Source organism: Notamacropus eugenii, chromosome 5 (genome assembly GCF_028372415.1).
Source record: "Notamacropus eugenii isolate mMacEug1 chromosome 5, mMacEug1.pri_v2, whole genome shotgun sequence".
Lineage (NCBI taxonomy): Eukaryota > Metazoa > Chordata > Mammalia > Diprotodontia > Macropodidae > Notamacropus > Notamacropus eugenii.
In genome coordinates, this window is record NC_092876.1 from 62699380 (window position 1) to 62821800 (window position 122421).

Below are 122421 nucleotides of genomic sequence, written 5' to 3' on the forward strand. Positions count from 1 at the left end.
TACTGTTTATGTGTGACAGTGACCAAGTGTATGATCAGTGACAAGATGAACTGGGACAGTTGTGGAGATATTCAGAAAATACTGTCCTGAATGTGTGACAGCAACTGAATAGTAGGTTTGTGTAAGGACAGGGGAGGCCATGAAATGCTTTGATGGATGTAGGATAGAGAGAGCCAATAGAGATGTGGTGACAGGGACTGCAGTCCACAGTGGCTCACTAAATTTAAATTTATATAAATGCTAAAATTTAATATATATAATATATTTAATATGTTATATCTATATATTTGTATACATAAATATGTAAATGCTAGATTTAAGTATGACTGAATAGGTGATGGGTGATGACTGAATGGGTGATTTATTTAATGTGTATTTATTTTAATATATTAATATTTTATTTTAATGTAATATATATTTATTTTTTATATTTTACTTATGTATTTATAAATATTTATTTATATTTATATATCTATAAATATATATAAATGCTGAATTTAGGTATGACTGAATGGTTGACAGGGACAGTGTTACACACAGCAGAAGCTAAGCCTTGGAGTCATGAAGACCTGGGTTCAGTCTCTGCTCTGTGGTGCTGGGAAAGTCACTTCACTTCTGTTTGCCTCAGTTTCTTCACCTGGAAAATAAGGATAATAATAGCACCTACCGCCCAGGATTGCTGTGAGGGTCAAATGAGATAGCATTTGTAAAAGGAGAGCACAGTGCCTGGCACGCAGTAAATGCTGCATAAATGTTTATTCCCTTTCCTTCCTCTTTCCTAAATATTGTACTATGTTTACGTCACAGTAACTGAGCAAGTGACAAGTGACAGGCGATAGGAAAGAGGTGACAGGGATAGCTGTGCACACAGCAGGCGCTCACTAAGTACCATGCTGGACATATGTCACTGGGACTGAATGGGGGACAAGTGACAGGGCTGGGCTATTAGGGACACGCGTGCATACAGCAGGAGCTGAAGCCCTACCGTAAGCAGATTGGAGTGTCAGTGACTGACTGACTGACAGACAGATGGTACGACACGCTGCAGGGAGTCTGGCAGTGCTATGAATGCCAGAGAGAGTGCGCGTGCGCAATGATGTCCGGTTTGAGGATCCGCGCGCTTGACTGTTTGTTTTGGCTCAAGACAGCTGGGGGCGGGGATTAGAATGTCTGTGCTCAGCAGTGATTGGATACAAATCAATCGTTCAACCAATCATATGAGCCCAAAGGCCGAGCCACTCCACCAATGGAGCGTTCCATTGCTTACAGACCCCGGATGACCCTTTACGAATCTGGGTGTTCCGTAGGCTCGGAGAAAACGTTTAAGTTAAACCGCCATTTGTCTCCACCCCCCACCCCCCACCCCCCGCCCCCCGCCCCAACACCACCCCGGCCAGGTTCCTTCCATAACTGGGCACGAAGCCCGCAGGGGGTGGGGCTGGGGACCTTTAAAAGAGCGCCAAAGGCCCGGCATCCTTCACTCGGCCCTTCTCCTCACGCACGTGACGCGGTGGACGTCGCGAACTCCGCGCGGCCCCCGCCTCCCCTCCCCTCTCCTCCCCTCGCCTCACAAGCCTCAAGATGGCGCAGCTCTGGCGGCCGCGGCGCTGTTGAATGGAGAAAGCTTTATTGTTCCCCGCGCCGCCGCCACCCTCCCATCGCCTCCTGGAGCCCGAGTGTTCGCGTGTCCCCCAAGCCGCTGTCAATAAAGAACAGACAGTTTGAATCGGCGGCGCCGAGCAGGTAACCATAGTGACGCGGGGCTGGGGCTCGGCCGCCTTGACCACCCTAGCTCCCGAGCGGGTTGGGGCCCCAAGGCGGAGCCGGGGCCTGGGGCCGGGCCTCGGGAGGCCTCGCCGGCGGGCGGCCCGGGCCTGAGCCTCCAAGCTGGACACCCACCCCCCGGCCCGGCCCGGGCCCAGGCCCTTTCTTATGCCCCGACCCAAGCACCCCAACGGCTCTTAGAGAAACCCGGGCTCGGACCCTGGGCTGTGCCCGTCCCTCCCCCCCCCCCCCCCCCCCCCCGGACCGCAGGAGGGACAGGCATTAGGTGTGATGCCCACAACCACGGCCTGTTACCACCCTTATTTGACTTGAGGAAACTGAGGCGGACAGTTCCCCAGGAAGCTCTGGGAGATCCCAGGCCATGGGACCGGGACCTGAGGGCGCATTGAGCCCCGCGCCTGCCTTGGACACACTGAGCAGGACATTTGGGGTCAGAGGAGATAAACACGTGGCGGTGTAGGATTCGCACCCAGGCCCTCGGACTTCCAACTCCAGGGCTCTTTGTAGAGACCCTGAGACGTGGGGGGAGCAGGGAGACTGTCCACCTCGGTGGAAAGCGCTCTGTCCACGCCCAAGTGCCTGGAAGTCCGGTACCCGGGACTCCTGGTGGACCCCTAGCTAGGCTGTGCCTTGGGTCGGGTGTGTGCGTGGCACCGGGCCCAGGCAGGGCACACAGGGGCCGCGAGCCAGGGCCTCACTTATTAGGGGGACTCCAGCCCGGGTGGACAAGGCCTGGCCATGAGGGATAGCCCTTACTAATGGATCTGCTGGGAAGTGCTCACCACCGGGCTGGGCAAGTCAGGGCAGGGCGGCCACCTGGGGAACCGGGAGCGGTGGAGGGCCCAACCCCATCTGGCTTCCTGTCCCGGGCACCAGGGATTTAGCTCTGGAGCAGGTTAATCCCTAACCTTAGAGGTATCTGAATCACTTCACCCGGAGGAGCCTCTCTTTCCTCTTGTGTAAAATAGGCTAATTCCTATAGAACCCACCTGGGGAGGTACGGGCTTGGGAGGTTCAAATGGGATCTCCAAAGATCTGTAAAAATGCCAGCTATTATTGCTTCCCTAGTGCAACTCTAAAGTTTACAAACAGCTTCACGTGCATGATCTCCCTCGAATGTAAGTAGGTAATAGGGCTGTGATTGTCCCTTGCTTTAAAGATAAAGAAACTTAAGACTTGGAGGGAAGTGACTTGCTCAGGGTCACATATCTTGAGGTATGAGCTGTGGGAATTCAGATTCTGACTCCTGACTTCAAGTGCATCTAGGGCCCTTTCTGCTATTCCTGCCTGCCTGGACCTCAAATTCCTCCTTTGTAAGATGACGGAGATGGTCAGCTAGTCAGTAAACATTTGTTAAGCATCCGGTATGTGCCAGGCTTAGTGCTAAGCCCTGGGGATAGAAAGCACGGTTTAAAAATATTTTTTTTCCCTTCTTTCAAGGAGTGTGTCACATTCTTTAAAGTCCCTTCTAGCCCTGCCATGCCTTGATTGAAGGCAGGGATGGTCACCGTCTTGTTTGCTTTTGAAGGGATCTGAGCCATGTTTTGTGGTCCTATTAAGATATGACTTTTAAAGAGCCATGACATTGTTTTGATGTACCACCTTGCATTCTTCCCATGATTTTTTCTGTGAGTCTTCTCACTGAGCCACATGCTTCATGGCCTCTCCAGGCCTGGCCTCCTGTGCCTGTCTTTCCATAACCCTTCCAGAGAGGATTTTACCACCATGACTGGATGGTTTACTCTGGTCCATTTTTAGTATTTTGGGGAGTTACCAGGATAAGTCTCTGGCTATCTACTAGCCAGTGTCTCGGTATTGCCTTTCTTGCTTATATAGTTTAGAGCTGAAAGGGTTGGTGAAGGTCACCCATTCTGACCCCTCATTTTTACAGATGTGGCAGTAGGCCTAGGCAGGTAAAATGTTTGCCTGAGGTTGTCACTGTGTGGCTTTGCATTGTCCTTTGGTCTACTTATAATGTTGATTCTTCTGAGGTTGTGGTATTGCATGAACTGTAGCCATACATACATAGATTTTTTTTTGTTCACACCAGAGGTATTTAACATTTTCACACACTACAGATTTGTACTATGCCTGGCACATAGCACTTTATAAATACTTGTTTACTGATACCACATTTATCCATCTTATTAATTTCCACAAAGTAACACAATAGAAGGACCGAATAATTATTTGTCCTGTCCAGAAGACCCTTATTTTAATCACATGTTTGGCCTTGTACCTGGATAGAATGTTCAAAGGGAGTCTTCTCTCATTGGCTCATTAGTGAAATGAATTTATTGATGCCTTGCAAAGCAAGGGAAGTCTGAGGAAGAGGTCTAGAAGCACAGGGAGCAGAGCTAGGAGGAGAGCATGGTGGCAGCAAAAGGTGAGAAGCAGGAAGACAAAGAATGAAATAGGTCACTCCAAGAAGAGAGGAAGATGGATGGAGGTGGAGCTGGCTGAACACATCTCCAGGACTTTTAGGTCATTGTTCACAGCACCGTAGACTTAGCGCTGGAAGGGATCCTAGCTATCATTCTAATCAAGTGGTTTTCAGAGTCTTCCGATGACTCCTGGGGATCTAGGGGGTCCTCAAAGTCAAAACTATGTTCCTAACAATAATTAAGATATTTTGATTTCTAATATGGTAAATATTGTTAGATGGAGCCCACATAAACAAAAGATCTTAGGAGGTGGGAGCAGAAAACTTGAGCTGCTCTTCTATTCCAGTACCCTTGGAGGGGAAACAGATGACCAAAGAGGTCAGTGCCTTGTCCTAGGGCACTCAAGTAGAAAATTGCAAAGTTGAGATTTGAACCCAAATTCTTTGACTTTAAATCCTTGGCTCTTTTTTGCTTTTATTCCCAAGGCTCTAAGTTTGTTCCCTGTGGGATCCCTACCCCCCAATTACCTGCTCCCCCCTCCTAAGAAATACATTGTTATAAGTCTATTCCATATTTGTCCTTAAAAACTATTGTTATATAGTTATTCAGCAATTTAGTCATTTATTAAGCCCCTACAGTGTGCAAAATACCATGCTAGGCAAGAGGGGAGACACAAAGTGTAAATTTAACACATTTCTAGTAGGGACATCAACTACACCGATGAAACATTCAGACTTATTAACTATGTGCATGTGCTGAGCCCTGAGCAGAGTTCCAGGAATGGAAAAGCAAGCGCAAGCGATTCCCTCTGTCTCCCAGAACCGCTGTGGTCTCCCTCCAGGAAGCTGCGTCTGACCTTCCCAGCTGCTAGTGAGTGCTCCTTGTTTCTCAGTTCTCCTTGTACTGTGTTTGTTTGTGAATATGTTACATTAACTTTGTTTCCTGTTCCCGCCTCTTCTTGGTCAGATGTAACCTAAAAGGCAGAGACTTTCAGTTTTGACTTTGTATCCCTAGCATCTGGCACTGTGCTTGCTACATTAGTTGTTCAGTTGTTTTCAGTCCTGTGTGACTCTCCTGATCCTATTTGAGGTTTTCTTGGCAAAGATACTGGAAGGGTTTGTCATTTCCTTTTCCAGCTCATTTGAGGTGAAGAAACCAAAGCAAATAGGGTGAAGGGACTTGCCCAAGGTCACCCAGCTAGTAAGTGTCTGAAGCCAGACTTGAACTCAGAAAGAGTCTTCCTGACTCCAGGCCTAGTTCTCTATCCACTGCATTACCTGATTTCTCTGCTTGGCACATACCATTAACTTATAAATGTTAAATGTTGAAAACAAGAATCAAAAGAATCCCTCCTCCTTGAGGAGTTAGGGATATGATGCACATATGCCTCCAGGAACAAATACAAAACGCTCTGTTTGGCATTCCAGGTCTTTCCTAACCATACCCCCTCCTACCTTTCCAGTCTTCTTACACCTTACTCCCCCCATGTACTCTTTCTTTCAGTGACACTGGTCTCTTGGCTGTTCCTCAACAGGCTGCTCTATCTCTAGGCTTTGGGCCTTTTCTCTGTCTGTCCCCCATGCCTGGAACACCCTCCCTCCTCTGCTCTGACTACTGACTTCTCTGTCTTCCTTTAAGTCCCAACTAAAATCCCACCCTCCAAAGGAAACCTTCCCCAACCCCTCTTAATTCCATGCTTTTGTTGTATATAGTTTGTTTCTGTGTGGTTGTTTTAGGGGCAGGTAGGTGGTACAGTGGATAGAGCAGCAGGTCTGGAGTCAGGGAGACTCATCTTGGTTAGTTCAAATCCAGCCTCAAATAGTTATTAGCTGTGTGTCCCTGGGCAAGTCACTTCTCCTTGTTAGTCTCAGTTTCCTCATCTGTAAAATGAACTGGAGAAGGAAACAACAAAGTGCTCCATTACCTTTGCTAAGAAAACCCCAAATGGGGTCACTCGGAGTCGGACACAACACAAAAACAAATATGTTTGTTTGCACGTTGTCTCCTCCATTAGCCTCCCTTAGCTTCTTGAGGGCAGGTACAGTATCTGGCATATAGTAGGTGCTTAATAAATGTTTACTGAATGAAGTGCTGTGTGAAGGCAAAGGGAAACCTGAGGGGGAAAACATTAGCTGTATGTGGCTGCTTTGGAATTCTAATAGATTTTTATTATTTAGATACCTGTGTATTGCTTGCTAGAGAAAACTGCCCAAGTATGGACCCCAGCTATAGGTGATTTGGAGTGCTGATTGTTTACAGTCGGCCAAAGATAAAACTTATAGTTATTTCTCTTGAAGCAGAATGCAGTTCTATAGAGCCAGATTTTTTTCTTCAGCCTTCCTCCCATTCTTTTAAAATAATTTTATTGACACCCCCATTTTAGAGAGAAACTCATGCAAAAATAATTTAATTTTCTTCTAAACTAATTGTAGAACCCTCTAGTCAAAGCATTTCTCATAATTTTAGCCAGTTAATCCCTACGCTTCAGTTCACAAGACCACATGCTTGGAAATGGTGATTAAAATCACAGCTCACAGTCTCATGGGTGAGGTTGATGGGTCACAAATAGCTGTGATACTGTAAGATAAATGTAGGGAATAATCTGGGAAAATGTTATAGGAAACTGAGGCAAGATCTTTGACCTTGAGGTTAGGAAAGGAAGTTGAGCCTTCATCTCATTTTGCAGTGCCCTGCTCAGACTTACTGCTTAATGTTTACGGAGTCAGTTTCTAAAAATTATTGCTGTCTTTTGTTCTTCCATCCCCTTTAGCCAGTCTATATTAGACAAGAGAGCTGACCTGGGAACTAGAAAGACCCAGGTTCAAGGCCCACCTCTGACACGTCCTGGCTATGTGCCCTTTGACAGGACACCTAATATCTCTGCTCTGGTCAACTCTTAAGACTGTAAGCTACAGAAAAGGTGCTCACCTACATTGATGGAGGGAGTTCCCAATACTGAGGAAATCATGGGTCAGGTCCTTCCTTGTTCCTCTCCCATTTCCCAGTATATTTCTCCCACACCATTCTTTGTCATTGTGAGTAAAAAGCAAAGGAAAAAACTCTTGAATAACATTAACACCTCAGCCATGACAGAGACCATGTAGGAGAGAAATCAGAGGACTTGGGTTTGCATCTATGTCTGATACTTCCGGGCAAGTCATGTAATCTCCAGAGGACTTAGCTTCCTCCTCTGCCAAATGAAGGGGTTGGCCTGCATGGACTCTGAGATCCCTCCCAGTTGTGGAGCTATGCAGTATTCTACACTCATAGTACTTCCCGTCTACAAAGAAGTGCATTTTATACATTGAGTTCAGTTTTAATTTTTTCCTTTTAGTTTATATTGTTGTTATTGTGCATAGTGTTCTGGTTCTAGTCACCTTTTATCAGTTCATGTCTTTCTTTGCTCCCCTGAAGTCTTCATATTCATTGTTTGTTACAGCGCAGTAATATTCCTTTACATTTATTCCCCACAATTTGTTTTGCCATTTCCCAGTTGATGGGCATTGCTTTGTTTCCAATTCTTAGCTACACAAAGTGCTCCTATAAGTGTGTGTGTGTGTGTGTGTGTGTGTGTGTGTGTGTGTGTGTGTGTGTGTGTGTGTGTGTGTGTATATATATATATATATATATAGCACCTTTTTAACTTTTGACCTCCTTGGATTTTATGCTTTTCAGTGGGATTTCTGAGTCAGATTGCTTTATGGAATGGTTAGACAAAGTTTGCAAAGTACTTAGTTCACAAGACCTCAGTGATCTAGGTAACCAAAATACTATCTTAACAGATGAAGAAATGAGGTCTTAGGAATATAGATTTAGAAATAGAAAGCAGAAATATAACCCGCATCTTACACATAAGGAAACTGAAGTTCAGAGAGGGTAAATGAATTACCCAAGGTCACACCATTGAGAGGTCATCTGACTCCAAATCTTGCACTATACCATGCTGACTTAGTGCCTTGCTCATAGCCATACAATTGATACAGGTTCAGAACTTGTTCTGGAACTTGGATCTCCTTAGGATTACTCAAAATTTCTGGGTTTGAAGGCACTTCAGATAGCATCAAGCTGAGTGTTGTATATTCCTTTTCCAAAAGCCCTGGCTAAAAAGGAAAAAGAAAAGAAAGAAAAAAGAATCTTAGAAGCATTTTAAGGAAATATGTAGAAGAGACCAGAAGGAAGCGCAAGCAAGTGGGACAGCTTTGAAAGTTATGTGTTAAATTTGTTATATATTATATGTTACAATATCAAGGAAAAGCAAGCTATAAGTAATAGATTCATAGTTTCATGTGTAATCTTTTTTTGTTCTACATTGTATATGGAAATCTTTATTTTATGTGGTATTTGCCAAGCTCAGGATTATTTTTTTTAAAACCCTGGCTAGTAGTTTGCTGAAAGCTTTACCTCCCCTAGTAAGAGAGAACTGTGCAGTCTGTTCATTCCATCTTTGGACAGCTATATTTGAGGGAGACAGCCAGGCCTAAGAAGATTCCTGGTAACACCAGGGCAGATCATCATTGTCAAATTACCAACTAAAACTATATTGATATAAAGGATCCACTCAAACCTAAAATAACAAAGACATTCAGTGCTCGATTTTTGCTTTGTGTTATAGTCTCCAGAGTTGCCTGTGGGGAAAGTGAAAGGATCAGGGTCTTTCCTCAGGTCCGATAGGCAGCATGGGTTAGGAGACCCCAAAGTCAGACCCCACCACCACTTTTTTTATTTCAATAATTCAGTATTTTTCAGCTCTTAAGGATCCAGCCTAAATCTGTCTCTTACTTGGCTCTCTGGACCCAAGGAGAACAAATTTGACCCCTCTTCCACATCGTGACCCCTCAGATATGTAAAGACAGCACCCTTGTCTCTTATGGTTTCTCTTCTTCAGGCCAAATATCCAAAATCCTTTCAGTTGGTCCTTGTGGGGCATGAGCTTGAGGCCCTTCACCATCCTGGTCTGTCTCCTCTGGTTTTTAAAAGAAATGTATACCTTGAATAGTTGAGTAAATGAAGCAGCTCAACAGACGTCTATGGGGGTGACATTTGCCATTGTGGGAATGAGGGATGATAGGAGCAAAGGCACAGAGATGGGAATGAATGGAGGCCCGGAGAGGAGCTCTGGTCACAAGAGTACATGTGCCCATAGTGGGAGCTGAGACTGTTCAGGTTTGGTTTTGGTCAGATTATAGAGGGCACTCAATGCCAGGCTGAGGAGTTTGTGCTTGAAACTTTCTTCCTGGGCAGCCAGGGGCATGATTCATTTTAGGCTTGTGCTAAAGGGGGATAATGCTAGCACCTTCCAGGATTGTGGTTAGGATGAGAGGAGAGAATATTTGTAAAATGCTTTACAAACCCTGAACTACTCCCTAAATACCAACTATTATTATTGTGCTGGGAAAATGGTGGCCAGAGGCAGCACGCTAGTGGATAGAGCTCTGGCTTCAAATCCTGTCTCCGAAACATCCTGGGCAGGGCAGTTTGCTCTCCAACGCTCTAAGCAGCTCTATGAGACTACAAATCAGTTGCAGAGTAGGTGGTGACCTACATTGATAGAGGGGATTTCCTTATCTTGAGGGAGTTCCCTCTATCTGTCCTCTGTCCCCCAGAATTTAAAAAAAATATTGATTATTAAAGAAAACTTTCAGAAGTAGCATAATCTGTTGTCAAGTGCTTAATGTGGAGTCAGAGGGTCTGGGTGTGAATTCTAGTTCTGTCTTTTACTTTCTCTCCTTTCTTTTTCTCTCTATCCTTTCTCTGTCTCTTCCTTTCCCCCTTCCTTCATCCATCCATCCATTCATGGATCTAGAGCTAGAGAGAACCCTAGAAGATATCTGGTCCAACCCTTTCATTTTACGGATGAAGAAACTGAGGCCCAAGGTAATTAAATGACTTCTCCAAGGTCAGAAAGACAGTAAATGCCAGAGGAGGGATTTGAACCCAGTTCCTCTGCAGAGCCAATTGCCATTCCCCTGTACTAAGCTGTCTTCCCTAGATAACCTCTCATGTCCTTCCTAACTCCACATTTATGATTTTGTAGTTGTGTGTAGATGAGAAGTAACAGGTTTTTTGAACTGTCTAAAATGGGATGCTGGGTTTTGGGGTTTTTGTTTTAAGCCAATGTGAAAAATTATGCTGAGGCCATAATAGATGAAGAGAGTACTATAGAAAGAACAGAAATTTAAAGTTTTGACTTGAAACTGTATCTAGAAACCATCTTGCAGATGTCATCAGAAGCTATAATCCAACCTAGCAAATGGAGTAAAAGTGGCCTGCTAACACAAAGTAAAAAAGCAAGCCTTGAATTTCTTTGCTGTTTTGGGTTTGGATGGGCCCTTCACATTCACATCAGTACAGCGTTACTTGATGATTGAGTCGGCTGGGTTTTGAGCCAGAGAGTAGGTGATGACCCTTGCTTGGCAGGATGATGGAAAGCCCTGGAGGAAGAGCCAGGGCAGCCAATGTGTTTTTCAATCTATTTTATTTCAGTTCAAAGCGACATTGCAAACGGACAGCCCAGGAAAACAAGCCACACTTTGGCAATACTCTGCTGCTTTTGGAGATTGAGGAGGATTGGGTATAACCAGACTGTGGCTTGTTTTCTCGGACTCTCTGTCTGCAATGGTGCTTTGAACTGAAATAAAATAGATTGAAAAACAAATTGGTATGCCCTGGTGTTTCAGGCTGAGTATTTACATTATGCTTCTGGAGCACTGCCTGTACCAGCAGCACCCTGGGGGAAGGCAGGGACCTCTTGGCCTCTCTCAAACTCTTCAAGAGAGTAAGCACTTTGATTTGGGGGAAGGAAATTGAATTGGGATATGTGGTTTCCTGGATCTCCAATAACCTGCTTTTCAAAGGCATCATCTTGGATAATGAGGGGAAAAGCAAGCTGCTAAGCACATTGAGAAAAGTATTAAAATAATGTTAAGGGCATTTAAATTCAGTGATAAGATTGTCACTCTCCAACTTGGTAGATTGGTTTAGCAGTGAATGTGAAGGATTATGCTTGGTTTTGGCTCTCCTCTGGCCCTTAAGGAGAAGTGACTAAGCTAGAGAAAACTAACTTTCATGGCATTTCCCTCTTATTTGTGATTTAAGTCAAAATCAGGACACCAAGCATGTAATTTAATGAGATTAATAAAATTTTAGTATGTTCTTGATGTAACTTATGTATTGACATCCCTAAAGACTGAATTTGTTCTCACAGAAATGTGGCTGGAGCCACATTGTTGTAGTTCATAGGATTATTGAATTTAGAGCTTGAAAAGACCTTAGAAATCACTTAGTCCAAACCTGTCATTTTACAGTTGAGGAAACTAAGGCCCATAGCAGCTGTGACTTGCCTGAGACCAGACTCCACACACAGGGTGCTAAGTTTCTTCCTAGTGCCCTTCATGCGATCCTGTGAAGGCTCCATGATTCCCTCAGTTAGAGAAGGCACTTTATTCACTGACACCTTCTCATCTAGCTCCTCTTGTTTGCTATGATTTTTTCATCTGTGTACACACACACACACATACGTACATACATACAACTCACTCTGGCATTCAAATCTTTGGTCACGTGCTATACCCTATAAATACCAGCCATGTATCTTTTCGTTCTCCTTTGGGCCATTTGTAATTTTAATTCTTCCAAGAGTCACAGCTCTGTAGAGTCACAAATTTAGAGCTGTATGGGGCCTCAGAGGTCACCTAGTCCAACTTCCTTATTTTATAGATAAGAAAATTGAAGCCCAGAGAAATTACAATTTGCCCAAACTTACCAGTGGACAAAATTGGGATTAGAACTCAGAGTTAAGAGAGCACCTAGCTAGCTGCCACTGGTGAATTTAGGTTATCTGACCCAGGTGATCTACATTCTTGGAAGTGAAAGAGCTAGCAAATATGGCTGCTCAGGGGAGAGAGTCCCTTGGATTGATTGGTTTTGCTGATTTATAAATTCTTTTTCCTCTAAAAAAAAAATCTTTGTCATGAGAGTTGATTCCCTGGAACTGAATCTGAAGTGGGAGGTAGGGAAGAAACACGAATTTATTAAGTACCTACTATGTGCCAGGCACTATCATGTGATCCTCACAATAACCCTGGGAGGTAGGTGCTGTTATTGTGCTCATTTTTCAGAGATGAAACTGAGGCAGACAAAAGTTAAATGGCTTGCCCAGAGTCATACAGCTAATAAATGTCTGATGCTGGATTTGACCTAAGGTCTTCCTGACTCCAGGTCCAAGGTGCTATGGCTAAGGAATGAGATACTGGGGAAAACCTAGGCAATAAAAGGTGGTAGTATTTTTAATAAGAAAGATATTAGAGAAAGGGAATAGTATCACAGGATTAGAGAAGAGTAAAGGCCCATGTTTTCAAAAAAGGAGAAAACAGAGTGCAAACTATAGGCCATTGAGCTTGACTGTCTGTGATAGTATATTCAGGTGGATTTGGAACTGTTGAATAGTCATCCTTCCTAGCTTTTATTACAACTTTAAAGTTCTCTATGTAGAGTGTCGCAATCATCTGTGCTTTTGGCTTATGCTATTGAACATCACAAAATTAGAAGGGCCATGTGGACAGTCTCAGGTGGGTAAAGGTGAGGACTTCTAAACCTTAGAGTTCTCATGAGGCCCCCCAGGGAACAGCAGGGAATTAAGGTGTGAGACCGAGCTATCTCGTGCATTTCCGCCTCTTCCCGTGAGAAAAGTGCTGGGAGAGAGCATCCCCACCCTCGAGATTGGCCCTGATCTGAGCACACCTATTGTTATCTAACAGGCACGGTTATTCAGGTGCAAATTATGCGGCCAGAGAGCTTAAGTAGGGTCAGGAAAGCCTGAAGGCACTCTTAGCGCTGAGGGACCCTTACAGGACAGAAGGCCCCTCTCCCCTCTCTCCCCACTTCCACTTCTGCTTTCATTCTCTTACTGTAAGATCTTTGCCTCCTTGGGAGATTTTTCTCTCTCCTAAGGAAGAGTTCCCCCTGCACATGTAACCAAGACCCTGATTAAAGCCTAACCCTTGTTCAACTCTGGAAAGTCTCTTCTTTCATACGTTTATCCGGTTTGGCCAGCCGAAGACCTGCGATAGGTAAGGTAAGACTCGGGTAGCCCTCAGGCCTCTAGGCCTGGCAGTTGGCGCATTCCAAACAGGGACAAGTGCAGATATCCTGGGTGGTTGGGACACCCGGAAGGGGCTGTGAAAGACGCGAGTCCCGAATCCTAGATTCGGAAGGAGAGAAAGAGTGAGTAGCTTCCCACACCCATGGGAAAAGGGCAGGGATGGGGAATCAATTGCCAGTAATAAAGCCAGAGGAACAGGAGGTCTGGGCTAAGATACTTTACAGGGAATGCAGGGAGGCAGGGGTCACTATAGAGTTAAACGACCTCCGAGAATTTTGTAAAAGGATTTGGAAGGTCTCTCCCTGGCTCGAGCAGACCAGAATATCAAGAGAAAGATGGGGAGCAGTCTGAGAACAAATGACCGCTTATGAACAACAATGCCCCGGGGAGCTGGAGGATTTAGATTTCCTGATATTCGGTGTGATTAAAAGCCTTTTGGAAGGCCCGGAGAGACCAGGGCGGGATTGGAATGAGAGTGGAAGCGGAGAGAGGGGAGGGGAGAACCCTGGCAAGCAGAAAGTTAAGGAGTGTAGAGAAAAAATAGGTTCGGAGCTCCATCTAGCAGATGGGAAAGGCGAGGCAGGGGAGAATACACCGTGTCTTCCCTCTGTGCCTCCTTATAGCATGCTCCATTGGTCAGACAGTCCAGGGCCACAGTCCAGTTTGGAAAAGGGAATACGAAAGGCCATAGAGAATGGAGAAGACGTAGGGACATTCCCTGTGCTAGAAATAGCGGACCCCAGTGTCCCCGGTGGGGTTTGGAGGAGCCACATACCCATAGAGTGGAAGAGAGTAGCGACTCTCAAAGAGGCTTGTACCAAGCACGGCCGCAATTCACCCTTTGTCATAGCCATGCTTGAGACTCTCAGTGGTCAGTTCATTCTGACTCCTAATGACTGGAAGAGCTTAGCCAGAGCCTGCCTTACCCCTGGGCAGAATGTGATTTGGGTGTCAGAATTTTCTCAGAAGGTAAAGAGCACTACCAGTGGGCTGGGGGCTCAGGCCCCCCAGGCTTATCAGCAATTTACAGGAACAGGGCAGTTTGAAGCTACAGGAAATCAATTACAGTACTCGGCCGCCGATTATGTCTTGATTGCCGGAATGGCTATTGCCGCCTGGAAGGATAGCCTCTAAGACACTATTAAGATCCAAAGGTCTTGAAGAGACTTGGAACATTGGACTGAATCTAACTAAGTGAAATTTAGTAGAGATAAATGTAAAGTTTTATACTTGGGTTAAAAAGATCAACTTCATGTGTGCAAGCAGTTTGTCTAAAGAAGATCTGGGAATTTTTGTGAATTGAAAGCTCAGGATGAGTCAACAGTGATGGGGAAGCCAAAAAGCTCATGCAATTTTGGACCGTGTGAAGGGACACATGACTTCCAAGGGTAAGTAGTCATCATCCCAATTTACTTTGACCTGGTCAGACAACATCTGGAATATTATACAGTTCTGGGCAGCACAGTTCTATGAAGGATAGTACTGAGTTTGTACTGTGGAGGATGAAGACCTTGAATCTATGCCATTTGGGTTTCATTAGAAGGAACTGGGATGTAGAGATTCATGCATTTTGATATCTGTCTTCAAATATTTGGAATGTTGTCACATGGTAGAGGGATTGCACTTGTTCTTGTCTGGCCTCAGAAAATAGAACTAGGAAAAGTGAGTGGAACTTCCAGTTCTCCCACAGGAGAATGGGCTGCCTCATAGTGTAGTGGTTTTCTTCCTCGTTGGAAGTCTTCAAGCAGGGGCTTGATGACCGCTTGTTAACATGTTGTATGGTTGATACCAGTTGGCTGCTGAGGTCCTCTCAGAATCTTAAAATTCTATGAATCTGTCCTCTGACTCAACGTCCATTTCACCATGCTCTTTTTTGAAAAGGCAACATCCAGTTGCCTGGATAAAATAACATCTTATTTTGGGAAAGAAGAAATAGCTTTTTATGTCTTATTTATTTTGATTTAATTTTGATGCATAGAAGATCAGAGATGAAAGGATCTTGGGATTTACTCTTAACTGCATCATTTTATAGATGAGGAAACTAAGAACCAGAAAGATTAACTTGGGTAAAGTCTCAGAACTGAGACTTCCACTCAGGTCTTTGTGTAGAAGGCCTGCCTCTCAGTTCTTTCAGCGTGCTCCCTGCCACTGAGACAAAGAGATGACAGTAACTCAGAAACTCTTGAAAAATAATTCAAAATTTTGTGCTACTCATTAGTTTAGGCTTAATATGAGACTAAGTAGGGAAGTTGGATGTTAAGTGTAGCCCTGTTGGGCATCATACCAGCCCTGTCTCCTGAAAGACAGGTGAAGCACGTAACATTCCAGTGCCAGGCCCTGTTGGTACCTGGTTTTCAAGGTGTCTCTTCCATTAGATTGTGGGCAAGGGCAGGGACTATTTTTGCCTTTCTTTGTATCCCCATCACTTAGCACAGTGTAGCACATAGTAGGTTTTTAATAAATACTTGTTGACATGTAGACAGAGTCTTTATCTCCGAGGAACATAAATTGCTGACAGGAAGATGAATAGGATTGAAGCAGTAAGGGGAAGAAGATTGACTAGTTGAAGAGGGTGGAGACAAGGAGAGAATGAGGAAAACTGGACTAGGAACAGAGACCCGAAGGGAGCAGACAGGTCTTATACAGGGCAATGCTGGTTCTGGACATTCAAAGATATCTTCACTTTGACATCAAAACTGTCTGGCTCTGGAGCCCCAGGCTAGCTAAGATCATAAAACAATCTAATGCATACATAGTCATTTCTGGGTTTTGTAGCAGTGGGAAAGAAAGCAGAAAGAAGGAGGGATGATGAAAATTTTCATAAGTCTTTTATCTTAGGGTCATGTTACCCAAATGGGGCTGCTGCCAAAAGGGATTATTTTAGGAACCAATTTGACCAAGACTTGAGAGATTAGCTAACTCCCTCAATATTAGAGATAAGGAAACAGAGACCTAAATGTTTTAAGTGACCAGTCCGAGATCACAGAGGTTAAGTTGAAGAGCCTAGCCTTGAACCTGGGCTTCTGATTCCCACATCCCCTGCCCTTTACATGAACACCCCTTTTGTATGTGGGTAGGATCCATGTTTGTGGAAAGCTAATGACTGGAGAAGTGAATGAAGTGGAAATAAGCCGCTAGAGAGAATAGAGGACAATAAGGGAGAGAGGAGAGAAAAGGCAAGGCTACGGGAGAAAATGAGAGTGAGGACTTGAGTCTGTCCTTTGGGGAGCCTGCTTGAGTGCTCCTTTTTCTGCACCAACAGAAGCCCATCCTGATAGCAATACTACCAATTCTAATTCTGGTTCTGACTTGCTAAAGCAGTGCAGGAGGATCTAAAAGAGCCAGCTTTCTCTGCATCCCCAGCTCTCTGGTCCTATTCCCTCCTGCCCCGGGAGCCTCAAAGTTCTAGTGGCTTTCACTTTAGCCATAGGGACACACCAAATGAGAGTGGATGGCTCAGAGATAATAATTTAAAATAACTTCATCTGCTGTGTGTCTTTGAAAAGAGTCCAAGTAGATGTAAGAAATGCAACCATTCCTTCCATCCCAGAGGCTTTTCTACTTCTAGGGTACTTCCTCACCAGCATGGTATGGTGAGAAGAGGGCAGGGCATCTGGGTTGGAATCCCCCGTCTCAGCACTTGCTAGCTGAGTGACCTTGGGTAAGTCTCTTTACTTGTGAGACTTACTTATCCCCATTTTGCCGATGAGGATACCTGCACTGATACCTCCTGGGGTGGTTGTGAGTAAACCTCCTAAGGAGTTGTTATCCTGATCCCTGAAAATTCCAGTCTCCTTTTCCCATTTCTCAAAGTTGAAACCTTGCCCTTCTCTTTTTCTTGCTATACACACAATAATAATAGCCAGCATTTGTAGTTTTCAGCATGCTAATGAGATAAGATTGTTTGATCCTCCTAGCAACCCTGTGAGATAAGGGCTATTATTATCCCCATTTAATAGATGAGGAAACTGAGGCAGATAGGTGAATTGACATGTCCAAGGTCACACTGCTCATGTCTGAGACAGGATTGGAAATCAGGTCTTCCTGACTTTAGGTCTAGCACTTTATCCACTGCAGAGAAACTGCAGTTTTTCAGTATCAAAATTATTTTGGTTTGATAGCCTCACCCCACCTGCCTCCTCTTTCCCCTTCCTTACTTTCTTATTCATTTATAAGACTAGCCCTTTCCAAAGCATGCTATTCAGCTTCCTGATGGACTTCAAGTACAGAAGGAGACATGTAGTTTTTGAACATGTCCAATATATTTGACAATGCTTGTTATAAAGATTTCTTCCTATCATTTGCTAGGGTGGGGATGGGAGTGGGATGTGGCTGGGAGAGAACATGGATTTTTGTAAATTTTAAAATATATATATACATATATATGTAGATATCTATCTATCTGTATATATATATATACAGATAGATAGATAGATAGATAGATAGATAGATAGATAGATAGATAGATAGATAGATAGATAGATAGATAGATAGATAGATGGATAGATGAAAGAGTGGCCTTTTCCAGTAGCTGTGGTTTCTGGTTGCCTAAGATTCTCTGCTAGTTCTCTGGGTCTCATTACCTTTTTTATTAGACAGATAGCTTTGAAGAAGCAGTTTTGGAGCCTGGCTAGTGCCACTAAGTTTTCATTGATGAGGAAGGTAAACTCAGAAAATCAAGCTCATAAATGACAGAAATATCTATCCCTACTAATGACAAAACCAAGGAGCTTAAAAAAATACTTGAGGTTGGGTTTTTAAATGTCAAAGTCGTTATTGGTTTGTGAGATCCTTGATTGTGCCAGATGTAAAGGTTAGAATTAAGTGAAATTTAATAGCAATTTTGAGTTACTTATGGAGTGGACGTTTTGCAAGAATTTTCCTTTTCATTTAAAGATATAAAGAGTTCTTGGAAATCCTCCTGAACTGTATCATGTATCAGCCCAGCAAAGGCAGTAAATGATGCTCATCTCAAAACCTTCTTCCATTTAACAGTCTTTAAAAGTTGTGAGTCTCTACGAATTAGCCAGAAAACAAGAGAATTACAAGAGATTTATCATGGTGAAAATATTGGTGTTGTGCCTTCTGGTATCACATAGATATTCTTAGAGCAACATTTTCATTAGAAATAGAGCGCTTGGGAAAAACATCATTTGACTCCGATAGTCATTTCTGATGTCAGGAATGCAATTTAAGATGTATTGGTTTCTCTTAGGTGAAGGTTAGTAAGAAATAGTTGTGAACAAGGAGAATTTGTCTGTAAATATTAAGTTTTGTATCATTTTAGGGTGGAGGTTACCACTGTGGGGAAAGCAAGGAGGTTAAGCATGCTGTAGCATTTGAGCAGAAACAGAGGTAACATAGGTGGCAACCCCTGGATCTATCACCTGCTTGGTGTACGGGAGAGGCGGCTCAGTTTTTTCATTTCTGAAACTGGGCCTGTAGTGTTGTCTTCCTATAAAAGGAATTGGAAGCTTTTGATAATTAATGTTTACAAGAGAAGAACTTTTGAATTGGTAGAGAGAAAGGACAGTGATAATGACACATTTTTCTTGCTGTATTCTGTGGTTTCAGTGTTGCTTCCACAACTGGGCATTCATGCTCACATTAGGGGGCCCAGGCAGGTACTGACCTATTTACAAATGGGGTGCACTGCCTGCAGCTGCCCTTGCTAGTGGAAAGCTTGATTGAAGTTTAAGAAATAGTGAAGCTTTTTTTTTTCAAGATGAGGCCAATAAAAGATTTTCACTAGCTTTAAAAAAACATTTGTGAGCTTTTTTTAAATCTTGTTTATTCAAAGCATTTTCATTAATTTGAACTCAATATTTTAAATATTATCTTACTTGTTTAGCTGTAATTCTTCCCATTTATAAATGAGCCGGGCCATTTACAGTTGGTTCAGTTACTGCATGTAAGTCTTAAACTTGTAAAATTTAGGGAACCAGTTTCCTACCTTTGAGGTAAGGGGAGTAAATATCCACTGGGCTGAGTCTCCTTCCTGTTCTCTGGCCTCCCAAGGGAAGAGAGGAAATGCCATTCCAAACACTATACTCTTCTTTCTTCTTGGGAAGAGGGGAAAGGCTGTTCTTTCAAGTCTGCTTGGTGTTCTGCCTTGGGGGATACTGCATATAACACCATTCCTTCAGCTCCTAGTACCTGTTCCTTCACTTAAACTGCCTAAGGCCTTAAGAGGACTCTACCTTGAGGGAGTAAATCTTCCAGAACTCATTTCTCAGGGATTAACAAACTCCACCTTGGTGAAACTCTCTCCATTCCAATGATTATGGAGGCATCCCCCCACCCCCAGTCAGTCAAATCTCCTTCCCTATCACCCACTACCAAATCCCTTGTTCTCATTCTCTTCAACCCTCCTGCCCCCCCCACCCCACCCCCCATTTGCCACTCCAGAGCTATCCACCCTTCCACTGTGGTCTCTGGAAAGGCAATACACTTGACTTCCATTTTACATTTTTTCCATTCCTGCTACTCCCATATTCTGGCTTACTTTTGACGACACAGCCTACCTTGCCACTCTTTGTAGCACTGGTTGCACTGGTGGGGTGGAGAAATTGGAGTACTCCCTACTGCCACTTCTAGGTTCTCCCTCTATCACCATCACTCAGTAATTTATCCTTTGAGGTTCACTTGGGCCCTCTCTACCACCCAGTCAGAATTCTGGGAGTTAACTGTCTACCAGCCTCTGTGATACTCCCTGCTTTCCTCAGTGAGTTTGGGCATGGCTTGTAGTCTTTTTCTCCTCAACTTCCACCCACATTTAGAAGATTTCAACCTACATGTTGATCCATTCTCAAACAGCCTAAGAACACAATTTCCCACAACCTGTTCCTCTACCCTACCTTAGCTACACACATCTTGGTATTGCCATCACCCACAAATGCCTTGTTTCTGTGTTCTTATTCCTCAATCACATTCCATCTCTCCTAGCCTTGTAACATCAAGCCTAGTAACTTCTTCATACCCTCTAACGATTATAGTATATATATATATATAGAGAGAGAGAGAGAGAGAGAGAGAGTGTATATATATGTGTGTGTATATATATATATATATATATACACACACATATATACATAGACTAGACCTCAATTCTTTCCCAAGATATAACCCTTGCACTAGCTACATTCTCCTCCATCTTGGCCCCTTGATGAACCAGTTCCACTCCATACTGTCTTCTCAAGGACCTATGTTGCTGAACCTGCCCTGTGTGATTCTCAGCTTTAAATCACTGCTACTTCTACTGTCTTTACTTTTAAACACATGCTGCTAAACAAAGGTGGAGAAAATCATAAAATCCTACATGCCCAAGTGGCCTCATTCCTCCTATCTTCTCCAACAGATTGCTTCCTCTCTTATCCCCATTCACACTTATCTTCAGTCTCCCCTTTTTTAATGTCTGCTTCCCTACTGCCTACAAACATACCCATGTCTCTCCTATCCTCAAGATCACTTTGATCCATCCACCCCTGCTCTCTGTTGTCCTGAACTCTCCTCCCATTTTGTGACTAAACTCCTTGAGAAGGCCTCCTGTTCTCTTCGTCTCACTCTCTTTGTAACTCTACAGTCTGGCTTCCAAATCCACAGGTGCCCCCACCTCCCCCCGCCCAAGGCTCTATCCTGGGTCCTTTTTCCATCTTTACTATTTCATTTGGTGATCTCAATCAGCTACCATGGTTTTAATTATCATCTCTCTGTCAGTGATTCTCAAATCTACTTCAGCTCTTTGCTGAGGTCTAGTCTCACATCTCCAGTTGCCTAAAAGCTTTATATCCAACACTGAATTCATTATCTTTTCACCTCACCTCATTCCTTCCCCTCTTCCTGACTCCTTATTACTATTGAGGGTAACTCTAGCCTCCTGGTCACCCAGACTTACAACTTCACAGTTATCCTCTGTTCCTCCTTTCTTTCACCTCCCATCTTCAATCTGTTGTCACAACCTGTGGATTTTATCTTTCTAACATTTCTTGAAATCTCCTTTCTTTCCTCTCCTGACACTGTTACAACCCTGGTTCAGGACCTCATTATTTCAGCCTAGACTTGCAATAGTCTGCCCACCTCAAGTCTTTCTGCTGCAGTCCATCATCCATTCAGTTGCCAATCTCTTATCATGTTACATGTCCACTGGCTCTCTATAACCTCCAGTTTCAAATATAAAATTCTCAATTTAGTGTTCAAATCCCTTCATATCCTATCCCCTCCTCCCACCTTTCCAATCTTCTAACACCTTATTCTTCCCATGTACTCTGTGACCCAGTAACTTTGGCCTCCTTACTGTTCTTCAACAAGACACTCCATCTCCTGACTGGAGGTGTTTTCTCTATCCCCTCTGCCTGGAATGCTCTCCCTCCTCCACCTCTGACTACTGACCCCCATGACTTCCTTCGAGTCTCAACTAAAATCCCATCTTCTATAGAAAACCTTCCCCAATTCCCAGCCCTGTCTCCAGAATATTTTCTTGGCAAAGATACTGGAGGGTTATGCCACTTCTTCAGTGTGTCCTCATTTTATAGATGAGGAACTAAGGCAAATAAGTGTTAAGTGACTTGCTCAGGGTCACACGGTAGGTGTCTGAGATCAGAATTGAACTCAGGTCTTCCTGACTCCAGGCCTAGTGCTCTATTTGCTGCACCAGCTGCCCCCAAAGAGACTCTTTTTGCCTTCCTTTATTTCCACACCACTTAGCACAGGGGCTATGCCAAGTATAAATAGCTGCTTCATAAAGCTTCTCAGATCCAACCCTCTTGTTTCACAAGGGAATCTGAGCCTAGAGAGGGAAAGTATCTTGTCAGCACAGAACAGTTAGAGTATAGCAGAACTAAAACCCAAGTCTCTGGATCTTTAGTGCAGTGTTCTTTCCATTACACTTTGCTGGCTTCCTTAGCACTTCTATGGACTCTCATAGGTTCAGAGGAATCAATTGGATATTGACTAAGAATTTCAATTTATATTGTCTATAGAATTGGCTTTGGTCATACTCTTTTGATTCTGAATAAGGAGCCATTTGATTAATTTTTCATAGTCAATATACATAATTGGAAATGATCATTTGTGATAGGGCTAGGAGAGGGCAGGGCAATGTGTGAAAGGTATGTGGTGAATAAAGGTGTGAAAGAGGTGAATAAAGAAATAGGGAGAAAAGAAATATGAGCATCCAGTGTGAGCCTGCAGCCTCGAGGTCACCCCTGAGTTAGTTAAGACCAGAAGAAGAATGGAGAAGCTAGTTTAGAGGGAAGCTCAGAGTTAGGAAAAGGTCTAGTGGACTTTAAAGTCTTGAGATTCACATAACCAGAGAGGTTTGCTCCCTATGCTGGGACGAACTAGAAAACCAAAGATACAGAACAGCTGACTGTTTCTTTAGTGGTGTTTAGAGAAAGCTCACATTGGATGTTACATAAAAGCTCAAAGGAGCTAGGAAAGAAAGCAGACTTTGTGAGGAGCCAGACAGAGAAACCCTAAATGGGAAGAGCTGAACTCTAGGGGCTAGGGAAGAGACAATACAGTGTTGAGAAAATGTCCAAGTCAAACAAGGATGAACTCTGTAAGCGCACTGTGTCCTTGTAATTTGCCTCTCTTTTTATTTAATTTTTACCTTGAAGGAGAACAGCATAGGATGTAAGTGACCAATGGTATTCTGGTTTGGCTGGAGGGGTACACTGGGAGCTAAGGTTGAGAAGATACTGGATTTGTGTCCTCACATGCTAAGTTCTGAGGAGTTTAGCCTTTTGTAGACCATAGATGGTAGAGATGATAGAGAGACAATAGCTACAGAGGTGGTTTGGCAAATGTTACTGAAGTTCAGTGTCTGCCATACATGATACTTGGCTAGGTGCTAAAATGCAAAAACCACACTGCTTTTGAGAAATTTGATAAGTAGAGCAGCAGGTCATATGCACTGATAGGGACTGACTGCTTGGTCATTAACTCGTTGCACTCACACATGTGGTTTCAGCTAGTTCTTTGGGTTTGGGCCAGGACCATTTTGACTTGAGGTAGGCGGTCGTCCATTGACATCTATTCATCACAGTGTCAAGAATTCCACAAGATTGGACTGACTTGGAGTCATTCCTGATCTGTGGTTTCATACAGAGTAGATCAATTCAAAACCTTCAGGAGATTGAGTCATGTCAGAAAACCTTGAGGTACTGAACTGAATTGGGCCCCTAAGCCTGTGACTATCTATTCCACTTATCTTTGGCTATATTCCCATGGTCAGTAAAGTATATCAGAGTATTCAAGGTATATGCCAAGGTTCATTGATTTCCTATTCAGCTAAAGCAGGGGTTCATAACCTTTTTGTTTTTTTCATGGACACCTTTGGCAGTCTGATGAAGCCTGTGGACTCATTCTCAGAATCATTTTATTTTATTTTTATTTTCAGTTCCAAATTCTCTCCCTACCTTCACCCTTCACCCAACCCATTGAGAAGACAAGAAATATATCACTTATTTCCATATTAGCCATGTTGCAAAAAAGAAAGAGAAAAAAATATTTGAATCTACAAGAATCCATTAGTTCTCTACCTGGAGGTGGATAGCATTTTTCATTATGAATCCTTCGGAATTGTCATGGTTTGTGTATTGATCAGAGTTGCTGAGTATTTCATCATCATCATCATCATCATCACCATCACCATCATCATTATATTGCTGTTACTGTGTACATTGTTCTCCTGGTTTCACTCATTTCACTTTACATCAGTTCAAAGTCTCCCCAGGTTTTCCTGAAACTCCCCTTAATCATTTCTTACAGCACAGCAGTTTCCATTACAATCATCTAACTTGTTAAGCTATTTCCCCATTGATGGGGATCCCCTCAGTTTCCAATTCTTTGCCACCTCAAAAAGAGATGCTATAAATATATGTGCACATATGGGTCCTTTCCCCTTCTTGTTTGATTTCTTTGGAGTATATACCTAGTAGTGGTATTTCTGGGTTAAAGGGTATACACAGTTTGAAAGCTTTTTGAATGTAGTTTCAAATTGTTCTCCCAAATGGTCGGATTAGGTCACAACTCTACCCACAGTGATTTAGTGTACCTGCTTTCCTGCAGCCCCTCCAGCATTTGTCATTTTACTTTTCTGTCATGTTAGCGAAACTGATGAGTATGAAGTGGTATCTCAGAGTTGTTTTAATTTGTATTCCCTCTTATTATTAGTGATTTAGAGCATTTTTTCATCTATTGGTAGTTTTGATTTCATCCGCTTTCTTAATTATGCTTATAAATTTGGCTCAGTTCCCTATTCATTTGAGAAATGAGACCTTGTCTCAGAGAAACATGGCTGTAAAATTTTTTTCCCCCAGTTTCTTGTATCCCTTCTAATTTTAGTTGCTTTGGTTTTGTTTGTACAAAACTTTTTTAGTGTAGTCAAAATTATTCATTTAACTTCCTGTGATCTTTTCTGTTTTTTGTTTGGAAATGAACTCTTCCCCTATCCATAGATTTGACAGGTAATTTTTTCCGTGCTCTTCTAATTTGTTTATGATCTCCCCTTTATGTACCATTTTGAGCTTATCTTGATATATGGTATGCAAGGTTGGTCTGCACCTGGTTTCTGCCAGACTGAGGACAGGGCAAGAATCAAAGATTTCACAGAGAAGGTGGCACCTGACCTGTGCCTTAAAGGAAGATGAGGATTCTTGGAGGCAGAAATGAGGAAGGATTTGGACCTCTAAGGTCACCATCCCAGAGACTCTGTGTGTTTTTGTGATGTAGTGATTGAGCATGATACAGATGACTCTGCTAGAGACATTCTAGGTGATGGGCTGCTTAAAGTATAGGTAATAATAATTAGGATGAAAATTAAATGACTATATAGGTGTGGCACTCAGCAAATCCTTATGATTTTGTGGAAGTATTGTCATTTAACAAAATATGAGTAAAGAAAACAGGGTTTTGTCTGGGTTCACATGATACCTTAGAAAGAGTAGTAGGAGTCAGGACCTGTGTTCAAACTTTGTGCAATCTGCTGCCTGCGTGACCCTGGACAAGTAATTTAACATCTCTGTGCTTCAGTTTCTACATCTGTGAAATGAGGAGGTTGAACTAGATGACTTTTAATGCCTTTCCAGCTGTTTAAGATGATATGGTAAGTGACTGATAAATAAATAAAGCGAAAAGTAGTGGAACTGTGAAAGAAAGTTGGATCCAGACCTCCCAAGACTCTGGAGTCTGAGTTGATTAAGTCCAAGTTGAGACTGATGCTTTTTGTTGGCAGTTTGGTTCTTTTTCAGGAATTTGAAAATTCCATAATTAATTGCTAGGTCTTCCAGGCACCACTTTGACCTAGAACCATACTCGGACTGGACTGGATTCCAGGCCAGCCTCAAACTAAAAGGTCTTTGATTCCCAGATGTGTGGGCAGAGCTGTACTGACCTTGGTTATACATTAAGACACATTTCCATTCATTCAGCATGGTCAGAATTAGCAGGGGTTACTGGGACCAAATGACATTTCCTTTGGAATTAGGGAAATCTGTCATGCAAAAATCAATATTCATCCTTTTCTAACCTCATCAGTCTTCTGAGTTTTATGAGATAATTTCCAATGATTCCATCAGCCTGAGCCTGACTCCTTAGGGACCTTACATGTCTTTTTCGAGCAGGTGCCTCAATTACTTGTATCCTGGCATCATCTATGTTGTGAGAAAGTTTTTTCTTTTACTTGGCTATAGAAACTCATTGTAGGAAACGAAATGGCTGTCAGCTTAATGGGGAAGAGAATAACAAGAGCTGAAACCCATGAAGTATGTCACGTGTCCTCTGGGCTTCCTCACTCTGCCTGCTTTGGGGTCTCAGATCTTGGCTGTCCACTTTACAGTCCCCCGCACTCACAGGATTCTTCTTCATATGCTTCTTCAGCTTATCATCAGTTCACATCAGCGAGCCAGTCAACTTTTAGAGATAAATGTTTACTAAGGTTGTATTGTGAGAGTAGTTGGGTCAAACATTCTCCCAAACCAGAGCATGCTCCTCCCCTTCCCTCCCCACCCCAGTACAAGTACCTACAAAGGTCAGGCTCTAACTTAGCACATGTGGCAAAGAGGGTGATTAACAACCCTTGGGAGTCCCTTAGGAAGAAGTCCCTCCTTTCCTTTATGAGCCCTCATGAAGTCCCATTAGGTATGTCATAGCTTCCTGTTGGGCTCCTTAACTCTAGTCTTGAAGTTGCCTTCTCTACTATTGTTAAACACTCCTGTCTTGGGGACAGTGCTAGGATGCTGAAGAGAAGTCTATATTTTCTGACCCTCAAAGTTCACAAGGTCATCCTTTGTTAAAAGAGGCAAGGGAGGTTCTTACTAATCTCCTCCCCTTTTCTCTAGCAGTGTCCATATTAACTTGCTATTTTATATAAGCCCCATAAGCATAACTGAGTCTCCTCAACCACTTACCCTCCCACAAAGCATCATTTTCATTTTATCTTCCAAACTGACTAAAGATTTTTTGCATCTAGTTTAATGCCTTTGATAGATTAATTCAACTCTTTACCTGGTGAAGGGAATTAAGGGGATAGAATGATTAATTAAACTGCTTCCCCCCTTACATTTATAAAATGTTTTTAGTCTTTTTATGTTACTTTTATCCTGTTTTATTTTGCAATAGTCCCGTGAAGTAGGTAGTACTGATAACATAACTTTTCTGAGCCTCAGTTTTCCTCATCTTTAAGATGAGAATAATAATAGCACTTAGCTCACAGGGTTGTTGGGAGGCTCAAATGAGATATTGCCTATAAAGTGCTTTGTGACCCTTGAATGTCAGCTTTTATTTCCATTTTACAGGGGAGGAAGCTAAAGTGCCAAGAGATTCAGGGATTTGCCTGTGGTCACATGGCCAATAAGTAGCAAGCAGAGCTGGTATTCAGATCTAGGCCCTTGGATGCCAAATCACATGCTTTCCCCCCATTATACCATCCTGCTTGTACTCTGAGATCCTTCCCTTTCTGAGAGAAAAGTAGTATTCTTCCTGGAAAGATTTTGACTGAAGTCAGAGACCTTTCTTCTCTGTCTCCACCACCACTGTAAATTCTTTTGTCTCTCAGACATTCAGTTTCTTCATCTGAAAAGTAGATTTCAACTCTCCAGTTCCTGTAGAACTTAAACAGTATGAACTAAGATGTAAGAGATTTTCCTTCAGAACAACCCTGAGGCTAACAAAAAGAAAGATGTCTGGTGTCTCTAGGAAGGTGGTTCAGCTCTGCACAGCCTGAAAGAGAAATTTGATGTAGACTTTAAAGAGATTCAGAAGAAGATGCTCGGAGTGGTTGGGAAAATGGGCCAAACGGCCTGGAACCAAGATGGGGAGGGGGACTGGACAGAGAGCTAAGTGTTGTGCTGGGGGTGAGGGTAGGGAGGAATGGGATTTGGGTAGACGTCTGGAACTAAGCTGAGAAAGAGCCTTCACCCTCCTGTCTCCAGTGTGGGCAGCTAGCAGCCAGCTGACTGTTCTGTCTCACACCTGGCTTTGTAAATGTGATGACATTCAGTTTATTCAATTAAACACTAGTGTCTTCAGGTAGACCTTTCCATTTTTCTAGCTTGGCATCTTGCCCTTCCAGCCAAGGCATTCATCATTCCAGCTGACCTTTTTCTATTGTCGAAGTCCATGGGGGGTGGGGGGAGATGGCAGGAGAAGAAGGAGGAGGAGTATTTTAAGTCTGTATTTTCAGTGTCATTTTCTTCCCCATCCATTAAAGGGACCTCGTGTCTCTTGTAAATTGTATCTTGGTTCTCACTTGTGTTTTTCTGAGTTGACTCCTCTAAGCACCTGCTATTTCTTTGTACTCCTCTTCAACGAGTTGGTCTAGTTTCCACTTGGCGTACAATTCCCATTCACATTTCAGGGCTTTATGCTGCACTTGGTTCTACCAATTAAGTGTCTCACCCCTCCTATCTCGATTCTATATCCGGATGGTCTTTTCTTATGCCTTTAATATTGTTCCTTTGAGGAACATCCGGATTTCCTCTGCTCTTTTGTTGCTTAAATGTTCTTCCCCTGGGACCCTTGACAATTTTCCCAAGCCTAGCAATTTCAGTAAATGCTTAATAACGTAATTTCAGTTGCTTCTATACAGGCACCTCCAGGACTCCACTTAGAGATCCCAACATGCAGCGTTACTTGTTTTTTTTGCCTCTCTAGAAAATTCAGTTCAGTCACTCGTTACACAAAGCCCATAACCTCCCTACAAGAGAACAAGGAAGAAAACATAGCTACAATTATTTACCTTAGCAAGGAAACGTAGTGAAACCAGCAGTTTAGATTGCACTACACACTTACACAGCCTACTTAACTCACCAGTGTCCCTTTGAGGAGAAATGAAAGATCCCACAGTCTGGACTGTGGATGGGACTGCAGAATTTCAGGAGGTCCCTGTCTCTGGTCATGGGCACTCTCTCCAGCAGTGCGGATAGCATTCTTCCTCTTCCTGTACAGTTCTTCTGTGTGCCCTCCCAGAAGTCCTCTTCACATGAGCTTTAGTATCTACAATACCTATGAGGTCTTTGCCGCTTCACTGACATTAGTGCTGTGGCAGACCATTGTTGTACCTCTAACTGTCTGCATCAGCAGCCCATTTGCTTTTCTGAACATCTATTTCCTGGGCACCTTTTGCATTGCAGATAATATAGTTCAGCCTATTCATGCCTACCATGTATCTTGGGTTCCATGATATGCAGTCATGGAGTATTGATAGAATAGATGGAGTGCCAGGCCTGGAGTCAGGAAGACTCCTCTTCCTGAGTACAAATTTGACCTCATTTGCTTATTAGCTGTGTGACGCTGGGCAAGTCATTTAGGCCTGTTTGCCTCGATTTCCTCATCTGTAAAGGGAAATAGCAAACCACTCCAGTATCTCAGCCAAGAAAACCCCAGGTGGGATCACAAAGAGTCAGATGTGACTAACTGATGAAACAAAGTAATTTTAACTGTTTTCCTATTTTTCAGACCCTTTTCAGGATCTCCCAAATTAGATACAATGATTATAAGTGCTTTCCTAGCACATAATTCTAAGAGATAATGCTTCACAAAATGTTGGACTTCGAACCAGGAAGACCTGGGTTCAAGAATCCTTCCTCAGGTTTACTAGCTGTGTGATTCCGGGCAAGTCACTGTACCTCTCTGAGGTGAAGTTTGCTCATCTACAAAAGGGGATAACAACAGTACCTACTTTACAGGGCTATTAAAAGGATCCACATGTAAAAAGATGCCATATATAAATCCTTGCATCAACGTTAATTATTCCTATTTGAATAAGGACTTAGGAGCCCCACCTAGATCTTGAATGTCTTGCTGCTGTTAATAAGTATTTCCCAGGAACTGTGAGCCTCTTCTGTTTCTGGAGATAGTCTTGCTGTAACCTCCTTTTGATGATGTTTGTCATGTTGTTTTCCCCATATGCTGACCTTTGTTACTTCATGTTTGTTGACCTCACTTTAAGTTCTGTTCCTGATGTGATTACAATTTGGTAGTAAACTTATTTAACTGAATCTTGTGGATTGGCTAAACCTGGTTTTCTACTTTAAAGCATTCTTCTCCTTATTGGCTTTTTGGACCTTTTTTGCCATTCAGGTTAGTTTATTTTTAAAGGTGTTATTTTCTTCAGCATTTTTTTGGTGAGGGTAGGGAGGAATGGGATTTGGGTAGACGTCTGGAACTAAGCTGAGAAAGAGCCTTCACCCTCCTGTCTCCAGTGTGGGCAGCTAGCAGCCAGCTGACTGTTCTGTCTCACACCTGGCTTTGTAAATGTGATGACATTCAGTTTATTCAATTAAACACTAGTGTCTTCAGGTAGACCTTTCCATTTTTCTAGCTTGGCATCTTGCCCTTCCAGCCAAGGCATTCATCATTCCAGCTGACCTTTTTCTATTGTCGAAGTCCATGGGGGGTGGGGGGAGATAGCAAGCTGACTCACTTTTCATGATTTTCTTGCATCATTCTCATTTCTCTTCCCAATTTTTCCTCCACCTCTCTTACTTGATTTTCAAAATCCTTTTTGAGCTCTTCCATGACCTGAGAACATTGCATATTTTTTTTGGAGGTTTTGGATGTATAAGCCTTGACTATGATGTCTTCTGACTTTACTCTTCCTCTTCTGAAAGGATGGAAGAAAATACTTTTTCACCAAGAAAGTAACCTTCTTTTGTCTTATTTTTCCCCTGTTTTTAAGCATTTTCCCAGCTAGTTACTTGACTTCTGAATTCTTTGTCAAGTGGAGGGTATACTTTAGGGATCTGTAGGTTCTCAGTTCCTCGAAGGTGGCACAATCAAGGGAGAGGAGTTTACTCCTCTCCTGGTCTGCGCTATGGTCTGGGAGCAACCACAAGCACTCTTTTCTGCCCAGGATCTGTGAGTAGGATCTCCTCTCCAGAGCCTCTACTAGCTCCACCATGCCAGTGCTTCTCACTCCAGGACCATCACTCAGGACTGAGACCCCAGATGGCCACTGCATTCTTCCAGGGTCTTTTGGCCGAGAGCTCCAAAAGTGAACTGCTGCCACAGTGTCTGCTGGGGCCAGACCACACACCCTTTTCACCCAGGTAAAAGAGCTTTCTCACTGACCTTTGAAGCTGTCTTTGGCATTTGTGGGTTGAGAAATCTGGGAACTGCAGCTGCTATCCATGATTCCACACCCTGGATCCTGCTCCAGTCCTGTCCTTGTCTCATGACCCAGGCTGTGCTGCCCTCTTCTCTGAGCCCGGTGCGATAGACCTTTCCTGTCAGCCTTCTAGGCTGTCTTGGGCTGGAAATCTCTTTCACTCTTTTGTTTTGTGGCTTCTGCTGCTCTAGAATTTGTTTAGAATCATTTTTTACAGATATTTTATGGACTATGAGGGGAGAGCTAGAGTAGGTCCATCTTTCTACTGCTCCATCTTGGCTCCACCTCCCTCATTTTCTACTTTAACTTTAAGGTAATGTAATACAAATGTAATCTGGTATCAGACTCAAGACCTGTGGGTTATGCCTCCAGCCTGGCCCATTTCCATCTACCATCCAGACTAATGGGGAACTGGGGACGACTATGCTTTGGGCATATAATTTTGTGGTTGTCTGCTTACTCACTTTATAGAGTACACACCATATGTTCCTAGTTTTTGTGGGTAAAAGTTAAAAATCACAAATGTGATGCCAATCCTAATACAATATGTCTGTTACTTTTCCTTTATCTCAAGGTCCATGTTCTTGCTTTAGAAGGCCATTAAATTGGGCTAACACAGTTTGTTCTTAAACTTTGTTGGTACCCATCAGGCACTGGGTCATATTCTTCCAGGTCTTGGCATGATGAAGACTAGATGCTTGTCTAATAGTTCTCCAAGCTTCAGAGTATCAAAGTGATGCTTTCCTAAATCATCAGTGAACAAAGTTTACATTCGAAAGTTTTGTGTGTGTCTGTGTCTGTGTCTGTGTGTCTGTGTGTGTCCCTCATTAAGGAAAGTCATCATTTTGACCCATTTATAATCTTTTGGCATTTCTTTTGTCTCCCATGAATACTGGCCCAAGATTTGGGGAACTCTGTTCCAGGACCTAACTCTGCCATACTAGTTTTGTACACTTGACCTTTGTAAACTTGCACCTTTGTACTCAAATTTGTAAATTGAGAAAATTGAACTAGATGATATTTAAGGTTCTTTCCAAGTCAAAAAGTTTAAATTCTGAAGATTCCTTAATACATTAGAGACTAGAATGTTTGACTTTAATGATTGAGGCAGCAGGTGCCACAGAGGCTTCTGGACCTGAAATCAGAAAGACTTGAGTTTGTATCCACTTACTAGCTGCGTAACCCTGGGCAGGTGACTTAACTGCTATCTTCATCAATTTCTTCATTTGTAAAATGAGGATAATAATAGCGTCTACCTTGCAAGACTGTTGTGTGAGAATTGTGGGAATTGAGTGAACCACACTGACTCCATCTTGCGACTCAATTCTGGGTCCAGTTCAGTCCTTTTTTATTCAGTTGTGGGTCTAGTCCAATTTCTGTCTTGTGAGAAAACTTTATTGTATTGTTTGAATCCAACCTTGCATGACCGGGAAGCTGGACCAACCCTACCTATTGCTTAGAGACCCTTAACTAAGGACCTAGGTTATGCTGACCAGAAACCGAGTCAGATTTGAAGATTAATACAAGGAATTTTCTCACAATTAGACATTTCAGACAACCCAGATATCTTATCAGAAACCTAACTCCGTACTGGTCAGTCGGTTATTGTTTCCTTGCTCCTTTAATTAAATGCAGACACTTGTGTGTGGAGGGGAGTGGGACACCTCTTTTGCTGATTTCAGGGAATTGCCCTTTTCTCTGTCCCCATCCCAACTTGGAAAGCCCCTAATCTTTTCTCCATTTAGAAATCAGATGACCTAATCTTGTATCCTAGTTTAATTTCTCTTAATTGTTTTCTTTTAATGTATAAAAATCTGTCTCCTCTTGTATTGGGGTCCAGTGCCAAGCTGAGGAGGCCTGGTCTCAATTTGTTATGCAATTGGCATTCATTGCTTAATAAATTAATATGCTTGGAAGTTTGAACCTGTTTTCTCAGTCATTTCAGGTTTCACCTGTCACAGCTGTGACATATGTTAACATGTTAAGCACTGTGCAAACTATAAGTGGTGGTGGTGGAGGAGGAGGTGGTAGTAGTAGTTGTAGTTATCCTTGTGGCTTGCAGGAACTGTGACGTATTCAATCCTGATAAAAGACTAACCCAGTATTTCTCTGATTCTCCCTAGCTGGTGCTGATCATCAAAGAGTCATTTGGCAGAAGGACTAGCAGTGCTCTTCTTGCCCCCAGCTGGAGCAATGGAACTTCCCAACTACAGCTGCCAGTTGCTGCAGCAGTTGTATACACTCTTCAAGGAGAGACAGTTCTGTGACTGCACTATTTCTATTGGAGCAGTTTATTTTAGGGCCCATAAACTGGTCTTAGCTGCTGCCAGCCTCCTCTTTAAAACATTGCTGGATAATACAGATACAATCTCTATTGATGCATCTGTTGTGAGTCCAGATGAGTTTGCTCTCCTGTTAGAAATGATGTACACTGGCAAGCTCCCTGTGGGCAAACACAACTTCTCCAAGATTATCTCCTTAGCTGACAGCCTGCAGATGTTTGATATAGCAGTTAGCTGTAAGAATCTGCTCACTAGCCTCATGAGCTGCTCTGGTCCAAGTCAAGTAATAAGAAATGTTTCTCCTCAGACAGTGGAGCTGTGCAAAAAAGATTTTGATAGGCTGCTGGTCGAGAGTCCTTCCCCAAAGAATGTGCTTGTGTCTCCCCATTCAGGAGAGGTTCCATGCCCTCCTGTGACTCTGAAGACTGACACTGTGGTGGTGGTTACTGCATTGACACAAGATGCTGGGGAAGTGAATCCTGCTATGGAGCCGCAGGAGCTCGAGCCGAATTCTTGTGCTGGCCAGGAAGAGGTCCTGGAGATTGAAATGAAGAGTGAAGCTTCATCAGCAGAGACTTCCAACACCCCCCAAAGTCATCCTCTCTCTCCTGAGAAGGAAGCGGTAGATGAGGAGAGAGAGGAAGAGGAGGCGGCAACATGTACATCTCCGAAAACGGCAGAAAATACCACAGAGCCAGGTAATTGGCCTCCAAGTCCGGTTTGAAGTCTGCCCTACCATTAGCAGTTGCCTTCTTGGTACTTCATGATTTCTGTGCTGTTTTTTATTTATATTCTTAGACTCACTCTTTAAACCTAAGTTTAACATGTGTTTATCACACATGTTTGTAAGAGCCCATTTCTCCTGCTACATGCTTCCCTTTTTTACTTTTTGTTATTTGAATTGTGTACATACATATGAGTTGTGACCCTTTCCGAACAGTGAGAGAGAATTGAAGTTGTTGTGTGGCAGTCTTTCTTCTCAGCACATGCCTTTCTGGAGTGTCCATAGTGACTCGTTCTAGACACCTCACGAGAAGGGGGACATCCACCAGAAGATGTGTTTAACCATTACAGCCCTCGAAGACCACCTCCATAGCAATGCAGGGAGTGTCTGCAGTTTGGCTTGGTGGAGGAGCACCCACCCCAACAAAGTCACAGTTCTTTTGAAGTGTTGATGGTGTTCAATAAACTGCTTGGTTAGCAGCCTTCTAGAGGGCTGGCTTAGCTACATTGAAATGACTGGCATCAGTTCCATTCAGTGTAAAGTGCTAAGAGATTTTGTGCAAGGCTGAGCTCTCTTCCTCTTGGCATACTTCTGTGAGATCCTTAGACTTGTCCTGTTCTCCCACTTTGCATCTAATAGAAGCAGCCATCCTCACTCTGTAGGAAGAGGGCCTGCCAGCAGTCAGAAGACAAAAGACAAAGAGGGGAACAGAAACATTAGTAAAACCAATAACAGTGCTCCATTTTGGATTGCTGCCCATTGTTTTAACCATGCTGAGTGTGGCACAAAGGAGGAAGCTGTGGGTGATGTTCTTGTCCTTATTGTATCTGACACTCTGGAGAGCAGCTAAGAGATGTGCCTGACCTAAAGACTTTCAGGCAGCTTAAACTGCCATTTAATCCCTTCAATTAATGATGAACTGATCTTGTTTCTCACATGCAGAGCATGAGAGGAAAATGTCTAAACTGGATTTCCTTCTGCAAAATGAAAGCATCTTATCTGAAGTGCTCTCTGTCGCCCAGGATGTCCTGAAACGACTAGAGGAGTGTGCAGACATTAAAAGTCCCCATAAGGAGGTAGGTGCTGCTTCCTTCCTTTCCCTTTGTACTCTCAGCGCATTTTAGCCGCATGTCCAGTGTATGCCACCTGCAAGGCATGGTCTTGCATGCCCAGGATAAAAAAGCAAAGCAGAAGATGCCCCTTGCCCTCAAGAAGATTCATGCTGCTTACCAGTCTTCTCTGGGCTTGCCATGAAGCCCAGCAGAATGGATACGCAGGATATTCCAGTGGCACAGATTGCTCTGAAAATTAAATTTCATTTTCTTAGCTTTTATTCTTATAGGATCAAAACTGGGTTCTTTATACTGTACTGGTCTAAAGATAGACCATGCTCCGAAAGTGTGTGCTTTTTCAAAGGAAAGAAATATTGTAGGTGTACAATGGAAAAAAATTCCATAAAGTTACTGTATTTTAAACATGTTTTTACCATTAAAATTTTTTTTAATTTCTTTCAATTCCAGTAGAGGCTTTTAATTTTTTAAAGTTATTGCTTTCATCGTTACCGTCATTGTTATTGGCCATACTCAGGTTTTGTACAAACCAGATTTTGAGAGAAGCCCAAGGCTTGCTCATGTTTTGATTGGTATGGTATATCACCAGGTAAATCCCAGGTGATGTGTAATTGCTTTGCTGGAATGAGGCAGGTAACTAAATCACTGGAATCAGCTTTATTGTTTATTCCCCTGAATGTAAATTGTTGCTTTCTCAGGAAAACTAGCCAAGCTTGATGGCTTCCTTATTAAAAGGACTATCCAGTTGTAAAGGTAGCACTTTACTGGGATTCTTTGGGCACCCCTGTTATGTGGAAGGACTTTGGAGTTGTTCTTTTTCCCTGGCTGATCAATCTAGCACCTCTGTTTTTTTAGTCTGTGTTGACTAGTGTTTTATAGTCTTTTATTTTAGTGTTTTACAGTTTTAAAAAAATAAATCTCCTTGAAGCTTCTTGCTTCCTTATCTAAATATAGAGGAGGGTGTCCAGCCCTTGAGCTGGATACCACTGACTCCCTAGAGTAGAAGCATGATGCCTGGGGGGAGGGCAGAGGAAGCCCTGGCCTGTACATTTCATCTCGAATGGTGGCGAATACCACCTTGCCTTCACTGATTCCTCTAGCTGTTTCAGGATAAAGTTTGAGCCCATTTCCCCTTAATATTACTATTGTCTGTCTTTCTCAAAAGCTTCAAAATCTTGCCTTTTTGTTTACATGTTCTTTTTGATGGAGAGGATTCTAGAGCAGTGGTGGTGTGGTCAAGGATAATTATTAGATTGTGGCTTCATTTAGCTTTGCTTTATATTCCTACGTTGTTTATCTTCCTAAGAAGTTAGATTGTTTCATTGTTATCTTTTTATTTGTCAGTGTTTGTTAAACTTAAAAAGTTTAGATCCCTTCCTAAATACAATCTTACTCTTTTTGAGGCTTGCATTTTGACACATTGTTCTGAAGGAGAGGGACCAGAAGTTTAGTCTGTGCTAGCTGTGTATTTTGTGTATTTCTTCCCTAAAATTAGTTTGTGAAATAACCTTGTATTTAGTTTGAGGAGGACACCTTGCACGATGTTCTCCTGATTTTGTTTCCTAGGAGTAGATGATGAAAAGTGGCAAATGTGTTCTCCGAGCAGTGATTACAGTAACACAAGTGAAAACTGGCGTGCTGTAGATGGTGTGAGACCGAACCCAGACTGATTAAGAAGACTCTGGGGCCTTGAATTGGAAGGGGTCTTCATCTCAGGATAATGTCACCTGCCACTTAGATGACAGACAGGGACTGTCTTTGTAGCATTTCTTCTGGGAGCAAATTCATATTTTCCTATTGCTTTTGTGCCATAGTTTATATTAACTTTCCTTCCTTTTTTCTGATCATTTTCATTTTCTTAGTGAATTAGATGTACTCAATAATGTGGGATCTTTGACTAAAGAAGGAACTTTCCCTCTTTTCGCTATTGATTTCCAAGCTTTTAAATTTTTTCCTACCTTCCTCACAAAGTTCTAAAGAGGTGCCCAAGGTCATAGAATCACAGGTTTAGAGCTGGAAGATTCTGTCTTTTCCCTCCTTACACACTTTTGTTTACAAGGCAGGTAAGTCTTCTCTTCTGTGTAAATCTGATATGTTCCATAGCAAGTAGCCCTACTCTAGAGGATTGTCTGTACTCTTGTTTGTTGTCCATTCCCTGTTGTGACAGTACAGAGTCAACTTTATTGTGAAATGAGAACAGGGAGCAAGATTACTTATATGAGATGGAGAGATGAGGGAGAAAGCTGTTCTTTGATCTTTCTCTCTGAGTCTACATAGTCAGGATAAGAGATGCAACCAGAAGGAGCATTGGAGTATTGGTAGCTTTCTGGAAAGGAAGGATAGATTGACTTAATGATATCCATCAAGTGACTGGAGACAAATCGTCTTAGAAAGGCCATGAGAGGCTGGGATGATCTGATTTCTAGTCACACTTGATATTGGGGAGGCAGAACCTAGAGGAAAGATATCCTACACAGTGAGGTCACTGGCTCTTTTGAGTACCCAGGGAGAAAGGAAAGTAAAGATAAGTATGTGATCACAACCTATTAATCTATTCCGGAGAGGGGGCAGGCAGAAGGACTGGGATTTGGGGAAGGAAGTAATCCTGGTTGAATCCTAGATGAAGAAGGGTAATTAAAGTGACTTTTCACATGATAGAGTGGGAAGAGAACATGGAGAAGTCAACCTTTTTTATATAAGGCCTGTGTCTAGGTGCCCATTGCTTTAATACACTGCCCTTATGAAAGGGCAAATCTGTTGTTTGTATCATTTTTCCAATGCAAGTAAATATACATTTAAAGCCCTCAGCACTTTGGGAGTGGCTTTGTGTGTTGGTTTTATCATAAGGTACTTAACCCCTGGGCCCCTGGCATATTGGAACATGTGACAGACAGCCTTCCATCTAGGCACATCAGCAATTTTTGGAGAGGGTTGGCCAGCAGGCCATCCTAGCCCCTGTGATTTGGGCTGGAGAACCCTGAGCAGCTTAGCTAGCTGATGGAGCCACCACTATAATTGGCTTTCTGTGGTGCAGCTTCTCACTGGGGATTTGCAAGAAGAACCAGGAGCAGGCTGTCCAGGCAGCTGGCTCCTGCCTCGGGGCTCTTCCCTCTCCCCAGATGGCCACCTTGTCTCCTCTGCTGAGCAACAAAGTTAACAAATGTTTTAATTTCACTGCTGAGGAGCTCTGCGAAGGGACAGGAAAGAGGGAGGATAATGAGCTGAGTCAGATGCCGTTGCTGATAAACGCTTCTCCTACCCACCAGCTCAAATCAGAAAGCCAGAGGGAGTTAGGACACTATGAGGAGAGCTAGATCTCCAGAAGCCTAAGAACAGAAGAAAAAAAATCGTTTGGCTTATATTGCCAGCAAGAAAAAGGCAGGATTGAAGGAGACAGCCAGACCTGCTTCACTTAAGGTGCCCAAAGGAAAGAAAATTCGTTATCCAGGAATATCAGAAAAGAGTAAACATAAGGATTCCATCACTGTGTCTGGGGTCTAGGGTCTCTTGCCTATCAATCCTGTCATAATTGAGGGTTTGAGGGTATTAGAGAATTGCCTTAACTTGCTCTTGCTCATGTAGCCAAGACTTGTTAGAGCTGGAATTTGAACTCAGGCCTTTTCTACAAGAGTACGAATCCATTAAAATGAACTTTTTAAAAAGGGTGAAGTTTTGAAATGACTTATTTTTAATATGAAGAGACATAGACAGTTATTTCAGATTTACAACCACCCTGAGATTCCATTATGAACTTTTATTTATTTATTTGTTTGTTTTATTGGGATTTATTATCTCTCCCTTCCACTGCCCTTCCCACCACAAAACCAAAACCAAAATCACCTAATAAGTCCATGAAACAAATTCCCACATTGACCATGCCCATAGATACTTGTCTCATTCTAGAGTTTAAGTCCATCATCTCTATGGTAGGAGGTGGGTGGGGTGATTTATCCTCAGTCTTCTGGAGTTAAGGTTTATCATTGTATTAATCTGGAACTTGTCCAAGACAACCCTTAGAATTGACCTGGGAGGAGTATAGAATTTTGTTAGGGAGAAAGTTAGAGAGAAAGCAGAAATGAAAAACCATCTAACCCACAAGTCCGTTGAGTACTGAGCCCAGTCCCCAGTATGTGAAGACTATGCCTCTGCCCACAAAGATTAGGAGCTGGGAAGGGGAGCTAGAAATGTTCTACTCATACCTCCTTCTTTATACTGATATGGAGGCTGAGGTCCCAGAAGGGGAAAGAATCTGTCCAAAGTCACATCAAGAGTTAGTGGCAGCGCAGGACTTCAAATCCAGGTCTTCTTACTTCACATCCAATTTGTTTTCCTTTTTCCACTGAAATAAGTCATTCTGTTGGAAATGACTGATGATCAAAGCGTAATGTACGATAAGTGTCAGAGTTTGCAGTGTGAACCCCCATCATATACATAAGTCCTGTGTTCGTTCTGCACACATTGGTGTCCATGATGCGGGGAGTGCAGAAGTCTAAATCCAGCTCTTGCCTGAGGAAGCTGAGCTTGGGATATTAAAAGTGAGTATGTATTGCAAATGAGAGGGAACTTGAATTGGGCCTTGAAGGTAAAACATGTAGAGGGTGAGAAAGAGAAGGATGTTGCAGAAATGTAGCTGGTAGTTCCCAGTATAGCAGGTCTTTCTGAATCCTGCAGAGAACTTAGTCCAACCCGAGAAAACACTGGCCCAGACCATTTTTCTGGAGTTCATGAATCTGACAGAACCTTGGTCAGCTGTATTAGCAGTGGCATTCCTGGTCTTTCTTATTGGGGGTGAAAGGATACTATTTCTGTGCTTGTAAAGTTAGGGTTTTGCTACAAGATTCTTTATCCCATAATTTCTCTCTCCAGTAAAGTTCTGAAACAAATTGTAAACAAGGCTTGCAGTCAGTCATTTACATAAAACAGGTTCAATTTGTCAGGTGAGGATAAAATAAATAATTATAGTTTCATTTGTTTTATTATCTTGTGTAACCTTGAAGAGAGGAGAGATTATCTATGACTTAAATATAGATACCTCTGTTGTGCTTGAGTTAAATCTGGTGGCTAGTTGTTTTTTTCTTTTTAAATTCTCTGCCAAATGACATGATTTAACATTATTATTAAAGTTATTTTACTAGCATTAAAACTGCCTTCAGCGTGTACAAGTGACTCCCTTGTTAGGAACCTTGAGGTATTTACATGCGTCCTACTTTGGGGCCAGATATTATTTGATCACAAAAATGTGACAGTGGAAATTCCACTATAGTTTTTGCTCCAGTTTCAGTGAACCCTTGAATTGGTTCTTGGCATCTTTCTCAGCCCCAAGCACCAGGCTCCGCGTAGGACAGGCACTTCAGAAATATTTGTTTGATTTCAAGACTACATGTTTCCCCCTCTCCCAGCTGGCCTCATGAGGGAGTCTTGACTGAAATGAGATAATGGCTGTCAGGCATTTTGAACTTACTGAAAGAAAGGTGCGCTAGGATTTAGTGTAGTTTTAGCAGTCAAATCTCATTAATCAGGACTCCAGTAAGGCAGAAATTGAGATAATCCTTACAGAGAGTGTGCTGAAAATTTACTCTTGCTTAATTAGCTTTTTATTTGTTGTTGTTGAGCCATTTTTCAATCACATTTGACTCTTTGTGACCCCATTTGGGGTTTTCTTGGCAAAGATACAGGAGTGGTTTGCCATTTTCTTCTCCAGCTCAATTTACAGAGAGGGGAAATGAGGTCAAGTGACTTTCCCAAGGTCACATAGTTAGTAAGTATCTGGAGGCTAGATCTGAACTCAGGAAGATTAGTCTTCCTGACTCCAAGTCTGGTACACTGCACTATGGTACCACCTAACCACCCATATTTGTAGCTCAGGCAAATATGTGGTATAAACATGGCTGTATGTGATAAGACCAAGACCAATTGTACAATTGTATTAAGTGGAGGCCTTCTAAGGAACACTGGGACCATCCGTGATGGCTGGCAGCTCCCTAGACCACCCTTAATGGGCAGAACAGGGGGCGGCACCAGGTGGGTCCAGAGGAACAAGTTAGCCAAATAATGTTTTAGCACCATTTTGCAACCTTCCCAGGTCCTTCCCTGGTCCTTCCCAGGTCCTTCCCTGGTCCTTCCCAGGCACTGTGGTTAAGTTCTGGGAATACAGAAACAGAAGTGAAACAGATAGTCTACCCCAGGAGAGGCAAAATGGAGAACCAGGTAAAGGAAGACAGCCTAGTACCATGGGAAAGAGCACTGGACATGGATTTAAATCCTTCCTTCAGCACTTTCTGGTTTCCTTGGACAAGTCACTTAATTTCCTTACCTTTTCCTTTCCTTGTCTGTAAATGAGGGCTTTGGACTAGTGGGCCTCTGAGGTCCCTCTTAGCTCCAGATTTCTCATCCTATAATTGTTGGAGGGAGTCCCTGACGTCTGGGGGTGGATGTCTGAGCCATGCCTAAAGGGTGGAGGTAAGCAGGAGGACAGTCTAGGTATGGGAGATGTCAGTTCAAAGGCAGAGACAGGAGGTGAAGTGTCACGTATGAGGTCTCCTAAGAGGGCCAGTTGTGCTGTGCTGTAGAGTATGAAAAGGGCAAATGTGAGATGGGGCCAGGATGTGAAAGACTTTCAGTGGCCAACTGAGGAGTGCATCTCTGGTCTTTGAAGTAACAGGCAGCCATAGGAGTTTATTGAGCAGGAGAGTGTCACAATCAGATCTCTGCTTTAGGAACATTGTTTTGTCAGGTGAAGGATAGATTAGACTAGAATGGACAGAGATGAAGCCAGTTAGAAGGCTCTTTGAATAGTCTAAGCAACAAGTGACAAGAGGTCTGTACTGTGAGAGTGACTACGTAAATAGAGAGAAGGGGGTGAATGTGAAGATTTGGAGGTAGGGATAACAAGATTTGGCAGCTGATTGTGAGAAGTCCAGGGTGATTCCTAGGGTCTTGGTGCATCTTTTCAACTGAGACTCCTCTTGGGTGTTTTATCTCTCTCTCTCTCTTTCTCTCTCTCTCTCTCTCTCTCTCACACACACACACACACACACACACACACACACACACACACACACACAGAGTTTCACATCCATCTTGTAATCCTTGTCTTGATTTCTAAGGTTTTATGTGTTTGTGTGATACATATCTACCTGCTATATATGTGTATGTATATATGTATGTATGTATAAATATACATATGTACAGATATTGTATGGGTGTATATGTACACACACACACACACAGTGATGAGGTCTGTACTTGAGAGGGGCAGTGTCAGAGGAGAGAAAGAGGTGTTTGAGAGATGGTACAAAGGTGAAATCAATAGGCCTTGGCAACAGCTTGGATATGGTTGGAGGGGCTGTGAGAGATAGTGAGGAGTCCAGAGTGACTCCTAGGTTGGGAGCCTGAGGGCCTGGGAGGATATCACAGGATTTGGGGGGAAGGTAGTGAGTTCCATTTGGGCCATGTTGAATTTAAGATGTCTGAAGGACTGTTGGAGGTGGACAGAGAAGCTGGGGCAGGATAGTTAGATTTGAGAATCCTCAGCATAAAGGTCATCAAATCCCTGGCGGCTGATGAGATCACCAAGTATAGAAGGAGAAGAGAAACGAGCCCCAGACAGAACCCTGAGGACCACCTATGGTTAGAGGGTGTGGTCTGGAGGAGGCTCCATCTGACAGGTAGGAGGAGAGCTGCGCACGAGATGTGTTAGGAGTCCTGACTTCTGATCAGTCACTATCTGCTTACTAGCCATGTCACCTGGAGCAGGTCACTTTTCCTTCACAGCTATTGTTTGAGTAAAATGGAAGTAGCCTTTGCCTTTAACCCAGAGAGATCACTCTGGGTTACACTCACATACACTCATTTTCACATATGCCCTCACACTCACATATGTGTGTGTACTCACACAGAGGTCATGTATACATCAACTGTTTTGAAGCTAATACAAAAAACCTGGTGAAATGGTGGGTGCTTATTGATTGGGGAACAGACAGGATGTGAATGCAGGTGAATGCTAGTGCGCAGCAACAGATGTGAGGAATCACAGAAACATAGGGAGTCTTTTATAAACTGTTACAGAGTGAATTTAGCAGAACTAGAATAATATACACAGTCACTAAAAGGAAGCCAAATATTGCTTAATTGTGATGACTGATTGTGGCCCTGTGTGAGCTGAGAGAACGTACCTCCTTCCTTCACTGGAGAGACCAAGGGTCATAGCTGTGAAGTGGCGCACTCCTAGCAGTGGCTTTTGTTTGAAATGATTTCTTTTGCTACAAGGGAAGGATTTGGGGATAGAATTCCTTAGAATTCTTTGTGGTCCAGCTAGAAATGAATTTTTTTAAGATATCAGGAAAACTTGAAGGGTTTTTTGTTTTTTCTTTAATGGTTTAGATTGAATTATTTCCAAGGTCCTCTCTGGCATTAATATTCTGTGATTATGTGAAATGATAGGGATGACAAAATTAAAGCCAGAAGAAATTGGAGATTTTCTAGTCCAATCTCCCTCATTTTATCAATGAAAAAATTTGGATCCCAATGAAGTTGATAGGGTATAAGTAGCAGAATTAGAACTTGAACCAAGGTCTTCTGACTTGAAACCCAGGGTTCTTTCCACTACACTGTGCAAGATCTAAAAATAATAAAACTAGATTCCTCTTGAAAGACCCTGTAATTTAGAAATTTCACAGATTCAGATTTACTTGCTCCCCTATATAAGTCCAAATTAGAAAGGCTTGACTTGTATTCAAAATGCATAATATGACACTATCTGTAGTTTTGAAAACTAGACATAACTGCCTGAGAGCCATTTAGACCATTCTACTATCAGTGTATTTTAGTTATCAGTATCTGACTGTTCCATGGAGAGGACATTGAAGGAGAAGAAGCAGGAGGGCTGCAGCATCTGCAGGCAGATGGTGGGATGATCTGTGTGTATCAATGGCTAGAGGGATAGTGAGCTGAATCCTGCACTGATGGGTAGGGTCAGCCAGTAGATTCATAGCAAGCAGTTAGCAAGGTGGGGCCCTAGCTGGAACACTAATGATGAGTGGATTAACTTCTCCAGAGACCAAGAGCATGGATCCTGAAAGCCTGGGATGTGGAGGTCTGAGTCTCAGGTTCATGGCTGTAGGGTGCGGTAAGGGGCACAGAGCAGAGGGCGGGAATTAAATAGGGTTGCTGATTACTCTCCCTGGAATCTTTTGTTCAAAAGGCTCTCCTGGAGTGTCTGGAAGCTAAAGAAGGAATCTCAGCATTCAAAAGAATTCTCAGTAAAGTCAGAAACGAGTGCCTCGATGTTGAGACTGTGCTGTCTTTGTTGGAGCTATTCCAGGACACCCATCCTGAAGTAAAAGCAGCATTTCGAAAACAAGATCTGGAGGATGGAGAAAACACGCAGCTGAAAAGTAGGAAAACTCCCATTGCTTGAGTCAGTCTGTTACATACATTAAAGGGAGTTTCAGAGTTCAGCTCTAATTATCCCCATAGGCCTGGTTATCTGTTCATATGATTTTCATTTGCGTTGTGCTGTGTATAATTCTCATAGCTGTGTGATGTATCTATAAAAGCAAAATTAGCTTTTCCATTGCTAGGATAACTGATCTCATACCTTAAATTGGGAGAAAACGGGCAGTGTTCTCATGCCCTTCAGGAAAAAAAAAAATAAGAAGGCCTACCAGATCTATGGGTTGGGCATCCAAGGTGAATTGGCTCTCTAACTGAGCTGAAGGGCTAGGGTTTCTTCTTCATTTGGTTTAGACACAAAGCAGTGGCCTTGCCAACTCGAAGTTAACCTCTGGCTGGCTTTGCAGCTTTGTGATCCTTCAGAAAAAGGAAACGTTTTCCTTTCATAAAGTTTAAACAGAATAATAAAGTGTTTTCCTTTGCTAAAAGAGTATCTGCATTCCGGTGCTCGGAATAAGCCGTGGATTGCTTTACTATTCTGTTAGATCTCTCTCGACAAACCAAGCTGTCATTTTTCTTCAAATTGACTAGTCTCTCTTGTGTGTTTCTAACACTTTCTCTCCCCCAGAGAGCACAGAGGAGGGAAAGACCTTGTCCATCCTCTTACTGGAACGCAAAGAGGACCTGATACAGAGCGTAACCCAGCTGAGACCTATTAGGGAGTTCCTGGAGGCAGCCCCCGGGGAGCTCCTGACCAGCGTGGAAAGAAAGGCGAGTGGCTAGGGCAAGATGGGGACCCCTGGAGATGACCCCTGCTCTGACTGACTTAACCTACCACCTTGAGGGGTTTTTCATACTTCAGTTTAAAATTAAGATTTTTAGATCAGAATGACTTTATTATAACAAGGAAGAAGTATTTGGTTCCAAAACAAGTTTGTGGGTTTTTTTTATATTGCTTTTGCCAACGACTCTTTTAAAGACATCTTAACTATTAGATGCTCCTCTCAACAGTTCTTCCTCCTCCTCCTCACACCAAGAGGAAAAGTAGAACTCTTGGCATGGCTTAATAGGCTTATCAAATTTGGAGGAAATTGTTGATTTCACCTATTTGTACTGGATAGGGACTTTTATTTCTGAAAGGTAAGAATCACAATATTGATGGGACTTTTTTGAGTGCCAGTCAAATGTTTATTTGATGTGTCTGAGAGAGAGAGATTTAGAAAACGTTTTCTGTAATGTTTTAAATACCCTGGATTGGAAGTAAATGCTAGGTACTAAATTTGACTTTGGAGTATGCCCTAGGTGTGAGATGCCATGCTGAGTGTTGTAGGGGCTTCAGAGGAGCTCGGAAGCCAGAAGAGAAACTAGACAAGTACACAGGTCCAGCTTAGAAAACATTAAGTACCAAAAGGTCCTAGGGTAAATTGGTTCTGTCCTGGAAGCTTTAAGAGTCCAAAGAAAAAGAAGGGTAAAAGGATTACATTCATGCAGAAAGAAGGAAGAAGGGGGTCAAAGTTGGGAACCGTGAGAAGAGCATATAAACATGGAGGAATGGGTGGAAGGAGTGATGAGCCACATTCTGACTAGACAGGGACACACAGAATTGGGTGTAGAGTTACAGCAGATTCAGTAGGGAAGCAGTCAGGGAAGAGGGAGGATAACACCAGGGAGGAAACAACGACAAGCCAAACAGACTTGCTGAGCAAAACCAGGAGAACCGTGCATGCACCACAGCACTGAGAAGAGCGCAAACTCTGATCAGCGGAGTGGCCAGTGGTGTCTCCGCAGGACCTGGGCTTCAGCGTATGAGCCCCTTCCGACCCAAGGCATGGAAGGAGTCACGGCCATGGCCATCACCTGCATTCCTTTGCCTTGGCAGTGTGTGGATTACAAGAGTTGTTTTTGTTTTTAAATTTCTCCAAGTGGAAAAGAAAACAGAAAGAAGCACAGAAAAGCAGGATGGTTTTAAGAGTACAATCTCATATCTATACTTTATAAGAGCAAGTAGCATGAAATGAAAATACACGGTTTCACATGGAATCCTCATTTTGTGGCCTACTGTGTGTGTCAAAAATACTCTTTGAGGGAAGGGGTTAAATTCAGATTTTAAAAAAATAGTGCTGGGAGTGCTCACAGTGAGTGAAAGTTGGCCAGAAAAGTCAAGGGAGACATAAAGGGGCTTGCTTTTATGCAGACTGTTTGTGAGGAGATTTTTTTGTTTAAATGGAAGACAGTAGAGTATGACAACAGCACGCTGGTGAGCTTCACTGTAGGTCCTATCTAAAGTCTAAAAGATGTTATGAAAGGAGTGGTGAGGGCCCATCCAGACAAAGAAGTATGATCAAAAGCTGATGACAGGGCTCCATCAAGAAAGTGCCAGGCCTCATAAAAACCTAGCGGAAGGGCAGGTTGCAGGGTGTGACTGCAGTTACAGAGAGTGAGTGGGGCAATGCACCTCCCCTCTTTCATTGGAGAGGTGGGGACATAGGGAGGTGGAATGTTGTATGCGCTGGCAGGTAGAGTCTGTTGGCTAGTTTTGCTTCACTGTTTCAAGTTGAAGAGGGAGATAAGGGAGGGATATGCCTGGAAGTGACAAGAGACCTCAATAAAATTTTAAAAACAAAATAAATAGGGATAAATTCATTTTCTTTTTCCATGGTTTATTAGAATGCGTGAGTTAAGGAATGTCATAAAGAGCTTTTATCTAGATTTTAGGAAAACATTTGCTATTATCTGTCATGCTTTTCTTGTTGACAAGAGGGAGAAATACAGGATAGATATTAGTACAAAGGGATGTGGATATGGAACAGGATAAATGACCATCCCCAAAAGCTGTCCTATGGGGTTTAATGCGGGGGAGGGAGGGGGATAATTGGCTTCATGTGCTAGTTGACATTTTTATGTTATGATCTGGTAAAAGCCATAGATGACATGCTTACCAAATCTGATGATTCAACCCTAGGAAAGTTAAGATAACACATTGGATAGCTAAATCACAGGCCTAAAACATGGACTACATCTAATAAGACACTTGATAGTCTAAGTATAAAAGTTTATTCTTAGGTTAAAAAAATCAGTTTCACCAAGTACAAGGTGGAGAGATTTGGTTAGATAATAGTTTTTCTGAAAGATGTCTGCGGATGCTAAACCCAGTGTGAATCAATAGTGTGATGCAACAACCAAGAAAGCTAATATAATTTTAGGATACATTTAGGAGTGCATGGAATCCAGGATTAAGGGGTTGATCACAGTTCTTTAGTGTATTGTTATCAGCCAGTGAATAAAAAAACCTCCTTTACACAGCCTTGCAACCCTTGCCTGTCACTTTCTCTGTGGGCTTCAATTTCCTTATCTGGTAAAATGAGGGAAGTAAATTAAATGATCTTTAGGATCTTTTCCAGTTCTAAGTCCTGTGATCCAAAAAGCTACTGTGTCTGTCCTTCCAGGGATGAGACTAGGAGACAAAAGGAACCTGGAAGAAATAACTGTGTAGAAGAGAAGGCTGCTAATATCAGGCTTGTAGATTATTACATAAATATCGTGGTTGAAAGGAAATGAAAAAAAGCAAATGTATTCTCCCCAAATACAAGCTAATGGAGAAAAAAAGGATCTCTACATAATTGCATTCATGTACTTAGAATGAAAAAAAGATTTCGTGATATTAGTTTATTTCAAAATGGTTTATTAAGAACTTTAAGCATCAGTCTGATTATATATACATTTAAAACTATGTATAACTATATAAAATATATTGTCGTATGCTTAGGTTTAAAAAAATCAGTTTCACCAAGTACAAGAGGGAGAGACTTGGCTAGAGAATAGTTTATCAGAAAGATGTGTGTGTTTGTGTGTGTGTGTGAAACATATATGTTATGTTATATGTTATATAACTATATGTGTACACATACCTATATTACATGCTAATTTCATCATGTAAAATAAGCAGGACATTGGAACTCCTAATGTATAAAAATGTACATACTCGTTCTATTTCCTTCTGTTCGTTGTCTTTCATCCCTTATATTCTTATAGAGTATTTTCCCTTTAATGCAACTAAAACCAAAGCCAATTGTTTTCCTAGCCTTGCTCTCTTTAATTTTTACTTTAAAATTAACTTTTGTGTAAGTCTTTCTATATGATAATCATTCAGGGATCTGATATTTCATTAGCATAAGAAATTTGTTAGATTGTTTTAAAAAGCTGCCCAAGATTTAGAGATCAGATTCATGAACACACAGCTTACATCAGAGGTAAGATTTAAACATAGAGCTTCCTGAATTCCATCCAGGTTCTGTGCTCTATCCACTACAATATTGATCCCCCTTTCCATATTCCCTGAATGCGGCTTGTATTGTTAATTACATTAGAACATTGTATTACATTGATAGTGCACAGTTATCTTTACAGCATTCTGCCAAATTGCTTTGTGGGAACAGTTTCACCTGTTTACAGTGCAGTGTATATGATAAGCATCCCTCCCCAAATCTGCACCAGGGTTAAGTTTTGTTGTGAATTCCATAATGTTCTAATTTGTTTTTTCTTGATCATTTGGTATAATTATATGCATTTTGTGTATCTACTTTTGTAAATGGTCAGTTCATGTCCCTTGACAATTTATCCATCATGGACTGTGGTCTTGGTCTACCTTACAGTCTCTTATCAGCTTTTGGTGTTGGGTTTTTATAGGATAGATTTCCTGCAGATTTTCTTCCCAGTATTTTTTCTTCTCCCCTTATTATTTATGTGTCTAGAATTTTTATAGAATTTTTTAGAGTGTTATAGAATTTATTTTACAGAATTTTTTATAAAATTCCTCTGGTTTTTCTGTAATCAAATTCTTCCGTCTCTTTTCCTTTGGGAGAGAAAGCTTTTTCGTTTTTTTTCCTCATGAGACAGAATAAGGATTAATGAAAGAGATGAGGAAGGAAGTGGAGCCTGAGAGAAGCAGAAGATCGGGGCATCTTGTAGTGCAGGATTGTAATGCAGCCTTGCTGGGTTTTGCAGTTGTGTGTCAGATAAATTTAGCATTGCCAGTGACTGGTGTCTGCTTGATTGCTCACCACTGCAGGTGATTTTGAATTGCTGCGAGGGCGGAACACCCAGGGAGACAATAGAAAATTTGTTGCACAGAGTGACTGAAGAGAAAACATTGACTGCTGAGAGTTTGGTTAAACTCCTTCAGGCTGTGAAGATCACATTCCCCAGCTTGGACCTTCTGCTTAAGGATTTACAGAAACAATCAAGTGTGCCAAGCACTACAGGTGTCAGTTAATCGTCTAATCTTGGGGCTAGAGCCCCGATTTATAAAAAGTATTCCATTCAGTGTCTTTGGAGAGGCTGGGAAGGATATGGTTTGTATGGGCTGGGGAGGGCACAAGGGAAGAGGGACTGTATGTCCTTGTGAACAGAAAATAGACAGGGACCCAAATCCAAGAAAGTGGAACTTCCTTCATCTCAGTTCCTCTCCTTCTCCCAAATTTCCTCATGATCTTCCACCTTCAGAGCAGTGTGTGTGCATAAATAGAGTGTGTTTTAGGGTGTAGACACCACAGAGATGCCAGCTGTCCCCTCTGCTTAGCCTCTGGAGAATGTAGGCCCATGACTGGCAAAATAAGACATGATTTTTGGCCAGCCATGTCTGCTGATGAGACAGTGCCAGAATCCCAGCCCCTTCTTTTTCCTCTGTCCCCTTTGTATAAGCTCAGGGTAGCTCTAGCAGTCAATCAGCAGGCATGTATTAAGCACCTACTGTGTGTCAGGCACAGTGCTGAGCGCTGGGGTTACTATGACAAGATGGAAACAGTTTCTGCCTTCAGGGAGCTTCCCTTCTCCTGGGGGGATACAATATATTCACAGATAAGTAAATATGGTAGCTTAATAAATAGATACAGAATAAATGCCTGGTGGTTTGGGGGGGAGGACAGTAATAACTAGGAAAGTCAAGAAGGGCCTCTGGGACGAGGTGGCCCTTGAGCTGGACCTTGAAGTGAGTCAGGGATTCAAAGGGCCTCGGTTGCTGAGGCCCCCAACCAGTCGGTGGTGGCAGGAGAGGTCAAATTCAAGTTGGGACTTCTAGCCCTTGCTCTTTTTATTCTCCCTTGGAGATAGCCTTGCTATAGTAGCATAGCTTCAAAATCTGTATTCCCAGTTTGGCTGCCTTCTTCTCAAGCTCAAGAATTCCACAGGTAAAATAAGCATGCTTTTGAAACAAAACCGATCCTGGTTCTTGACCCAGAATGGTTCAGCCTATTTTAAACTTTTATAACTATTAGATCTATACAAGTTTAAGTTGAAGACGTTTTTGATTTATTTTAATTTTTAAAATTCTAGCCAAACTTAATACTCCTGAGAGTGAGGGGGCAATAGAACAGTTTAAATTAGGAGCATAACAGAGTAGCCCTATGTCAGCTTTAAATCTTCACTCCTCTGAGGGGTGGGTGTCAGGACCCAGCTTTGAAAATGTTAGTTCCTCTCCTGGAGGCCATATGGGCTGATGGTAAGAGCTCTGGAGTCAGCATTAGCAGAGCTAGCTTGGAATTCCAGCTCTAGCCGTGGCTGCAATACCAGGCAGAAGTCATCTAATCTCTCATTTTGTCCCTCTGTTAAAGAGGGAGGTGGGAGGGGTTGCTCATCATGGCCCTCCCTACTTCCTGGGTTGTTGGGGGAAAAAAGCATTTAGCAAACCTTTGAGTACAGCGTGTACATGAACAGTTATCAGTGGACTCTGAAGTCCTGCACAAGATGGATAAATACAGACCCAGGGAGATTTGGCCAAAATCGTTAATACATTTTCACTCTGCCCCAAGATGGGAGTTGAATCCAGCTCTGAAGATGATGAAACTTTTGCATTGACTCCCTCTCCCTCTTCTCATTTGTAATCCCCCTCAGTCTCTCCAGGAGAAACCCTTAAGGAGGTCATGTTGCATCACACATTATTGTTTTGATAATATCCTTACAGTCCAGCCAAGCCCTGATGATTTTGGGACTGAGCTCTTGAGAAGGTATCATGAAAACCTCTCTGAAATTTTCACTGACAATGAGATGTTCCTAAAGGTGATCTCGTCTGCAAGCAGTTTAACTTCTAGAGAAAGAGAGGTAAGCAAGGGGGTTGTTTGGGTGTCTCTGTGTTTGAGCTGTTCTGAGATCCGTTAGCGAGCAGTTATTAAGGACACCGCACTTATCACTGTGCACACAGACAGGGTGGTTCTAGCCCTCACAAAGCTTATGTTCCAATGGAGGGGATGACATGCCGACAGCGAGCTCCATGCAAGACAGTATAAATCTGAGGAGGCACACACAGCATTTGAGCTGGCGATGGTTAGAGAGTGAAGAAAATGTGGAGGCAGAGGTGAGGAGAGAGCATTCATCCAGGCAGGGCTACGCGGAAACATGAAGAATCTGAATATTCAACATCAAGAACACCAAGAGCACAGTGCCTGGCACATAGTAGGCACTTAAAAAATATTTATTGACTTGGCTCAGTAATGGACAGAAAGAGAAGAAAAAAGAATTGAGTCTCCAACCAGGGAATGAGGAGGGAAGGGAATAAACCTTTATGTAACACCTATTATGTGCAAAGCACTTTTTGAAATATTATGTCATGTCATCCTCACAACAACCCTGGGAGACAGGTGTTGTTATGATCCCAATTTTACGGTTGAAGAAACTGAGACAAAAAGGTTAAGTGACTTGTCCTGGGTCACACAGCTAATAAGGGTCTGAATCCAGATTGGACCTCAGTTCTTCCTGACTTCAGGCCCATCCAAGGAGGATGGGATGGGAGAGGTTTTCACAGTGATGATGAAGAGGTAGAAGGCAGAAAGAGGCCTTAGAGTAGGGGTTCTTAACCTGGGATCAATAGCCTCCCCCCACCCCAGGGTCCCTGGATTTGGATGGGAAAAAAATTTCCATCTTTTTTCTTTAAACATCAAGTGAAATTTTTCATTCCCTTCAATTATGGACATAGGCAACAAAACATTCTGAGAACAAGGTCCATGGGCTTTTCCCATTTTGCCAGAGGGATTCACGACCCAGCAAAGGTTAAAGACTCTAATTTTACAGATGAAGAATTTGAGTTTTAGAAAGGTTAGCTTGCCTCAGTTCCCCAGGGTCTGGTGTTTGAACCTGGGTTATAGAATCACAGAAGGAGCCAAATGCAAATACAACATTTGTTATCACATACCTACTGTGTGCAGAGCACTACCTGGCTCTAAGAGAAATCCAAGGGGGAAACAATACCAAGTCCCTGTCTCCACGGAGAAAAGAGGAATGATGTCTCTGCATCACCTTCCTCAGTGACTCAAGTGTGCACTTGATTGAATGTCAGGGGTGGTGAAGGCTCTGTGGCACTGTCAGAGGATCTTGGACTGGATCACCTGGTCCAGGGATTCTTCCCCTGGGGACTGGGAAGAACTTATTTTCTGAAAGTATTTTGATAACTATATTCCAGTGTAATTGGTTTCCTTTACAGTCCTGTGGACTGTATTTTGTGCATTAAAACCTGATTCTGAGGAGGAGTCCATAAGCTAAAGCAGACTGACTTCCAAAGGGAGGGTCCTCAACACAGAGCAAGGCTAAGCACCCCGACTTTTATCCTAGCCCCAGAAACTGAGGCCCAGCGAAAGGCAATGACTTGCTCACCACCATTGCACAAGTGCCCAACAGCAGAATCAGGGAAAAGGGGGAGGGCCAAGAAGGACCGGGCACCCCCATGGCACAGTGTTATTTTGCATCACTCTACTGAGAAATTGTCCTGCTAGGGGACTAGAGGACAAGGGGAACCTGGGATCCTTACCCCATTAACTGCTGCCCTCACCCTCCTTGGCTTCCTGCGGTGTTCCACTGGAACCCTCTTCTCCTTGGTATCTGTCCTGGTACCTCCAGCCATCAGTGCCCTCTCCCCTGTTCAGACTGGCCTGTGTGTTTCCCCAAGAGCTCTCATGGTGGTGGTGCCTAGGTGTCCCTACACTTAACATGGTGCCTTGGAAATAGTTAGCACTTCATAAATGCTTGTTGAATTCACCGGATTTGACGGTATTGCTGGGCAGAATACATGACCCTAATCTGTGCATGCTTGGTGCCCATTTTTGAAGGCCATGGAACAATTTGTGAAAAGTGATGGTGGGCGTGGTGGCTTCGGTGCCCTGGTCTCTGCAGTGCTGGAAGGACAGCCGCTGCTGGGGAGGGCCGTTTGGAAGGTGCTCCTGGGTGCCCAGACAGCTGAGCCCAGCCCACTGAACCTGCTCCTGGAGGAGATGCACAAGGAGCCCGGCGCCAACTACTTCTTCCAAGCAGGTGAGTGTCTTGCGCTCTTCTGCCCCATGCTGGAGAGTCTGGGGTCTGGGAAGGGGGATGACCTCCTTGGAGCTAAAGGAGTCTGGTTCAAGGGCATAGGCATCTGCTAAAACGTTAGTGCCTGCTTAGGGAGGGTTTTTCCCCATAAACTTGAATTCTCTGTTGTTCTCTTGATTAGCGCAGTTTGTCACATTTCAAGTTTCGCTTGTTCTCAGTGCAAAGACTAGATCTTTAGAAAAGGTGAAGGGTAAATGTGGTGCTCATAGTGGTGCTATTGATTTTCTTAATCCCTTTACTTTCTTTAGTGGCCACCCCCGAAAATGCTACCATAGAAATCATGGTGAGACATGGCGAGCTAATCACCAAGGCCATGCAGCCGAGAGCTGAGCTAAACTGCCTCACTGCAGGACAGGAGAGACTGGCGGAGGCTGTGAAGGAGGTAACAAAGGGAGCCCAAATCAGCCTCCTTGCTGAGTTCTGTGGAGGGAAAGGCGGCCTAGTAGCTGGGCCCTGGCATGCAGCAGAAGGAGGATCAAATTGCATTTAGTATCTGGGCAAATGACATGCTCTGTTCTGACTTGTAACAAGAGCTAGGTTACCCATAGAATGAACAGATGTTGGATGCCCATATGGGATGGCCTGCAGTACCAGCCATAACATGGCCAGCCTCACAAAAAAACCAGATGGGGGCAGAGCAACTTGATGGGGTCCAGCCTAGGATCACATATGTCCTGAGACACAGAACTGGAACGCAGGCTCCCCTGCAGCTCCTTGTTATTTGAGAGGCTAGAGGGAACACTCTGGTTGCAGTCCTTGCCATCCTCGTATTGCCCACATTCACCTCACAAACTTCTCTGGAACTCTCAGAGAAGGAAACTCCACCTACTTCAGACATGTACAACTGTCTGCAGGTGATCTGTTTTCCCTTCACTCATTGGTCTCATGCCTGCCCCAGAGGCAGGCATGTTTATTTAAACGAACTTGAAAAGAGTAGAAATGAAATATCTCCAATATGAAAATTCCATTTGGCCATCTGTGAGTGGCTTACTCTGCTTTTCTGAGCACACTGGCTCTTTCTACTACAAGCCCTAATGTCTGAAACAGGGATGCTTTGAAAGAATATTCTTGGCCCCAATTTAAACCTTAAATATTCTGGGTTTCTCCTAATAACATTTAAACCAGTGCATTTTTCTTCATAAAGTGGCTAAAAATGTAAAGCTGCCTCCAGTCATATGGAGTTACAGACTCATACCATTGAGACAACTGCCCTGTGAGAAGTGACTTGATCTTTTGGACAGGAGCTGCAATTCGCAGAGCCTGTGCCTTCAGCTGTCTTTCCAAGACTTTGGCACAGAGATCTAAGGGGGTCACTTCGGGCTCCCCATCCACAGAAAGGTTTCTCATGGAGAGCTCCTCATGTTTGCTTGCTTGATTCCAAGCACCAGGAGAGCGTTCCTCCCCTTCTCTATCCTCAACTTCCTTTTTTCTTAACCTTTCTGAAAGACATAAAGGACTCTACTATGCTAATCACATGGAGCGTAGCCTCCCCCAAGATGAGTCCTGCCATCCTAAGAGACAATAAAAACCAAATTGAAAACAGAGGACAGAACTCATTGGTGTTCACCAACAACTTCTGTCCCTTCGTGCTCATTTAGATTCTGAGTGTTTCCTGTGAGCCAGCCAGCCCTGAAGCCTCCCTGAAAGCAGCTCTCAGCAGAGCCCAGGAAAAGTCGCTGCACACCATGGAAATCTGCCGCCTTCTGTGCAGCATTCATGAGGTCTTTCCAGGTCTACAAGCAGTCCTGCGAGAGCTGGGGAGTCTGGGTAAGAGATGGCAGGCAGGGGCTGTCCTGAAGTGAGACAGGGTGCCCACCCTGGCCTGTGTCCTTATTGGAGACAGGAGCTGGCATCCCAGGCATGGGCCACCTGCTTCCTGAAGTTGTTTACTTGTTTTATATGCTCCTGATACCTGAGGGAGTCTTGGGGCATGGATATAAAAGGATACAATTCACGTTTGTGAGAAAATAAAGCTAATAAAGCTAATGATGATATTGTAATAGAATTTCATTGGAAGTTAAGTGCTGTCCACATCACATCCAGAGTCACTGAACAATGACCATTTTCTCCCATGCAGGTCTCCTTACAAAGGACAAGGAGCAGGGCACTCCCGTGCGGTGGAAGGTTCTGGAGGGCCAGGGGGAAGCGTCTGCCAGGGGTTCTGCTGAGCCTGGGAAAGGGAACACTAAAGAGAAGGAGGCGGCTACAGCTGAGGAGCTGGAGAGCAGCATTGTCCCCTCCCCCAAGAAGAGCTTTGTCTGCACAGCCTGCGGCAAGAACTTCCATTTCTACTGCCGCCTCAAGGTGCATGTGAAGCGCTGCCGTGCAGCCCAGGGGAAGCAGGTGCCATGCAGAGAATGTGGCGAGATGAAGGCCTCCAAGAAAGAGCTGGAGAAACACCTGCAGGAGGTCCATGGGGGAACTGGGACACCAGGCACCCCAAAGAAGAAGAAGAGGCGGCTCCCTGTGACCTGTGACATCTGCGGGAGAGAATTTGCTCACGCCTCTGGTAGAGTTAGCTGATGAGATGGGGGAGGAGTAATGAGTCTGCCCTGCCCTCCCTGAGAATGGGTCTTGTCTTGGGTGCAGGACCTTGGACACCTTCAGGGAGGTGCTAGACCGTGAACATTACCCTCCACCTGCTAGTTGCCACTCACCCTACAGCCTTCTGATTTTGTTTATAGCTTTAGAGGCAGTCTGGGGTCAGGGATAAAGTGACAGACTTGCATTCAGAAGACCTGGGGTCCAGCCTTCTCTTACACATTTACTGTTGCAGTCGCTTCCCCTCAGTGGGACGACAGGTAGATGCTCCCTAGGACCCCTCACCCCTCTTTCTGTCTGTAGATGAAAGGACAAACTTTACCTAAAAAGAGCAAGGCTCTTTCAGTAGCAACCACTTGTACAGGCATTATTCCCGGCAGTGGAGCAGGCAGTAAACAATAGAAGCAGCTCTCATCCAGTGCTTTCAGGAGTGCAGAGAGCTTGACCCTCACAGCAAGCCTTAGGGGAGATGCTCTAGGTATCCCTGTTTGATTCTTTGGACTGGATTTGAGCTTGGGTCTCCCTGGCTTCGGGTCCATCGCTCTAGGCACAGTGGCAGCCAGCTTCAATGAAATAGATCTATAAAACACAAAGACAAAAGGCAGACCTGAACTCTGGGGGCCAAGGGGAGACACCAAGAAGTAGGATCAGAGGTGGGGGGGGGGAATGGGCCTGGGTCCCCTGCCTGACAACATTCCTCAGAGCTGCCAGCACCAGGTATTCTCTCTAATTTGGCAGATCTGAGTGAAGGGATTTACCCAAGGTCACATGACCAGTTAGTGTTGGGGGTAAGACTTGAACCTACAACTTTCTGCTTCTGACAGAGAAATAAGTACAAAAAAAACCATATAAAAAGCAAGTACAAGTAATATTTGAGGGGGCTTACTAACAATTGGGGGAGAGGATTTAGGAAAGTCTTGGTGGCTAGGGCAGAAAGAGCACATAAACCCCTGTGGCCAGCTGGCACCAAGAAAGGGGGTTCACGTGTTGGGGGTTGAGAAAGGGAAGCTCAGGACTTTGGGTGCTTGTTTGATCCTGGAGATAGTTGGGAGCCCTGGACGTTAGAGCAGGACCTGACATGGGCAGCCATAGGAATTCCAGTTCACAGAAGATTTGAGGGGAACATTGAGAGGGGCGGCTGTAGACCCTGGGGGGCTGGTCTCCAGTGAGGGACACAGGGTGGGGAGAGCTTAGGAGATGACTTTGGGAGTGCCAACTGAGTAGCTCCACGTGGTCTGGAGCCATGATCCAAGGCTGCCCTGCTAGGCTGGCTTTGCTTTGGCCAGGGGCAAGCATTTACAGGATACTTTTGCTGTTGACTAAATACCTCGGTCTCTCTTGGTCTCTGGCGTTTGCTCTCCTAGGAATGCAATACCACAAGTTGACAGAACATTTTGATGAGAAGCCTTTCTCATGCGAAGAATGTGGGGCCAAGTTTGCTGCCAATTCAACCCTGAAGAACCATCTCCGCCTTCACACTGGGGATCGCCCTTTTATGTGCAAGCACTGCCTCATGACATTCACACAGGCATCCGCCCTGGCTTATCACACCAAGAAGAAGCATGCTGAAGGTAAAGCCTCTTCTCCTAAAAAGAGCTGCAGCCTAGGGTCTAGGCCCGGCCCAGCTTCTGCAGAGCCAGGGACAATGGCACTTCTTGGCACTTTCATTTCATTGTCTGCAAAAGAAAGCCATTCATATGATCACGTAACCCAATCCATTCTGCAGATGAGGAAACTGAGTCCTGGAGTGACCTGCCCAAGGTTACCTAGCTAGGCACCATGTAGCAGGTTTTGACTGAACAGAGATGACCGCTGAGGGACCAGTGCCATCATTTGTCTTCATCATGACAATCTCCTTGGCACATGTTTGGATGAATGAGAATATGTGCATGCATGTGTGTGGGTGCAAGGGAGGGCCAAGGAGGCTCGGGCTGAAGTATTTGTACATTAAATAACATCCTATTTTATTTTATACCATATTTCAGAATTGCCATGGGTTGTTGTGATTTACTCTGTATAATCATACCCTGTCCATCTTTACTCCTCCACAATCTAGCATTTCAATAATGTACTATTTTCTCCAAGAATTTGTATATAGTTTCTTTTTCACAATCATTTACTTTGTTAATGCTATTATAAAGCAACTTGTCTAAATTGTGTCATGAGTTTCCAAAAGACCCAAAAGGTGTTACTTGCCCCTGCCAAGATTCCAGTTTGGTGTTTCTCTCCCTTGAACAAGATCATCCCTAAATGCAGCATTCATTTTGTGCTACTCCTTCCTGGCTGCCAAACAACTGTATGCTCTTGGGCCAGTCACAGTCTCTGTCTGGGGAGGAGGTGGTTCTAGATGGTCCCTGAGGTTCCTGCTGCCTCAGTTAGTCTGTACTCTAAGATCCCTTCCAGCATTGACATACTGAGGTTGTAGCACAGTCTGCCTTTGTTTTGGGGGGTGTGGTGCATAGCTGGTTGTTCAAATGTTTTCTGTTGTGATAGGATAAAAGAGTGAGATTCCACTTCACCTGCAGTTGTAGGTTATATCATGGAAGCAGTGTTTATTTATCAGGGCAGATCAGAGTAGGGAGTTTCTAGAACTTGTCAGGGACCATGTGCTTCCTCATGACCATTGCTAGGGTCTAAAGTTAGCCTTCAGTGTGCATTTCTGTGTTCCTGTTACCCAGTAATGTGACTCTCTAGATATTATGTGCCACATGCTACCTTCACCATGTTTAGTTTGTAACATCTGCCTGTTGTTTTCAGGGAAGATGTATGCTTGCCAGTACTGTGATGCTGTGTTTGCCCAATCGATCGAGCTATCTCGGCACGTGCGGACTCACACCGGAGATAAGCCATATGTTTGCCGCGAATGTGGCAAAGGCTTCCGACAGGCCAATGGCCTCTCAATCCACCTGCGAACCTTTCATAGTATGTATGTTAATGGCCCTCCAGCCTAGGGTGGGTCTGGGGGAAGCAGGCCTCATCACCAGTGTCTGTCATCTTGCTCTCTTAAGAAAAGCTCAGGGTTCATCTCCACATTACAGATAAAATCAAATGTCTTGTGATGCCTAGAGGCTGAGGCTAATTCTATGTCTGACAGCTCAAGCTGAGGATGAGGGAAAGGTCTGGACTCAGAGTCAGGAAAATGCAAGTTCAAATCCCACTTTTGATATTTCATAGCCATGTTCCCATGGAAGGAGCACCTCATCTCAGCTTCAGCTTTCTCCTCTGTTAAAGAATAAGAATAACAGTCATCTCAGCAGTACCGCCTTCCCATGGGCAGGGCATTATGTAAATAACAGCTCTTGTTGTTGGTTGACCTAGATGCGAGTTTTGTTTGAAGGAAAAACCCTCTTATCTTCTCACAGGCCCTTGCTCATTTAGTAATCAGTCCACTGGCCAAGGTGCAGTGATAACTGTTGTTGAATAACTGCCATTTGGCTGTTCTGGGCATAGGGTTAATGTCCTTTGCAGCACATTACCAATGATGACTTAAGCTGAAGTGTTATCCAGGAAACAGACATTCAGAAAAGGAGGTGGATCAGCAAGAGTTGGGCCAGTCTCACCTGCTATCCTGATGGCTCTTAGGACCCCAGAATAGGAAGAAAACCTTAGCAGGTCCTCAAGGGAAATGTGTAAGTCAATCCTCTATGAGACACTTATAGAAAAACATGGACCAGGATCATAGGATGAGAGGGTGTGAATGGGATGGGATGTCCCCTGGTACATGGAGTGTTCACCCTGGTGAAAGATTGCCTAAATAGTCAGAGGTTCCCTTAACCCCCAGGCTGTATGGGGAGAGACTGCTTTATCCCAAGGGAAATTTCCGCATGGGCCATCACCCCCACTGGAAAAAGCAAAAGACAGATTTGTAGCCTGCACACATCTACACTATTCCCTCTAGATGAAAGAGGAGGTTTTCATTCTGAGTCACAAGTCCCTTTGATTGTTTCATGTGTGGTTACAGTCAGAGGGGGCCGAGTATTTACACTCCCCACCGCTGTTTCTTCTCAGTCAAAGACCTCCATCTGCTTTTCACAGCTTGCTTTTTTGACTTTCTTGTCTTTCACTAAAGGTTAGAGGTCGGTGTCTAGTCCCACTGATACCTGAATTTTAGAAGTCCTTGACAAATGACCCACCAGCCTTTATTTAAGTCCTTCATTGAGGAGGACCCAAACTTCTGGTCTGCTCATGCAACCCATCCCTTGGAGGAGAGCTTGAACTGTTACTGAAGTTTTCCAAGCCTGAATTTGCCTCTTTAAAACTCAGATTCAGTGCTTCCAGTCCTGCTTTCTGGGGCTAAAGGGAACAAAGCTAATCCTTCTTCTTCCCCACCTGCAACATGCCCCCAAATTTGTTATTGTGACAGGACACTTTGAACATTTTATTTTAATCCATTCACAGATACTGTTGCATTAAGGGTACTGCAGGATTTTGTGAGAAATACAGAGTTAACAGCACAAGTTTAAGGAACTTATTATCTCATTCAATAAAAGCAGTGAATTTCAGTACGTGGTAATAGCCTGTTAGAATAGTTTGATGTCCCATTTTTTCACTTTAAAAGATCTGTGTTTTCATTGGTGTGGGCATTCCTTTCACCTGCCTAAACCATTATCACTGCAAGTCATTTGGAGTTGCTATGGCCAAAAGTCTTCATCCTGGAAGGGCCATCCTGCTGGTGATGAATCTTGCCATGGTGGTCCTCAGAATGCTGCAGGCCTGTCCTTATGCATTGCCAGTGTGATGCGCCTTGTGGTCGCCATGTCAGAAGGAAGAATCTCAGAGGAGGGCTGTGCTGGAGGTGTGAGCCTCCAAACTCTTCAGATGAGATTCTGCCTGTTTTTCATTCACTGTAGAAGAAGGAAAGAATTACTGTTGCTTCCTTTTTGTTTCAGGGGAAAGCCCAAGTTTTCCCCTACCTACCTCAGTCATTTGAATTCATGAGGTACTTGTCAAAGGCCTACTAGGTGCAAGATTTTGCTCTAAGTGATGGAGATGAACAGGAGATGCAACCTAGAACTCGTCTCAAGGAGCTGGGAGTCTGGTGGGAGGCAGGACCAGTAGAGGAATAACTCTGGGATAAGGGAGAATAGAACAGTGTAAAGGAGGGATCCAGGCAAAATGCTATGAGCAATGAGAGGATAGAAGAGAGGAGAAGTGAAGGTGATTTATAATCATCCCCAAGGCTGATGTTTCCTGAATATTTGGAGGTTTATAAAGGCTTTTCACAGCTCCCCTGGGAGGACTCCTATCCCCTTTATAGGAGAAGAAACCTAGATTCTGAGAAGGTATGAGTCTGAGTCAAGGCCATGCAAATCCAGGTGTTGAGCTGGGGCTCAAACCCCTGCTTCTGACCATAAGACTAGCTGTACTCTACCTACGCTCCACCATGCATTTTTCGAAGTAGGATTTTTAAAATGCCTCTGGAATGCTTAAAACTATAGAATGAATTTTCTTTATCTTCTGTAATCAGGCACAGTGCCTGGCACATAGTAAGTGTTTGGTAATTGCTTATTGATTGATTGATTTGAATATTGATCCCTACATAAGTAGGGAGAAAGGCACCTTTGTCAAGTTAGCTGTGGCAGTAAGTTCTGTACATTTCCTTCTAGTCAGGGAGGCTTTGTCAAGGGCATGGGCTTGGAAGGACAGAGAGGAATGTAGGCACGTGGATAATGAGTGCATGCACTTGATTGGAAGAAGGCTTTGGTAGCCCAGAGTGGAGTTTCAGCTCTATAGTATGTGTGGCAAAGGATTGAAGGCTTGGGACCTTTGGAGGGTGGGGAGGGACTGGCTGGGAGAGGATCAGTCTGCAGCCTGAGGAATTGAGATCAGCTGCTTCAGGCCAGCAGAGTTGTTGGGCAATAGACTAGACCATCCTGGGAGGCCTTTGGGAGTTATCCTTGAGAGGGTGGGGTCTTCTCTGTGGGAGGACTTGGTATTATCCTGCCTGGAGACAGGGGAATCCATGTGGTGATCTCCAGGGTCATACCAGTCCTGGGGTTTGGGTTTATATGGTATTTTTTGGTGGAACAGTGATATGGACTGCTCTGAGTTCTGTCTCCTCATTTTCTTCCTGTTCAGTAACTGTGGCTTTCCTTCTTTTAACTCAATTTCTGCCTTCCTTTTTTCCTACTTTGTTCTATGGCAATAGATATAGATGATCCCTATGACTGCAAGAAGTGTCGGATGAGTTTTCCCACCCTGCAAGATCATCGCAATCACATTCATGAGGTCCATTCCAAGGAGTATCATCCCTGCCCAACGTGTGGAAAGATCTTCAGTGCCCCGTCCCTGCTGGAGCGACACATGGTGACCCATGTCAGAGGCAAGCCTTTCAGCTGTGGCATCTGTGACAAGGCCTACCAGGTGAGGGCACCTCCTCCTGACGGTTGGTCTTTGGCTTGCTGGGCATCGGCTCCATGTCCATCCTCAAGGGGGCTGATGTTTGGGTGATACTGCTCAGCTACAAGTGAGCTGAGTTCATTCAGGGTACCCAGATACCCTGTGGAGAGCAGGCCCAGGACAGGGGCATGGAGAATAACAACAAGACTTAGCAGGGGCTAAAAATGAGTCAGTTCTGCTGCTGCTCCCATGTCTCTGAGAATTCAGCCAAACTTCCTCGTTAGGGGAAAACCTGCCTTCTCCTGTGAGTGTCTGTGTTCTGTGGAATATAATGACTGCCTGTAGAGGCAAGAGATCAGGGGAGAGAAGGAGTCTTGATACCTTTGGACTAAGGCCAAGGTCAGTGTCAAAACATAGGGAAGGAAGGAAACAAGCATTTATGTAGTGCCTACTAAATACCAGGTGGTATGCTGAGCACTTTAGAGCTGGCATCTTATTTGATCTCACAACAGTGCTTCAAGGTGGGCACTATTATTATCCCCATTTTACAGAGGAGGAAATGACTTATTCAGGGTCACACAACAAATAAGTACCTGAAGCCACATTTGATTATAGGGAATTTCAATGATCTTGAACTGATATGAGTGAGAAAAATAACTTCTGAGGCATTAGCTCAGTTGTGAGTCTGGCTTTTCAATAGCCAAGTAAATAGCACATTAAAAGGCAACACTCAACCTGGAAAAAGAAAAACCCAGACCTAGTAAGATCCTGCTCACGACCCCCTGGGAACAAGTCTGGCTCTCAGGAGCAGGGAGTACACTTCTGCCTGTGTCATAACATGTGTCAAGGCTGACGCTTCCCTCACTTGTGCACAGCAATTGTCTGGCTTGTGGTATCACAACCGAACCCACCACCCAGATGTGTTTGCTGCCCAGAACCACCGATCCTCCAAGTTCTCTGCACTGCAATGTAGCTCCTGTGACAAAACCTTCTCCAGCACAGCCGCTCACAAGAAGCACGTGGTGGTGGAGCATGCAGGTGAGGCTGGGCCGGGGCTGGAGAGCCAGCCTGATGTGATCGCTCCTCCACCCTTGCCCATGCAGGGGTCATGGGAGAATTCAGTGTAGGCTTCAGGGGTCCTACCCTGGGCTGTCAGGGCCCTCGGGGTTGCTGCCAGCCCTCTGCATTCCTCATTCTCTTGTCTCCTCCCCAGACGTGAAGTTCCATGAGTGTGAGACCTGCCAGGAGCTCTTTCCCACCCTGGCTTTGCTTCAAGTTCATACTAAGTGCCGGCATTCAGGTCAGTGTTGCTCTATCTGTCCATTCCTCTTCCCTTCCTCCCCATTTTGGACTTCCTTTTTCCTTTTCTTCCTTTATCTCCTGTCTAAAATGATGCCTGTTTAGTAGAACTTGCTCCATGGCCCCATTGCTTCTCACCTTTTCACTCTCAGTCTCTCATCCCTCCTCATCCCCCAGGTTCCCAGCCCTTCAGGTGCCTGTACTGTGCAGCCTCTTTCTGCTTCCCTGGAGCCCTGCAGCACCATGTGGCCACTGAGCACTTCCGGCAGACAGAGAACACATTCCCCTGCGAGGTGTGTGGAGAGCTCTTCACTTCCCAGGCCCAGCTAGAGGTGCACTTTGAGTCTGAACATGAGAAGGTCATGGTCACCGAATCCCAGGTTGCAGCAGCCACCACCCAGATGGTGCAGGTAATTCTCACAGCCATTTCAAACCATGTGGGTCCACGGAGGATGGTCAGTGAAAGAACATAAGCAAATTGTTCAGGAAAATACAGGAAACAAGTATTTATTAAGTACCTACTGTGTGTTAAGGGATGGGGACACAAAGGCAAACATAAAAGAGCCCTTGATCTCAGTTAGCTTAGAGTCCTTTGGAGGAGGCTGTGTGCATATCTGTAAGCACATACAGAAGAAATTCAAAATAATGATGTGTGGAGGGACAGGGCACTGGCAGGGGACCCTGCAAAGGCTCCATGTAAGAGGTGGTGTTTGAGCTCAGCCTTGCAGGAGGAGGCAGGGAGGGCGTGCATTCTGGATGCAGGGTAGCCCAAGCAAGGGCACAGAGGTGAGAGATGAGACTTTTTTTTGGCTAGAGTGTTAGGTGTGAGAAGGGGATTAACGTAGAATGAGACCAGAAAAGTGAGGAACAAGTTTGAAGGTATTAAAAACCAGAGAGCAGTTTATACTTGTCCTGGAGGAAATAGGGAGTCCCTGGGGGTCTGAGCTTTAGCCAAGTCCTTTTGCCAGCTGTGTGGAGGCAGGGAGGCCAGAGCTAGGGTGGCAGTTGTAGGAGCAGAGAGAAAAGGAATGATGCCAGGGATGATGCACAGGTGTGAAATGATGGGATTGACAGGATTTGGGGGTGGATTAGATATGTAGGCTTGAGGGAGACTAAGAGGTCAAGGATAGCCCCAAGGTTGCTGATCCAGGAGACTCAGAGGATAGTTCCCATAATGACAATAGGCAATTTTGAAAGAGCCAGATGTGATTTCCATTCTGAACAAGGTGAGTTTGAGGTCTGAGATATACCCAGTTTGAAGTGTCTAGTTGGTTTTTCAGGCCGGAGACTCAGCAGAGAATCAAAGTCTAAATAGAGGCTTCTGAGATGATCATCTCTGTGGGCTGGTGGGGGAGTGTAGAATTAAGTCATGGTTATTGAGTAGATTGAGGAACTTGGATTTGAGGTATTTGAGGAAATATGAATATGTATGTTGAAGTCTTCTAGAATGTGGGCAAGAATTGGGGAGAGAGGTACTGAACTTATCGAGGAAGGAGAATGTCTGAGAGGCCAGTGGACCACCAACACCAGAATCTTGATTGGGTGATAAATATGGATTGAATGAACCTCAGAGGAGGAGAGGTTATTGTGTGATGGTAGGAGAGACAGAGACAGGGAGAGACTGGAAGTAATACTGGGGAGCAAGGATTCTCCCACCATAACCAGTCCTTCAGGGAGTGGGAGTAGCCAGTGCTAGGCTCTGTCATCAGAACAGGGTCCAGGACTGCCAAGAGGTTGAGAGGACAAAGACTGAGAAAAGACTATCAGATTTGGCGGCTTTGCAAAGAGCGGAGTCAGACAAGCCCTGATTTCAAAAGCCAGAGGGCCAGGGGGCGGCTCATTGAAGGGGAGCAGTGTTGCAGACCTTCCAGGGGCTCTCCTCAGACACTTGACATCCTCTTATCCCAGGCTAGGTAAGGGCCTGGTGCCCTTTAGACACTGCTGGGGGTGTTGACACATAAGGATGATTAGCAGCACATTTTCCACCCTTATGGTCATCTGTCTGCCAACAGAAATGAGTTTGCTGTTCTGTTGGGATTGAGGAGATGAAGGAAGATCTGGGGAAAGTGCTCTAGAGAAAATGCCTCTTATCAGACAGGACAAGGGACCATGGAAGGAAAGGACAGAGAGGAGGGACAAAGCAGGCCGCAGTAATTATAGTGAGCGGTTCTGGAGTGCTGGCAAAGCTCTCTCTGCGTGTAATCTCATCTGGGACTCACAACAGCTTGGTTCTGAAGGGACCTTGTTTATCCTCATTTTACATAAGACCAAGTCATCTCATGAAGGCTGAGTTACACAGCTATGAGACGGCACCAGAAACAGGATCTAAACCCAGGTCTTCCACTGTGCCACGAGGTCTCTTTTCAGTTACCCAGACATGCAAATCCTTAAATACAAAGCTGAGGAGTTCCTGAGCCCATGTTTCGTACTCTGTGACTGCCAAAGGCATCTTTGACCAGTGGACTGGTACCCCAGAGTCCTGTTCAAGTGAATGAGTGTTTCTCTTTGCCCTGGGAGAAAACTGCCTACTGCTGCATAGGTGGGCACTGCCCCAGTCAATGTTGCAGGCCATGCAAGTGGGTGAACTCCATTCTGTAGCCTCTGGACTCCTCATGCCGAGGCCATTCATGATGATCAAGGGAATCTGACCATGTAGTAACGATGGACTGTAGGCTGGAGGGATGATAGTAAGAGACAGCCTGGGTGTGAGATGGGGAGTCAGGAGATCAGAGCAGAGTCATGTGTTGTGTTCAGCTCTGGGTTCCATGTTTTAGCACAAACTCCACACTCACCAACTGGAGTGGGGTTGAAGGATAGCTGGGGTGTACAGGGACTGCAGACTACCCTGTCTGTGGATGGGGTGAAAGAACTGGGTGTATTTAGCTTGGAGAAGGGAAGACTTGGGTAGTGTCTGATCCCTGTATTCCAGCATTTTAGGAAATATCCTATGAAAGAGGGTTTAGACATCTGCTTAGTCCCAGAGGCCAAGATGGGGAGCAGTGGGTGGGGGTGGCAGAGACACAGACTTTAAGCCTTTGTGACAATTATCAGGGTCCAGAAGTAAACTGGCCCCCTTTAGCAGCTATTGGAGGCTGGGGGAAATTAAAGAAGGGATTCCTGTACTGACTGGACTAGGTGACCATTGAAGGTGCCCCCCACCTTCAGATGTGACTGGATCTTCAGCTTGTCTAGAGTACAGAGGTGGAGCATTGGATTCAGAGGCAGGAAAGTCGAGGTTCAGACCCCACCTCTAACACTTCCGAGCCTGGCTGTGTGAGTCCAGGCAGTCAGCCCCTACAAGCCTCCATTTCCTGCTTTGTAATAGATGATGATAACACCTCCGTGATAGGGTTGTTGTCAAGATCAGACAAGAATGCATATCAAGGAAGGCCCTTGCGGACCGTAGAGTGACAATGTGATTTGTGATTGCTGTACTGGCATTCCTGAAGTGCTTTCAAATCTGCCAGGGACTTGGTAATCTGATTTCATTTGAGCCTCCCAGTGACCCACCTGAGATCTGTATCTTGACTTCACAGATGAGGAAATGGAAGCTGAGAGAAGAAGGTTGTATGGTCATATCCTGTTTGCCACCAGACATGTCAGTGGCACATGGAGCCTCTGTCTCCCTGACTTCTTTCCTTGTGTTTGTCTCTGTAGCGTGGTTTCCATTAGCGTTTCCTCCCACTTCATCTCCAGCCCCACACACTGAGCAGGAGGAGGAAGCAGAGAAACATGGGTCACTTCAATTTTGACTTGGCACTCTAAGAACCCATGTGCTTCGAGTTTTTCGAGGACTATTTCCTCAGTCAGTTGGGTTTTCAGGTCTCCTCTGCCTTGTTATTAATCTTGTATCAATCAATGGCCTTTATGAGGTACTCTAGGGAGAATGCGTGGTTTCAGTCAGGCTCGGTCTTGGTCACGTTACCATAGATAACCAGGAGTCCAGAAGGAGGAGGAATTGTACGTTTGCCATATGTACAGCTTTGAACATTCCTTGACAAGATGAACATCACCCTGAGGCAGCCCTTGCTTATCAGAGGATCCTCAGCATATCATCACCTTCCTCAGACAAGAGACACTGAGCTCTAAGACTTGCAAACGTGTGTGCTCTGCTGTCCTCTCTCTAGTTCTCTGAATGTCTGAATCATGACTTATAAGAAATAGTATTGTCTGTATGTGTACGCCAAGCAGGGTTCAAAAATGTCTTGAAACTGTGTGAGCCTTTGACAGAAGAGCCAGCATGGTCAGTAGAAAAAGCCCTGGAGGAAATGTTGGACAAATCTTTCCCCTTCTCTGGGGCTCACTTTATAAAATGAGAGAGTTGGACATGATGATTTCTATAGTTTTTTCCAACTCTGAAGTCTTCCTTTCTGTGCCTTGAGTGGCCCTATGATCTGAGCCCTTCAAAACTGGCTTTTGTTTTTCGGTAGTTTGTCTTTGTGTCTGACCCCATTTGGGGTTTTCTTGGCAAGGATACTGGACAGGTTTGCCATTGCCTTCTCCATCTTATTTTATAGAGGAGAAAACTGAGGCAAATGGGTGAAGTGACTTGCCCAGGGAACACAGCTAGGAAGTGTCTGAGGCCAGATTTGAACTCACAAAATGGAGTCTTTCTGATTCCAGGCCTGGTGCTCTATCCACTGAACCACTGAGGTGCCCTCAGAGTTGGCTTAATGCACCCTTTATTAGTAGTAATCAATGGAGAAACCACTACCCTTTTGGAAAACCCAGGAAAAAATCTGCATGTCCATGTTTTGAAGCAGATCAATGGGTGAGACTGACCACTGTCTATTGTATGCCTTTCATGTTGCAGAAATAACTGTGGTCTGGCCCTTGTGTGGGAGTCCTCACTAGCATGTGATCCCAGTTTGTATACTCTGAGGTGGCACCAAGAGCCAGATGACCGCAGTTCATGGGCAGAGTTATTCACATGGTGTGTGTGCCTCCCAGCTGCATCACTGGCCTATTAAACTTGGGGTTTCCCATCAGGCCCATGCGTTTTGTAATTGCTCTCCTCAGGTGAGAAAACAGATGTGATCATTACAGTGTGAGGCTGACATGAGACCAAGCTTAAGAAATGGGAGAGGAGGGCTGCCTGCGGGCCTCTCCCAGAGCCCTGGTTTGTTGTTTCCTTTACAGGTGATCCAGGCTCCAGAGCCAGGAGCATCAGCTGAGCAGATGATCACTTTGGAGGAGACCCCTCTGGCTGGATCCCAGGTGTTTGTGACGTTGCCAGACTCCCAGACTCCCCAGGCCAGCTCAGAGTTGATGGCAGTGACGGTGGAGGACTTATTGGATGGAACTGTGACCCTCATCTGCGGAGAGGCAAAGTAAAAGCCACTCCAGAGCCTAGGAGAGATGTCGAGGGTGAGCCAGAGAAAGCCACGCAGTGACTTGGCCCTTCAGAGAGCATTCTGAGCTGCCCTGGCTGGGGAGCTTGTGCCGCAGTATCCTGAATGTTCTGACACATTCAGTGTCTGGGATGGAGACCCTGAGCCCAGTGCCCCTCCCAGAGGCACGGAGGTGGTGTGTCCGTGCACAGGTCAGCTGCTTTGGTGACTGGGTTACATTTCAGCCTGAAATCAAGTGTTGCTCCCACAACCCATGCCTAATGAGCATCAGGGAGAGGAAGCTGGGGACTGAAGCTTACTTTGCTTACAGGAAGTCCCCCATAGGCAGAATGGACATGGTGAACAAAGTATGGCCAGACATGTGGTTTTTAATCTTTATATGAAACTCCTTAGCAAGGCGTCAGGCAACTCCAGCCTAGGGCATGTTCTGCCCATCCTTGCTGACACCACCAGTCGAGGGTCTCCTCGTGCTGCTGATTTCTCCATTTCTGCCTTGGTAAGTGGAGATCAGGAGGCCAGCAGCAGCTCCCCACCCTCCCACTAAATGGATGTCCAAGGAGCAAGGAGAACAGCTCCCCTTTGACCCAGGGCCTTAGTACCTTTCCCTCACCCATTGCCCATAGTAATGACCAAAGCTGACCTTTGTTTGTTATTGGCCCGTCAAAATAATGGGCTCTCTTCCCACCCAGTTCTCACCTTGCTTGGTGCAATCATCTCTCTCATCCAGAACAAAGAGTTTGGAGTGTTTTCTATTTAGAACTTCAAATGGGAGATGTGCCAGCTGCCAAGGCAGCCCCAGCGGCTCTGTCCCGACCTTTTGGGATTTGTCCTGGGGAGACCCCAGCTTCCCCTCTCCCTGAAAGCTCAAAGCTGCTGCTGGAGCAGAGGTATCACCTGAGAGCCAAGTCCCTCATTGTAGACGTCTGATATGACTTCAGTGGCTGACTTGGCAAGAGAGCAGTCGTTTCTGCCCCAGTATGGCATGAAGGCAGTCTCGGCTGCCCATGGCTCCCAACTCCTTGCCTGCTTGTGAAGGGCTGCTCTGGGAGCCCATTCGATATGCCTCTCTTGTTGCCGGGCCACGGCCCTTCTACAGCTACATTTCCCAAAGCCTTTTATCTGCCAATTCCTAAAATATAATCTGATAATTAATGGTTTGTTGACTCCATTATGAAGTGCAATTAGGTGGGTGTAGGTTCCTGCAGTTTAGAGGGAGCACCTAGCATTTGTCTTCTGTTCCTTGTGCCAAAAGGTTGGGCTCTGCCCATGCAGTGTTTACATTCTGAGCCATGATCCCCACCACGACCTGGGCCTCAGCCCCCTCTGGAGAGTGATATCCACTTCATTACTTGTAGAAACCAACTCCAGGAGGAGATAGACGCATTTCTTTTTCTCCAAGCACATTGTGCACAGCTGCACGCAGAAGGAGGAGCCTGTTTTGTTTAGATCACAGCTTTTTTTGCTTCTGCCTCCCAGCTTGTGGCTGTTGGGGCTCAACACCTGTCCATGAGCCGATTGGCTCTGTAAAAAGGAGTCTCAGACAGGCCCTTCTGTGAGGGCCATGCCTCAGCTGCTCTGGTCTATACTGGTTCTAAGAACCAGATTGCTAAGAATATCGTGTAGGGTCACTGAATGACCCCATGTCAGTGTTTATGTCCCTCGGGTTTATCCAATAAGCCTGAAATAAATGAAGTTTTCAAAGGGGAGAGCCTTAAAGACTGATAATGACCAGAAGATGGTGCTCAAGCCTTTAAGACTTCGCTTTAGCCTTGATGTGAAGGCCCTACTGTGGCTTGCCCTTGCGTTCTTGGCAGTCATTTAAGCTTCCTCTGTACCCCGAGCTCTCAAGCTTAGAAAGTACTTGAAGGTCCTGGAATGTCAGCATCATATCCAATGACATGCATTGAGAAGGTCCTGGTGCCACATCCCAGAAAGTCCTCCAGGAGCCACTTTGTGTAAGTAGCAGCACACGGGCCATGAACTGTTTCCTACAGTTAGCTGAAGGGGAGAGAACAAAAGGAAAGGGATTTGTAATGGAGGTGACAAGAGTAGGGTCATGTGGATCAGTGTTCTCTACAAAGGCTTGTGCATTTCAGACTTGGAGCATTTGGAAGAAGGCCTTCCCAGATGTCTGGCAGAGAGAGAAATACAGACAGGAGCCCTGTAGCCTTCCACAGAATTGTCAGGCCTGTGGCATGCTGATCAAGAACGGTCCAAGAGGCCAGGTTGCCGATCAGACCCACCGAGGGAACTCTTAAGATATGGCAGTGGCAAATGGTAGTTGCAAAACCCATTATTGCTTCTCCGCATTCTGTTTCATTCTGAAACTGAATGAATTGGCTGAGCAGGGCTGGTAGAATCCATTTGTTCCACAGAGGATTCTGAGTAGGAATACAGCTACACATTGCCCTATTAAGGGTTGCCCCTTTCTTCTGAGCTAACTCAGCTTCTTTCTTCCTCCTGTCTTCTAACCTTAGATGTTATTCGAAATAATCCATTTACATTATGGCCCCCACATGTCCACCATAAGCACATGACCCCCTAGATGAGGGAGGGACTGGGCATCCTTCTCAAGAAGTGTGTGGCATTTCAAGGAAGTGAATCACAAATCCATCTAGTCCAGATTCCCATGATAGATTTGATGGCTGATGGAAAAGCAGCCAGGAGGAGAAGGAAATGTGAGAATCTAATTCAGGGCGAAGTAACAGAGATCAGTGGTGGAGCTCTTTGTGGTTCAGTGTTTGACCATCACAGGGAACTACTTCAGGGAGAAAGCAATTAGGTGATGAGGAAGCATGGATTACCAGAGGAGGAGAAGTCATTGCTTCTGAACATGGTGACGTGGAAGTAGGACCAGGAGGTTGGCAGAGCAGCCAGGAGGCTGACAAGTCTTTATACTCTCCTTTAAAATAGTCTGTCTCATCTGCCTCAGAAGCCCCAGATTCTACAACCTTCTTAAAGCTTTCAGCTCTGCATGGACCAGAGGCTGGAATATGGATGTGGTGTTCCCATGGTGATTAAAATCCTCTCTGAGGAATAAAGTGCTTTCCTTCATGGAGCACCCCCAGGGCCTTGAGAGAGTCACATGGCTAAGAAGAGCCTTGCTGCCCGATGATTGAGTGATGGAGTGGCACTGGGTGCTCTAGACGACAGGAGGGCATGTAGGATCCCTGCCCTTCCCCCACTCATGCCCTCGGTGAGATGTGAGCACAGAAACAGGGGAAAGAAAGGGGGCCCAGAGGAGCTGCTCTTTCCCTTGCTACCCTTGCTGCTGCTGCTGCTGCCTCCCCAGTGAGCCAATGATAGGACCTTGTTGGAAGGGAGACTCTGCATCATCTCTGTCTTACTTCATCATTCATCCACTGAGGGCCATGTGTAGTCCCTTCTTGGGTAAAAGGAGATGCCAGCCAGCTCCTCAGGAGGCCACCTCTTCTTATAGTGAGAGTGAGGGGGAAAGACTTCATGCCTGCCTCCTGCTTCACTCAGCAGCACCTGCTTCAGAGATCTGCTCAGTACCATTGATGTCCCTAGAATCCCTGGAAAAAAGAGAGGGATTGGCATAGAGGGAGGCATTAGCAGGATTTGGGATTTAGGGAATTGTCAGAGTGAGGTGGTTAATTATCTGTCATGTTGTGATAGAATGTCCCAGAGCTGGTCAGACTTGGGCCAGGCTCGGAAATAAAGAAAGAGAACAGACTCCAGACCCTTCTTCTGTGTGTACCTTAGCACACAAGGAAGGAAAAGAGACCATTCGTGCTTTAGATAACAGTGTAGGCCAAGAGGTTCCCAAAGCTAAATCAAATCTCTTCTAAATTGTCCAAATATAAAATCATCAGATAGAGGGCCATGGATAACTGGACTGGTTACCTGTCAGTTGTACCTGGAACAGCCATGTAACTGACTCTCAATTCTACATAGACTTGATTACAGCTTCTTCCTTTTCTTAGACCTGCATTGATCCAAACTAAAGTTCCAAAATATGGCTCTTGGAACATCATGCCTTGTTAAAGTGTTGGATGGACCACTTTACTTACAGACCTGGTCTGTCCCCATGGCTCCAGTCTTCCCTGTCCTTTCTCCGCATGAAAGGGTTCCCATCTGACAGACCTGATTGCTTAGGTCTGGTTCAGCATAAGGTTGTGGTCAACAGAAGTGACAAAACTAGCCTGAGGCTGAGTTAGAAGCATGGCCAGGAGAGTGAAGGAGCCAGTGCCCGGGCTGCCCAAGAACTGCATGGCTGTGTCACAAAGCCTCAGGATTCCTGGAACTTGTTCTCGCTCAGGTAGCTCTGGTTTCTATAAGTCTATAAGGAGAAATTGAATACCTGGCCTTTGTTGGTTGATTTCCACGAAACTGAGAAATTCCCAAACCCCTTTGTTGTTTAGACGGTACTGCTAGTGTTCCCTCTAGTCCAGCCTTGCTTCTGCATAGGATGAAACTAAAGTCTTCATTCCTGGATTTCCTGAGTCACATTCACCATGCAGTCGAGCAACCCTTAATTACATATAGCCTTCATTTTGGTGGTTCCTTGTTTCATGTGTAAACCTGACCATAAGCTCTTTGAAGACAGAGAAGGTATGTCATGTACAGACAGAACCTCCCAAGCCCTGCAGAGCAGTTCTACAGGGACAACATGTCGCAGCACAGCAGTGGGGAGGGTGGGTAGTTCAGTACAAAGCAAACTGAGTATAAGTGTGACTAGGTGGTGGAGGAAGGAGCAGGAGCTGAATTGAGCTGATCTCCCAGCATTCTAGGGGTGGCGGGGGTGGTTTTGGGGGAAGGTGCCTATGCTTGTTTGCTTCATCCTTATTAGCATCAGCAGCATGCCAGGTACTGAGGATGCACTCACTACATGCTTGTTAATGGAGTGATGCTGACATTAACATCTCTGCTCAGACCCTTCTGCCCAATGGCTGTCCGGCCAGGATAGCTGAGAAGGGAAGCTTTCACACAGTAGACTCAAAAAATGTGTATTGGGTTGAACATTTCATTTTCTTGGCCATATCATCCCATGGCCACCAGTGCTGGCTCCATCAGAACCTTGGTTCATCCTTTTTATTCCCCCGTAAAGAGATTAACAGGAAGGTCAGAGCAATGCACATGGACCAGGGAGCTCCCCCTACCACCTCTATCAAATGCTGTTTGCTTGGCCTCATAACAAGCCCTTCCTGCTGGCTCTTTTCACACCAGGTACTCCCTGGTGATGCCTGAGAACACTGGATTGAACATATCGAGACAAGGTCACTGCAGAAACCCACTGTGCCCCTCCAGGGAAGATTACACAGGTCTATCATTAGGGGGTCCTGAGAAAAATGGATTGGAAGTGGCAAAGCTGAGCAGGGGGGCTGTGGTGCAGAGGAGAAGAGACATCCCCACTTTTGCACCCCATGCAGGGTCTAAGCAGAATCAAACATTCCCATTAGAAAGAGCTGGCTTCAGAGCTGCCTTTCTTGACATAAAGAAATAAGTTGAAATGAATAAAAGCCACTGTAGTGTGAAGGGGAGTATGAGATTTGGACAATATGACCCATTGACAGGTGTTCATTCAACTGAGCTAACAGTCATTAGGTTCCTACTTTGTTCAAGGCATTGGACTAGGTAGACCATGAAAATACCAGAGCAAAACAAAAATTCAGCCACAGCCTCTGCCTTCAAAGAGCTTCCAGTCACTCTGCTGGGAGGGGTTGACAAGGTAGAAGACGATGGGGCAAAGAAAAGGCTGGACAACATAGTGCTTTAGGAATATCTAAGTCAGGAGAGGATGTTTTCAGCTGAGGGTGCCAGGCAAGGATGATGGAGGGAGGCACACGTACATAAAGCTTTGAAGGGAAGTAAGCTTTTCAGCAAGTACAGGTGAACAGATCTGCAGAATCCATTGCATAGATCCATTCCATGGCATCCATTCTCTACTAGAGAACACTGGCTCTAAGCATAGTGCTGAGGGTGATAGAACAAGAAGAGGCAGCTCCTTCCTGGAAGGCATTTGTCATCTGTTGGGGAAGATAAGGCAGGATGGAGCAGTGCTGAAAAGTACACTCAACTGTATGACCTTGGATAAGTCCCTTCTCCTTGGTTCCCAATTTCTTCTGTAAGATCAGACTGGATTAGATATTCCCTAGAGTGCCCTTCTGGCTCCAGCATTCTGAGAGTCCTTATTAAACTACTATCATTAGGACATCTTGAGAAAAATGAATTGGAAATGGCAAAGCTGAGCAACGGGGCTCTGGTGCATTGAGGCGAAGAGATTTAACCTCCAGGGATATACAGGACAGCCAGTGAGCCTTGATAGTATAGATATTAAGGAAGACAGTAAAGTGTGGCCTGTACTGTATTCATTGAATCAGAGGTCTAAAGCTGGAAGGAATCTTAGAAATTGGCTAGCCCTGTGGTGCCAAACTCAAATAGAAATGGATATTAACTTATAAATTAATAAATTAGCCTTCCCTGCCTTGTATATTTGTTTTGTTAAACATTTCCCAGTTGCATTTTAATATGGTTCCTGTCACTCTGTGGAGTGTTGGGGGGTAGCAAGTTTGACACCTCTGGCTAGCCCAGTGCCCTCATTTCACAGATGAGGAAACTGAGTCCCAAAGAGGTCAGAATGGAGAATTTAATGCAAGTAGGTTCTCTTGACTCCAGATACACTGCCTTTTCTACTATACCACACTCCCAACTCAAGTCAAGAAATTACTACCACATTTTAGGAAGATTTTCAACAAAGGTTGAGGCAAAAAGGATTTTCTGTTTTAATCCTCAGTTAATCTGAAAATTCAGCTCACCACAGTTCACTGTTCCTTGAACATTCCAGTTAGTCCAGACCCTCACTGTCATGTGCCTGGTTTACTGGGACCACCTTCTAGCTAATCCCTCTGCATTCCATCTTTCTTCCCTCCCATCTGTCCTGCTTCCCTTAGCCAGGCTTAATTTTTACTAAAATGACACTTTCATCATATTACTCCCCAGCTCAAGACCCTTATTCCTTTTTTGCCAAATGCCTTGCTTAAACTCTGCCTCACGTTCAAGGGTTCCAAATAAACAGATTGGCAGTGGCAGAGGTGAGCAGGGGGGCTCTGGTGCAGAGAAGAGACCTCCCCACTTTTGCACCCCATGCAGATCGAACAAAGTGGATTCTACTCCAGAGAGGTGTGCTGTCAGATGAGATTGAGACTACCTCGGGTTGGAAGGATCAAGGAAAGCATCATTTCCTTCCCTTAGCAGCCTCCAGGGCTAGAGTTCAAAACAAAATAAAACAAGAAATTTAGGATTGAAGAGGTAACAATACCATCTATGCCTGGCTTCCACAGGCTTGTAAAACGCCAAGTATAGCTGGAATGCAAACCATGGCTTGAGCAGCTGTAGCTGTCGCTGATGTAGATGTCTCACCATCCTCCTCAGCTCCTGTATTCATCTGTGACATTGTGATGAATATTTTATCGGACAATGGTTTGCCTTAATTAAACCTCAGTTTTTTAAAGCCCTCAAATGTGATTTTTATTTTGTCTTGGGGTCAGTGGCCTTTTAAAATGGGAACACATCTGCAAAATTGAATGGAAGTCAGTAGGAAAATAAGATTCAAAAATCTACCTTCTTTGATTTGCACACTGCTTTCCAGGAAGATACCTGTTTTGTGCAGTTGGTCCACTGCCATTATGTTTGTTCAGTCAGCTATTTGGAGAGCCCAGAGTACCTGAGAGGGGAGGGGAATGTGCCCAGTAGTGGCGCTGATCCCAGCACAGGTGGTGAGAAGAACATCAAAGAGAACTATTTGCATCCTTCGAGGCCTCCCTGCGGCTTTGATCTGAGTCCAAGGGCAACTTCCCTTCACCCCAACATATTTGCCACCACTCATCACTTTAGGGAGGGCACCCTCAGGGACTGTCCCCCTTAGCCTGCTCTGGAATATCTTCCCATGTAAGTTTTGCCCCTGACTCCCAAGGTCCTTGGCAGGTGGGGTAAGGTGGGAGAGGGGACTATGAAAAAGCAGCTGGGAGAGATGATTGGTGAAGATTGGGGTTGGGGTAGGGGATCCTTGCAGCTGATAACAGGAGAAGGTAGACTACATTGGAGCAACTAAGGTCGAATCCCAGGAGAAAATCTGAGTTGAGAAACAGCCAGGATTAGAATGAAAGGATTAGGTCCTGGGGAGAGGCGGAAGCAAGAGATGGTGGTGCTCCATCGGATTTTCATCCAGTACCTAAGCAAGCTCCATGACCACCAAAGTATTCAAAGCAGCAGACCAGAAGCAAGTAGGTGCCAGTCGATTGAGGAGTGGTTAAAACTAGGATGCACAAATATAATGGGACATAATTGTGCTGTAAGAACAGTTCAGAGAAGGGAAGATGTGATACACAGCAAAATAAGGAGAACCAGGAAAACTACGTAATGCTTGGAACAGTGAACCCAGACAGGACAATAGATGGAAAGGCAAGGCAGTGTAATTGCAACGGCCAAGAGAAGAGCTGAGAAAATACACCTTTCCACCTTCGTTAAGGAAGGGGGGGGGGGGGCACTAAGTAGGGAATGTTGCCTATACTGTCATGTGGTGGTTTTGCTGAACCGCCTTTCCTCCCCCCTTTTAATCTTTGTCACAAGGAGTAGAACTATGGAAAAGTAATATATTTAGAAATAAACGTGAGATCTTTAAAAGACATCAATAAAAAATTTTTAGAAGGGCTACAAACAAACTGGGACAGAGGTGGAAGAAGGGCAAACAGACTCAATGAGAGGAACTTGCCACATAAATCCACAGCAATATTACTGTGGCCACAACCTTGACATGACTCAGACCCTGATCCAGGCATAAACCTCCCCTCAGTTACCTCTGAACTTGAAGAAGATTGCAGGGTGTGGTGTGGTGGGAATTGATGGACTTGGAGTCACATTCCTGTTAGAATCTTGGATTTTACTGTGCAACCTTGGGCAAACCACTCTCTCTAGGTCTGTTTTCTCATCTATAAAGTGTTAGGACTAGGTAATCGCTAAAGTCTCTGTCTAATTATCTACAATCCTGTGATTATACTAGCCTGTGTCTATTTGGTGGAGGTGGTTTGAAGGGGTTCAGCTTAAGTCTAGAGGAGCTTTAAATGCCAGCAGGATCAGGGTCCTACATGGGGGTGGGGAGGAGCTATAAGGTACGTGATTTGAGAGTAGAGAGAGATGTAATACTGATAAGGTTAACTATAAGGTCAAAATTGGTTAAGAGGGAAAGTGAAGCCAGAGTAGGGGTGTCAGCATAGAGGTGGGGGGAAGGACTGAGGTGGAGGTCAATGAGGATGAAATGCAGATCTTGGAGAGAGGGGAAGGTGTAGGGAGAAAGGAAATAATAGGAAAGAAATTTTACACACACACATAGAGACAGAGAGCACAGGGTGAGTTGAATAGGAAGGGATCGTATCTAAAAAAATGAAATTAAGGGGTGAAAGAGGAATATATTGGGAGGAGAAAGGGAGAAATGGAATGGGGCAAATTATCTCATAAAAGAGACAAGAAAGACTTTTCAATGAAGGGAAAAAGAGAGGAGGTGAGGGAAAATGTGAAGCTTACTCTCATCACATTTAACTCAAGGAAGGAATAAAATGCACACTCGTTTTGGTATGAAAACCTATCTTACAATACAGGAAAGTGGGGGAGAAGGGGATAAGCAGGGTGGAGGGGATGATGGAAGGGAAGGTAATGGGAGGAAGGAGCAATTAGAAGTCAACACTCTTGGGCAGGGACAAGGTCAAAAGAGAGAATAGAAGAAATGGGGGGCAGGATAAGATGGAGGGAAATATAGTTAGTCTTACACAACATGACTATTATGGAAGTCATCTGCAAAACTACACATGCATAGTTCTATATTGAATTGCATGCCTTCTCAGTGGGGATGGGTGGGGAGGGAGGAAGGAGAAGTTGGAATTCAAAATTTTAGGAACAACTGTTGAGTATTGTTCTTGCATACAGCTGGGAAACAAGAAATACAGGTAATGGGGTATAGAAATTTATCTAGCCCTACAGGACAAAAGAGAAAATGGGGATAAGGGAAGAAAGGGATGTTAGAAGGGAGGGCAGTTGGTGGTAGGGGTAATTAGAATGCTTGGCACTTTGGGGTGGGGGGAGGGGAGAGATGGGGAGAAAATTTGGAACTCAAAATTTTGTGGAAATGAAAACAATAAAAATTTTAAAAAAAGAAATATTAAAATTCTTGATAATAGAAGTGGACCACCTGTGAGTAATAGGGAGACCAAGGGAATGCCACATAGATTAGAGAGGTGAGGAAGAAATGAGGAGGCAGCTAGATGGTGCGGTGGATAGAGTACCAGTCCTGGAGTCAGGAAGACCCATCTTGAGGAGTTCAAATCTGGCCTTAGTCACTTACTAGCTGTGTGACCCTGGGCAAGTCACTTAACCCTGTTTTCCTCAGTTTTCTCATCTGTAAAATCATCTGGAGAAGAAAATGGCAAACCACTCCTGAATCTTTGCCAAGAAAACCTCAAATGGGATCATGAAGAGTTGGACACAACTGAAACAACTGAACAAGAAGTAAATGACGTAAACTCCCAGATCCACATATCCATCTCTAGTTTCTCTCCTGAGTTTGGTTCTCCATCACCAATGGCCTAACCACTCTTCCAAACTGCCCTCTTACTGTTGAGGGCACTACCATCCTTCCCATCATCCAGACTCCCAACCCATGTTATTGTCTTCTCCCTCTCCCTCTCCTCCCTTATCTGATTATTGGCCAAGTCTTTTCAATTCTGCCTCCACATATCTCACGTCCCTCTTCACCTTTGGCCACCATCCTAGCATGGGCCCTCCTCACTTCTCATCTGGACTTTATCTCCCTGTCTTGAGTCTCTTCCTCTCTTCACTCCATCCTCCATACAGCTGTCATTTGGACATTCCTATGGCACAAATCTGAAGCTAAAAGCTCCCATTGCTTCTAGTATCAAATACAAATTCTCTTATTTAGCATTTAAAACCCCATCACAGTCTACCTTTCCAGCCTTGTCACACATTACTCCCCCCCCGACTCTCTTCTAGCCAAGCTGACCACCACCCCCCCACTGTCCCATCTCTGAGCACTCTCTCTTCACCTGTACCTCTTAGAATCTCATTTTCTTTCAGACCTAAGATTAAGTACCACTCCCTACATGGGGTCTTTCCTGATCCTTTCAGTTTCTACTGCTCCCTACCAAAATTACCCAATATTTGAACTATATATGTCTTACATTTATGTAAACCATGGTTACTTAATGTTGTTTCCCCCAAATAGAGTATAAGCTCCTTGAGGGCAAGGGCTGTTTTATTTTTGTCTCTGTGTTCTTAATCCTGGTATATAGTAGGTGCTTAATAAATGCTTGTTCATCGACTGCACTCTAACTGCTCTTTTTAGGAGATAAACTCTTTAGTTACCTCACTTATAAAAGAAAGAGTTAGGCCTTGGAATGTCCAAGTTCCTGGAAAACACTGACGTTCTCTGTTCTGATATTCTATATGCTAAATCTGTTTACTCTTGCTATTCAGTGATTCTCATCTCTACTTTCTCATTGCCTCCCCTGACTCGTGGAGAGAGCTGGGGAACATGTGGGCTGGCCCACCTTGGGGTGAGGAACTGGGCTGGTTGGAGGCTGAAGAATGCTCAGCCAAGTTCTCCTCAGAACCTCTTGCCCAAGAGTCCTTCTTCCCCTTCATGCTCTTCTTTCTGAAGTTTTCAGGATACACCATTCTCTCCTGGTCCTCCTCCTCCCTGTAGGACCACTCCTCAGTTTTCTTTGCTGGATCCTTCTCCAGGTCACACCTGCTAACTGTAGATATTTATAGGACTCTTTTCTGGGCCCTTTTCTCCTTCTATACCTCTCAGTGAGCTCATTGGATCTCATGGATTTAATTATCATCTCTATGCTGATGCTTCTCAAATTGATCTATGCTGCCCTAACCTTTCTGCTGACCTCCAGTTTTGCATCTCCCTGCTTTTCAGATATCTTGAACAAGATGTCCTATAGATGTCTTAAACTCAATTATGTCTAAAACCAAACTTATTACCTTTTTTTTTAAACCCTTCCTCTTCTTACCTTCCCCATTACTGCCCAGGACACTACTATCTTCCCAGAGGCTCAGAGTGTCCTGGATTCCTGGCCACCTGTCATCCCCTCCCCCATATCCAATCTGTTTCCAAGACCTGTTGATCTCACCTTTGCAACATACACTAAATATACAACATACACTAAATAAAAATGCCTTCTCTCCTCAGACACTGCCCCCACCTAGGTGCAGGCTTTTAGCACTTCACAGCTGGAGCATTGCAATAGTTACTGGTGGGGCTGCCTGCCTCATCTCTCCTCAATCTAATCCATCCTCCATTTAACAATCAAATTGATATTCCTAAAGCTGGGGTCTGACTATGTCACCCCCACCCCATTCCATCAACTGGCTCCCTATTGCCTCCAGGGTCAATATAAAATGCTCTGGCATTCAAAGCCCCCCTCCTACCCTTCCAGTCTTCTTACACCTTATTCCCCACCCTGTACTTCTCAAGCCAGTGACACTGGTCTCCTGGCTGTCCCATGAACAAGACCCTCCATTTCTTGGGTCTGGGCATTTTCTCTGGCTGTCCCCTATGCCTCTTCTGTCTCATCTCCCCCTCTGGTTTTTCCTGGCTTCCTTCAAGTTCCAACTAAAATCCCACTTTCCCATGAACCTTTCTCAGGCTTTCTTTTAATGCTAGTGCCTTCTTTGTTAATTATTTCCTATTCTCCTAATACCTGTACGTGACTTGTTTGTATTTGTTTGCTTCTTGTCTACCCCATTAGATTATAAGCTTCTCAAGGGCAGGGAGTATCTTTTGCCTGTTTTTGTATCTCCAGCACTTAGCATGGTGCCTGACTCATAGCAGATGTTTAATATATGTTTATTGACTGCCAGGCAGCAGCTCCCCAGCCGCTGGCTCAAAGGACGTAAGATTCTGGTGGTCCTTTGGTGCCCAACAACTTGGCAAACAGGAGGCAAGAACTGCTTTTGAGTGGATCCTCCAGCCTTGACACCCTCCTCCCGTTGAGAAGAGACGTTAGAAGGAATTGAGGGGGGTGTCCACTCCCCTGTCTGTGGAGAGCTGGGAGTGAGCAAAGAGAGAAGCACTGTAGTATCTGCCTTCTTTCCTTCTCTCTGTTCCCATCCCCACTCCCTTTTATGGGGACAGATGCAGGGCAGGGTGATGCTTTGACAGTGCATGAAGCCTGACCATAACTCCTATCTAATGCTTTTAAGTTCCTGAAGGGGAGGACAGGATGATGAGAGGTCAGAAGGGCCCTCCTCTGGCTCTGATTAGGCTCTGAGAACAGGTGGGCTGCAGTTCCCTCTGCCTTGGGCTTCAGACTTTCAGCCAGTGCCTCAGATGGCTGGAGTGTGCGAGTTCTTCAGAGGCTGAGGCCTCTTCCTTCTCTCCTCTCTCCTCTATGTGCAGCTCCAGATTTCCTATTTCTTGTTCTCTCCCTCCTTACCTCTGCTGATCTCTCACTGTCTCTTCCTGTTTCTCTGTCTCTCTTGGTATCTCTCTGTCCCTTCCTGTCTCTTTACTCCTTCATTCTGTCCCTGCTTGGTCTCTCTCCATCTATGGTTTTCTGTTCTGTGACTCTCACTCTGTTTTGCCCTGCTTGGCCTCCCTCACTCTTTCTTGGTTTTCCCGTATGTCTCTGTCTCTTTCCATTTCTCCTGTATTAATCTTATGATCCCCACCTTCATTGTCATTTTCATTAGAATGTGAGCTCCTTGGGGTCCTGGGCTGCATTTTTGCCTATCTTTGAACCCCTAGTTCTTAGCACAGTACCTGGTACACACAGAAAGTGCTTTATAAATGCTTGATGACCAACTGTTTCATTTCTGTTTCTATCTTCCTTGCTTGGGGTCTTTCAGTGTGTGTGTGTGTGTGTGTGTGTGTGTGTGTGTGTGTGTGTGTGTGTGTGTGTGTGTGTGTGTGTGTACACGTGCGTGTGCACTTCTCTGCTCTCTGTCCTGCCACTTTCTTAGCCTAGTTTTACTTCCTCCTCTTACTCAGTATCACCCTAAGGGTGCCTCTCTCTCAGAGATCTCCCCTATCTCTTGGTCTCTGTCCCTCTTGCTCAAGCTGCTTCTGGAGTTTTTGTGTGTGCCTCCCTGGGTGCACATTTCCTTTCTCCATTTTCCCTTTCCTATGAGGGAGTGCAGAGAAAGGGGGAGAGGCATGGCTCAGTGACAGCCCCAGCCTGAGCCAGCCCCTCTGAGCTGTCACCGAGGAAAGAAATCACATAGCAGCCCCTGAAATTCAAATGAGAGTTTTGCTGAAGCTGCTAAAAAGTCATCAAACGCTATCTTTGAAGTCCTCTGGCAAGCTGGTCATTTCTTTTCAATGAGTCCCTGGTGGAAAGGAGATTGCAGGGCTGGGGGGTGGAGGAGGGTGGGCTTTAGCACACAGGAGCCCCAGGGGGCGGGCACCAGGCCTCCCTGTTTGCTTGCCTGCCAACAATCAAATTCAAAGAATGTCAAAGCCAAAAGATACCTGAGAGCCAAGTAGTCCAACCCTGTCATTTTACACATGAGGAAACTGAGGCTCAGAAGGGAAAAATGATCTGCCTGAGGTCACTCAGGGAGTTGGTGACAGCGCCAGGACCCAGAAACACGTCTAGTCTCCCTTCTTTCCCTCCCCCTTTCCCCCCACCCTCTGCAAACTACAGGATTCTGTCCATGGAACTAGGAAACTGAAGCAACGGGTTGAGACCAGGCAACATCTGCAGGTAGCTAGGGAGGACAGTGAGGAAAGAGAGACCTACAAGAAGACTAAGACGATCAAGGTTATGGACACCATCCCTGAGTGCCCAACCCTCTTGGTAAGGGATTGGGATTAAAGTGGAAATGATTAAAATTATGGAGCCCAGAAGAGATAGAAAAAGGAGTGTCATTGTTCATCTTGCCATGAAATCCACAGCACTGGTAGCCTCTGCACCTTTGTGAAGCCATAGAATAGGGAAGGGACAGTGTAGAATCTCAGGAAAGTACGTCTAGGACTATCCTTTCTCTGGATCCTTCAATAGCTCCCAATTTCTGAACCCAACTTGATCTCACCACCATCAAATGGGCCCTAAACCAGTCTTTCAGTGCAGATGGCCAAGGATATATTGGTTACATTGGCAGGGCATACCTTTTTTACCATGACGTAACACAGTGACCCAGACAGACTAGGATATTAGCTGAAAATTCTGAGGGCTGCAGGATGGTGTGGAAGGAAAAATACCAATAAAAATAGCAAAATGCTTCGCATCCATTTGCATCCATCGTCTCCCTAGAGCCTCCATAACAACCCTATAGAGCAGGGACTTACCAGTATTCTTATTTCCTGTAAAACTAAGGCTCAGAGATCAGTCCTTGATCACAGAGCTAGTCAGCATTAGAGACAGTATTTGAACCTGGCAATGAGGTGGGGTAGAAAGGGTCCTGGACCTGGAGTCAGGAAGACCTGAATTGAAATCCAGCCTCAGGACCTTACTAGCCATTGGACTCTAGGTAAATCATCTAACTTCTGCCTGCCTCAGTTTCCTCATCTTTAAAAGTAATAATAGTAATAACACCAGAGTTATTGTGAAGATCACATGACATGTTTGCAAAGTGCTCTGCAAACTTTAAAGTGCTATGTAAAAACTAGTTATTATATTCCTGATTCACAGTCTTCGCTATAATATGCTGTGACTTAGGTGTAGTTCACATATAAGGTATAAGGAAATCTGGGATCATATGAAGTATAAGCCAGAAGAGTGATGGGACATAGACGTATGAATTCAATTATGCTAGGGCTTTGATATGGAAAGAGTCCCTAATTGGGAGTCAGGAGCCTTGGGCTTGAGATTGAGCTGAATTTGTCATCAAAGGACCCAAATCCACATCCCACTTCTTTGGTCAGATCTCATCACCTCTCAGACCCTCAGTTTCTTCCTCTATAAAAATGGAGTAAGACCAGAATGCTCTCTAGGGTCTCTTCCATTTCTAAATCTTGTGATCCTCTGCCATTGAGTCACTAGGAGTGTGATCTTAGGCAAAAGACTTACCATCTCTTTCTTCCTTTTTAAACTGAGGTAATTGGATTTGATGGTCTCAAAAGGTCCTGTCTAACTTTAATATTCTGAAAGTCTATAAGGGATTCTGTGTGTGTGTGTGTGTGTGTGCGTGCATGCACGCATGTGTGTGCGCCTCAGTGTATGTGTGTGTGATGTTAAGAAAGATTTATACAAGTGCCCCAGGTGTATTTTCTGTGCAGTTAAAACTCCATATTTAATGGTTGGAGCCAGAGTGGTCACGGCTGTCACCCGGGATTTCATGCTCCCGTTTACATCTTTAGTTTCCCCTGTCAGAGACAGCTTCATCCTCTACTCCACAGGCCCTCTGTGTACTGGGAGAAGGCGGGGCTGGAGCTGGAGGGCTCCCCTCCCCACTATAGGGTTTGGAGACAGATGTGGAATCTGTCAAGGGACAAACTGAGGGAAAGAAAAGAACCTCAGCACCCTGGGGAGGGTGAGAAGGAAGACAGGGAATGAAACTAACAGGGGAACAGGAGCAGGTGGTAGTCAGAATTTGGACAGTTCAGGGTCCTATCACTAGCCAGCCATTCAACAAAGAGAGCCATCAGACAAAGGAGAGTAAATTTACTAGGTAGGGTGGGAGGGTCAGAAACATAGCAACCTGGATTGAGAAGAGGACAGGTGAGTTCCTTAGGAAAGGAAGTCAGGAAGCCAGGAGGTTAAATAGATCTGGAATCTCAGAGGCCAGGGCAAGGTTCACAGAGCCCGGGTCAGGATCCCTAAAGGTCAGAGCCAAGTTAGCAGAACCAAGATTAGGATCACCAGCTGTAAGTCATGAGACTTAAAGAAGCCTCAGAGATAAGGCTCTTAGATCATGCCATGATAGGGCCAGAGGTACAGGTCACCAACCACAAGAAAGAGGTTTATGTACCCAAGGCTGGCATCTGGTGAGAACTCAGAAACTTAAAATCAAGAGTTGTGAAGAGGTGTGAACTATAGGACTGAAGAAACCTAGGGAGTTCTGGCCTTGAGGAATGGGATGTCTCACCAACTGAGAGAGTGGGGCTGCAGGCATCTCACTGACACTTCTGGCTGCAAAGCTATTGAATCTCTTGGGTAAAAATTTCCTTTTTCTAAAATCACTCTCCAAAAATCACTTTTTCATCCAATATCTCATTCCATCCTCACAGGTCTCCTATTCAATAGCCAGGGCAGATATTATTATTTCATTTTACAGATGAAGAAACTGGGACCCAGAGAAGTAAAGTGACTTGCCCAGGGTCTCACATATTGATTAATAAATCAACAAGTATTCTATGTATCAGACACTATGTTAGGGACAAAGACAAAAATAAAAACAACTTCTGTCTCAAGTAGCTTACATATTGAGAGACGTGGCATATATACATATAAGCTTATGGAAAATGTATAGAAAGCATATCCATGATAATTTTGGTCAGAAGGCATTAGCTGCTGGCAGGGAAAGAGTGGACTTCATGTTGGAAAGGCATAAAGATGAGAGATCTTAGTGTAGATCATAAGTCTAAGAGAGAAAGGGACCTCAGAGGTCATGTTAGTCCATCACTCTCCATTTACAGGAGAGGAAGTGGAGCCCTGAGATTAAGTGATTTGCTCCAGATTCCCCCAGGTAGTAAGTGTCCAAAATAGAATGGCACATGTAAGGAATGGTGGAAAAGCCAGCTTGGTTGGACCATAGATAGTATGACAGGAAGTGATCTATAAAGCCAGGATTGACACCCAGGGACATCCAGCTTCCAGCTCTGGTCTTGCTCTACACTGTTATCCAAGAGTGGGGTTTCCATAGGATCCCAATCTCTCTCTAGATCAGGAGTTCTTAACCTTTTTTGTTTTATGTATCCTTCTGATGAAGCCTGTGGACTCCTTCTCAGAATAATATTGGTTTTTTTATATTAAAAAAAATGCCAAATATCAGAAGTTAGTGAAAATAACCTATTTTTTCCCTTCCAAGTTCACAGACCCCTTTAAATTTATCCTTGGATCCTTGGTTAAGGTCTGGGCTATCTATTCCTCATCAGTTCCCCTCCTAAGATAGAGGCCAGGCCTGTTCCCAAACACGCCCCTGGAAATCTCCCTAAAATCAGACCTAAAAGATCTGTCACCAGCTCTCCATTACTTCTTCTCTCTTTGCTTCACGGGATAATTGTCTTTCACAAATCCATTGTCCTCTCCCACAACAGAAGCCTCCCTCGCTCTCCTGAATGGGAGGCAGAGAATATTTGGAACCTGGAAAGCTATGTGTGATAGGAATAAGAATCCCATGCAAAAACAGCTCCTGTTTTGGGTCCTTCCCAGATAACCAGCCCACGACAATTCCAGAGCTTCAACAAAGGCAAAAGTAACCACTCTTCCCATGCTTTCTCCATACATCACCCCCAGCTTCCCCTTCTCAACTCCTCTTCCCAGTCATTTTTCTCTTATTTTGTTTTTAGTCATTCTCCAAACCAAAATGGATCCTAAATTGCCCTGGTCAGTATTGAGAGTAAAGATATTGATCTTTCACGACTGAACCTCACCTCGTCCATGAAGCCCACTGTGTTTACTTCTGCCTACAAGTGAGATCTTCACTTTATTCCTACTTCCTTCTCAGATCTTCCATTGCTCTTCTGGGCTATATCATAGAACTTAGCAACACAGACAATCTGACCCAATTTCTCTCCCCTTAATGCCACATCCCATCTTCTTCCTCTACACCTTTGCATAGGCTGTGCCCACTGCCTAGACTACTTTGCCCTTACTTTTGCTTCTTGGATCCCCCTTCTCTTCCAGTCTCAGCTCCAATGAGCCACATCCTACAAGAGCCTTTCCTGATCCCTCCGGTATTTAATGTCCCTCCCCCAATGAATTTGTTTAGTGTCTTGCACGTAGTAAGCATTTAAAAAGCTATGGATTTTGACCCACATGTACAAAAATGTTTATGGCAGCTCTTTTTGTGGTGGCAAAGAATTGGAAATTGAGGAGATGGCTGTACAAGTTGTGGTATATGAATGTAATAGAATACTATTGTACTGTTAGAAATGATAAGCAGGTGGATTTCAGAAAAACCTGGAAAGACTTATATGAACTGATGCTGAGTGAGGGGAGCAGAACCAGGAGAACATTATACACAGTAACAGCTATGTTATACAACGACTGATCTTGATAGACTTAGCTCTTCTCAGCAATACAAAGATCTAAGACAACTCCAAAAGACTTGTGATGGGAAATGCTATCCAGAGAAAGAACTTTGGAGTCTGAATACAGACGGAAGCATACTATTTGCTCTCCTTTTCTTTTGTTGTTTTGTTTTATTTCTGCTTCCTTGTGGTTCTAATTCTTCTTTACGTCTTGACTAATGTGAAAATAGATTTAATATGAATGTATAAATAGAGTTTATATCAGATTGCGTGCTATCTTGGGGAGGGGAGGGAAGAGAAAATTCAAAACTCAAAATGTTATGCAAGTGAATGTGAGAGTTAAAAATAAAGAAGTTAATTATAAAAAAGAAGATATGGGTTCTATGAAGCAGAGGTGAGGAGAGTCAGTCAATCATCCTTCTCCCCTTAGTCTAGTACTTTTGTCCAGTGAGAGCACATCTCAATTGAATCAATCAACCAGGGGGTGAACTAGGCAACCAGGGAGATTCTGTTTGAATTGCATGTGGAAATTCATCATACCCAGTGGAACATGTATAAGACCAGGAAACTAATTAGGAGTTCAGGATTAGAAGAGAAAGGCAGTCTTGGCCAGGGGAAGGAGAGCCTTGGCCTTGATCTCGGTTTCCCCATCCTTGACCTGTAAACTTTGGAAGGTCAGAGGATTCAGACTTCTCCATTGACATCTCAGTCCTAGCACTGATGAAGTGTTTGCATATGGAGATCACAAATTAGACATACTGAGGAAAGATAGCTTCAGGATTCTACAAGGAACTCAGTAGACAAGCTATCCAACAGCTAAGGGGAGACTTGAAAAGCAGCTAGGAGCTGTGAGTTTCTACTTTGCTACATCTGTTCTCTACCTTGAACCCACATTTCCCTGGACTCTGTATATGCTTGTGAGAAAGTATGTCACAGACTTCTAGGGGGATTTTTTGGAATGCCAACTATTCTTATTATTCCACTTTAGTAAATGGCATTAACTTAAAGTATGGTTGACTAATTGCTATCAACAGATAATTATTAGAAAAGACACACTAGAGGGGCCTTATAGGTTATCCTATTAGAAAGATACTCCCCCCTCTCCCCGCCCCCCTCAAGGTTACCCTTAGAACATCCTTGTTGTTGTACAATGATTTCAGTCATGTCTGACTCATTCATGACCCCATTTGGAGTTTTCTTGGCAAAATACTGGAGTGATTGGCCATTTCCTTCTCCAGCTTACTTTACAGATGAGGAAACTGAGGCAGGGTTAAGTGACTTGCCCAGGGTCACACAGCTAGCAAGTGTCTGAGGCTGGATTTCAACTCAGAAAGATGAGTCTTCCTGACTCCAGACGTGACACTCTGTGCACTATGGCACCACCTAGCTGCCCCTTAGAACTTTGACAGGGAGATTTAGGAATATCAGCACGAGTAGGGGTTGGGAGAGTAAGTCTAGAGCTTATACTACACAAAACGTGGGAAATGAATCCTGTAAAGTCAGAGTTATGGGAGATGGATTGGGGACCTCTGGTCCCTTTGGACTCTGAGATTCTGTGATGAGTGCTGGTCCAAGTGGCACTTCCAAGTCATTCTATCTAGGTCAAGTTTCCTGCTCTAGTGAGCTCCAAGACTCTAAGGCCAAAGATCTGTGGTCCCTCCCTACCCTCCACCTAAAACGAACTGGGTTTCCCACCTCAGAACATCTGCTGGAGGACTGGGGATTTACTTACCTGAATCAGTTAGATTGAACTAACTCATCATTCTAGAACCGAAGCCGACTCTCCATTCATCAGGAAGCTTTAGTGGTCACCCAACTTACTATTAACCTCTTGGTTAACTAAATCGCTTCTTTCCTACCACCACTTCCCTTCTCCCCCAAATTAAAAGAAGCAAGAGGCAAAAAGAATTATCACCTAAAATGAATTTCATGGGATTTAGAATTGAAAAATCACTTCTGGATCATCTAGTCCAACTACCTCATGTTACTAATGAAGACATGGAGCCCAAGAAAGGTAAAGAAGTGACTTACCCAAGGTCACACAGCTAGGAAGTGACAGAATCAGAAAACAAAGGCAGAGCCTTCTAACCTCAAATTCATCCCTCTTTTCATTTCACTACCTCACACAACAACCCTGGGAAATACCTTAAGATGAGTCTTTCCCAGTAGCCCAGACCCTTCTCATAAGCAGCAGGACACAGTACCAACCATCATGCCACCCAAGTAGACCTGCATGCCAACTTCAGCCCCAAAGCCAGAGATTACCAATCCCTTCTAGGGCCTCCCTGCCACTTTGACTCAAGTTACCCAGACCCCTAAAATTCCGAGTAGGATCCCAACCTACTAGATCCCTGGGCAAATAAATAACCTCTATTGTGTCTGGATGCTGCACCTCAGGGAGGTCTCCATACCATGTACTTCACATTGTAGCCAATTGCTAGCCAAAAGCAGGTCTGGCTCCCTGTCCCACTCCCAACCAGCTGGTCATACATGCATATCCTAGGCTTGTCTTGAGGCTGATCAGGGTCAGTGGGCAGACACAGCGCTAGGGGCCTAGCTGCCATCCTGACCCATTGTCTTCAGCCTGACAGGCCCCCCCCAACCCCCTGCTTGTGGCGTTTCTTCAGCCCACAGAGCCCTGCCCCTTGACGGGCAGCTGGCTTCCAGCAGTAGTCAGGCCCCCACCTCTCCAGGACTCCCAAGGGAGTTCTGGGAGGCCAGAGGCCCTGTCTGCTCCAGCAGTCCAGCACTGCTGACCTGGCAGAGAAGGGGAAGCGGCCCTGTCAGGAGGCTGTCAGTGGGGAAGGCAGAGGGCTGGCTTTACTGACAGCCCAGGGAGCTTCAGCCCTTCCTAGCCAGGACTCCTGGGAGTTACTGCAGTGCAAAAGGCCAGGCTAGGACCTGGCTCCTCCTCTACCAGACTGAGCCCAGGAATGCTGATAGCACTGCGGACTCTCCCTCTCAAGGCTGGCCTTACCCACAAGCAGAAGAAAGAGGTCTTTTACCTAATGGGATTTGAGGGGCACATGGCCTGTGATGAACTTGATGTGTCACCTTGTGCCAGTCACCTTCCTTCTCTCAGCCTAATTTTATTCATTTTCTTGTTTAGTATGGTAGAAACAGTCTTGGTCTTGGAGTCAGAAGCGTCAAGGACTACTTCTTGGGTATTTTACAGGATGACTGCTATTTTCAAAAATATTTGTTCATTCTTTAAATTTTTTTGGAGGCAGTCAGGGTTAAGTGACTTGCCCAGGGTCACATAGCTAGTATATGACGCTAGATGTGAACTCAAGTCCTCCTGACTCCCAAGTTGGTGGTGTATCCACTGAGCCACCTAGGTGCCCCCATTCATTCATTTTTAACATTCACTTTTTAAAAAAAATTTGAGTTTCAAATTCTCCCCCTCTCTCTAGTCCCTTCCCCATTCACTCAGAAAACAGGCAATATGATATTCATCATGCATGTAAAGTCATGAAAAAATATATTTCCATATTGGAATATGGCTTTGATTTGGGGATATAGGTTGGGCTGGATGGTCGCTGAGGTCCTTGCCAACTCTGAGAGTCTATGACTCTGTGCTTTAGACTCATGCCCTAGCTCTGATGGTTAATACCTCTGTTCTTCTTACCTCTGTAGTGTACTTTCCAGGGATGTACACGTTGACAATGAGGTTGACACATGCATTGCCAAAGCTAGCTCAGTGTTTGGGAGGCTCTGAAGAAGTTTGGGAGAGAAGAGGTATTAGACTGACTACCAAACTGAAGGTCTACAGGGCCGTTGTATTGACCTCATTGTTATATGCTTGTGAAACATGGACAGTCTACCAACTCCATACCAGGAAACTGAATAGCTTCCATTTGAACTGTCTTAGGAAGATTCTGAGGATCACCTGGCAGGATAAGGTACCAGACACTGAGGTCCTTGCTCGAACTGAACTGCCAAGCATTCAAACTGTGCTTCAGAGAGTGCAGCTCCAATGGGCTGGCCATGTTGTTCAAATGCAAAATGTACACTTGCCCAAAAGACTATTTTATGGAGAACTCACATGGGGCAGGCAATCACATGATGGTCAGAAGAAGCGATACAAGGACACTCTCAAGCTCTCTCAAGAACTTTGGATTTGACTGTGCAACATGGTAGACACTGGTACAGGACTGCTCAGCATGGCATGCCCACATAAGAAAAGGTGCTGTGCTCTTTGAGCAAAGCAGAATTGAGACAGCATAAAGTAAATATAGGATGCACAAATTTGGAATATCCATCCCAAATATTCACACGGACTATCTGTGCCCAGTCTATGGTAGAGGATTCCGAGCTCATATTGGTCTGATCAGCCACAGTCAGACACAATGAAGCTTCATTTTATCATGATGATGTCATTTTCAGAACCAAGGACAACAACCAACCAACCAACTCTATTAACAACGGACAACTTCATTGAGACTCAGCTTTTTCACCTATAAAATGTGAATAATAATAACGATAACCCATGTACTCCCTGCCCCCAGAATTCTTCCAAGGAAAATTGAAAAGAAACAATCATTTATTAAGCACCTACTATTTGCAAAGCACTGTGCACTTTATAGATAGGATCTAATTGGATCTGCCCAACAACCCTGTAGTAGGTTCTGTTATTATCCCTATTTTACAGTTAAGGAAATTGAGGCAGACAGATAAAGTGACTTGCCCAGGGTCACACAACCAGTATGTGTGAGAGGAGATATTTGTTGTTGTTGTGTTTGTCCTTCATTCCTGAAGAGAACCATGACATCAAGATGATGATATGACTTGCAGTTGACTTTGATTTGAGTGAGGGGGAGTTGTACAAAGTCACCAGCCTCACTTTCTCCTCCAGAGCTATCTGGGTCTAGTGGCCAGATGTTCATCAGGAGGACTTGGAGATGACCCAGGATGCAATGGAAGACCCTGGTCATTTTAGGCTAAATTCTTATCATGTTTTCACTTCTCACTTTGAGTGAGATACACCCATTCTATGAATAGGTTTCTTTAAGTAGGTATTCAAGGGATGGCCCCTTTAATAAAAAAAAAAATCAAACTGGGTGGGGAAGTCCCTCAGGCTTCCTGGGTAAAAGAGAAACAGTTACTATTTAGTATTTATGTTCACTCTGTGCTAGGTGGGTGAGGACCTGTTGTCCAATCTATGAGCTCCAGAGTGAATTGGGTTTAAGGCTTGGTCTTTGAGCAAGAAATCTAGCCAGTAAAACCAAAGGAGAAAAGTCAGCTTTGGCCATGGAAGTATACCTTCCCCTGGGTAGAATACCCTAGGCAAAGAAGGAGAGGAGAGGAGAAGAGAGAACAGGACAGGACAGGACAGGAGAGGAGCTACTACTCACTCACAGATTATGTTTGTCCTTCATTCTTGAAGAGGACTATGACATCAAGACGATGACATGACTTGAAATTGACTTTGATTTGAGTGAAGGAGGGCTGTGCAAGGTCACCAACATCACTTTCTCCTCCAGAGCCACCTGGGTCCAGTGGCCAGATATACATCAGGGTGGCTGGAGATGGCCCAGGACCTTGGCCATTTTAGGCTAAGGTCTTATCAGATTCTCACTTTAAGTGAGATACTGGAGATATTTGAACTCAGGCTCAGCACTCTCCCCATTGTACTATATGTTTGCCTCCATAAAGCTTGAAAAGTGGACTGGAGTCAGATTCTATTTGAGTTTCTATACCACTGGACTAGATGACCTCTTAAGTCCTTTCCATCTCCGGATCTATGATCCTTAAAGCTCCAAAGAAACGTTAGCACAATTGTTATTATTACAAATCACATAAGTGAAAAAGACATGGAAAAGGATTCAGATGCTGAGTGACCAGAGTAACCAATCTTGGTTCCAAAGAAGAGAAAAAACTGAACCTCTCTTCCTGGTGTCTCACTGTAGGGACAGAATGTTTCCATTTACAGGAATCACTGTTGTTTGAGCTTAGTTTTCTTTGTTATAAGAGAGCATTCAATTTGGAAACAGATGTGGGGGCAGGGGGGGGGGGGGAAGAAAAGAGAGTATCCAAAAATGACCAGGGTATAAAAATAAATAAATTGATAAATCTTTTTTGGTTGTTCATTTAGAACAATTTTATTTTCAGTTCCAAATTCTCTCCCTCCCTCTACCTCCTCCTCACCCATATAAACCTTATTATAATTATGTTTTTAATAAAGCTAACTGTAATCCCTGATACGGGGGAGGCTTAGGCTAGTGGACTACTTCAGCTCAGGAGTTTTGAGCTCAGAACAGCTAAAGCCAGTCTGGTATCCTCACTAAGTCCAGAATCACTATGGGAAGCCCCTGGGAGTGGAAGCCCATCGGGCTGACTAAGGAGAGCAGCCCAAGTTGGAAATAGAGCAGATCAAAGTTCCCTTGCAGGTCAGTGAGATAGAAAGACCCAGCCTATAACAAATAAGCAAGCAAACAAGTAAGTAAACAAACAAATACATGAATGGAAAGAAAGAGAAGAAAAGAAAAAGGAAAGGGAGGAAGGGAGGAAGGAAGGAAGGAAGGAAGGAAGGAAGGAAGGAAGGAAGGAAGGAAGGAAGGAAGGAAGGAAGGAAGGAAGGAAGGAAGGAAGGAAGGAGGAGGGAGGGAGGGAGGAAGGAAGGGAGGGAGGGAGAAAGGAAGGGAGGGAGGAAAGAGATAGAAAGAAAGAAAAAGAAAGAGAAAGAAAGAAAGAAAGAAAGAAAGAAAGAAAGAAAGAAAGAAAGAAAGAAAGAAAGAAAGAAAGAAAGAAAGAAAGAAAGAAAGAAAGAAAGAGGGAGGGAGGGAGGAAGGAAGGAAGGAAGGAAGGAAGGAAGGAAGGAAGGAAGGAAGGAAGGAAGGAAGGAAGGAAGGGAGGGAGGGAGGGAGGGGGGGGGAGGGAGGGAGGGAGGGAGGAGGAAGGAAGGAAGGAAGGAAGGAAGGAAGGAAGGAAGGAAGGAAGGAAGGAAGGAAGGAAGGAAGGAAGGAAGGACAAGAGCAGCCTCTTTGGCTTGCACAGCCTGTGCCCAGATCAAAATCACAAAGTCATCAAATGAAGGAAATTTCAGACACTGTGACCCCTAAGGTACAGAGATGTTTTGTGTTCAGAGAGGCCTTCTCTGTGCTATATTTTAATGCATTCTATACTGGCATGGTGATCTTATGAACTGACCAAAGATCAGGACTCCTAAGCTAACAAAAGATACATTTCTCCCCTCCAAAAAAGTGTTTAAAAGGTACATTTCCTATCCTTAAAATTAGGACTGTCTCCGAAAATCCATTGTCTCTACAGATGGACAGCAATCTACTACTTCTAGACTTGAAATCCTGCCCCACCCACGTGCATCACCACTTGGACTCAGCCAGTGCCAACATAGGCATCCCTGGATCAGGAAGGGAGCTGTCCAACACTGAGGCTAATGCAGAAGATCCAGAGGGCTAGGCTTAGCCTCAAAAGCTCTAGCTCAAAAGAATGTGTCATAGCCTCTGTGTGGAGTGAATTGGATGATGAAATTCACCTTTTGTTGAGTCTTTGCATCAAAATCTTAGAGCTGGAAGGAACCTCAGAGATCACCAACCCGACTCCTTCAAACCAACTTGGCTTTAAGTTCTCACTGATGCCTTTTTTAAATATCATAATTGTTCCCTCCTACCCACCCCCCTCCAAATGAACCCTCCCTTGGAATCCCCTCTTCCCCCCCAAAAAAAAACCCCCACAGTTAGCAGAAATAATCAACAAAGCAACTATGTCTAACCACTGGCATGATATTCCATACCCTCGGTCCCCATCCTCTCTGCTGAGAGGCAGGAAATGTGTTTCATCATTTGTTCACTGACCCCAAGATTGGACATTATCAGAGTTCATCTCCCTTTAAGCATGGTACCCTCAATTTACCGATGAGGAAACTGAGGCCCAGAGAGTCTAAGGGATTTGCCCAAAGTTACACAACTGATGAGTAACAGAGCCACGATTCAAACCCAAGTTCTCTGATTCAATAATTACTGCAGTATGACACTTCACAATGCCTAGGATCCCTATTCCATTTACATAACCAGTCCTTTGGACTCTTACCTGAACATGAGCATAGCCATAACCACACTCACTTCAAGAGGGGCTTACAAGGCGGAAAAAATACTTTCCCCACCCCAACTCTGGAAGGGAGGTCATGCAAGTATTATTTTTGTACTGGAATACAATCCCTTCCCTATCTCCACCCCACAGAGACCTCTTCACTTAAGATGCAGATCAAACATTATTTTCTGCATAAATCCTTTCCTGTTCCCCCAAATGCTAGTGCCTTCCCTCTCAAATTACCTTGTATTTAACTACTATGTGATTGTATGTGTGTATATACATCTTTTAATCAGATATTTATGCCATCTCTAGTTTACATGTATTTGTCTCCCCATTGGGATGTTAGATAATTGTGAATCGAGATTGTTTCCTCCTTTGTACTTGCAGCCCTAGCCCCTCACTGGCTAGCACAGAGCAGGTGTAGAGTAAATACTTGCTGATCAGTTTTTGATGTAATATTTTATTTTTCTCCAATTACATGTTAAAACAATTTTTAACATTTATTTTAAAATTTTGAGTTCCAAATTCTATCCCTTCCTCCCTCCCTCCCCTCTTTCCTTCCTGAAACAGGAAACAATCTTTACATGTGCAGTCAATTGCTTATTGATTTTTACCCCGATTTCACAGATGAGAAAAATAGGGATCCAAGAGATTAAAATGGCTTCCTCAAAGTCACAGAGCTAACAAGTTTCAGAGTGACAGTTTGTTCACCTGTTTCTTCATCTGGATGAATGAATGAATACATTTAGCAGATCATATGGGAAGGGGGGAAGGACGACTGTGGAGGATGGGAAACATGGTCTGGTCTAGAGCCTGCAGGTTATGTGCAGAACAGCAGGTGATGTGGATTTGTATTTGCTCACTCACCAATGTGAACAGCTAAGCCCCAGGGCAGGAATTCCAAAGTTGAGTGGATTAAGTGCCCCAAGGGATGGCTTCCTAAGGTCCTTACGCTCCTGCATTAATGACCTTTGGCATGCCTCCCTTCACTCCTTGTTCCACTCCCCTCTGTTCCCTCCCCCAGTAGCTGAAAGTCTCCTGATGATAACTGGTCCTTTGGCTTGGTAAAAACCTCACAACTGCTGTCTCTAAAGACAATTTTCCCCACCCTCGTTTCCTGTCAGCCTCATGGCCCCCTACATGGAAGGCTCTTGGGCTCCACCCTGAACTCTTCGGACTGACCTTTCTCCATCCCTGCTCAGCTCCTGTTGTGGCCCATTGGGGAGGGTCACCCTGGGCTATTGATCCCCTCTGGGCCTCTGTTCAATGAAGCTAAAGCTGGGAAGCAGCAGGGAATGATGGGAGATAGGGACTGGGAGGAGAGCTGCTGCTCACAGGGGAGATAGACCCAGGCAAGAGAGGGAAGATTCACTCTGGACATGAAAAAGAAAAACCAACACCTTTCCTTTACTGTCGGTGGGGATTGCATGTATTTCCTATTGGATTTTGGTTTTGGCAGATCCATGTTCTCATCTGGATGAGCGCATTTTGGAACTCCTCCTCTACACCTTCTCATCCTTTATGATTTTCACACCCACCCTCACATCCCTCCTCCATAGTGGACCTGGTCCTTTCAATATAGATACAGATGTAGTGTTCAAGTCATCCATGGATTGTCCCTTGTCTTACTACACGACTCATTCACCTCCCTTTCCAGTCATCTGTGTCTTTTGTGGTGTCTATCATGGACTTTCCCTAGCATATCATTGTGATTAATATGCTGTTACCTACCTCATATCCTTTGAGATGACTTTTTTTCTTCTGATGCATTGAATGGAACACTGAACCTGGAATCAGAAAGACCTAAGTTCAAATCCAGCTGCAGACACTTCGTACTCTCAGCAAACAACTTAATCTCGATTTGCCTTGGTTTCTTCATCTATAAAATGGGGATAATAATATCATGTGTTGTTGTTTAGTCATTTTCCTTCATGTCTGACCCTTCACAACCCCATTTGGGTTCTCTTGGCAAAGATGGTGGAGTGGTTTTGCCAATTCCTTCTCCAGTTCATTTTACAGATGAGAAAACTGAGGCAAAAAGGGTTCAGTGAGTTGCTCAGGGTCACCCAGCTAGTGTCTGAGGCCAGAATTAAGCTCAGGTCTTTCTGAATCCAAGCCCAGTATTCTAGCCTTTGTACCACTTAGTTGCCCTTGTAATAGCTCCTACTTCCCAGAATTATTGTGAATATCAAATGAGATAGTAATTATAAAGAGCTGCCTGGCACACAGTAAGTGTTATATAAATGTTAGTGGTATTGATGATGATGATGAAAGAACCCATAAAACATTGATCCCTCCATATATTGTATTGTTACTACCATCAGGAAGGAAAAGACAGTTGATCTGTGGAGCAGAACCACTATAACTGCTGCCAAAATCCCTAATGGGGGCGCCAGCCTTCCTCTGTTCTGAGGCAGACTAAGAACAGTGGACAAAGGCAGAGAAATCCCAGGTCTCTGGGTTGGCCCGTTATACTTGGTTGGTTGAGTTACATGTGTTGGAAGGAGGGGAACTGATAAAAGAGTACCAATAAAGCTTCATTGAAGTATAACAGTGGAACTCTAGGGAATCTGATAACCTGGGGCGAGCTTCCCCTGCATGGCCATATATGTTACTCTGTGAACCTGGGCAAAGTCATGTTCCTTAGGCTAGTCTACAAGCTGCCTGAGGCCTTAGACCCAAACACTAAAGGTCTGGACAGTGATGACTATGGCACAAGGTCACTGACAGCTACATCTTTGACAGTATCTTTTGAGACCTTCTCTTTTCTCTCTGGAGGGTTTATGTCAGAGGTCACACAGCCTTAGGCATTCAGAGGTTCATTGACCACACAACATAGACCAAGCTGGGAAGAACCTCAGAGGCCAGCCACACTTGATCGAGAATGCCCTGGGCAACATCCCTGACAAGGGGGTCAGTCAGCCACTTTGGGGGATCTACATATATGGATGGTAGATTTGTGAGGAGCTTTCATTTGAACATTTCTCTGGCACTAAAGACAGATTAGAGGATGCATCAATCACTCAGCAGAAACAGGTGGAGATATGCTAATATGAAAGATTCATGGTGGGCAATTGTCCTGGTTCCAGGAGATGAAGAAGGGCCTGGAACAAGCACTGGCTTTGAAACAGAAAGGAAGAGAAAGCTCTTTTGAGGTATCCTGTAACAGTATAGTGTGATGGAATCAAATTGACCTGGGTTCAGATAACACCTCTGACACGTAAGGTCTTGGGCAACAGTTTACCCCTCTTTAAAATGGCAGGGGGCAGAGAATAAATTAGATGACTTCTGAATTACCTTTTAGTTCTACATCTATGATCCTAGGACAGAGGATGGACCATGGGTTTCTTCTTCAACAAGATGATGGACTCTATGTTAAGAGAAGGCCAGAATCAGGTAGAGAGGGCAAGGTCTCATTAGTCCAATGATACTTAAGTATTTTTGCCAGTTTAGTGATTAGAGAGAAAGAAAGTGGGTATCTTCATGATCTTCGGGACACGTTTGCACAGCTTTGAGTGAAAGGTCACCTTTGCCTGTCCACTATCCCTCCACTGCTATTTTTCCTTTCTTTCTCTTGGTTTGGGGTAGAATTGGGGGGGGGGGGGTGCTTAGCAAGGTATAATTAGTAAGACCTTGATTTCAAAAGCCTGTTCTTTCTTCCTGGCAATGGTGATGGGTGGATCAGGGACTGGTTTCACCCTGGTGAATGAGAAGGTCTGGGAACTCTCAGATCTCAAAAATTTTCATAGAAATGAAGACTGGTATGAAGAAAATCTTATTGATCAGTTGTGCTTCTGAGTCAAAGACGGCTTGGGAAAAGTGGGTTAGATTGTGACTCCTCTGGAAAGAAGGTAGGGAAAAGCCCTCTCTATTTGGGACATTTTAAGCATAAAGCTTAGTATTAGATAAAACCATTTTCATTTAGGGCCATGCAAGAACAGCACCCTTGGGTGTAATGTATGTGGGAGGGGGAAGGGGTTAGGAGGCTGTGCAGAAAAGAATACCTAGCTTGACAGAACAGATGAGTCAGTAACAGGAGTATAGGGAATAAGAACTGGAGTCCCCCAAAATGACTCAATTTCTTTCCTGTCCAGTTGGCATCCCCTTCATTTTTCTGTATCATTTCTAAATTTGTATTTTCTGTCCCTTCAGAAAAAGAGACAGGGGTGGGGTGAGAAGGAAGTAACTTTGAGATTTGGAATATGGGATCCCAGAAAAAGAAAGGAAAGAGGGAATAAGACCCTAAGGATGGTTTTGAAAGGAAATTTCTTTCTGCTTCTATTTGTAACCTCAGCATTTAGCACATTACCTGAAACATAGTGTTTAATAAACCCTTGTTGACCTAACTTGACTTGGTGGCTGCAATAGGGAGGGGCAGGGAAAAGGTATAGTAGGTCCATGAACTCAGGGAGCCAAGCTTCTCAGAGACCAAGTGGTGACCATGTCACTCCCTACTCAATAGACTCCAGGACCAACTTTAATGTTAAGTTCTTGATTCCTCCCAACCTTTCCAGTGTTCTTATACTTTACTCCCCAGCAGACACTCCATGATTCAGCCATGTTGGCTTACTTGCCTGCTGTTCTCACATGTGACCTTCTCTTTCCTGTCAATGAATCTTTGCCCTGGGGGTCCCTGCCACACTGGGCCATCTTCTGATGAGCTGTCAATCCATCTTCCTAAAGCACAAGTGTGACCATGTCACCCCTCCCCTCCACCCCATTCAATGACCTCCCCTGGCTCCCTGTCATCTCCAGGAACAAACAGAAAACCCTGTTTGGCTTTCAAGCCTGACTCCTTCCTATCTCTCCAGTCACCCCACAGTTCACAGTCTCCCTGCCCCTAGAGTTCTCTTCCATCCACGGGCCTCTGGGCTGTTCCTCACACTAGACACTCCATCTCCTGGCATCGGGGCATTTTCTTGGGCTGTTCTTCTTCCTTAGCACCACAGTGCCCTGCTGTCCTTCACATTCCAGCTCAAACCTCACCTTCTGGAAGAGGCTTACCAGGTCCCTCTAAGTGTTGGTGCTTTATCTCCCATTTATCCCGTAAATGACTGGTTTGTACATAGCTATTGGCCTGCTTTCTCCTCAGGCCATGAACTCCTTGGGAGCAGGGACTTAATTTGACCTTTCTTTGTATCCTCAGCACTTAGCGCCTTCCCTGACACATAGTAGGTAGTTGAGTTCTGGATGTGCATGTCCCACAGGCCTCCTTACCTCTGCCTCCTGGCTTCCTTCAAGATTCCATTCAAGTGCCTCTTCCTACAGGAAGCCTTTCTAGGTTTCCCTCCCAGCTGCTAGAGCCTTTTTCTCAAACATTACTTTCTACCTAGTTTGTATGTATCTTGTATATTCTGATTTATTTATACAGTGCCTCCCCCAGTGGCATGTAAGCTCCTGGTTGGGGGAGAGGGGAGGGAGGGACTATCTTTCCATGGTGCTGAACACATAGCTTTTCAGTCAGGTTCAGCCCTTTCTAACCCCACTTGGGGTTTTCTTGGCAAAGATGCTGGAACAAACAGTTGGACATTTCCTTCTCCAGCTCATTTTACAGATGAGAAAACTGAGGCAAACAAGGTTAAGTGACTTGCCCAGGGTCACATAGCTATGTGTTTCTAAGGCTGGATTTGAACTCAGGGAGTCTTCAGGGCTCTATGCGCTATGGCCCCACCTAGCTGCCCATTCTTCTTGGACAGATCCACAAATGGTCAGATACTCCAGGAAGATGAGGTCTTTAAAAAACCCGCTTTTAGGGTAGATCTTCAGTGGGGTGTCTTGGGATGGGATCCCGCTATTCTCTAACTTGGTCATTCTGCCTTTTCTGTAGATCTGCTTTTTAAAATCGTGTTCTCCTTAATTACTTGTTACAGCTCTAGAAAAAACTTACCCTTGGTAAGTAAGCTAGGGAAAATAATGGGGGTGTTCTAACCAGACCGGGGAGAAATAGCAAAAAAGAACAAGGAACCAAAGATTTATCTCTGAGTTTGGAGTTGGATTGGATGACGCAGGATCACTTAAATCTAAAGGATTTGGAATTGTAAAGGAGCTTAAAGATCATCTGGTCCAACCCCTTTATTTTGCAGATTACTAATAATGATGATGATAAGATTAATAATGCTAACTAGCCTTTATTAGTGCTTTTAGATTTACAAAGCACTTTACAAATGTTAGCTCACTTAATCCTCACAAAAACCCTGGCATACAAGGGTTATTATTAGTTTTCCCATTTTACAGATAGAGAAACTGAGCCAGTCAGTGGTCTGGTGACTTGTCCAGGTCACACACCTTAGAACTGTACGAGACCACATTTGAACTCAGATTTTCCTGAAACCAGGTCCAGGGCTCTGTGCACAATGATGCCACTTAATGACCCAGAGAAATTAAGTGACATGCCCAAAGTCACCCAGTAGCCGAGTTAAGATATGAGCCCAAGTTCATAGGATTCAATCATTTCACTGGTGTTTATTAAGCAACTACCTTGTGCTAGGTGCTGGAGATACAGAGACAAATCCCAAACAGTACCTGCTCTCAAGAAGCTGACATTCTTTTGAGGGCAGAGAGGACAGAACACGTCCTCAGATGGATACAAAATGAGTAAAATAAACACAAGATATGGGGGACTGGGGAATGACTAACAACTGGGGAATCAAAGAAGACTTCTGGAGGGAGCTGAGCTTTGAAAGGAGCTAGTTATTCAAAAAGTTAAGACAAGGGGGAGGAGAATTCTAGACACAGAATATAGTCTGGGCAAAGACATGGAAGCAGAAATTTAATGCCGTGTACAGTGAATGACAAATAGACCAATTTGGTTACATGAGACTGACCAGGAGGGCAAGTGACTGGAAAGATAGTTTGGAGGAGACTTGAGCAGGGGAGTTGATACAGGTCAGTCTTGTGTTTCAAGAATATTAATTTAGACTACTATAATAATACTCCAAGCAATAGATGGTAAGAGGCTGACTGTGGTGGCTCTGTAGTGACTAGTGGTGATTAGGGAAAGGCTTCAAGAGATGTTGCAGAAGGGACCTTAAGAGATCCTTGACACACAAAGTTAAAAAGCTTTTGCACAGATAAAACCAATGTAGCCAAAATTAGGGGGAATAAAGGAAACAGAGGGGAAAATATAGCAAGTTCCTCTGATAAAAATCTTGCTTCTTAAATGTGTAGAGAACTGAGCCAAAATGATTAAAAAAGAAGTCATTCTCCAATTGATAGATAGTCAAAGACTATGAATAGGGAGTTTTCAGAGAATGAAGTCAGTTATCAACTCATTCTCACTAGATGAGCTCACATGAAAGAAAAGGAAAATAACAAATGCTGATGGAGATGTGGGAAAATAGGGACATTAATAAACTGTTGGTGGATTTGTGAACTAGTCCAACCATTCTGGAAAATAATTTGGAATCATGCCCAAAGTGCTATAAAACTGTGCATACCTTTTGATCCAGGAATACTCAGCTAGGTCTGTATCTCAAAGAGATCAAAGGAAAAGGAAAAGAACCCATATGGACAAAGATATTTATAGCAGCTCTTTGTGTGGGGGCAAAGAGTTGGAAACTGTGGAGATGCTGATAAATTAGGGAATGGAAGAGCAAGTTTTGAACTATGAATGTGGTGGAATCCTATTGTGATTTAAGAAATGATAATGGGGATGGTTTCAGAAAAACCTGGGAAGGTTTAAATGAACTGAGGCAAAGGGAAGTAAGCAGTATTAAGACAAAAATCAGCTGTGAAAGACTTAGGAACTCTGATGAATACAATGGTCCCTTTCTCTTCCAAAGGACTCATGAGGAAAAATGCCTTCTACCTCCAGACAGAAAATTGATGGACTCACAGTGCAGATGGAAGCATATTTTTATTTCCTTTATTTTCCTTCCTTTTTTAAAACATGGCTAATGCAGAAATGTTTTGTTATGACTTTATAGGTATAATGGGAATCATATTTCTTGCCTTTGCAGTGGGTGGGGGTGGGTGGAAGAAGGGAGAGAACTTGGAACTGAAAATAATTTCTTTTTAAATAGATCATCGAGTCCAACTTATATTAGAGGAGAAAAAGCTGAGGTCCAGAGAGGGGAAGTAGTAGTTTGTAGTCCTATGACTCAGATTCAGGTCCCCTAATTTCAGATGAAGGCTCTCTCCATGTTCTTCTCCCATTTAACTTTGTAATAACAGGAGCTCAAATTTCTGTGGTGATTTTAAGGTTAGTCAAACCAGTGGGAAAATTGCACTGCCTACCACTGAAAGCATTTGAGTTTTCAGGCCAACTCCTGTTTAATTTAATTTTTAATTAATTCTTTTGCTCTTTTTCATTATGCACTTAACTATTCAAATAGATCTGTGATCTCATCAATTGGGCATTCCCTCTAAAATTACAATTCGAAGTCCCATGCATCCCAGGCCATAGCCAGTTGTCTTGAGTTTTACTTTGCCCCCAGACATTGATGACTCAGGTAGAGAGAGTGAGGCTCAAAAGTCAAGACATCACCCTCGTGCTGTCCTTGGTCCTCCTTGAGGATGATCAGTGACAACTACTATCCTTTAAGGTATTATTCGTCCTTCGTTTTTTAAGAGGACCGATGAACTAACAACTGGTGAACTGGTGATGTCTTAACTTGTGCTCAAATTGGATTTAAGTAAGTCATTCATCAGCCTCACTGTCTCTTCCTGAGTCACTCAAGTCCAGCGGCAAGACAAAAGTCAAGATGACTGGCCTGGGATCTTGGTCATCTTCGATGCCTGGCCAAACCACTTTAACGACTTTTGGGAAAAAAATGTTCTCATCCACTCATTCTATCAGAGGACATCTTCACATGCTTGGGGGAGGCATCCCCTTAGTTCACCCACAGGCCTTCAACCTGGTTTTATCCGTCTGCCGAGATGATTTACTGTTGAGGTCTGGGGAACCATATGAGGTTTGGGGTGCTTGGAACAGCCAGGTCCTGTGAAATGAATTCGACTCAAGACTTCTTCCAGCCAAAGTATAACAAAGTATAAGATTCGCCATATTGGGTTGACTCTTAAGGAGCCTAAGCATTTGTGACGCTCGCATTGACAAGCGGGCCAGATAGAATCTCAGCTAGACAGAGTCTGAGCTGGATTCAATCTGAGTGTCTTCGTGGAGGTGAGATGGAACTTATATACAGAAAGTCCGTGGGAAAGATCTAGAGGTGGTCTAGTGGTCTTAGAGGAGGGTTTAAGGAGGATCTTTATGAGACTGGGGTAACAACTGATGTAATCAAGGGTGGGAAACAGCTGGAGGAAATTGGGAGTATCAGACAATGCAGGGCTTGAGTGGGAAGCAAGTGGAGCAACCTAAAGGTAATAGATAGTGGAAGGCCAGGCTAGGCCAAGGGCAACAGATTTGAGTATGAAAGGCCAGATTAAGTGGGATGATTCAAGGGGAGTTCAAGGAGGTTCCCGGAGTCTGAGCCACATCTTTCCAGGGTGTGACTTCTTTCCAGGTGAGAGCTGGGTGGATTGGGTGGACACCAAAGGTGGGAGAGCAGTCCTCAAAAGGATTCAGCAAGCCATGGAAACAGAGATGCTAATCCTCCTGAACACCCCATACACCCCACTCTGCAAGGTAGGTAATTCAGCCACCTAGAGCCCGGTTTCACAGATAAGAAAAGCAAGGCTCGGAGAGGTCACATGCTTTGTCCAAGATCACATAGGCACAAAGTGCTATTCCATGATTCTAGAAGCAGGAAGCCAACAGAGACATCCCCTGGGTGACCACTATCATTTTCTGCCTGGGATTCTGCTCCCTCAGCTTCTCCCAGCACTGGGGGTTGTCAGGGGGAGGGGGGAACAGAAGGGACTTCCCCAGCCGCTGTCACCAGTTTACAATCCAGCTATCATCTGTTCCCAGGCAGCAATCTGGGGGCCCTGGCCCCCACTCCTGCCTCCCCTCCCCATTTCGCTTTAATGAAAATCAGACACAGCCTTAAAGAGCTACTTAGCATTTCAATACCTTTAATATCCTCGCTGATAAGGGGACGAGGCATATTAGCACACTGCCATTCTTAAACTCCACCCCCCCAACCCTGGACACCCGCAACCCCAAGCCCATCCCCCTTCCACCCCAACCATTTGTTTAAATTTTCCCTCAGCTCATCTCTTCCCAGTGAGGATGACTGATAATAAGGTTATTTTATTTTTTCCTTAAAAAAAAAAATCAGGGTTGTTAATGCATTGCTTTTCCTGATAATGAAGTGGCAGAGGGGCTGGCAGGGCTGCCCTCCACAGCACTGACCTGAATCCATCACTTCTACAGGGCTGGGCTCTGGCCTAGAAGGAGCAGGGGAGGCCTCCATGGGTTATCCCTAGGGTTGAGGGGCCCCCTATTGCTGGAGACCTGAAGAATCTTGACAGGGAGGGGAGGGGCCATGGGTGGGAGTGTTTAAATAGCACATTCTGTACAACAAAAATGGAGTGGCAATGGAGAAAAAATGGTATCTATTTCAACCCCCTTTGGGGAGTTCTAGACCTACAGCTGGAAGGGGCCTCAGATGACGTCCAATCCACCTCCTCCATCCCTCAATTTACAGATGGTATCTCAGAGAATCGAAGTGGTTTGCCTAGGGTCAACTAGCTAGTAAGTGTCAGAGTTGAGATTTAAACTCAGGTCTTGATACTCCGGAGCTCTGGCTGCAGCTGCCTCCAAAGCATTGAGACTCAGAGGGGGAAGGAAAGGATAAAGGGAATAAGCATTTATTAAGACACGTACTATGTTCTCAGCACTGTGTTAATGGCCTTGATCCTCACAGCAAGGCGTCATTCCCATTTTGTAGATGAGGAAACTGAGGTTACATGACTTGCCAAGAGTCACACAGTCACTTGGTGGGGAACTCCAGCCCAGATTTTGCTGCTCCTCAAACCCAACATCTTCTCTCCCATCTCTGTGTCCCTGCCTAGAAGGCCTCCCTCCTCTCCTTGTCTCTCATAAATTTCATGACTTCCTTCATAGCTCTGATGGAGAATTGTCTCCCAAATGAGGCCTTTCCTTGCCATCCCCTAGCTACTGGTGGCCCACACCAGGAGTCTTATGTCTCCATGGTATAGATTTTGTACCAACACATATGTGTGCATAGTGTATCCTGACACCCAAGTCTATCTCCTGCTACCCCATGGAATGGGAGCCAGGGAAAGCAAGAATTCTTACATTTGGGTCTTGATGTCTCCAGAGCAGAGGACAGGGCCAGGGGCGAGTATGAGAACGGACTTAGTAAATGCTCTCTGGCTGGCTGATCAATCCATCCAAGGCTAGCTCTCTTTTTATGATACTAGATCACTGAGAGTGGGGCGGGAGACCCCTCAGGGACCTGGGTTTGAAGGAATAGGAGGAGTATCCACAAAGGCAGCAGCACCAACTCTCCTGGCCCAGTGTTGTTCTCTCTCTTTCCTGAGAGTCTTCCATGAGCCCCATCTCTCTAACTCACTTGTTGGGGATCTATCACAGCAATGTTCTCTGGTATCAGTGCTAAGGCTCAGGATCAGGACTCTAGAAATGTGGTTTCTCGTTCCTGCCTTATGTATGACCTTGGGCACAGCTCCTCTGGGCCTCTATTTCTTCTTCCATAAAATAAGGAGATTGTTCGATATGATGACCCATCCAGTTCTAACATTATGCTCTAAGGCTCTTCCCAGCTTTTATACCCTGTGTTCTACAGTCCCCCCAGTTTTGACATTCCACGTTCTAAGGGCTCTCCCAGCTCTAACATTCCGTGTTCTAAGGGCCCTCTCAGCTCTGACTATCTATGTTCTAAAGGCCCTCCCAGCTCTGACATCCTGTATTCTAAGGCTCTTCCCAGCCCTTATACCCTGTGTTCTATAGTCCCCCTAGTTCTGACATTCTGGGTTCTAAGGGCCCTCCCAGTTCTGACATTCTATGTTCCAAGGTCATTCCTAGCTCTGACATCCTGTGTTTATAAGGAAACAGCTCCAGTGTGACCATGGGATAAAATCCCAGCTCCTGCTCCAGACCCCACCAGGACCAGTCCAGCCTCTGCTCTTGTCCTGGCTCTATGATTCACTCTCATGTTGAGCTTTACTACCTTAAACTCTCCCAAGAACTCTAGAATCAAAGTGGGTAAGACCAGACTCTTCTTGGCTTGAACTGTCACATGAAGCCTCAGAGCCTCAGCTCTTAGGGCCCATAGTCAAGTATCCTCCCACCTCACCTCCTCCCTGTCCTCATCCCCTCTCCCTGCACACCCTGCTCCTGTCTCCCAGCTCCAGCAGCATTTTCTTTGGCACACTCAGGGACCTTCTCCAGCCTCTCCACCTTAACTAGAGACCTTGTGCAGCAAAGTTGAGCAGCTTTGGCTGATTATTCATTTTCTCTACTATCCACCAACTCTCCTCATCACCCACTTATCAACCATCCTCTGTCGCCCACCTACCAACCATCATCAACTTTCCCTGTCACCAACCTACCCATTCTCTATTACCTGCCTACCAACCTTCTACTCCCAGTCACCCCCACCAACCTCTTTGTCACCTGCCTACCAACCATCCACTATCTACCACCCACTCCTGTCACCCACCTACCAACACACTCGCCATTCCCGTCCCCAACCACCCCCTCTGTCTCTCTCCTTCACACCCACACACAGGCTGTCACCCCGCTCCTACCTTCTCCCACGACCTGCACACACCCCTATTTCTTGTAATAGTAAAAGTTCCTCCCCTAATTTTTGTGCTATCCACCCACATCTTCATCTAACTGCCCTCCTACTCCATGAAAGACATCTCTCTATCCGTGGGTGTACTTCTATTTGGGTATGTTTGGTTGTGTCTGTCAGTTTGAAGATATGCAGCTACCTGTGTTTGTTTCTCTTTGTGTTTGTGACCATCGGTGTAGTCTCTCAGAGTGCTTCATATTTTTCAAAGCACCTTCAGAAACAACACTGGACATGTGTCCATCTGTTTATGGGTGCTAGAATATCTGGGAGCGAATCTATGGGATCACATAAGCATGCATCCCTCTGTGTATTTATCAGAGCTGAAAGGGACCTTCAAGATCACAATAAAATGGACACAATACTGGTTCCAGACCTAGAAGACCGACATCCCAATCCCACTTGATCTCTCAACCTCAGTTTCCTAATCTGTAAACTGATGAGTTCAGACTAAATAATTGCTAAAGGGCCCTTTTGGGTCTAAATCCATGATCATCTGATATAGTACAATTTTCATTTTACACATGAGGTAACCGAGGCCCAGAAGAGCAGAGGAATTTTCCTGGGATTTCATAGGCAAGCTGGAATTTGAACCCAGGTTTTACGAATCCCAACCCTGTGCTCTCTCTTCCACACCAAAGCTGATTGTATGTATGTGTATGGTCTATATGGGAGAAGAGACTTATCGATACTATCCAAGCTGGTGTGAAAGAGTGTGTATGTTTATTTGCATACACTGTGCTTGAGTGGAGGCTTTTGATTGAATTAAAGGTGTAACTGATGACCTATGCGTGTAAATTTTGCTGTTCAGTTGTGCCTGACTCTTGGTGACCCTGTGGACGATTATCATGCCAGTACCATCCATGGGGTTTTCTTGGCCAAAATACTGGAGCAGTTTTCCATTTCCTTCTCAGACCTGTTCAATTTTACAGTTAGTCAAGAAGAAATTATTAGGTGTCTGTTATATACCAGGTCTTATGTTAAGGGCTGGGGATATAAAGAAAGGTATAAGTCTGTCCCTGCCCTCAAGCTCCCAGTCTGATGGGAAAGACAACATGAAAATAACTATGGACAAACAAGCTGGAAACAGGATAAAATGGAGATATCAGAGGAAAAGCTCTAGCAGATCAGGAACAGTTTCTCATGGATGATGGGGCTTCATCTGGGACTTGAAGAAATTCAGGGAAACCTCAAGGCAGAGATGAGGAGGGGAAGAATTTTACAGATGAGGAACCTAAGGCCCAGAAAAATTAAACATCGAGCTCCAGGGCATGCAAATATATAGTGCTTTACAGCTGATTCAATATTTTTCCTGCACTATGTCTTTTGATTCTCACAACAACCTTGTAAATTAGGTAGCTCAGATATTCTTGCATTTTTAGTGTGGTAAAGTGGAAAGAATGCTGGATTTGTGGCACAGTGGATAAAGCACCAGATCTGGAGTCAGAAGGACCTGAGTTCAAATCTAACTTCAGACATTTACTAGCTGTGTGACACTGGGCAAGTCACTTTATCCTGTTTGCCTCAGTTTCCTCATCTGTAAAATGGGAAAGAACCACTTTGGTATCTTTGCCAAGAAAACCCCAAATGGGGTCACAAAGAGTTAGACTCGATTGAAAAATCTCTGAACGACAATAAGGTCGGAGAACCTGGGTTCTAATCCCAGATCTGTCACTTACTTCTACTAACTGTGAGATTCTAGTCAACTTACTTGCCTCCCTTGGGCCTCACTTTCCTTCCTCTTCTGTAAAATGAAGATATTGCACCCAATGTCTTTGAAGCCCCTTCCCAGCTCTAAATCCATAATCCTATGCTCCTCTTTTCAGAGGAGAAACAAGCCCATAGAGATTAAAGACTTGCTTCAGGGTGACACAGGTGATAAATGGTAGAGCTAAGATTTGAACGCACACCTTACCTGATTCCGTGGCCTTGCTAGGATGCTGCACTATCTGTGTGATCTTGGATAAGTCACTAATCTCTGGCTCTCAGTTTCCTCATCTGTAAAATGCAGGGATTGAACTAAGTATCCTTTAAGGTCCTTTCCAGCTCTCACTATGAAACTTGTCTAGAGTGAGAAAGAACATATGGGGTCACAGAGTCAGTAAGGATTGAGAATGGGAAGGGACCTTTCTTATTGTTATTGTCCAGTCCTGTCTGACTCTTCATGACCCTATTTGGGGTTTTCTTGGCAGAGATACTGGAGTGGTTTGCCACTTCCTTCTCCAGCTCATTTTACAGATAAGAAAACTTGCCCAGGGTCACATGACTGAGAAGTATCTAAGGCCAGATTTGAACTTAGGAAGGTGAATCTTCCTGACTCCAGGCTGGGGGCTCTATGCACTAAGGTGGGCCCAGAAGGGACCTTAATAGCATTGGTTTCAGTCTGTATATGAAAGGATTCCCCACCTTATTATATATCCCTAACCAGCAGTTCTACTCAGAGACCTCCAGGAAGGGGGAGTCTGTCCCCCCTGGAGGCAGCTGGTTCCATTTGGAGACGGCTCTTGCTCTCATGACATCAAGCCTAAACCTGCCACTTCATAACTTCTGCCTATCAGCGATCCTGGGTCTGCTCTCTGAGCCTAACAGCGCCACCCTGCCTCCACATATTCCATCATACTCCCTGTGACTTTTCTCTTCTCCAGTCTAAGCATGCCCAGTTACTTCAATCTCTCTCATGAGGTGTACAAGGCCCTTTTGGGGCAACAATGGGACACAGTGGACAGAGTGCAGAGGCTGGAGTCTAGAAGTTCAAATCTGAGTTCAAATCTGGCCTCAGACACTTACTTACTAGCTGCGTAACCCTGGACAAGTCACTTTGCCCTGTTTACCTCAGTTTCCTCATCTGTAAAATGAGCTAGAGAAGGAAATGGCAAACCATCCCAGTATCTCTGCCAGTAAAACCCCAAATAAGGTCACAGAGAGCTGGACAACAACAATACCCTTCACCCTCTCTGCTTCCCTACCCAGCTCATCAATGTCCTTCTCTAGCCACCATGCCCAGAGCCTAACATAGTACCCCAGTTGAGATCTGACTATACAGTGGGACTATTGCCTAGAAGTCGTGCCTCTGCCCAAGTCCCATTAGATTTATTTGGCCAGTATACCTCACTCCTGACTCATACTGAGCTTGCAATCCACTGAAGTCCCCAGATCTTCTTTCAGAACAATTAACTACTCCAGCCCATCCTCTTTTCAGTTATCAGTGATCTTCCTAAACTGCAGGTCTGACTGAGTCATTCCTCTACTCCATAAATATCACTGGCTCCCCATTACCTCCAAGATCAAATATCAAATCCTCTATTTGGTGTTCAAAGCCTTTCCTAATCCAATCCTCCCCTCTTTTTCCAGTCTTGCTCCACTTTGTTCTCTCCTTTCTCCACCCATACTTTACTGTTCCTTGAACAAGACCCTCTACCTCCCAGTTTGGGGCATTTTAACCAGCAGTCCCCCATGTATGGAATTCTCTTACTCCCCATTTCCACCTCTAAGTCCCAGATAAAATCCTGCCTTCTGCAAGAATCCCTTGTACTTCTCTAGTGCAGTCTCTATGGGACTGTCTCCAGTTTATTCTGAATATATCCAGTTTGTACATAGCTATTTGCATGTTGCCTCCCCTATTAGAGTGTGAAAGGCATTTATTAAGCACCTGTCTTTGTAGGACTTTGTATTCCCACAGACCTTGGCACAAAACAGACGCTTAATAAATGTTTGTTGATTGACTGTCTGTCTGTGCTTCCCCCATCTATACTGGTGAAATTGAATTTTTTGTGTACCCAAACATAAGACCTTACATTTGAACTTCAATTTTATTACAGTTAAATGTGGTTTCCTTTCTTTTCCTTTCCTTTCTTCAAGTCATTGATGGAAGAGTTAAATACTACAGCACCAAGCATAGATCCCTAGGACACCCCACTGGAGACCTTCTGCCACACTGACATTGACCCACGTTGACACTGAGATGCTTTTTTATTTGTATCTTCCTTGCTTAAGCATTAAATAAATACTTTTCCATTCCATTCCATTTCATTAACTTCAAGATTCAGTCCAGGAGTTACCTTTTTCTGCAGGAGACCTTTCCCAATTTTTCCTGGGTCTCTCCTCCCCCTGGCTGCTAGCGTCTTCCCCTCTGGGCCATCACCAGTCCTCCTGACCTATATCTAGCCACTGGACCCAGATGACTCCCAAGGAGAATGTGAGGCTGGTGACTTTGCCCACTTAAATCCAATTCACTTTCATATCATGGCATCACTTTTCTGATGTCAATGGTCTTCTAGAAGGAAGGACAAACCACACAGTGTCTTGTCCCAAAGGCTACCCTTCACCTACTCTGCATGTATCTTGTACATATCTATACATAATTTGTTTCCCTATTAGAACATAAGTTCCTTGAAGGAAAGGATTATTTCTGCTTATTCTGTGTATTCCAGCTATGTAGCTTCATGGTGGCACACTGGAAACACTTAATAAATGCTTGTGGATTGATTGACTGATGGACTGACTGACAGTCACACTTTGGACCTAACCATCCAACCAGTGCTGAATTCATCTGATTGTATTGTCTACTTCATGTCTCTCAATCTTCTCTGCATGATTATTATGAGATAGTGTATCCAAAACTTTTCTCAGATCTATGTTTGATTGAATGCTGGACATGGATCCGGAGAGACCTAGTTTCGAATTTTGCCTTTGGCTTTTCCAAGCTGTGTGACCCTAGACAATTCATTTAACCTCTCTGAGCTTCCATTTCCTCATCTGTAAGTGAGGGGATTGGATTAAATGGTCTCTAAGGGCCCTTCCAGCTTTAATGGTCTATGATCTAGGATGCTTCACCTGCCCATTTAATAATCCTTTTCAAAAAGAGAATGGAGTTAATTAGCCCTGACCTGTTCTGATGAGGCCATATTGGCTCCCTGTAATCACTGCTTCCCTTTCTAATTATTTGCCAGCCATCTCTTTGATGATCTTTTCTAGAATTTTCTCAGGAAATGAAGTCAAGCTCATAGATTAGGACGTTTGCCCTTTTCCAACCTTGGGGCACTGCTGCCATGTTCTGTGATCATTTATTCAACTGTCATTGACAGTTGGGTTACAATCCCAACTGCCAGTTCTTTTGGCTTCCAAGGAGGGAACTCATCTGAAACGAGTGACTCAGTTCATCAAGGGCAGCTAGGTGGCACCATAGTGTCAGGCCTGGAGTCAGGAAGACTCATCTTCATGAGTTCAAATCCAGCCTCAGGCACGTACTAGTTGTGTGACCCTGGGCAAGTCACTTCACCCTGTTTGTGTCCGTTTCCTCATCTGTCAAATGAGCTGGAGAAAGAAATGGCAAACCACTCCAGTGTCTTTGAAGAAAACCCCAAGTGGGGTAATGAAGAGTCAGACATGACTGAATAACAACAATCCAACTCCCACATTTTACTGAAGACCAAAGAGGTGGGGAGAGAGCTGAGATTTGATTTATTCACTATCACATAACTACCAAGTAATGTTTTACCCCAGTTCTCTTTCCACTCTACTCATCTTTCTCTTTCAGTCATCAAGTGCAGGCTGAGTTGCTTGTGGTCTGTTTTCTCTTTTTCAAGAAAACAATTGAGCATGTCCTGAATCCACAAAGATTGCCATCCCATATGGTTCCTTTGATCATTGCAGCAGTTCTGAAGCTTTTTTGGTGTCCCAAGCCCCTTTGGCAGCCTGGTGATACCTATGGAACCTTTCCTCAGATAGTATTTTTAAATTCATAAAAGGAAATACATATTATCACAAAAGAAACCAATTATCTTTATATAGATCTCAAAATATTTTAAAAAGGCAATTCAAGTTCATGAACCCTAGTTTGGAGCTCTGTGATCTTCATAAGTGATTTCAGTCAGTCAGAAGTCACTAAGTACTTATTGAACACCTTCTAAGTGCCAAGAATTGTGTGTTAAAAAGACTGTAGTTCCTGCCCTCAGAAAGCTCACAATCTAAGGGGGGGGGGGGGGAAGGGAGGAAACAACATGCAAACAACTACATACAAGCAAAATACAGATAGAATAAATTTTAGATAATCAATACTGGAAGCATGAGAATTTTTTTGGAGGCAATCAGGGTTAAATGAATTGTTGAAGGTCACACAGCTAGTAAGTGTCTGAGTTTGGATTTGAACTCAGGTCCTCCTGATTCCAAGGCTGGTGTTCTAATGTACTACACCACCAAACTGCCCTTGATGAAGCTGAGATCAAGAAAGGTTTCTTGTAGGAGGGGGAATTTTAGTACGAACTTGAAGTTAGCCAGGGAAGTCAGATGAGGAAAGAAAGCAAGGCAGAAGCCAGGCAGTTTCCCAGATGCCTATGATCTAGAACTTTGATCTACAGGTGAACAGAAGAGTTTTAGTCACTGTAGCACTTTCCTTTTATGGATGAGAAAACCAAGACCCTGAAAGATGATGTGATGATGAGCCCAAGGTCACCCAACGAGTAGCCAGCAGAACCTATACTCTCACTGGGATCCTCTAACACCAAATCCAGTGGACCATGATTCCTCCCTGGCTGACCACAGTATGGTAAACTGAAGAGTGACCAGGGGAGAGCAACTAGGATGGTGAAGTCCATGATATCTAGGCCATATCATGGCAGGATCCTTTGATGGAGCTCCCAGTGTTAAGGGGGAGAAGAAAAGGCTTGAGTGGGGGATGGGGCATGGTAATTGTCTACAAGTATTTGAAGGCTTGTCACATAAAAGAAGAACTAGATATGTTCTGTTTGGCTCCAGAGGACAGAAACCAGAATGTTCTATTTGGAAGATGCAAAGAGGAAATTAGGGCTTAGAATCAGTAAAAAAAACAAATCAAGATAGTGAGAGCTGTCCAAAAGTGAACTGAGCTGCATCAAGAGGTGATATGACAGCTAGGTGTCACAGTGAGTGGACACAGTCCTGGTCCCTGGGAAGCTGGAAGGTTTGAGTCCTCATTTACAAGCTGAGTGACTCTGGGTGAGTTGATGAACCTCTGTCTGCCTCAATTTCCTTATCTGTGAAATGGGTATTATAATAATAATATCCACCTCCCAGGGTTGTGAAGATCAGATAATATTTCTAAAGCACTTTGTAAATCTCAAATCACCATGGAAATGCTAACTGATGATGAAGGGGCTTCCCCTTCACTGGGAGTCTTCAAAGAAAAGCTGAATGATCACCTTGAGATGGGCATTGTCAGAGGAATTCCAACTCAGGCACAAATTGGACTAGGTAATCTCTGAAATTGTCTGAGTATGTATATATGTATATGAATGTATACACACATGTGTGTATTGGCATGCATACATGTAGATATTTTCATGTGTGTAATGTCTGTCTACATACATGCCCCAAAAGTCTTAGTCCAGTTTTAAGTTTTGGAATGCCATGTGTATTTGTGTGTGGCAGGGACTGTGTGTGTATGCAAACATACATATATGTGTGTATGTATATATATATATATACATACACACAATCATACCTATAGTACTGTGCTGTTTAACATGTTTAACAACTAGTTCTGTGAAGGAAAAAATGTATGCTAGACACACTTTTCAATTTAAGCTGCATTATTAACATGTTGTCTATCACTTTCTCAAGTCTAGACAATCAAAACAATAAAGCAAACATACGTACATATACATACATAAGCATATGTATTTTAGTTCAGACTTGTGATTTCTTCAGTGTTGAGAGTTCTCAGTGAATAATTCTCTCTACAAGGACACATCAGTATATTGTCTGAAAAGGCCACCAGGGGTCTGAGGGGTTCAGTGACTTGCCGAGGATGACAGAATTGGTTCTAAAGACCAATTCTCTTTATCCACCAAGAACATACTTCCTCATGGATATACAGATATAGAAAGGAGATAGGGAGAGAGAGAGAAAAGGAGAGAGAGAGAGAGAAGCAAGAGAGAGGAAGAGAGAGGAGAGAAAGAGGGATGGAGAGAGGAAAAGAAAAGTAGAGAGAAAGAGGGAGGAAGGGAGGGAGAAAGAGAGCGGAGAAAGGAAGAGAGAGAAAGAGGGAGAGAGACAGAGAGAAGGGGAAGTAAAGGAGAAAAAGAGAGAGAAAGGAAGAGAGAGACAGATACAGAGAAAGAGATAGAGAGAAGGGGTGAAGCAAGGGAGAGAAAGAGGGAGACGGAAGGAGGGAGAGAGAGAGCACCAAAACTGAATTCATTATCTTTTCCCCAAAACCATCCCCACTTCCATACTTCTCTATTACTATCTAGAGTACCACTACCTTCACAGTTCCTCAGGCTCACAGGCTAGATATCATTCTCCACTCCTCACTGTCTCTAACTCTGCCTCCCCCATTTCCAAACTGTTCTCAAGACCTGAGTTTAAATCCTACTTCAGACACTTATTAGCTGTGTGACCCTGGGCAAATTACTTAGCCCCTATTTGCCTCAATTCTTCATCTGTAAAATGGGGACACACTGGAGAAGGAAATGGCAAGATACTGCCAAGAGTCAGATACTATTGAACAAATACATATCAGCATATTGGTATATGGAATATATAGTAAATACAGGAATATATCTGTACACATATAAATACATGCAAAGAAGCATGCAAATTCTAGTTCTGAGAATAATAATAACTGATATTTATAGAGTATTTCAGGGTCTTCAAATCTATTTACATAATTATTTACTCTTGACAACAACAAAGAGGTAATTGTCGGTATGATTATCCTTGTCTTTCAGTCAACAAGTATGTATTAAGTGCCTACTATGTGCCAGGCACTGGACTAAGTGCTGGGGATACAAATAAGGGCAAAAGTCAGTCTCTGCTCTGGAGGATCCCACAATCTAATGAGGGAGAGAGAACATGTAAGCAACTAAGTACAAAAAAAGACATAGACATGTTAAGTTGGAGATAATCGACAGAGGGAAAACAGTAAATGAGAAGCTGAGGTTCTTCAAGAGAAGACTTGCCCCAGGTCATACATCTAGTCTCAGAGGTGGGGTTCCAACCCTGGCCTCCAAGTCCTTTCCTTTTTCTCTGATCCCTAATTTATACTGGATTTCTGCCTCTGGTAGCTGGCGGGGTGAGGGGAGGGGTAGAGGAATACCAGGAGGAAGGAGGCGATAGCTGAAGGAGGGAGGGGATAGCTGGGCAGGGTAGGGGAGGAGCATCTGGGATTTGTTTCTGGATCACTGAAGGGACCAGTAGTAATGAAATACCTCCTGTCTGTATAGTGTTTGTGAAGAAGGATGGAGAGCTATTTGTCATATACACACTGGAGCACTTTACTACCTGCCCATTTCTTACTTTTCCAGTCTTCTTACTCTTTACTAAATACTAAATATACTAAATAGTAACTGTTTTTCTTTTATCCAGAAACCCTGAGGGTCTTCCCCTCCCAGTCTGATTTTTTTTTTTTTAATTAAAGGGGCCATCCCTTGAGAAGCCTATTCGTTGAATGGGTGTATCTCACACAAAGTGAGAATCTGATAAGACCTCAGCCTAAAAGGACCAGGGTGTCCCATTGCATCCTGGGCCATCTCCAGTCATCCTGATGAATTTCTGGCCACTGGACCCAGATGCCTCTGGAGGAGAAAGTGAGGTTGGTGACCTTGCACAGCCCTCCCTCACTCAAATCAAGTCACCTGCAAGTGTTGTCATCATCTTGGTGTCATGGTCCTCTTCGAGAGTGAAGGACAAATGCAGTTTATTCACTGGCCTCTTTGGCTCTTCCCTGAACGTGACATTCTGAGTCTGGACTCAGTGCCTTTTCTAAGTGCCTGGGAATTCTTTTCCTCCTCATCTCTGCTTTCTGGCTTCTGTGACTCCCTTCTAGGCTCAGCTCAGCAGAAGGTCTTTCCTGGTCCCCCAGCTCCACCCACAATTCCACCAACTGTTATCTTGAATATATAATTTTTAGACCATTGTCCTCTTGTTTAGAATTTAAACTTCTTCAAAGATCATATTTTTGCCTTTCTTTGTACCCCTCACCATTTAGCCCAGTGCCTGACTCATAGTAAGCAGAAGGTTGTTTATAAATGCTTGTTTATTGACTGTTGGCTGTGTCACCCTGGATAAATTATACCTTTCCTGCATGCAGAGCAACTCTCTCACATCAAGGTGCTAAGTAGTAGCCCATCAGCATGAGTAGAGGAAGTCTTTCACTAAGGCCGCCAAACCTGGTGGAATCCTGTGATTGGTCAGTCCAAAATAATACCTCTCAGGTTGCTTTTACATCATGAACTTATTTGATCTCTAAAACATGCCAATGAAGGAAGGACAGGAGATCTTATTTGCCATTTTTCAAATGAGAAAATAAACTCAGAGATGAAAAAAATGGCTTGCCCAAGATCTCACATACAGCCCATGGGAGAGCAGGAACTTCAAAACCACTCTTTCAAAATCTAATAATCTGTCCAACATTTCTAAAGGGATTTGTTTGTTTGTTCTTTGATTTATTTATTTATTTTGCAGAGCATTTTCCATACATTATCTTACTTTTTCTCACAACCATTTAGCAAAGCCTTTGAAGATAAAGTCTGATTTCACCTTTCTTTATGGCACCAGCTTAGCCCAGTGCCTGGCACACTGTTGTCTAGGCATTCCAGCTGTGACTCCATTTAGGGTTTTCTTGGCAAAGATATGGGAGTGGTTTGTCTTTTCCTTTTCCAGTTCATTTTACAGGCAAGGAAACCGAGGCAAATAGAGTTAAATGACTTGTCCAGGATCCCACAGCCAGCAAGTGTCTGAGGTCAGATTTGAACTCAGAAGATGAGTCTTCCTGACTCCAGGCCTGACATTCTGTCCACTGGGCTACCTAGTTGACACATAGTAGGTGCTTAATGTTTGTTGACTTGAGTTAGATAGTTATGATTCCATTTTATAATGGAAGCCAAGGCACAGTAATTTGCCCAGAGTCACACTGCTAGACAGTAACAACTGAGATTTGGACCCTGATCACCCAAATCCCAGAGTCTTCCCATACCATCTTTTTTTATGTTTTCCTGATTGAAACTGATTGTTTTATTAGCAAAAAATTAGAGATGTCCTAACAGCCACTCTTCCAGTGTCGAAGCCCAATCCAGTCAATCCCTTTGTAGCCTGCTTGGCAGGAGTTGCCATTCACTGCCGAGCTTCTTTCCTGTCTCCTTCTCTCAGCTCCTTCGATGGCTGCTAGGAAGTTTTCCTTTCTGTGGAGCGGACACCTGCCTCCCTGTAGCATTGGCTGCTGCTCTGCCCTTGGGAGCCACGCAGAATAATAATAACGGCAATTCACATGTCTATGAAGCTTTCCTCACAACAACTCTGGGAAATAGGGAACAAAATATATTATGAGCTCCATTTTAGAGACAGGGAAACTGAGACCCGGATAAGGGGAAGTGACTTGGTCAGGTTGAAGCAACAGAAAGTGAGGGTTCCTGGGTTCACATCCTACCTCACTCTGCTCAGTTCTACTTGTGTGACCACAACAAGTCACTTAACATCTTTGGTCCTCAGTTTCTTCATCTGTCAAATAAGAACCAGATGACCTCCTGAGGTTCCTTCTACTGTTAGATCAATGATATCAAAACTTCAAAGAATCATAGATTTAGAGTTGAAGAACTAAGAGAGGATTGTGACCAACTTCCTTATTTTCCAGATAAGGAAACTGAGGCCCGTGGAGGTCCTAAGATCATAGAAGGGACCTCAGATGCCATCTCATCCAACTCCCTCTTTTGTAGACTAGGAAACTGGGGCTGAAAGTACTAAGGTAGCATTTGACCTTAGATCTTTCTGAGTCCAAGACCAAAGCTGTTAGGTGATTCAGTGGATATAGGACCTGAACTGGTCCTGGAAAGACCTAAGTCTGAATCCTTCTTCATACACTTAGCTGTGTGACTTTGGGCCTTCTCTAACTTCTTTCAGTTTCCTCATCTGTAAAATGGAGCAGATGTAAGATATGTAAGTGCCTGTGCTGAGCACTTTACAATATTGTCTCATTTGATCACTTTTCCCTTACAGTTGTTGCAAAAATTAAATAAGAGAAGTATGTAAAAGTACTCTGCAAAGCTTAAATGTTTGCTGCTGCTGCTACCAGGATGCCTCCAGAATCAGATTTGACCAATGCCACATTACTATTATAGGCCAGAGGCAATATTTAAACTCCATCCTCTTGACTCCAGGTTCAGGATTTTCCTTTCTCACTCATCTGCCTCCCAAAATAGTAGAGAGTAGCTGGGCACAGACTGGCAAGCAGCTCTTGCCTTGGAGACCCAACCTCTCTCCCTCCCAGGGATATCTAGAGACTTCAGAGCAGGCACCTGAATCAGGAACTTTAGGTTTGAAAGCAGGCAGTAAATGCCTCTGTCTGCCAGCGTCAATCCTTCTGTGTGAATCTGTTAGTCTGTTTGTGACTGTGTGAATCTGTGTGTATTCTGCCTCTTTCAAAGGTGTAGGACAGAAACACTGTTTCCTGAGAGGAATGGGAGGACAAGAAAGAAATAGAAGAGAGGGGAAGAGAGTGAAGGGAGGATATATCTAGGCTTTCAGACAGAGGAGTGCCTGAGAAATGTAGGGAGCACAGGCTTAGGAACCCCAGATACCCCTTTTCTTCTGCTCTCTCAGCCAGGAAGAGAAATGAACAAAATCAGCTCTCACATTCTGGGGAAAGGCAGCAGGGGGAGGCGGGGGGGAGAGAGAGACAGAAGACAGAGACAGAGACAGAAGGAGACAGAGAGAGAGGAGGGAGGGAGACAGAGAGAGAGAGAAAGAAAGAGAAAGACAGAAAGAGAGAGACAGAGACAGAGACAGAGAGAAAGAGACAGAGATAGAGAGACAGAGAGAGACAGAGACAGAGAGACAGAGAGAGCAGTTGAGATACTTAGAACAACCCAGGGAAGGAGCCCAGGCAGAGGGGAGGTGGATCTGTGCCGATGTCGCTGTGTGAGAGTGTACATTTTGTGAGTGTCTGCATCGGTGTGTGTCTTCATAGGGGTCTTTGCCTGTGTTATCTATATGTATGTCCGTGTATGTGTGTCTAGTGTGTGTGTGCCTCTATGTGTGTTTCCGTGCTGGTGTGTTTGTGTTGTGTGTCTACGAAGATGAGGATGTGCACATGTCTTTGTGTGAGTTTCTGTGTGAATGTGTTTGAGTCTATATGTGTCTGTGGTGTGTGTGTGAATCTGTGTATATCTGTGGTGTTTGTGCTTCTGTGTGTATGGTTATATGTGAGTGTGGGTCTGAGAATAAATACAGGAGTATCTTTGGGTGTATATATGTGTGAGGGTCTCCGTGTGTATATCTGGGACTATGTGTGTTCGTGTTGTGTGTGTGTATGTGT

At 44.3% G+C, this 122421-nt stretch overlaps 1 protein-coding gene across 7 annotated transcripts; it reads left to right on the forward strand.

Moving 5' to 3' along the window:
- Positions 1-1485: 1485 nt before the first annotated feature.
- Positions 1486-76710, forward strand: ZBTB40 (zinc finger and BTB domain containing 40). Of its 7 annotated transcripts, XM_072609229.1 has the most exons (20): positions 2021-2215; positions 2854-2903; positions 4870-5039; positions 33001-33857; positions 34826-34959; positions 44156-44348; positions 44975-45117; positions 49415-49607; positions 51305-51441; positions 53439-53640; positions 53946-54079; positions 55296-55464; positions 55775-56206; positions 57603-57809; positions 58996-59160; positions 62387-62601; positions 63453-63615; positions 63791-63877; positions 64054-64286; positions 69016-76710. In XM_072609229.1, the coding sequence occupies exons 4-20, from the start codon at positions 33071-33073 to the stop codon at positions 69208-69210; spliced, it is 3789 nt and encodes a 1262-aa protein (XP_072465330.1). In that variant the 5' UTR covers positions 2021-2215; positions 2854-2903; positions 4870-5039; positions 33001-33070; the 3' UTR covers positions 69211-76710. The 7 variants fall into 7 exon arrangements, with proteins under 7 accessions (XP_072465329.1, XP_072465331.1, XP_072465332.1 ...); XM_072609228.1 differs by lacking the exons at positions 2021-2215; positions 2854-2903 and adding an exon at positions 1486-1743; XM_072609230.1 differs by lacking the exons at positions 2021-2215; positions 2854-2903 and adding an exon at positions 1486-1743 and having other exon boundaries at positions 4930-5039.
- Positions 76711-122421: the final 45711 nt, after the last annotated feature.

Excerpts from the sequence above, each read along its gene's own strand:
- ZBTB40 (XM_072609228.1), top strand. The coding sequence starts at position 33,071 with ATGGAACTTCCCAACTACAGCTGCCAGTTGCTGCAGCAGTTGTATACA. Across the intron at positions 34,960-44,155 it reads TTAAAAGTCCCCATAAGGAG|GCTCTCCTGGAGTGTCTGGA; the intron begins GTAGGTGCTGCT and ends TTTGTTCAAAAG. Across the intron at positions 54,080-55,295 it reads TGGCGGAGGCTGTGAAGGAG|ATTCTGAGTGTTTCCTGTGA; the intron begins GTAACAAAGGGA and ends GTGCTCATTTAG.